This window comes from Melospiza georgiana, chromosome 13 (assembly GCF_028018845.1).
Source record: "Melospiza georgiana isolate bMelGeo1 chromosome 13, bMelGeo1.pri, whole genome shotgun sequence".
Classification (NCBI taxonomy): Eukaryota; Metazoa; Chordata; class Aves; order Passeriformes; family Passerellidae; genus Melospiza; species Melospiza georgiana.
This window is the reverse complement of record NC_080442.1, coordinates 17,222,760-17,359,435: the sequence shown is the minus strand read 5'-3', so window position 1 is coordinate 17,359,435 and position 136,676 is coordinate 17,222,760. Positions and strand designations below refer to the sequence as shown.

Here is a 136,676-nt window from a genome sequence, read left to right as displayed (position 1 = left end):
GCACAGCCACAGGGCCACAAGGTGGGTGCTGGGCCGGGCCAGGAAACCTTATGTGGGCATTCTGAAAGGGAAGAAGTTTAACTGGTGGGCGTTAAAAGGGTGAGAGGCCGTGTTTCCAAATAACTTCTCTTACAAGGAGAGTAACCTTAGCCAGGAACAAATCCTGCCTGTGAGCGGGAAGAGCTTCCCAGGCTGCTGCTGCACACAACCAGGGCAAATGCCGGAGTGTCCGAGGGCAGCTCACCCTCAGTGCTTCGCAGCTCAAGTACCATTTGTGTAAAAATTCCATAAAAACTGAGAAAGAAAAGAGAGGAACAAAACCCCCACCAGGCTGGGGCATTCACCTGCAAAAGGACACAACTAAACCCCAGTCCTGCCACTACAAGCATTTGATTAATGCCACCAAATGCCACAGCATCGGCGGGGAAAACGTGTTCTCACCCACCTTGTATCTGTGGGGAGAACAGATCACGTCAGCCCGGAGCACGGAGCTCACACGTGCCCGGGTGAAGCCCGCAGTGCTGCCTCACAAGGCATGTTCCTGCCCCGGGGGAGCTGCGTGCCCCTGGCACCTCTCACGTACCGCTGATAACTGCTGGCTGTCCCCTGCCGCCTCATCCCGGGTCAAATTACTTGTGCCAGTGTCAATGTGCTCTCTCATGGCCAGCAGGAAACAGGGGAAAGATGCTTTGCTCTACATTCTAAAGCTGGAAGAATGAAAATACATGTTCAGCTTAAAAATCTTGCTTAAAATATGGAACTGGTCCAAATGCTTCGGATTGGAGCAGCTCAGAGGAACAAAGAGAAGCCTTTCCAACAGACTGGGAACCCAGTCAGGAACAATGGGGCTCAGATTTAAAACACAACCCAGAACTGAGTTCTTGCAGTTCCTGGAAAATATGAGTGCTGGACTGATGCATTTTTTCATTCATTATTATTATCTCCCATAGACATTCATCCTGATCTTAACATCTTTATTGTCCACATAGAGCAAGTTTCCTCTCAGAAATGAATGTTCCAGTAAATTTCCTTAGACAAAACCATAGAAATTAAACAAAAAAAAAAGACCCCTTTATAACTTTTTAAAAACCATACACTTCATGTTGTGATTCAAAGTGCTCTTTGTTTCACTAAGTATAAATACTGAATTTTACAAAGAAAAAAAAAAAGGCAAAAGTGAGAGGAACAAAACCCTTGTGTCGTACACGGGTTAGGTAACAATTGCAGTGTTAGTTCCAGACTGATTACACCAAGAGGCAAATGCTAGGTAAAGTCAGGGTTGTTATTTTGCCTCAAGGACAACAGATCTTTGTCCTGAACCCTGCAGTCAATACCTATAAATATTCTGAGTGTTGTCATAAAATTTTGAAAAACCTCTCTATCAGGGACACAAATATAAGACCTTCTGCTTTAGAATTACAGCAGAGTTCAGTATGAAGCTACAATTCACTCCTTAGAAGTGTAAGAATCATTTTGCATGCAATTCAGCTGATGTAAAAGATCTTTTTGTCTGCATCAGTCTTAAATCCTTTTAGCTGAACTCATTAGCAGAGGGGACAGGGAGGACTGGTGTTATCTTAAAGCCCTCTGCCAGGGAAGTTGGACCTTCTCTCAGAGAGGGAGCAATGGCCACAGAGGTGTCAGGGCAAGGGCTCTGGACACCTCGGAGCCCTCCCTGCCTCAGCTTCAAAGGAGCCTCAATAAATCAGCCCTCCTGCAAAAACGCTGTGTGACCTCTGGCGAGAGAAGCAGTACAAAGCCACACCAACATTTCCTTTTATTATCGGTAAATACTCTTGAATTGGTTGGAATTGTTCCTGCCACTGATATCGCTGATCTCTGAAGAGATAAACACCAGCTGATTGATGACTTGTCTGCAAGATCTATTTCAACCACCCCCAGGCAGGATATTTTCCATGCGGGTAATAATAAATCTTACTATTGAATGTCATCAAATGAAAGAAAATTACTGTAAAAATAGGCACAGTTATGTATTTCTTATTATATAATATTAAGGAAGATTTTTCAAAGATTTGAGGAGTTTTCATTTACATGCCTGATTTTTTGGAATGTACTCCTTTTGCCTACATTTAATATATATATTTTAAAGCCTTGTACAGTCAGCCAATGTAAAGAGACTCTCTCCTCAAAATAGCCTGTTGTGTAGTCAGGTCTGGAAGGTGAGATTCTCATCATGGCTGAGACTGAATAAGAACAATGATGTCCTTTCTCAACAGATGCCAGGGCTGCCTTTTCCTAGCACATTTTATGTGGTATTTTCAGGTATCATTCGCACTATTTTGTTCATTTTATTTGCAAAGGAAGCAAATGGCATCCTTTCTGTCAGTTAATAAAAAAAAGGTTTGAGGGGAGAACTGTCACTCACTCTTATTGCTCCAAATTCTTTTCTAAAAATGATTGCAGAGTTCCAGCGAAAAGTTCTCTCTTCATTATGAGGGCAGCATTGAAAATGCTCCTGCCCCATTATTTGTGCCAAGAAATAAAGATCCAAGCAACTTTCTAGGACCTGTTAGACACAATAAAGTCAATGCTTTGTACAAGGGTGGCTGTGCTGCAGAGGAAGGAAAATGTGCAAATCCAAACCTCACATTCAAGATGTAAGCATAAGAAAAGGAGCTGTGAAAACAAGATTAAGGTGATCTACTTACCAAATGTTGCAACCTACCATCATATTATCTGCACAGTATCAAAAAAAAAACCTCCTTTGACCCCAAAGGCAATAATCCAGACAGAGAAAATGTGGAGATATGAGAAAGGGGCTGGAGACAATCATTAATCTGAGGCAACATTTTCCTGCTCTCTCTGTCCTCGGTCTATGGGGGCCAGGGGAAATTTGGGCTACAGAGCCTGGGGAGAAAAGTGACAGTGAAAAAAGCAACCTGAGGGAGAAGCAACAGCTTGGTAGATTTGTCCTATGTGATCTCTCCTCTGCAAAATCCACTGCTCCATTCTGGGAGCAATTTGTGCAGAGCATAGGAGGAAAAGAGGGGGAGAATTAAGAGAGATGAGAGCTGAGCAGCTTACAGGGAATGGATCAGCTCCTTAGGGATCAGAGAAGCTGTTGGCCAGCAGGATAAGTGGATGGTTCTATAAAGACTGGGGGAAGCCAGGTAGGAGTTCAAAGGCAATGGAAGGAGAGTCTGGTACTGCCAAAATCCACCACAACATGGATCTCATGAATGGAACAGCAACACATTGCACAGTCATTAATTTGGGGGTGTAGAGCCCAATTAATGAAACCAGAGAGCCTTGGAAGGGCAGTCAGAAGTATCCTGGTCCAGATATTCCTGTTCTAGACAATAAAAGCTATGGAAAACTTTGGACCTGCCCAATTAAGAACCAAAATCTACCCTGGCTCTGAGTGTCCAGGCAAACCCAGCAGCATTTGTCCTTCATCAGCCCTGACTAAAGCAAGCTGTGAGGTGATCTCTGCTTTGAGCCCAGGGCTGGGAGACAGAGGCACTCCTCAGGAGCCTTCAGCACGTGATCTATAAAAAGGAAAGAAATAAAAGACTTTGGTTTATTAGTTTGTTACTCTGCAATCCCAACCATTACAGGACAGGCACAATGTTTATGATGGATTCATTTAGAGAACATTTTCTCCCTGGTCACATAACTGTGCTTCAGACTGAAGCCAAAGCTGTATGGGGAGGGGGGATAAAAGCTGCAGGCATTTTTCAGGATCATATACAACCCAGTACTTCAAAAGTGCACGCAAGGAGATGAGCCAGCAATGAGAAGCTGGCTTGACCTGTAGGAAACTATGTCCAATTTTTCATTGTACCACAAAGTTCTCCTGCAGCTGTGACACGCCCCCCATTGCATGGTAAAACTGTGAGAAGAGGACAGGAAATTCATAAAGATTCACACAATCTGCCATTTACTCTTCCAACAAGCGGTTTCTGTGTTCTTGGAATGGTTTATTTTAAACTCAGCCTGAATAAAATTATTCCCTGACCATCCCTGAGCAGCTCTCCAGCATCTCTGACAAACACCAGGTTTCCAGGTACCCCTGTTGCCATTTCACCTGCAGTTCATAGCACATCGACCTCATCTCTAAAACACATGTACAGTCAAAATCACTGTGCCCACAGGGACCAATTTATTTTTCCATCACCTGTAGCTCCCTTCAGTTTCTGCAGGAAGAAGCTGGCAGCCTCTAACAAGGAGTGTTATGAATAGCGTGGTAACGCCTTTCTTCATCCCTGTTAAATTTCTCATTTCATCTTGTGAAGTCAAATCCTGGTTTCTGCAAAGTCCCTAAAACAACCTACATTGATTATAATTGGCTCTGCAGTTGGACTGCATGTACTTTATCTCCAATTTTGCAGATTCATTGCCTACTACTGCTGTCTCCCTACATTTAGATAGTTATCCCACTGCCCTAGAGGTTGTTCTGGCAGCTGGAGGTTGTGACAGTCCTGACACAATACATGGGAGAAGTTCTTTCAGAAGGAAAGTTGCCTTTCAGTCCTGTCTGACCAGGAATTATGGCTTTTGCCTTGTCCCTGTGTATGTATCACCCCCTCTCCCCCATTAAGAGCTGAGGACTCAGTCAACTGCCAAACTGCATGGAAAAATCCTGGTGCACAGAAGAGGTTCCAGTAACTCTGAGTGGTTTGTGATTTGCATTCTTTGTTACAGAAGCCAGTGAAACCAAGCCAAAATATCAACTTATTACTTCAGTCAGACCATTTCCATACCATTTGAAAGCACAATAATTCTGAATCCATGTCCAAATCCTTATGTGGCTGATGCGTAAGGAATAATACAACAGGACAGAATCCAAAGAAAAATGAAGCTTCACATCAACAGGCAAAGCTAATTCCACGAAGATGGATCAACTCATAGCTGCTGAGGATTTCAGCATTCAGGCACCTTTGTGAACCTTATGGCAAATTTGATCTGTTTTCTCCGAGTAAAATCAAAGCCAAGCAAGCTTCACTGGCATGAACACTTCTCACATTTCTGCTGCTTCTGTTTGTAGCGACCAATGTCCACAGCTCACTGGGCTCAGGGCAGATGCTGCTGCCCAGCCCCCTTGGCACTGTCCTGTCCATGAGAAGCTGGGGTCACTTCACAGATGGAACAATCCCACTGTGGGACAGGACACTGCTCTCACGCTGCTTCACCGTGCTCTGCTGAAACCCCAGCTCTCCAGAGTTCCACGGGATCATTCCCGTGTATTTTATCCTCCCTGTCACAAATGTATCACAACAGTGCTTCGCACAGGTCTCCTGCCGCTAATGCATCCCCTCCCGGGGTTATCTGAGTGCTCCTGGTACAGCCCCTCTGATAAGCTGCACATCCAGCGCTATCAGCAACGCGTTATGAAAGGAATGTCGCGGCAAAGCGCTGCCGAGTCACAAGACAAAAACCACCCCGGTGTTTACAGCAGGGTAGGAAATACCACATTAAAATAAAAGCATGACAAGGGAAGAGCACACGTTGGGGTGGAAAGAAATCCAAGCCATCCCTAAGCTCCCGGTTCCTTTGTCATCGAGTTAGTGCATTACAGAGAAGATTTGTTTGGAGTGAAAGGCTTTTTGTGAAGCTTTATCTTGGCCTCTAGCAGACAGAACTGACAACCCTGAAGTGGCAAAAACCACTTGCGAAGTGCCACATTCAGCGAACAAAGGAACCCAACACCATGCATGGAACAGCAAACTATCAGCTCCCAGGGGGAAGTGTCATTTTCACATCCAGTTTGCTACACCAGAGTGGGAGAGAAGCTCCAACTGTTTTGAATTCATGTGTCAAGTCAATCACAGGAACAGATAATATTGGAGTTATATAAAATTTCGGAAGGAACCCCCACCCACCACCTGTAACACTCACTCGCCACTGTCAGAACAGTTCTGTAACTGAAGACAGCACCAAAGAGAAGTTGTCCTTACGGCTTTCTGCACAGCAGATGATGGGATCATTACAATTTATTCTGCATATGAACTGAGAAAGAGAATAAGTGTTTATTTTTATTCCCACCAGAACAGGATCTGAAAGTTTCCACTGGACTCTTAAGTGCTACTTACTTGATTTTAGTGGAAGGGAAGGGAAGGGAAGGGAAGGGAAGGGAAGGGAAGGGAAGGGAAGGGAAGGGAAGGGAAGGGAAGGGAAGGGAAGGGAAGGGAAGGGAAGGGAAGGGAAGGGAAGGGAAGGGAAGGGAAGGGAAGGGAAGGGAAGGGAAGGGAAGGAGCCATGTTCAGAGGAGAATGGCCTCACACCAGAGCTGGGGATGGTCTCAGACATTCTGCTGGGCGCTGCAATGCCATGAGCCAATTCCTGCCCACAACTAACCCAGCCAAACTGCAACAACAAGAGCTTGGACATGCACTGAGGAGCTGAGCCTCTCCAACTTTTCTCCCACAGAGGATTAGGAGCTTGCATAGGGTAATTTCTGAGCCCAGGCAGAAGAGCTTTGTGTGAATAGTGCCTAAAAGCCTTCTTGATGCCATGTGCACAATCTCAGGCTCCCCGATGCTGCAAGTCTCACCCCTCGACCTTCGTTAGAGCCCTCCCCCCCTCCTTTGTGCACACTCAGAGCTGAACCCATGAACTCGAGTTTTACCCTCTGCTGTGTGACAGGACACCAAGGAGGGATCACACCTGCCCTGATTTCCCCATCCACCATTTCCCAAATTAAAGCTACACCAGCCCTGTCCTCTTTCACGAGCACCGAGTGAGAGCAAAGGGAGAAAACCACAAGGGGAACAGATGCTGCAGTTTGAAGAACAAGAGAGAGAGAGAAAAAGATACCACTGCTCTCTGAAAGCATCCAGAAATGTTCCTATTCAATTCATTCAGGCCTACACAAGATCAGGGAGAGCACAGGACTACTGTGAGGAAAATCTAGGTCACATATGATCACAGCAGCACAGCTGCCACCATCTCAATGGCCATGTGAAGCGAGTGAGGACTGCAGCAAGGACCTCTGCTGAAGAGGATTTTTTTTTTCAGTGCTATTTTACAATTTCCCCTCATTAAGGTGTATTTTCCGGCAGGGCTGTGAGTACATTGGGTCTTCAATTGGGGTGAAGGATTTAGCTATAAATCCCAAAAATGATTCAGTCAGTGGAATTTCTGTAGGATCATTTAAATAGTTTATAGGCTGCCAGGCAGGATTTTAACCTTCTAACAGTGACAGGAACAGTGTTACTTTCCTGTTCTTTTGAATGCCAACACATTTCTTAGTTCTCTTTGTTTCACATCTGTTGTGGATACACATTGCTCCCATTTTCATTAAGGAAACAAGAATCTTATGCTCTTTTAATACACCTGTGAAAACTTCTTGAAATCCTCTCATTCAGTGCTCTCTTTTTGTTAAATACACAGGTCAAACCCTGTGGTCCCTTCTCCCCCTTCAAACAGAAAAGTTAAAATAAATGCATGCACGCAGACAAAAAAAAAAAAAAAAAAAAAAAAAAAAAGGAACTAGGACAGCACAGCCCCAAACCATTATCTTTTTTCTTTATAGTTAAACAGACCCTCCAGCACCTTCTCCTCTCCTCTTTTCTACACCTGAATAAAGCCAGGCAGGATCTAAAGCCCAAATACTGAACACTCCTGCAATTCAGGAGATTAGAGGGAAAGGACAAATGTTCCTGGGTGCCATGAAGCTAAGCCAAGCATCTCGGAGCAGCATTCATTAAGGAGCTGTGCCAAAAGTCCTGGCGCAGGCAGCTGGAGCAGGAGCAGCTGCGGAGCAGAGGAAACGCTACACGGCACAAGGCAGGAAAATAATGCACACAGGGAGCCTGTGGTGGAAGTGAGGATGTTGCAGATACAGCATTAACAAGGATTTGTTCCCCAAAACAAGCAGCCCAGACAGCAGAGCAACAGGAAGTCAAATCACCTAAGTGCAAAGGGACTGACTCACACCTATTGTGAGACAGGGCCATTTGTCTCCCAAGGTTTTCCTAGCCCGGTGATGCTGCAGCCCTTTCCAAGCCCTGGGACCAGCCCAACTGCTTCCAGCCTCAGGGAAAAGCAGTGACACTCGGGGCTTAGGGCAAGGACTCCTGTGAATCATGGCTGCTAATTATGTAACTCACTATGTGTGGAAAAGGCAGATATTTTAATGCATAGCAGTTCAAGAGCAAAGGCTCATCTCGGTATCTTAGGTAATATGTCCTTTACCAGGGACTAGAAGTAATACCTCTGCTATAATACTAAAAAATCTGACATGAAATCAATCCTGGCTGGAGATCCTGGGTGGTAGCTGACCCTGGCAGCACAGCCCTTCTGCCCTGGGTCAGTCTCACCCTGTGGAAGTTCAGGGGGATTCCAGTGGTTCTTCAGATCCATTGGCCTCCCCGAGCTTTGGGGGAATTGGATGAAACCTTAACCTGTTCCTGGCTGCCAGGCTCAGGTTTTGCAGGTAGCTGAGGAGCCCACATTAGTTAGTTTGAATTCAGAATTTTAATCAGATGAACCAAGTAACTTTCAATCAAATTAGGAGAACAGTAGGGTTTGTTCTTAATCCACAACCATTTAATCTTCCGACTCATTAGTTGTGCACAGGCTCGATGAATATGTATATCTGGAAGGAAAAAAAATGTCTTTGACCTTGATGGGAATGATAACACACATCTCAAGTAGGTGTGAGCTCTCCTTCCATCACACTCACTTTATTATGTAGATTCAACAATTCCTATTGCTCTGAATCAGGGTACTGAGAGTTACAGGCTATCCCACAGCCAATTAGGGTTCTGATGAACCTGGAATGATTAGCTCAGTATTTACAGCCAAGCTGCCTCCTACCAATTTGCATGCAAATAAAAATATATCTGTTTTAACAGGCCACTCTAGGCAATAGAACCAGGCTCCAACAACTGGGGTGAGGAAGAGAGGAAGTACATTCAAAGACAAAAGCTTCAGAGCAGGATTTGGTTTAAGATCTTGAATATACTGTTTCAATACATCAGTGTCATTCATGCAATCCCTAATGAAAAACTATTCCTACAATTTATTTTTTTAAAGAATTTAAATTCACATACAAAAATACTTAGCCACACTATTTCTAGAATGAAGATCTCAGCTATCAGGAACATTTCCTCAGTTTAAGAAATTATTCTATACTGCTAAGAAAAATAAACTCATGGGCAAGTTCTCTGAGTTTCATCTGATTTCCTGGCTCATACTTTATTTCTCCTTTAACTGAAACTAATGAGGGAGCTTCCTTTGACTGCAACAGAAGTAGGACTGTAAAAACCCTGTCTTCCTTAGGTCTGTTTTCCTCCTCTTGCATTCCTCTTACAAAAGCTCCCAAAACTGACCTTGACTCTTGTCCACACTTGCTGCAATGAGAGTGGCAGAACTCGTACTGAAGTCAGTGAGAATTAGGCACAATTACCCAATGCATTTTGTGCACTACACCTGGAAAATATTTCAATATGAAACATTTGTGAAGCACAGACACTGGCTTGGGCTAAAGACAGCCCTAGGGATCAGGGGCTAGGAAAAAATCTGACCCAAGTATCTGTGTAGGACTCTTGTGTAGCTCTTGCTGGAAGTCTCCCTCTGGGAGCTGTAATAAAGCTGGGGAGGGATCCAAGAAAAGTCATCTCCTGTTCCCTTTCTTGCTTGGGTTTTCATCACAGAGAAGACCAAGCTGTCCCATCAGAGCAGTCCAGAGGCAGGAAATGGAACAAACTAAAGAATACAGCAAGGGAAGGGGCCCTAAACCCCAGTCAGACAGGTGCTCTCCCTGTCACCCAAGCAGGACCATGGAAGGAGACTGCAACCTCCCTTTGCCTGCAACAGCTGTAAGGATGAGAAGCAAAATGTGGATCTCTGCTGTGTGAATACCCCAGGCAAAATCCTGCTAAAACAGGGAGTGCAAGGCAAAGAAGCCACTGCAGACTGACTGGCAGAATTAAACAAAGGGCTATATTTACTTTTGTGTTCTTCTCCTGTTCAGCCACTCTGTTTCTATCTGTTTGCTGCCTCCATTGTTGTTTATTTTAAAAGCCCCCAGGGACCAGAAATTCCACACTTCTGACAGAGCCCCTGCAGAAGTAACTTCTTCCCTCAGCAACAAAGCAAACACCAGCTGAGAAGGGGCTCCCGCTGCAGAGGCAGCGCTGCCCTTAAGTGAACCATCATCTACACGTGCAAAGCCTTCCCTCCAAGTGGGGAAGACCTTTTAACTTGACTCTGCCCGTATCAAGGGGATTAAGGGTACCATTTAACTCAGCCCAGCTTCTCAGCTAACAGTATCCTTGCACGCACCTCCACGGCTCTTTGGCAGCTCAGTGCAAGTTCACTTGAGCCAGCTCTTAAGGCTTTTATCTTTAAAGCCAATGTAGATAAAAAGTTCAGGAGGCCACCGAGATGCAACCTAAAGCTGCCCCTCTAAAGTGGCAGGCTCCAGATGAGCAAGGGAGCAGCAATAGCCGGGGCCTCGGTGCTTTCACCCAGGGATCCCAGCCAGGGCTGGCCCTGCCACGTCCGCGGCAGGATTTGCCCGCCCAGCAGCATCCCAAAACCCCAGCTTCTGAGGAGAATCTGCTCACAAACATCATCTGTTTCCAAAGGATGGCTTGTGCTGGGGTGAAATGAAACAAGTCCAGTTGTTGCGTTTCTTTTTCCCTGTGGAGCAGGTTAAGGCCAAAGAAATTTAACCGCTACTCAGCTGTTTTCTGCTGACATCGCTTGCATTCCTCCCTCTTCTCAAATAACATTTGGAACTCCCTGCCAGATAGTGCAACTTGATATATGCCCTGATGATAGAGGGTGGAGGGGAGGAAAGTACATTGGCTAATATTTTTCCATTACAAATCTAAACGACCCAATCTACAGTTTAATCTGCAATAAAAACAGTAATTTCTGAAAGCTGGGTCACTGACTTGAGGCCAACACTCGTACCTGAAACCTTTATCCGCAGATCACTTTTAGGAGGCTGTGATAAAATTACTATCAGTGCTATTTCCAAGCTTTTGAGGGCACCCAATGGATTCAGAGCCCCAGACTCCTGGATCTGGAGACAAGATGTGACTCTGCTCGGAGCGTTCAGCTGGCAGTGGTCATGGTGCCAACAGCCTCATTCAACCCTGATGAGATTTTTCCTTCCCAGGTACCTCAGAGATCCTTCAGTATTGAAAAGGATGGTTTGCCTTTCATGAACCCAAGTCCTGGTGGCTGCCACCAACGGAGGAAAAAGCCGGCATTTACCACACAAGGGTTTTCCTATACTAATGGCAGGAAATACCACAAATACCAGGATGAAATAAAAATCCACAGCCCCTCCAAATGCCACATGAATTAGCAAGGTAAGGGCTTAGAATTTCTGGTATTTAGATGTCAATGCTCCTCTATGTGTTTGGAAATTCGGGGGTTTATTACTGCCTTTTATCCACAAATATAAATTTGGCTATTTTTGCCTCCTGATCACAACAGCAGTGCTCTCAGTACTAATATATTTCAAAAATACGCAATGGGAATGATATGTCAGGAAAAGAAGAAAACACAGTTTTGGCTGTGCCTCTGCTCTGCAAGAGAGGAAAGACAAAGTCCTTTCCTTTCTGTGAGGGCTGAGCTATGCTGGGATATTTGGTCCATTTGCTTTACCAACTCCCTGAAATTCTCTCCCAGGGCTGGGAGAGCAAAAATATGAGAAATTTTACTCCGACGTCAGCTGGCCTGAGGACAAGGACAGAACCCTCAGAGGGAAGGCAGCTCCCCAGGGGCTCACAACTAAGAAGTATTTCAGCTGTAAAAGCTTTGCTCTCCCTGTCACCACAGCCATGGCTACTGGACATGCAGCTGGAGCTCAGCCCCTGTGAGCTGCACAGACAGGGATGGACAGACAGCCCCTTACATTCCTCACACGCCAGGATTAGTGACCATTTGTCTGGCTGTAAGTCCTAGAGATGGAGTCTGAACACTGGTGCAGGCACCAAAAGCATAAATGTCTTCAGGCTAAACAAAATCCTTAGACCACAGCAAGGTTCCACTTTTTCTATGACTTCAACATTTATCACCTGATCTAAATGATACCACCACCAATCTGATTTATTCTGTGATCACCTCTCACTTGGTCCAGGGGCCAAATACCACTGGAGCGTGACAGAATGTGCCAGCAATGAGTCCTGGGTCCACCCTGTCCCCTTACAGGCCCCTGAGGGCCCCTGCTCACGCTGCCAGAGCCTGCTGGCCTAACCTGATACAGACATTGCTTCATTCCAAGCAGTCACTAAAACATCTCTTTGTAAGGGATTTCCAAAGTACATTTATCACGAGGTGTTCTCCAATCCTTCACCCCTATGGGGACATTCTTGGAACAGCCAAAATTCAGTTCTCCCTATGCCTCAGAGTCAGGAGGCAAGTTAGCTGGCTTGGAGCTGGTATGAATAAATCAGCTTTTGGAGGGGATGAAAGAAAAACGTGACAGAATTTGGTCCTTCTCATTCAAAAGACCTTATCTAGCAGCAGAGGGAGCGAGGAGGGCAGATTCACCTTCAACATGATAATCTCCTGCTAGCTCTCCTTACAGCATTCCCAGCTCCTGCCCTTCACTGGATGCTGAGCACGAATGTAGGAATGAATCACTGCTGATCTTGGCAAAATACCAGTCTCCCTCCCTTTGCTCCAGCTTGGAATAATCCCAATTTTCCAAATGGCTTCAGTGAATCCAGGATTTAAGTTCAGCTATTAAAAAGTAGCGGGAACCCATAAATCACAGGCTTTATATCAGCGAGCTCTTTGATGCATTTAAAACAATTACTGGGGAATATATGATCTTCCTAAAAATAACTATTTATGTGAACACCAAGAGAGAAGCTACTGTCAAAACAGAATACATGGACAATCCCATCTCCACCCTCAATCCCCAAGGCAGGCATGAAGACTCTCTTCACTCTATTTTGCTGCTCACAGCTGTATTAGAATTGATAATATGTCGAAATGACACACGCTTATGATGATGTTAGAGCAGCATAAAAATTATGCAGTAAATTAATGTATGCAGCAGATTAATGTATGCAGTAAATTAATGTATGCCTGCTTTCAAGGCGAGGAGGGTGGAGATCACCAGTCCATAGGAAGTCATTTTTTTCACCCATCATAATGCTCACAAAATGGCTTGTAATTACAGACTTTTACACACCAGGCTCGTATCAATGGTGACATTTCATCCCTGCCATGGATATGGACACAGGAGTGCTGGATCAGGCAGAAAGAGCTAATCTAGAAACAGCTCAACAAAGAAGAAAGCAGATTAATTCATTCTGCAGTCCACACCTTGCCAGAAATTTTTACCAGCAGAAATTTTCCAGCCTGCAACCCACAATATTGCTCTGCCATATGCAGCTTTCAGCTTCTGCTGCTGTTGTTTTCAGGTTCCCAGTAGTGCTACTGGTCTGTCACCAGAGTGTGACAGGGTCTGTGTAGCACACGGATGTGGTTCCCACAGCAGCAGAAATGGGAGTTGCCATCTCTGCTGCACATGTGGTGACAAAATATGACTTGTATTAATTAGGCTTTGGAGCAGAGAAAGAACAGGCTTTTATCACAGCTGCCCCACTGAAGAAGTTAGAGCACACCTACCACCTGACCCCGGTCAGGACAGGGCAGGAAACCACACACCAGAAGTACATCAGCTCCAGGTCACAGGAAGCACCTGTGGCACCAGATGCTGCTCCTGAATATCTGCAGTGGCAACAGGAACACAGAACCTCTGCTCTCACCAGCTCTTTTGCAATGAGACCGGCCCAACACACAACTTCCACCACTGAGGTGTCCCCTGTCATTAAACCCACCCAACCTGCACCTTGCCTCTGAAGCCCACCCCATTGGTGTTGGTGTGTGCTGCCACAGAGCTGCTCTTGGTGACCCTACAGAGCAAATCCATGTTCTCCTGTTGATCCTAAAGGTTGCAAATCCATGCTGAAAGAAAAGCCCTCCTCATGGATGCTGGGACCACAGAGACACTCTGCAAGGAAGGATTTTCCCACAATGGCTACAGCCAGCTGGGACAGGAAGAGGAAGCTCTTCTACTGTCCCCTGCAGAAACCCAAACACAAGGACATTCCTGAGTTTTGTCCTGTCCTTCCCAATCTTTTGTCTTCGCTCTTACAGCCCCAGATCCCTTCATCTCCTTTTGCTGCTACTTCCAGCACCCCTTCCCCAAGACAGGGCACATTGCTGCCCCGCTGGCAGGGCTGGAATCCAGCGATTTGCACTTCTGAGCCTCCCTGATCCACCTTCCCAAGGCTTGCTCTGTGGTCCTGCTGACATGAGGCTACCAGGGAAAAGAGGCTCAGAAATAACCTGGTGGGGGGCATCCAGCTGCAATTGAACACAAAGCTGGGAGTAGGATTTACTGCACAGAGCGCTGAAAATCTTTGGGTTTGGCTTCCTCATGCATCAAACTCTTGACTCTCTGCTCTGTGTGCACGAGATGAACGTTATTGGTACAACCCACTTAGGAAACCTCTGAAAAAGATTCAGCCACTGCAGCATGATGAGGGAAGATGTCTTGATTTAAGAACACAGACATTACTAGAAAGGGAGAAAAAAAATAAAAGGGTCCCTTACTGTTCTGACATATCAAAAGGAGACTAATGAACCACCAGTTCATAGAACGACCCTGCTCTTCATTTCAGAGCCAGGCTGGCCTTTTGTGTTAAGGACACTGAATAACAAGAGCAAGAACAAACAGAAAGAACCCTTTCCCCCTGCCCAAAGTAAATCCTGAAATGAAATAATTTAAAAACTACACCCTTCTGCCCTACTTTAAGGTCCACATAAGAACAGATGAAAAGTTTTGTTCCATTGGCAAAACTGAATCAAGGCTTTTGATCCTCAAAGATCTCTTAATCGCTTTGCACGTTGGTTCTTTTCATTATTTCAAACATACTTGAAGACAGACACTTTCCTCTCTCCCTTTTTTTCCTCTTTTTTTTCTTTTTTTTAAAGACTTCTCTGTGTTTGGGCCATTTCCCAGCCAACTCTGTCAGGATGGCAGACAGCTGTTTGTTCTTTACTCACTGTGAGTTTCAACATATACACACGTTGATCTGCATTAGCAAAGTCCAAAAATGCAGAATCCTTGCCACCAAAAAGTGTTCTAGCTCACAACATCCACCTCTTCGCCCTTCTGGTGCTTAAGAAAAGTTCCAAGGAAGATTATATGCTTCTGGTTAAAAAAAGAAAGTAGTTGTTGGTGGGATGATTGCTGGGTTTTTTTAAAGCTCTACTCAGAATTGGAGTCTCCATCACATCAAACTGAACTTAAATCAAGGTTTCTCAACAATTTCTCTGCAATTCCAGGAAGTCAAATCCAGTAAAATCACCAATTCTTAAAAAAACAGGGATAGAATTTACATTAACTCTGGCATCTTAACACCCCTGGGAGGTAAATCCAGATAACTGAGCAGAGTTTTCCAACAAATATACATAAAGTGTCCTTTGGTTTTTTATTAAACTCTTAATCCTAGTCTTGGATTTTCTGCCCAGCTGAATGAGCAGAGACATTTCCTGAAGCAAAGACCATTCCCTGATTTTGCAAGACTTTGCAACGAGCAGGCTCCCAAGAATTTGACAACAAATAATGGACAGGAGAGATGGGAGGTGGAGAGAGTTGGCCAGCTCACGAGCCATCAAGGAGGATGGATAACATCAAAAACAAACTCCACCTGGAAAGCTGCATGTAGGCAGCAGAGCAGAGCAAGTTTAATGTGTTCAGAGCCTGAGGCATTGTTTAGCAAGTGGGTGGATGCTTTTTGAGCCAACTTCATCTACCCAAATGGTGTTAGAGCCATTGTAAACTGCCTTGTTAAATTATGGTCACAAAGCAATCCAGAACTGAGGAGGGCCGGCAACAAAAGGCTGCACAACACAGAACAGGCACATGCTGCAGGAGGCAGGTAATGGCAGCACCTGCTCTGCAGGAAACCTTCCTCACCCTGCAGGCAACACAACCAGCCTGAGCCCCCCAGGGCTTGGGATGACACTGTCTCCATCTGATCTGGGCTACCTCAGCCACACTCCTCCAGTTTCCTTGTCACTAACAAGGGGAAGGAGTCTTTCTGTTGGGTGTCAAAAGATCTGACTTGGACTTCTGCATGCAGCTGTCAAACAGAGCAGCCTCCCCCAGCCTCCTCTGCCTTGACTCCTCTCTTTTTTCTTGCATTTTTCCCCTAAAGGCAGGGGAAGTCTGTAAATAAATACAGTACCTCGCCCCACTGTACTGATAGCTGAGCTTTCGGATTCAGCCACAGTAAAGCAACATTTAGACCCTGCTCATTTATTCCACTGCACCAGATGAGTCAGATGAAACACAGCTGAGACCACAGCAGCCATCACTGCCCCACAAACCACTTCACTGGCCTGGAAGAGAGATGCAAAGCCCAGATCCCTGCCTGACAAGTGTCCTGCTGCAGCCCTGGGGGTGTCTGCAGGCCAGAGCCGTGCCCAGCTCCAGCCCACGCAGACCTCACAGGCTCTGGACACGTCCACAGGACAACGCAGCCCCGGGGAGATGAGCTTTCTCCTCATCAATTTTTAGGAGCAAACCACTGCCCAACATAACAAGCATGTTTTCCAGTGTTCACCAGAGCACAAAGCTTGTCAAGAGAGGACTAAAAGGAAACCAGGGATTCCAGCCACCTCCTGACCAGTTTTCCATAATGGGAATGCCAGACAGGGGTTGGCAGCTGGTGTGTGGCAAGAGAGAGCTGCTCCTTAGGGCCTCCCTGAAGACATGGCTCCCTCACCTTCAGAGCCATGGGGGTTCTCACTGTAGTGCCTGACATTTTGCAACACCTTCCTGCACTTCAGTCCCACATCTGTCACAAGCCACAGCCAAGTTCTGCACTTTGCATGGATTTCTAAATATTGTACCTACAATGTCCTGCTGCTGTCATGGTAATTTTCAGTTCTACCCTTCCCAGTGCATGTTGTAACATTAAACTTTATTTTACTTGGCAGCCAGAGCTCACTTTTGAAGCAGCTGTGAGCAAAAGACCCCTCAAGTGATGCAAATAAACATAGTCTTATTTTTAATTTGTAAATTAAAACAAACAACTTGTGTTCCAGGCAGTGCAGTCCACATTTATGTCCATAAAACCCCACACAGAACAAAGGAGACCTTCTGGCCTCTCCAGTGCTTTGTGAAGTGTCTAGTTTTACCCTTAATATTGCACATTGATAAAGACAGAAAACTTCTGATGCATCTCTGAGTCCTTTTTGCATAACCCCCTGAAATCTGAGGCCTGCTGTTCAGACTACAGTTTCCACTGAAATAAAAGTCCAACTGGGCAGGAGAGAAGAATTAAACCTAGACCACAGGTTTTACCTGCAGAGAACTGAGACTGTGGAGTAGATCTGACTAGATTTTGTCCATGGTCTTATTCCTCGTGTTTGCAAAGACCACATTTGGGAACTAACTCCCAGCAGCAGAGCAATCTGGTGTTTCCCCAGGAACAGCAGGTCTGAATGCCCAGTAAATTTTTATCCTCATTGCTGATGGCAGTGGTTTTATTCCTGACAAACTGAAACCACTGAAGCCCAGCACTAAAATGCAAGTTGGTCACAGCTCACCCAGCCTGGCTCCCTGGAAACACAGGAGTGCCAGAGGGACCGAGGCAGTGTCTGCAGGCCCGGCACCATCGCGCTGCCACTGCACACAGCTCCAGGAGCAGGAGCAGCAGATGGAGGAGGATTGTTCAAATGGCAGAGCTGGGCCTTCCTTCGGAGACATACGGCTCTAGCAACAGAGGAAAACAACCAGTGAGGAGGTTTGAGGAGAGCAGTCCTGGAACACATGTGAGAAACAAATGCGAGGCTGAGCAGGGGCTCTGGAGCTTTTGTTGTTCCTGGCATGGCAGCATGTTGGATACACAGGGTCTTTTTCAAGCAGGACCAAGTTTAAATGAAACACCTGATGAGTGACTACTTCAAACTACATCCTCAACATAGAGGAGATAGCCAAAAGCCTGGGTCCTGCAGTCCCTGGCACAGCATGGGTTTCTGCAACGAAGTAAAACCCAGAAGGTGAAGATGCACCAAGAATGCACAAAGCTTCCAACCTAGATGTGCCCACACATGCTGCTGTACTACAGAGAGGTGCCAAGAGCAGAGCTTTTTGAGTTAGAAAGGCACACAGGCAGGCAATGAAAGAACTTCTGATTTGTGCTAAGTTCCCTCAGCATATAAACTATATCTACTATAAATATACACATGATTTATTTATATGTAGTAAAGGCACAAGGGCTCAGGAGCACTTGGCTCAGTTTGAGTTTATGTCCCTCCCACAAGCTTTCTGCACAGGTTAAGGAAACCTTCTGCTCCTATCTTCCTTTGGGTTGGGTTGTTACATTTGTAAAATAAAGTCAAACCTTCACCTATTTCTGGTTCAGATCCACTTGCATCAGCACTGGTATTGATGGAGCTATTCAGATCACTGATTTCTTTGTAAGCTAAATGTTGGTACTAGTGCATGGTGAGGGGCTACCATTCTGCTACTGCTCCTTGAGATTCATTTGAGTTACTGTGACAGGAGTAAATAAGAAGAAAATCACACTGCAAATTCACCAGCTCAGGATATCATGGTATTCTGAAGCTGGTCAGTGCAACTGGGTGGGTTGAACAGCTTCGCTGTGGACTTTGGAGATACGAGGCCAGAGTTTTCATTAGTCCCTCCTGCAGATGCTGTAACTCAGAAGATTGTTTCCAGTACCTCTGCCCACCAGCTTTTCCCAATTCAGCCCGTTGCTTGTGGGAGATTTCTGCAAGAAGCCAATCTGCTATTCTAATGCAACTCAAAGCCAACTCCTTCAGCGGACAAAATACAGGCAGAGCAAATTTCATATCTGCTTTCCCAAGGTCCTTTCTCTCAAACAAATAAACAACAAAAAAAAAGTTGATTTTTATAGAACTTGGCTTAAAAAGCCAGACTTGGAAATGTACTGAGTGGAGCAATTCTCCAGCACCACCCAAAACTAGCCAGCAAAGGAAAGCTCGCCAAGGCTGTTAATTTGACGGCTGGGGGGGAAACGAAACCTATTGCTGCCATCTGCACAAAGGAAACAGAGGCAAAGCAAAACCCTGCTGTGTGAGCAGAAAGAAAGGTTCAGCACAGCAGAGACAACACAAACCATATGAGACACTTGTTAAACCCCCTCCCTGCGTCTTTTTCCACCACTAAATGCTGCGGGACAATGATCAATCTATTCAATAGAAGCTTCAAACAAGACCCCCAGGACCATCAGTGGTGCAGGTCTCTGTTTTCCTACAGATTCGAGCACATTGAGGCCCTGCTCTCTGGTAAATCTTTAAGACAACATGAATAGTTTGCATACTCTGAGCCCCACAGATGGTTTGGATCTAAAGACCTTCTGCAGACTGCAGTGGTCACGAAACCCATCCTCACAGCAAGAATTTGGGATGCACCACATTTTTACTCTTGCTTGTACTGCTCAGTTTATGAAGCAGAACAAACAAATGAGCTTTTAAAAAATAAAGCTAGTTTGAAAAGTGCTTGATCTACTGTGAGCTCTTGGTTCAGTTCATTTCACCCCAAAGGTGAGTGTGTGGGCTATTGCCCAGGTGAAGAAAACCTCTCCCTCAGCAATCCTGCTCTGGTGGGGGTTAATCTGCAATCACCTCTATCTGTGGCCCGGGCCCCTACAGCTGCACCAACATCTTGGGCTGGAAAGCTGGCAGGAATACCTTGGTAGTGCACCAGGAGGCTCTGGGAATTTCATTACATTTTCCACTCGCCCAGCGTGTCTCCGGAAGGCCATCTACGGAAGAGAACAGAACCAGCGTGTTGCCGCCCAACCCTCTGGAGTTTCTCCTTTCACACCCACTGCCAAAACACAAACACCCTCACCCCAGGCCAGATCCTCATCTTCTTTATACAGCAAAACCCAAAATCCACAAATATCAGCTACAGGCTCTTGGTGCAACATCTACTGACCACCAATACCAAGGGGGACAAGTCCTCCCTCCTGCCTACAGCAGTGCTGAGCATTGATTCTTCATGGCTTCCAAATGAAGTTACAAGAAAAAAAACACATCCCAGCACTGTCCCTGGAGTAGAGGGACTGGCACTCCCGCTTCCAGGCTCTAGGACATGTTCAGGCTTGTTGCAGCCTGTCCCTCAAGTGACACTTGCAGTGGTGCTGTGGCACTCCAGCACTTTTCACTTCAGCTTTGAAAGAAGCTGCAATTCGCAGAGCTGGCAGGGGCAAGGGGTGAAGAATTTATCAGCTCTGCAGTTCATTTTAGAGAGGGCACACACAAAATGCAGCTCAGCTGGATTCATTCATCTACTCATCAGAGCAGATGTGAGGATATCCGGTGACCTTGTTGAAAACAGACTCACCTGGAGAGATTCAGAGATTTGCACTGAAACCAGAACTTTTCCAGAGAAAAGTTTGCACTTAGCGATTGCAAAATTCTCCTTGCAAACAAAAAATCCCCCTGCAAATAACAGACCACTAGCAGGGTCTCACACACAGAGACATCTCTGTGCTCACAGGATACAGAGCATTTCCACAGGAGCCAGAAAGACGAAGAAAAGGTGTAAGACTCAGGAGTCCTGACTCCATGCCTGGTAAAGACCGTTCCCTCCTTACAGGAGGACGTGTGGCACTTTTTCATTATGCTCACAAGACCTGGGGGACAACCAAGCAGACGTCCTGCCCCAGGCACCAAAATGTCATTTGGCAAACTAATGAGGGGTTTGGAGTGAGAGTGTCCCCTCCAGATGTGTCCAGGAGGGACGTGGCACCCCGGGGCTGCGTGTGCGAGCAGCCTCAGCGCTGTGCCCCGAGCTGACGGACAGCTGCGGTGTGAGCAAACCTCTCTCAGCAGGACTGTCTAACTCCAACTTAAAAACTGAGCTTCTGTTTCAAGTCAGATTTTCCCCTGATGTGCCTCATCCTGCCCAGAGACAAAAATAGAGGAAGTGAGAAAACAGACCTTTATTACCAACTGCAATCCCCACTGCCCAGCAACCAGCTCTACGCTCCCTGTCAGCCTTGCATAAAGAGAAAATAATAAAACCAACAGCCCGCACTACCCACAAAATAAAATATAGACAGCATGAGCCTTTATGCAGCTCAGTCACCACGTGTCTGCAAGCTGAGCAGAGGAGAGCTGCAATCCTTGTCCTAGACACTGTCTAACCTCTGCTCTGGCGCTGAACGTGCTTCAGGAGGCGACCACAACCGTGTCATTAGGTAAACTGGGTCTCCTGTCTGTCCTGCTGGATAGGATGACCCCTTTCCAGGATTCCTCATTATTCACCTACACATAGTAGACAATTTATAATTTATTTTTTTCCCTGCTGGAAAGGAAAACAAAGGCCAGTGGATTCAGTGGTGAGGATAATGCAATAGTTCCATCAGGGTTAGGCTGCCAGGCTGTGTGCAGTTGTGGTGGGGAACATGAGGAGGGCTGCAGGCTGCTCCTGGCACTGCCAACCATAATTACCCCTAACCAGATCATGGTTACACCCTGTTCCTTGCAGCACTTGGGATTTCCAGACTGAAACACATCACAGACAGATATGGAGGTTGTTTCTATCCCTCCTAATGTCCACAGCGAGGCTTAAGGGGTCCCAAGTCCACACAGGACTGCTTATGCAAACCTGGTATTTAACAAATGATTTGGATGAGCCAAAGTAAATAGGCAATGGGGACACCATGGAAAACCAAAGAGCAGTTTTAGCTGAAGGACCTTATTATGCCTTCACAGTATTTTATGAGGAACACATTAGCCCTGAGGGAAAAGTGTGAGGAGATAAATCCCAAGTCATTATATAAAGATATATGAACAGCTCCCCAGACCACCAGAGACACCCACCTTCTCCCCATCCATGGACTTTAAGGAGAAAGGGCAAAATGTCTTTAACTGTCTCCCATCCCTTCCCATCCCCTCTGTGTCCCTGCCCTGCAACAGCTCAGGGCAGCACTGCAGTCTCCTGGATGGAGCTGGGAAGCACTTGGACAAACAGAGCAGCACTGCTGGCCCTCAGCACATCCCTGAGGACAGAGCAGCACCTCCCTGCTGGGCACTTGCTGTGACACTGGAGCCCCAGAGTCTGAGCTCCGGGGAGCACGTTCAACCTCTGGCATATAACCCTGCAATCCGATCTCCCCGTTCCCATGGGGCCATCCCTTCCCGCCTCCAAGGCTCCCTACCCTGGGCACCAGCTTAACCCACCTGCTCTGAGCTGTTAGCTGGTCAAGTGTGCTCCTCTAACATGGAATTTATCTGCAGTTTCTGGGATGCTGGCACAACCTGCCTGCCTAGGATAGGCAGGGTCAGTGGGATGAGAGCCTTCTGGAACTGCTGCAAAAAGAGGCCACGGTCCAGTGAAGCATTAACCCCCAGGACCGCTCCCAAAGCCAGCAGCAGTCCAGGCAGGAACTGGAAAGGCAGTGAGATGTTCCCACAAACAGGCCAGCCCTTTGGCAGATGGGGGCAGGAGGGCCAGGGCGGCACACAAACACGAGCTCTCATAAGGCCATAAAGAGCTTCTGTTTCCCCACACGCTGCAGCAGCGGCGGCGAGGCGGAGGCAGGGAAAGCAGCAGTCCCGGGCCACGTGGCAGGTCAAACCACCGCCCAGTTTGTTGGCACCCTCCAAAGTTTAAATACGCTTTGAGCCAGCAGTGAATCATCCCTGGCAGGTAAGAATGATATTAATTTATGACATGCCAAGTGCAAGCAGATCTTTTGGTGTCAGTCCAATGGTTTTAGCCTTATTAACACGCGGCGATGGCTCAGGTTGCAGCTGTGCACATTAAACTCTGGCAAGTGGCATTTTAAACAATGACAAACTTCAGAACAATCACTCCACACATGGAGCCAGGCCAGGCAAAACTGAAGGGTGGCAGAATAAAGGTCAAGGGGGGGGAACCTGTTTGTCTGGGAGAGGAACAGGTGGCCCGCTTGGCTTGCTGCAGGGTCTCTAAACCGTCTGAAGGACACAGTCAGGGATCATTTTAACCCATTAAGCTGCTTAAGCCTTCCTTTACACCAGTCTGAACTTCGAGAAAGCATTAAATCTTAAACAGCTTAGTAATACATCTTTAGGAAAGCTCTCCCCTGTGCTTATGCATCCAGAGTGCACATGCTGCACTGTGCACAGGCACATCCTTCCCGTGACAGCAGGACCCCTCTGGCAGCTGAGCCAGATCCAAGCAGCTAACACACAGAAAGCTTTAAAGTAAAGCCCTGCACCAGAGCAGAATGTCACACTGGGACACAGACAACAAGGGGAACATGTCCCCATCACCACTGTGCCACTCAGCAGGCCTGAGGACACTGTCAGAGAGTAAAACATTTCCTCACCAGTTCCTCCCTCACCAGCTTCACACAGGACATGGAGCAAATTGCGGTGCCAAGACCTTGGGATGTGCCCATGGAACTCAAACCACATCCAGCAAGGAGGGCTGTGACAGACAGTGACTTGTGAGGGCAGCTTCTTACCTTAACACCCAGGCAGAGCAAAGTCGGTCCAAACCATTCCTGCCAGCTGTGTTTGCACCAGAAAATAGAATGATGGAGACATAAAAGACATTTTCATGGCAGGAAACATAAATATTCCATGCCATGTTTCAAAGCTGTATTTCTCAATTTGAAAAACATCAAAATAGGTTTTTTTTAAGTGTCAAAAGCCAGATGTTTCAGAATAAAACAGCAGAATAAGACCTGACATGTAACAATGTTTTCCAATGCAGTGCTTCCAAACCAGTTGTTTTCACAATTTTTCATTTGCCCCCTCTCCACCCAGTCTTATCCTTGCAAGCAGAACTTTTATTTTCCAACCAGGTACTTCCCAAAAGAAAGAATTTTGAGCAATAAATCAGATCTTGTTAAATAAATAGAAGGATTTAGCTACACACAAGATCTGATCCAAAACAGAACAGGGTGTAAATTTATAAAGAAATAGTTTTCTCAGATTTAAATACCAGGTGTGTGGATATATTTATTCCCAAATGAAATTAAAGGAATTAAATTCTTTCGTAACAAGGCACTTTTATTCTGGAATAGGAGCATCCACATATGAAATTAATCAAGAATAGCTAAAGCCACAGTAAGGTCTCAGGCTACTGACTGTAAGTGAAAACAGTAAATTCATTCTGCCTCTTGCAGTTCCTTGCTACATAACACACCAGATCCCCCTGGATAAATGTTCCTGTAAGTAAAAGACCAGTCCCAGCATGTCTGTGAACACCTCATGATAATACTTCAATGAGATGGACTGGAATCAATATTTTCCATCTTGGCAGCTCGGGGCCAGCGAGCAGGAGCTGGGCAGGGCGGGCAGCCAGCGCGACACGGCGCGGCGGGGAGCACAGCTGGCACAACACTGACCTGGAAAGACATTTCTAGCTAGCAGGTATCAGTTCCTGCACCATCTGAGCCTCCTGGAGGGAGGAGGGAAAAAGGAGATAATTAAATAGAGGTTTTCAATTCAAACCTTCTCCAAAGTATCTTTATAGGGATCAGACAGAAATTTGGCTACAGTCTAGACCGAGCTACTGGAGACATTTGAGCCCCCATGTTTCATCATGGAGGCTTAACAGCCAGGATTAGATACTGCTAGATCTAAAAACCTGATACAAAATACTGATTTAATATACATTAATTCAAGTTAGATATCCCTCAGTTCATCTGCAGCCAGAACAGAACACATATTTGTGATCCAGGTAATTGTACAGAAATGTGATTAGGTGGTGTCTCTGGTGGAGCACAAACCTGTGTCACTGTGCAGGTAACAAACTGCTCTAATATTGGTCATAACAGAGTCTGTTTTCCAACCAGAAAGCAGAACAACATTTTCTGGTCAGGAGTGAGGACTGAGGGAGGAAACAAGGGCTATTATTTACAACTATACAGGCAGAGAAACAGAAGAGGCATTACACTGTGAAGAGTAATGAGCGTGTCAGAAGTATAAAATCAATCTTAATTCTACAAAGATGTAAGACACAACTAAACTCCCTATTGGGCAGTTACTCAGTTTTTATAGAAACAAAGATATAGAACAGTAAGGTGTGAATATAGGGAATAATTAATCTTGGTACTTTTAGACATGGGGTTCTCTACTGCCTACAACCCACTGTTTTTTATCCTGCTTTAAATGGAGCATTTACCTGGAATTCATATAGGAGACCTTGCCAGCCCTATTCCAAGCCAGGCTTTCTGAAGAAAGTTAAAGCTGTTTTTCTTGGTAATTCTTCTCTTCATGTATCATCTCCATTGATTCAGCTTTTTGCAAAATGAAACTGGAGAGCCAACAGAGACACAGTAAAATCAAAGGCAGCCAAATTCAAGGCCATGCTCAGACTGCTTTGGAACTTCAGTGCCAGCAAAGCAATCACAGTTATCACAAACTGATCTAACAGTATTCAGCTTGATTCTTCTAATGGCTTGAACAATAAAAATCAATGGTTAGACCTCTGTAGTACAAAGGAAACCTAGTAAGATTTAAATGATAGCTACAAGTGCCGAATTTTAGGAATTCAAAACACAAAAAAACCAAAATGGGGCATATTTGATACAAGTAGTTGATATTTATCCCTAGAAGGAACACTGGTCATCTTCTTAAATTTATTTTTTCGCGAGATCCGGGCAATGTCATCAGCATCTTTAGACCATACCTGCATTTTGTGATGAATTATGAGCTCTCTTTCTCATTCCTAAACAAAATGTTAGTGTTCCCAGTGGACCCTATGTGCACCAAAATGGGATTTAACAACGCATTTTTTTGCTTTCTTAATCAAATAGCTTGATTTGCTGTTATAATAGTGCACTTAGAGAGCATTCATAGTGCTGATCAATAAACAAACACAGTATTGCATTTTTCATTACAAGAGAGCTTTCTCAACTGATCTTGAGAAAAAAGATTAACCCTCCTAATAACTTGGTGAGGTTCACAGCAAATGACAGCAGAACACCTTGGGGTGTCCTGTGGCAGGGCCAGGATTTGGATGATGCTGATGGGTCCCTCCCAGCTCAGCACACTCTGATTTCATGGCCAGTCCTCAGCACGTGGCTGTAGTCATATTTAGCACCAGGACAGGGCTCCACAGTGGCAGCTTTCTCTGGCAGAAAGAGCCAGTCAATATTTACATTCCTCATGAACATACAAAAGAGCATCAGGGTACTTGAGAAATTAGCCCTTGATTGCCACTTGGAAGGCATCATCAGAAAGGCAAATCACTTCAGCACCTCCAGCAACAGAACTGTTCTTGAGACTCGAGATCTCTCACAGATGTGTCAAGGTCTTTGCCTGGGAGCAGGAGGTGCCTGAAGGGCACAATGGGTGCTGAAAGAGCCTGACGTTTATTATTTAAAATGTGAAAAGATAAAAAAAGCATATGGTCAACTCCTGCTTTCTTTCTTGCTGAAGCAGCAGACAGAAATCTGATAGTCCTGAGCCAGCTAGAGGGATGATTGGTGGGGTTCTTCAGTGCAGGACAGAGAGGGTTCTACTGCAACATTAAACTGTTGCTGAAGTTGGGGGACACAGATGCAGTGGGTTTAACCTGGCATTCAAGTTTTCAAAATGTCACCACACAGAACAGCCCTAAATCTTGGCTTAGAAGTCACAAAACATCCAGTGCCTTTCCAAGTGAGATCTCAGCTCCTCTCATTTCCTGCATACAATAGCATTATTCACTCACTGAAGTTTCCACTTAGCTTGCATTTATGCCAAGTACTTTTAATTGCAAAGGAAAAGGATGTTAAGCTCTCCCGTTTCTTTCTTTCTAATTCATAAGGGACACATCAGTGGCTGGTAAAAGTTATAGGTTAAGGGTTGTTCTCCCATTTATTAAGGGACTCACAATCTTCTCCTGCTGCCAGGCAAACAGAGGTTACCTCCATTGCAAGGGCAGGAAAAGTTACCTTGTCATTTGTAAAATACAAAAAAGGCAAATAATTGTAAACTAACTACCAAACAGGCTTCAGGGAAATCTGGACAGCACCTAAAACTGCAAGGTTTACAACTGATCTGAGTGACCTTGGGCACCACAGGTCTCACTGGAGAATGGATACTGAGTATTCACCCAACACACTCGCAGAAATCCAGGCAGCATCCAGCTCAAAGAACTCATCACAACACGGAGAGCAGCAGCTTTGACTGAAGCAAAATGCTGCATAGCAAGGAGTGAAACAACTGGAAAAACAGATGCTTAATTTCTACTTATTTTTGGCAGCCTTGTTCCCATGATATCTGTTAAATGAGGAAAAAAAGCTGCTGAATGCTGCTTAGTAAGGAATCCATGAGCCACAGCCTCATCTCTGGACCGTCAGGGTGGCAGTACAGCCCTACAGAAACTTATTTTCCTTTTGATCAATCCATGGAAGGGTCTGAAGTAACGTTTCCATATGGGTTTTGCTCCTATTACGCAAGATCTGATGAACTACATTGTCTGAGACAAAGGGATTAAATGAATTGAAGTGGTGTTTTGGGCTTGGGAGTGCTTTTAGTGTCTTCACCCCACCTCTTCAGCCTTGGGACAAGAGACTTATTAGCTAATTACCATGCAAATGAACTGAAATGTAAATTAAATGCTACATTCTAACATAGCTTAATAGTCCCAGGAGCAAGAATTTAGTTAATTTTAATGAATGGTAATTCTATCCAAAAATATAGTTTATTAACAAGCACATACAATAATTCGCACCACTAACTTTAAAGAAACCATCTAGCAAGCTCACCTTCACACTAAGTGACATTTGGTTAATACAGAGCAAGAAAGCAATGCACATGTGCTTTCCACAGACACAGAATGAACTCAGCTGCAAACAGAGTTCAAGTTATAATCCAAAAAAGGGCACATAAAAGCAAAAGCAATGAAGACTTCACATGAACATTGCCATTTCTTTCCACCAGACCTTCGGTCTCCTACAAAATAGATCTGTAATACAAAAAAGTAATAAAAACTCTGGATTCAATTTATTCAGCCTCTTCTATCACAAGTTAACCATAACATTTTGCAACAACATGAGTAGTATTAAGAGGGAGGTAAGAGGCAAAGATAGTCACATCTTGGAATTATGGAAGTGCAGCTGCAGACACAGCAGCAGCCATGGATTCTAGTGTCATCCCAGTTTTTGCAAGAAATACAAAGATGGCAACACACATTCCTCCCTCTCATCAACTAGAACTTGACCCATCATCCACTGACATCAGGGCAAAAATTCTTCTGTTATCAGTGGTATTGTGGTGGGCCAGAGTGGCCTTCAAAAGCCAGTTGTCCTCTCTAGTGACGGGTTTGTCACTGCAGGCTTCAGCTGGGCTGTGCTGTCAGTAGAACCTGACACGCTGCTCCCACACGGGTGTTAGAACAGTCCTGTGCTCCCCTCAATGCCAGAAAAAGGGATTCAGCAGAATTCAATCTGCAGGAATTGAAGCCAACTTGGCAATAAACAGCACTGCTCTGCTCAGAGCAACATCTCAACCTCACCACAACCAAGTAAATAGAAGGCTGGTAATGAACCGTGGTAAGAGCTCAGGAGAAGCATCAAAACAGAAAAATACACATTTCTTTATATTAGACCTTGCTCTTTGCACAGGAAAGGGCATTTCTGATCCTCTGAGAGATGATGAGGAAGGTTCCCAGGAACTGCGCTCTGAATGTAACAGTGTCCATGGCAAAAACCCTCAGAAGGATTTTTAAACAAAGCCAGAGATTCCGCCATTTCCTTCATGGCAGAACCAAAAGCTACCTCTATATAGGGTTGGAATTTTATTAACATGGTGCTTACTATCACAACTTAAACAAAAGTTATGGCTGTGATCCCTAATTATAATTGTAGTTAATCCTTACTTAGAAAAATTTTATAGCAGTATCAATGGGTTAAAGACTTATTTTTATCTCATCCCTCTCCTGCACCTTTCTCTTTGTAATGCCTTGAGAAAAAAGAAATCAAAAAACTTTTCCTGCTTCCACCCTAAGTGAAGAATTAAGATCTACTGTTAACAACAAAAAAAAAACTTTTTAGATGGTAATTGTTTTCAAAATCTGGCACCTGATGTTTTGCAGTACACAGAAAAAATTACCTAGGTGGGAGCTAACCTGACAAATCAGAGCAAGAAATCAAAAATTACCCAGAAACAAACCAACTACAGAGAAGTCCAAGCACTGTGGCATCTTGAAAAACCAGTGATGCACAGTTCAATCAGCAACAAAATCCCTCTCTGCAATTTGCATAGCTGGCGCTCATGCTTGCTGGTTATGAAATACTCTTACAGCAGAACAACTTTAGAAAAATTTGGACAAGTGAGAATGGAGTTATTTTAATCTAGAAGAATATCACCCAAAGATACAGATGAATACAAACACTGTTCATACAAAAAAACCCCAAAACATCAAACATGAACTTAAGCTGCATTCTCAGTCTATATATTGGCTTTCCCCTTCTTTGTTTTATAAAAATAGGGTATGACATTTCAGCTTCAATTGCATGTTTAAGTCATTTATTTATTGAACATTCCATTCTTGAAATATCATCTATTAAAGTGTTAGTTAAGATTCATCCTGCTTATAGAACAGGCTAAGTTTCTTCTGAACTGCACTTGGAGACAATAATAAAGAGACTGATGCAGACTCAATAAGAAATAATTAGATTATGGGAAGAAGAAAAAAAAATAAATAGTTATAATAATAAAATATAGCTTCACTCTTCTTGACTCCTAATAAAACAAATGCTGATGTCTTTTAGGTGATCACAGCCAGATTTAACTCCAAAATAGTATTTACAGACTGAATTCAGATATAAACTGTGATTTCAAGTCTACAACTTGCTATAAAAAGAGGACAAAACTTCCAAGAAAACATCTCCTTCAAAGACAGAGGAAGCCACAGTAAAAATTAATACTGAAAAATCCTGATCAGAGTATTGTATAAAAATTAACATCTGTAACACTACCATAGCTTTTATCATCTGTTTTTACAAAAGTGGATTTTGTTCTTCACTTGCACATTTCTGATACAGATATAATTGTACATGGGCAGTTTACATCTCAGCTCTGAGGTACTGAAGGAAAAGGATAAAGCTGAAGGTGGATTTTGCTGCCTCAGCAGTGAACCCTGTGGGGTGGCTGGGCCTGCTGGGATTCCAACATGGAAACAAACCTGGGAAACGACACAGACAGAAATCCAAAAGCACCAAGGCTGCTTGGAGATGGCTCTTTCCCCTACTGCAAAGCAGATTCAATAAATGGGATTTATTTTAGAAAGTTTCACAATTCTTAAGCAGTAGATGATACTTGCATTCCTGAATGATTAAGTTCTACATTTCTTAATGCTAATTCAACTCTCTAAAACCAACCCAATAAAACCAGGAAAGATTTTTACAAGTTACATGCACAACCTAAAAATTCCACCCTCAAAACTGCCTTTTTGGTACTCTTTTAAGCTCTTAAGATACTCTATTTATTGAAGAGATGCCAGGAAGCCTGCAGAGGGAACAAATGCTTCTTTGGCAACAGGAAAACATTTTAATGCCTCCTGCCTTCAAAGTACGCACACCTCACCACAACATATGCTAATACACTACCAAATAAGTCTCTTTATCTTGCCATTTTTATAACAAACTGTTTCATTCATATCTATTTCAGCTTGTAACTACCTACTGCACACAGCAGCACACTGTGCTAAATCAACAAGTGGTTTATACCTAAGAAATAGAAAGTAAAAAAAAAAAAGAACAAATTATATTTAAAAAATATTATATATTCAAAAAGAAATCAAAAGGGGCCGATCATGTATAAACTGTTTTAGTATAAAATCAAAATGTTTAGTCACGTAGGCATTTTGGGCCTTTTTTCCATCCTTCATTCTTTATTTAAAATAAACAAGATGTAACAAAAAGAGATTCCCACAAATATGATAGTGAGTGGCAATTTGCACCAAATCTGCCATTAATGTATGAAAACAAATGTCCCAGCCCTTCTGTGCAGGTATCCATGTGTGCAAATATACCTGTGCATGGAGATACACACCTGCTCCTGGACTTCCAGCCTTCTCCAAGGCACACAATCCACTGACACACTTGGATAAAACAGCCAAATGCTGAATCTAGAAAAAGATCAAGACCGGCTCTTTGCAGATCTATAGCCTGCAACTGTAAAAATACAATAAATATAAAGGTTTACTATCATATTACTAGTTGGATTTTTTCCAAGGGAAATTGATACTTAAAGTTGTCTTCTTCCTGAAGAATTTCATGGAACAAAAGGAGAACTATTTCTAAAAATAAAGCAATGAAAATAAAGACAACACACCCTCAAACATGCTGGAGCAAGAGTCCTTAGTGTAGGCATCAGTACCAGCCTTCACTGAAACAGGATCTTCAGTCTCCAGACATATCCTAGTTACTCCCATTAAATAACTGTGGTATTTAATGATACTAGAAAGAAAGATCTGCTTTTAGCATGTGGATTTAAATACCACAGAGAACTGTCAAAGACTTGGTATACAACTGGGATAACTCTGCTGCAGTAAACATTAAGATGAGAGAGAGAAAGTAAGGCTGAATTCTATGGAAAAGTCACTGGGATCCATCAAAGGTTTCTGCAGGCTTACAGCAATACACCTGATTGCAGCTGTACAGGGGAAGAGGATAGGGATGAATAAGTGAAAATTTGTTTGCCATAACTGAACTTTTCTTTTTGCAGTTAGAGGAATGCAACTGCCTCAAATGATGCAATGGGTCAACCTGAAATCAGGCACATTTGAAAAATACTGGAAATCCTGAAGTCAGAGCCTGTGAATGTGTTTGGTTTGTGTGCTGCCTTGGAGGAGAAAGAAATTAATACTTTTAAAAGCTCGGTATTTACACTTCTGAAAAGTTCCTGCAGTTCATCCAGATTTGATAGGGCAGGATTTAAGTGCCTCAGAGTGTTCCTGACTGGGCACTTCTGCTGCTTTGGCACAAGCACACACGGTATTCCAGTACCACAGGGACACGGCATCGAACGCAGCTTTACACTGGCACCACTCCTGAGGAGGTTGAAATGTTTATCAACTCAGTAGGTCAAAAGTCTGCAGACACTGGGTGGAGCAGCAGTATGCCACAAAACTAACAGTTGTCCTCCTAGAAGAAAAAAAACAACAAAAGGAGGGGGGGGGGGGGAACAGTTGTCAGTAAAGATTAAAGCTCCTGGCTGCATTCCACACAGACAACGTGCTGGTTTGTAAAATACAAGATTAGCCCATCTCCACAGCCCAGAAAAAGCACAGGTTCATCTGCTGTCTCTGAGTGCCTGACACCAAGGCAGGGAAACACTGTAGGGGTTCTCAAAACCTTCCTGGTTTCTTATGCACTGGGTTTAGAGCAGCAGTGTGTGGTTTTTCTCTCTGAGCAGGGTGTGCCTGAGTGTCACAGCCAGCAGGTTTAGCAGCTGACAGGAAAATAGCTGGGCAGCCTCGGCCCTGCTCGTGTGTTTCTTAAATTACTGCTTGTAGGCATGACATGACTGAAGGGCAGTGTCCTCCCTGGTTAGCAGAGTGAACAAGCAGATCTTCAGAAAGGATGAGTGACAGGCAGTGCTGTCACACCGTGCCACGCAGTGCAGCAGGGATGGCACTGTGCAAGTGTGATCCGAGCCTCACAGTGACCCTGCTCCTGCTCCAGCCTGCCAGGGACTGAGATATCTGCCTTCAAAATGTTCAGATCTGTTCTTCACTAACCCAGAAATCACACTTTACCCAGTGCTCATGGCATCTGTGCTTCTTCAGCTACAGAAATCCAGTCCAACACGTAACTCTCCTTCCCTCTAAGAAGATACAGAATGTGATACGGAAATCCAGGCAGGAGTTTACTGGCATGGGTGTGGCATGTGCTAATCAGTGCTGTTCAAATGCCCAGGATCCTACCCTGTGTGTTTTCATGGTCACTTGAAGCTGTTTAGAACAGAAACCCTGTCCTTCACATCTTTCTAAACCAGCTATCACACCTCCACAATTCCACATAATCTTACCACGTCAAGTGCACAAGCTACAGAGATAAGGATGACAGGCTGCCCTGTTTAGATCTCATTTTCTGTGGATTTGCATCAAATGTCAGCTACTTAAGATTGGATTCATTAAAGGCATTTTGCAGAACACAGTACATTCTTGTCTAAGGGAAGAAATGATAACTATTTTTGAAACAAGTGAAAACCATGCAGAAATACGTATTTTTAATTATTACATTTTTGAATGTTAATATAGTGTTCTCCCAAAACAGCTCTAAAGTATGTTTTTGTGGAGTCTTAAATTTTATAATTCCTAAAGGTGTCTACTGATAATGTCTATCATCTTGTAACTGTATCTTCTACAATGAGCAATGCTTAGCAATTAATTACAAAGTAGTCCAAACTCTCACATTGTTGAATTATTCAGGATAATAGATGGATTTAGTGACTAGCCAGTAGTTTTCCATCATTTTCTTAGAAAATGACACTGTTGAATGTTTGAAAGAGATTCTTTATAGCATGATTATAACATGACTAAGAGTATTATGACTGTAATATGGAAGTTAATTATTTCACTCAACATGAAATCCACTGAATTTCGACATATGACTGAAGTGTAACTGAGGGGCAAATTGAAGTGTGCAATCTCTGCAATCAGATCTTTCTAAGAAAGATGGCTTTTCCAAAATAGCATTTATGCAGCCCTCTGGCTGCTGCCCAGATTTGGCATACCTAAGTTGTTTCATTTCATAAAGCTGAATTGCTTACAAATCAGATGCTTCTCATGTTACAAACTCACAGCAAAACAGGCTGGGATACAGCTGTGTAAAACAGGTACCATCAACCTGAACCACCCATTAGTCTCTTCTCTTTTATTGATGATCTTCCCATGGAAAAGCTTCTTTTAATGGAAGATCAAATCCACTATCAAATCAATGGATTTCCAGAGACCAGGAACTAAGTGGTGTTCCTGCATTAGACAGGAACTTATACTTTAGGTATATGCTTTGTAATTAATGGCTTGACTTGAATTCTCTAACAAGAATCTAACATCACCTTTTCTTGTTTAACTCCAAGTGACTAAGCTTTAAACTCTCTTTATTACCTTTCAAATAGCACAAGCTGAAATTCCTCAGATGATGCTTTTCCACTGCAGAAACTGGATTCATTGATATTATGGCTCATGGAAGGCTACAGTATCCACTCAGACTAATAAGGATTAGGGAAAGAATCACTGCAAAGCAATCAGGACTCACCTTAAAGGTATTTTATATCTTTATCTACATGAAGGCAACATTCCCTGAACCATATCCCTATTTTGAGTCCCTTCTATGACTGTACTGTCCAGTAGGCCAGCAAGTCTGTGTGGGCTTGTGCACTTGACTTGTGAATCTTGTAGACACTCTCACAACTGCTACAACCATAAAACTGAAGTATTATTAAAAACATGTATTGCTACAAAATGTATGTTCCTATGCAGAATGCTTCTACAGCATATCTCAGTTAATTAGTGTGGAAATTAAAACAAGAGTATTTTACTGCAGAACATTTTAATTAAGCTCTAGCTTTAGAGTTTTTTTCCATCTTGATCCTGCAGCACTTTTTGTTTGGAGGTGGCAATCTGAAGCCAGAGACCATCAGGGCAATTACTGGTGTTAGGTACCACTTCCTTCCCAGGGCACAGAGCTGCCAGGCATGTGCTGCACTACCACAAACAGCTCAATCCCATCCTATCCAAACCCCTTCCTGTCTTACACCAGGCTGAGACAAGCATATCTGAAGACCCTTTTAAGAGTCTAACAGAAATATTTTGGTTGACTCATGAATAAAATATTTGTCAACATATACATGCAATCACAGGCTAGGGACTTTAGATCTGAAATGCTAAGTTTAAAAAAAATATCCTTAAGAATATGCTTTGTTCCATAAGGTGTTTTTCTTCCTAGATGAAACCCCAGTGTAATTTCCTGTATAATTACCCTTGATGCAATCCTGCCATTGGAGTTTCCCTCAAGGGAAAGAGCTTTGGGTAGACAATGGTAAACATAGGCTGGCTGCAGCGGTGGCAGTGTCCCAAGGGACAGTGCAGCAGTTCCAAGAGGCTTTTGGGTAGTGAGATTGGAGTCAGAAAGTTTAAATCTAGAGAAGAAAAGAAACAAAAAATATTTATAATAAAATGATTGCATGATAAAGGCAAACACAAGCATGATCCATGAACAATTCAGAAAACAGCTGCCTCACATTCTTAAGGTTTTGTCAAAACAACAATGAGGTAATACAAATTACCACAATTAGAGTGAGGCACATAGTGCTTTCCATGTCTAAATTCAAAAAGTTGAAGTTAAATGTACAAGTTTAGCATCTGTGGGAATAAGTTTAACTGGGCTAAAATACCCAGGTGAAAATATTATAGTTTGAGCAAATATTAGAAAGGATTAAAAGATAATGAAGGATTTTTAGACACAGAGATATCTAGACATGTTTAGTAACTAATAGTAATACATTATGAAAAGGACATCAGTAGTATTTTATTAAAATATTTCAGCAACCAATCCAGCAGGATAGCTAACCTCACTACAAAGCCCAAACTCCATCATCAGCAAAAAGAGATTTGCAGTATTTGGAATTACTTGAAATTCAATCCAGCCCAGCATAATTCTCACAGGCCCAACCAAAGAGACCACTCTAAAAAGATCAATACATTGCTCATCTGTTAAATGTTCCCCCACAGCCTACAGGATGCCAGCATTTTCACCAAAAGGGACTCCAGGGTCATTTCCTGGGAAAGAGCCATCACTTTCCCAGGCCTGGCCCAAACCACACAGTGTTTTATAAATTAAACCCCACATGCTAATCTCCATCTAGGAACAGAGAAACAGCAAGACAGGTGAGTGAGTTTAGGTGCTGAGTAATCAAGACAAGATGCAGTACCTGATAACTCAGTTTTATGGTATCCCACTGGTTTCAGCTTTCCACCTCCTCAAGGTTGAACCCCAGACACAATGTACCACAAGGGCCCCAAGGAGGGGATGAGCAGGACATGTGCGTCAGAAAGAAAAGGTCACACTCTGCAGCCAAGCAAAGACTGAGGAAAAGTAGTCCAGTCACTTCTGTCACTTCCCCAGCAGCTGCCAAGTATTTAACAGCACTCTTGAAACTGCAAATTTAGGCAGTGACAGATGAAATCTGCTACTTTAATCATATGTGCCACCTGCTTCCCCAGCACAGCATTATCATACACCTGTCTGACACAGGCCCTGCTCACCAAAACTGGGCTGTTGCAGTGCTAATGCCCACAGTCTTTAATAAGGTCACTCAGAACAGGACACAGCTATAGCTGGGTGTATATGGATATATAAATCCATCTTTTTCAGGTTCTGCATCTTGGCTGAAAATGGGTGTAACCCTCACAGTCTTGTATAAAACTGTTTATAAACCATCCCTTAAACTGATTCTGCAGTACCACCTTCCCATTCCCACACCAAAGTTCACTGGCATCTTCAGGAACCACATCCACACAGCTGGATTCCAGAAATGACTGTGCAAGTCACAAGTGGGTGAGAAAAGGCAGACTCCTTGTACACTTCTCCTGGTGAAGCAGTGAGGATTTACTCCAGGGGCCAAGGTACAAAGAGACCCTCTCCATAACCCCTCTAATCCTCCCACTGGAACTCTCCACTCTTCCGCTTTCTCCTTTGACCTTTAAAGCTGAGAGTTCCCAAGATAACATCAACAGTGGGGAGTCACAACACATCCAGATCTGAGAGGATCTGCAGGTTATCATCAGATATTGCTAACTCATGTGATTGCATGATGCAGAACCAGATGAGCCAAGGGCCACTTTAGAGCAGAGAGCCTGAATTGGGGCAGAACTAAAGCAGCTCAGCTGTCACGCTGTGCTGAAATGGCCGAGGGCTGCTCGCATTTCTTCTGCCTTATGTATAACAAGTCTGCCAGTTTAGGAGTGTGCTGCCTGGCAAGGAGCTGCATTGTTGGCTGATGCATCTGATCTTGCCTCAGGAACTGTATTTCTCATCTCCTATTTCCATTAAAGAGTTTCTCCTGCAAAAAAAAAGTGTCCTTCTTCATACAGGCTTCAAGTAAGAAACCATCTATAAGCACCACTTGACTTCAGAATTAGTCTTTGGAACTCTGGTTTTTGATATTGGACACTTTTGTTCTAATGCAGCATTTCAAACATAATTTGATTAAATAAATCTTTTAAAATATAAATCCTTGCCCAAGCCTTTGAAGAACTGTTAAAAATGTTCCTATCACTGCCAGAAAACACTTTCACTCTTTCTGTAATCTGAAAAATGCAGAAAATTTCATACCTTTCAAAAACCTGTAGTAGGTGTTATAGAGGGTCCTCATGGCCAGTTCTTGCAAAGGCAGGACATGATCTGTTTCTGTCCCTATAGATTTCACCTCTGCTGGCAGGAACACAGTTAACTGGCCTGATGAAAAAGAGAGCAGTTTCACCTCTGAAACTTGAATTGGAGAACCACAACTAGAAGGACACAAGACATTTAGAAAGTGGTTAGAAAAAAAATCATAAAAGTAACTTTACAGGGAAACCCAGATGACCAACCCAAAGTAAGCCTGATACTGCTCTCCAGTGCAGCACCCCTCAAGGATTCCTTGCAGAGAGCAGTGCATGGTGGGGTTGACCTTTAAAGGTCCCTTCGCAAACTATTCTATGATTCTATGTTTCTACAGATTCCCACCTTCTGTGATGTGCTAGACATGGGACATTTGGAGGAATTACTCATCAAATAACATAAAGAGATGAGAACACACCCAAGGGGGTGAACCACGTATGCTACGTGCCCATGACTTTGCCACGTGACAATCTTTTTTAGCCTCTTTTAGTAAATCCTTTACTGAGGGGAGCAGTTTCCTACCCAACAGTTTGCTTCTCGTGTCTTGGATCAACCAGCTGAAAACAATCATGGATTTCTTAACCATAACACATGAGGCAAACTCCAGCCCCCCAAAAGTATTTTAAGTGCCACTGGGTAATTCTGTACTACACCTTTCCCCATCCAGAGTTGCCTTGGAGGGCATGGGGTGGGCAGATGAAGGAAAAATAAAAACAACAGCCATGCTGTAGTGGGAAGATATCCTAATAAGTCTATAAGCCTTGCCCTTCCCAAATCATATATGGAAAGGGAAGGTTATTTGGATCCAGAGAGAGAAACTTAGCTTGTAGTAAAAATAATAACTCTTTATGTGATCCCTGTTGCAAGCGATCATACCAGAGAGACACGCATAGGAAAATTCTACTAAGAGGTTGGGGAAGTCAACAGGGGAATTGGAATTGTTTATGACAACTGAAATTTGAAGCCAAGAGCAACTTGTTAGGGCCAGTCCTAACAAATGGAACAGAAACACAAATTTGTCAGCCTTCCCAGATGTTAGACCTAAAACGGAGGTAACCACTCTCAACCTTATCAGATGTGAAAGAAGTCTCATAGTACTTCTCTGACAACAAAACTCTCATCTCTTCTGATTAAAGGAGAAACAGCCCAGAGAAACAACCAAAATACAGCAGCATTAAACAACAAGCAAGTCAATAGGCCTCTTGCTAAATATTTAATACTTTCCCGTTTGTGAGGTTAAAATATAAGTGGGAATTGAGAGATCCAGTATTCCAATGATCCATTCCCAATGAGTTAGTTATCACAATAAATAAATCTATAATGTTGTATTTTCAAGCTGAATAACTCCATACCAACCTCACCAAGGAACAAACTCTGAACTCCTTACAGCAGTTCAGAGCTGGGACATTTGGTCTACTTTATGTAAAGAGTGAGGCTATTAATGCCACACATAAAATCCATGGAGGTTAAAAATTGGAATAGAGGATGGTCTAAACAGCTGGGGAAAAATAGGAGCTGCAGAAGAAGCCTGGTGGATAAATATGTGAGGGGAAAAAAAAGCTGAGACCACCTATTGGCTGCCTTCAACAAGACTGACAAATCCCTAACTGGGGACTATGAAATCCAATCTGCAAAAAATAAGATCAAAATTTATTTTGAGTGCTGAGATCATCACCTCTCATATAAAAGACTTTTTTCAGTCAGTCTGACTGCAGGATGCCCAGACAGAGATTCAATACTTACACAAGGCAATTTATATTCTATTTTCAGAAATCAAGCTTTATGTCAGTAACAGCAGCTTGTCAGATTTTATTCTCCAGTGGAGGGCCAGACAGAGCACTAAAGCCTGGATCTTCAACTCTTGCCTGACCCATGAAAACCTTAGCCTGGTTACTAATGCTTTCTTGGAAAGAACACAGAAATTCTTCACATGACCATTATTACACAATTTTAAAGTCTCTTAGCACATTAACAAATAAAACCTTTGGTTTCTTAACAATATATATGTGCTCTTCTCCTACTGGAATTTTTTCTTAAAAATAATTTGTAATGTTTCAAGATGGTTTCACAACAAAGACAAAGATCTGTTTAGTGCACAAATACAAGCATTTTTCTTACTAGAAATTATCCCTTTTTACTATTCATTATTAAGGAAGAAAATCACTTTTCATTCCACAGAGGCATTACAAGAATCAATTTCATTGCAACACTTGCAACTCCTCTAGTCTCTTCTATACCAGATTTTTAAGACTAGATTATATAATTCTGTACTAGATTTATAATATAATATCAGAAACAGTAGCAGGTGGTCTCACCAGCACTGTACATGTAAGAACAGCAAAAAGAACTGGTAGGATCTTCACAAAGGTCAGTGCAAAGATAAAACTCTTTTCACTGAGTATAAAATGAAAACTTAAAAAAACCCCAAAAACCAAAAAACCATGGCTGTTGTATAAAACCACCTGAAAGGCAGGACAGTTGGACCACCTCGTGCATTATCATTACTATTTTTGGTCACAATCAATACAATTCTGTTAAATTTAAGGTCAATTTAATGTCTGTCTAACAATTTACAATCAGTTCTGAAAGAAAAAAGGCTAGAATTTCTCCTTCCTGAAAAACAAAATTAGTAAAAGCTTGCGAGTCACACAGTTCAGCAGAACTGTAATCCAACTGCAAGTATTTAAATATCACCAAGCAGCTGACATGGGAATATTAGAAAAACCTTAAAATGCCAAGACTCAGCATCTCCCATATTGCAGCAGAGTGCAGGCTGTAGAGAGGGAATTTATATTTAATGCGAGATCTGCTGAGAGTGAGCATACCAGAAATTTATAATTAGATGGTAATGGGGACAATCCTCTTCTGATCAGTTTTACACCAGCAAGGCTCCATTCATCAGGGGTGCTGATCCTAATTTATGCCAGTGTCAGGGCAGAAAGAATTAAGCCAGTGTCCTACACAGACCACTTTTTTCTTGCATTCTAACCACAAACATGAGACAGCCCAGGATATTTTTAAAATCCACATGTAAAAATAAACCTGTCAATCCATAACTCCTAAAAAAAGTCACTTTAGTTAGTAGGTACCAAGACCTACAAGAAGCTGATACTGAGATGTAAAATGCATGAAGGAGCTGTACATAACTTTTCAAGATATGACCAACAACTTACAGAAATGTGAGCATTTAGAAACAAAGAGATGCTGCAATATATTAAAATTATTTTGCTCTTTCTTTAGTTCTGGAAACTCTATGAAGCCTACACTTTTGGCCAACTTTTAAAGTCAGCTCTAGACCTCACATTATTATTACAAATTCTTTCAGAGTAACTTCACTGTTATGCCTTAATACTAAAATAGTCAAAAGTCAGCAATTAACACAGAAGATTTATTACAAAAATAAAACCGAGCAGGGAGCTGCAGTAATCCCCTCCAAGTAACATCAGCTCTGGATCAATCACAGACACATAAAAAATAACTAGCTGCATCACACAGGAGAAGTTTTACAAGGACAGGTACACAATGAATCTGAATGAATTCATACCTACCCACTGCAACCAATGACTTTATTATACAGATAAGATGGGAGGCCTTTCAGGTGAATGTTGTTATCCACATAAACATACTGGAGCTCTCGAGAACGACCTAAATCTGGGTTTAGAAAACAAGAAAAGTCAAGGGGAGAAAGGATGACATAGTGACAATTATAAGCAAAGCAATTCTCTTTAATTATAAATAAGCTAATCAGACTCAATGTAAGCAAACATAAATTAGTACTTCTCAGTTGTAAAATTTCAGCCAATGGTTTTATTATGGATGAGCTGAAAAGCTGTTTAGAAGCAAGCATTTCAAATTACTAAAACAAAACAAAGCCCCCTTTCAGAAGCCTTGAAAATCCCATTATAAATAATTAAATTTTAACATTGACAAACTCTGAAGTCAGTTTGAAGAAGCAAAGGGACAATTGATTTCAAATCCTCCGTGCATACTTCAAGTTCATAAGGTCAAACCTGCTTTCATTAACTGGCCTCATGTCAGTGAAATCACAGCTTCTCTATCTTTGGGAAAGTGGGCAAGACAGACACAAGAATGTGCTCTGTCCCCCTCCTTCTCTTCTCCAAGGAGAGATCCTTGCTGGGATTCATTAGCCTTAACGAAATACAAGTGCAGTCATTCAGAAACGAGTCTGTGTGGTGCAGGGAGTTACAGAGCCCCAGAAAACACAAAGCATTAAACTGCAGAATGTTAGACATCAAAAGTTGTGGCTGCAATAAATGATCAATACTTCTGCAGGTGTGCTGATTGCATTACTGCTCTTAAAATATTCATGGCTGGTAGTCAAAAGAAGCAAGTACAGCATGATTAAGTAATGCCTTCGTGGACTAGAAATCTATTAAGATACCTCTGGATAGAAGCATATCAGTATGGATCTATTTTATTTTGCTTAAAAATTAAAATTAAATGGGAAAATTTAGGTTTCTTGGAAGAATTCTCAGAAATGAGAATTTTGCTTATTAGCAAGGTCTAGTGAGTGGTAAAACTATCTGCTATGAAAAGAAGTGAAAAACAAATGAGAGACATTTCAAAAAGCACTAAACTGAACAAAACAGAAAAGTCTGAAAGAGTTCTGGACTAATAAGAAAGCTGATGTGCAGGATCAGCTGGGCAGCCCAACTCATCTGACACTGCCATGCCCTTTGGGACACCGGGTAGGAAAAGGTTTCTATGTTTAGTGCAAAGCACAAACCAGGAGAACAAAGTCTGAAAGCCTCTGCCCGGGATGGGAGAGCTGTGACCCAGACAAACTGCATCATGAAGAACACAAATAATCTGTGTGCCTCTCAACTTGTTAAACTTTCATGAGGACCTTAGAGAGACTAAGATAAACAAGCATTTGGCTGCATCAGCCACAGCAAGACAATACTAATATTGACTAATTCTGACTTCCATCTTTATCAGTTACCTTGGCTGGCAGAAATAAGGGTAACTGGAGAAATGGGCACAGCTTCTGTCCCCTTTGTAATCATGACCAAGAATAAAAATTAAAACAAACCCCATGATATTTCTATTCAGAAATTATATTTGGAATACTGATCTCTTCTCATTCCCTGCTACAACAATAGGTAATACAAAGCCTTCTTTATTACTGAATAGTTTTATCATACACAAGAGCCCTAAATACCACTTAGTGCAGATATTTTGAGTGATCCCTCCCCAGATGTGTCCATCTGAAAATACACTGAATGTCTTCAGCTGTCACCCACTCAAAAGGCAGCTGTGAGCACCAGAAACCTTAAAAGTTTGTGTTGAGGAGTGGCACAATATCAAATCTTTGATCTAAAGAAGTGGTGATGATACCAGCAGAGAACCAAGAGACTCTTCCTAAAATAAAAGTGTTAATGGAGAAACAAAAAAGAGTTTTGGTGTTTTTTCCCCTTTAACACAGACCCTTGCTTTGCAACAGTCTGTGGGGGTGTGGGGGTTTCAGGGACCATAATCTGGGCTTTGTTCAAAGCAGAGTCACTGGACATCAAGGGACACATTCAACCATCACATGCTGCTTTGACCCTGTCCCAGAGACATTTCAGCTCCCAGAACTATCTGCTGCATCCATCAAGTGTCCTGCCTCAGGATGGGAGCACAAATCCCTCTGCTGACTGATGGGCACTGCTGGAGATGCTGCTGAGCATCACCTCAACCAGATGATTTATTTGGGCTCACCACTGCAGGGCTGAAAATAGTTTAGTGAAGTTCTGGGATATTTTTAGATGAAACAAAACCCCATTGTTATCCTACAATGAATAAAAATACTGCAACACAGAAGCAATGTAACACAATAAAATATTGTAGGGCTGGTGAGGAATCAGCCAATACAATTTAAAGCAGGTAGCAGGTGGATGGGACATGTAATGTTCAGAGAATGTACCCTCGTGTTGCAGAAGCCAGTTAGACTAAAACCAGCAGGAAACTATGGGTTGCTGGGGTAGCTTGAATGTGCTACTGTTTAACTTATTAATTTAGAGAATGGCAGAAAATTTTTAAAAGAGGCTCATCTTGCTGGTTTCTACACAGATGTATGCAAATGGGCTGAAAATCAGGCAAGTCAAAAAAAGCCCTAAAGCTGTTCTTTTCATATGCACTGAGAGGGGGGAGTGAGGCTGCATCTCATCTCTTCCCTCTGTCTTTATCTTATGCTATGTTTAGATTCTAAGTTCTGAGTTGACTGCATTTCCTAGGTAATTAAAGCAAATTTTTGGATGTTAGACAAAATATCTCAGTAGGAAAAATTCAATTCCCAAAGCCAAATAGCCTGTAACTATAAATGTTCCTTTGATAGAGTTTCTTTGCATTAAATAACCAAGCATCTTCTAGACTCCAAAAGATTTTTTTCTCAGTTTCAAACATTATCCATAAAGTTTAAATTTTAATAAATCATCACTTTGAAAGGCTCTTTGTATCTCATCCACATTAATTTTTATGTCTTGTATCAGCCAACAAATATTGTTAAAAGTTCTCTAAAAACCATGCTTCTGAAGAACTCGGTGCAATAAGGAAGCTGCTCATCTCTGAAAAGGCTAAAGCTACAAAGAAGGTTTTCATGTGGCTTTTGCAAGCACTGTACTGTGTCTAAAACATTTCCACTTTCCTCCTTCCAGCCTCCCAGATCAAAGACCTCTCTCCCAGAAATGACCAAATGCCATGAGTCCTGAACAAACCCCAATTCTATTTTTTTTTTCTTTTTCTCCCTCTTTTTTTTTTTCCTTTTTTTTTTAACCTCAGGGCCCTGGCATATGCATTCCACATGGCTGAAGATGGAACAAAAGCCCTTGTGTGGCTGCACTGATGCTCTTTTAACCATACTGCGAGGGCATGGACACAAAAGCAGCATATACTGAGGTAGAATAAGACCTTTGTTTACCACTGATAATTACTAGACCCATTTTCTAAATAAAAAGTGCACATAAATCCTCAAATAAAGTGATATAATACTGAATATTTGCTGTCATAACATCCCCTATACTGCCAGTACACTTGAGAATTTATGGCCTATTTTAATTATATTTGTACTTTATTACACAAATGATTTTTATTTTTGCAGTGTCATCAGATTCACATTCTGCTTCCAGTGGAATTTGTTTTCAGGCACCCGAGCACTCGGTAATGCTAAAATTTAAAGTTAATTTTCTGTCAAAAGATAATTTATGTTGTAAGTAGATTGATATACAATGATCAGCAGATTTCTAATACCATTTACTAAGGGAGCATGAAGTTACCATGACAATAATACAACTGATCAGGATGCAGCTTCCAGTTCAACTTACACATATAATTTTTGGAGTTGTTCTTAAAAATTAGTTTCTTAGGAAGACCCAAAGGCTGAGATCCATAATGTCTCATTTCTTTTAGTATAAACTGAAATACTGAAAAATGATTTTTACAAAACACTGGCATATCCAAGATTTAGGTGTATTCTGCAAAACAAATTACTAATTCACTGTTGTTTACCCATCTGTTTGTTTATGGTCCTGTTCTGAAAGTCACAGAGTGGGATCAGGTATTTTTGCTGTATTTTAAAACTGATTAACAGTGTTACACTGTTTTTTTCCAAGACATGTGCCTGCAAACTTTTAAAAGAATGTACAGGGCAAAGAAGCTCCTGATCCCTGTCCAGCAGGGCTGTGCTGCTGCTGGAATAAACCTTGCACCCATCAATCCAGAACAGGAAAATGCAGATTTCCACTACATTCACACGAGGCTCTGCTGGCAGCTACGAGGGACAAACTTGGACAAGGCAGAACAGACTCCTGGTTGACAGAGTAGATGTCACCCACCATGTGAAATAAATGAAGTAAATAATGCTTTAAAAAGCATTAAACAACTTGTTTCAAACCTATTTCTTTTAACATGGACATATCTAATAAAAAAAGAAAAAACCTCAACCATTCTGTCAGGAGATGAATAAATTCTCTGCTTTTCAACACAGCTCCCTAATTGCAAAAAATTGTTTTGACAATATTTGCTTGACTAGCACTTGAAAGTATTTATGCAGTATTTTTCACCATTATTTAGCATCCTTATCAGTCATTAACTGGTAAAGTGAAGTTGGATGTAAGAATACACACAAAAGCCCCACCAGCCAACATGTGCAGCAAGCAGAAGTAATGCTACAATTATGTTTAACTTCAGCAATACTCCAAGACAAATATTTTCCCAAGCAACAGAAGATAGATTTAATCTTTTTGCTTTTCAATGCACTCTCTCTTCTACTTTATTTCATCACATCTTGACCACTCTGAAGCCTTCGGATTCTTCAGAGGAAGGATTAAACATTTACATTTATACTGTGCTGCTTTTCCTCTGAACTCTAGGATTTATGATTCAGTTTCATATCCACAGATAGCAAATTATCTCCAAATGTTCACCAGTGAGTCACTATTAAGAACTACTGAACAAGGTCAATTGACAGTCTTTGATGTTTCCCATTATTTTAAAAGTTACTTTTGAATGTTTTGAATTTGAGTCTAAAAATAAAGAAAAAAGAAGGTGTGTCATTATATTAGAGATTTATTTCCTCCTTTTGAACTTAAAACTTTGGCAGATCTATGGCTCATCCAGGTCACGGCTCGCTCACAGGTAAGCTACTAGTGGAGAGCAAAAGTAGCAAAAACTTTTATCCTTTAAAATTTCACATCTCATCTTACTGAATTTCTGCAAAATTAAAATTGTTTAACTTCCTCTCTCATGGCAGTTAAAAATATTTGCCAAAATAAGGCAAGGCAATTTGCTTGTTTTAGTAGTGTGGAATCTGGATGATGCATCCTGGAACTCGTTTTCTCATTTATATAATGACATATGCTGGGACATAACTGCAACACTTTGTCTGGAGACATTATTTGCACTTACTTTCCAGCAATAAAAACTAAGGTGATAAAAAATTCAGAAAGATCAGTAAGTTCTTTAAAAACTGAACTGCTAGTACTGAAAAGATTAAGTTAAACCTACACAAGGTAATTAATTTAGAAATTATGATCTCATTTTAGCCATCTCAATTTCCAGCTTCTTTCCAATGTGATTATCATAACTTAATCTGCACCTAATTAACACCAAACTCTGTATTCTAGAGAAAGTATTAATGGCTATTCAGACGGCAGGGCAGCTCTGCATGTGTGTCTGTATCCCAGCTGAGATCAGCCCGTGGCAGGGTTGAAAAGTGACAAGTTCAGGGAGGAGGATTTGTTTTCCCCGAAGGGAACACACAGTGACTGCCCCCAACAAACCCCCACACACTGACTGCACCTCCCACTCCTGACCTGCTTCCACTCTTCCAAATTTTCAAAGGGTTGAGCAAAAGGCTCATCAATTTCTCCCTGGGCTACTACTGTGGAAATTCTGATGGATGCCTGTACACAGCACAAACTAAACCTGCACTGGATTATGTGGTACTGACACTCCTAATGCTGAAAAGTAATTTATATGGAGTTACTGGGACTCCACAACAAGTTTTAAACCATACTTGAGGAATCTTAGTTAAATCATCAGATCCAGCAAACAGAAACAGATCATTACCCGAAGTGGTGGAACTCAGATTACACAGTACTATATTTAAGCACATCATTTAAACTTTTTCCCCGCGGTTAGCTAAAAATAAAGCAAATTTGATAGCTTTAAAAAAACCCACGAAACCTTAACCTGCATTTTTTTTATTAACATATTTTCCAACAATATGATCCCTGTGACAGCTCCATAAACAGAGTCTGCGGGGACCACCAAAGAAACTCACTTGTTGCTTTGTTTTTCACGTCTGGGGCAGTTTGTTTTGCTGCCTGCCACCCCCCAGGTGGGGACTCACCGAGGGGCAGGAAGGCCAGGCGGTTGCCAGCCATGGAGAGCTCGTTGAGGCTGGGCAGCTGGCACAGGTGGCGGGGCACAGACCACAGGTGGTTCCTGTCTGCAGTCAGGTACTGCAGGGAAAGGCACATGTGCAGCCTCTCGGGTAACGTCATCAGGCGGTTGGTGGAGATGTCCAGGGTCTGCAGCTCCCGCAGGTCTCCGACCTCTGCACAACAGGCAAGGCAATTGTAACTGCTGACATAAAAACCCCTCACAAAATTAAAATTAAAGCTCTTCAGCAATGCTGCTTTTCTGTAGATACTGTTCTATCAATCCATGCTGAGAACTGATACTGATTGATGCCTTGTGAAAGCTGACCTAGAACAGACCTAGATGCTGGACATATTTACAGAATAAAGTAGGGATTTATGAAAAGGATCTCCTCAATGGATCCACCTTGGGCAGCACCAGAGCCCAGCCAGGGCTGCACCCAAGATGAACCAAAATGGCCCCAAAATGCACGGCCGGGCACGGGCTCTGTCCCTGGGATCAGTTCTGCTCCATTTGCACCTTGCAGTTCATTGTCCCATTCCAGCTTTAGCCCAGGCAGTCCCACCCTGCTTGTTTTTCTCTCTCCAGCCCACGGGGTTTGTGCTCCTGGGCTGAGATTTGGATCATTTGTTCTTGGTCCTCAGCTAGAGCAGGAATTGTTTTGTGTCCCTACTCTGTGAAGAGAGCTCATCATGCCCTAACAGGAAGCTCAAACATACAGACTAAATCAGCACAGAACATGAAAAATATAAAAGCTAAAACCTGAGGCATCATGCTAATCTCCATCATCTTCATGTCTCAAAAAAGATTTCGAATACGAACGTGATGGAGATTATCAGTATCAGTTAGGAACCTTTATCAGTATGTTTGAGATCTTTCACAGAGCATTCCTGAATTGGGACAATTACTACTGCCAAAATACCAAGCATTTTCCTAGACCAAAATTAGAATGAGAGGAAAAAAAACCCAAATCAAAATGCAAACAAAAACACATTACAAAGCTTGCTGATATTGAGAGTGTTTTGCACAACCCCAAACTCAGGAAAATTCAAAGGAATTTTTTTTTTTAAATATTGAGGATGCAATGAGGGATTACTTAAGATTCTCTTGCAAGAAGAGTTACAAACACATGCATAGCACTTCTTGCTTAGTGACAGTCTTTCACCCAGCACGCTTGGGAAAAACAGCTCTGTCTTCATGATACAGTTCAAAAGGGCTAGTTTAAATTAGAAAAGAAATTTCTTAATAACTTGTGAGTGATATTGTTATGTTATATTGTAGGAAGATATTTCACTAAATTCTAATCTACTGTTGCAATAATTACAGTGTCTAGAAGTTTGGTTTTTCTTTTATTTCAAGAATTCAAAAGTTGATTTTGTGTTTCAAATAGTATTGTATAATTTTTTTAGGTAGGTAACAAACTAAATTCGTAAAAGTGTGTAAGGCATGATCACATGAGCAGCCTCACTTGTGCAACAGTGTTATTCCTTGTGTCTGGCCTGTGAAACAGGATGCAGGACTGACTGACAAATACATTCAAAATATGTTAAGCAGCTCTGCAAGTTAGACCTCATTGTTTATTTAGTTATTCTTTTACAGTTACTCTAAAAACTGGATAATTCTATATATTATTTCCCTCCAACAGGAGGAAACCATAACATTTCCCCCAAACCTAGAGAACAGTTTTGCTTTGTTTTAAAAATACTTCACAGCAATGGAACCAACTCATGAAGTGCTCTGTGCCCCTAAAACTTGCTGCAGTTCTCAGCATCTTGCAGACCCAAATGTACTTTGCTCTCAGCTGAATGAAACCAGCTCTTGCATCTGAGAGCTGCTAAAACAAGATTCACTAGAATCTTCTACACTGAAAACACCAGACAATCTACACAATCCACAATCTGTACAATTTACAGCTCTATCACCCAGATCTTTTACAAAGATATAAATAGGGTAACACTGTTTAAGTTAAAGTTAAACAGAACCTGTTGTGCCCTTAAGCTCTCTGCAGCAGGAGCTAGAAAACTCACTGTTCCCTGAGCTCTGAGGTTGCACCTTGTATACTACACACAAAGAAGGAAACAAAACACTGGGTTAACCCAAGATGTCTTCTACACAATGGGAAAAAGAAGTTCACCTTGGGAGAAACTGCTATAAATGTTACTTTCAAGACTGGAAACATGAAAAGCAAAGAAAGGGAAGTTGTAATTCAGTATTAGAGATTTTCACACAAGTAATCATTAAACAAAATGCATGTGCACATTTAGAGGGAGTTTCTGCCCGCTGCAAACAATCCCAGCATCAACTACAATAAAGACTCAGCAACACAGTTTATGCATCCTTTTAGAAATATTACTGACAGAAGCAGCTGCCATACACAGATGATCACATCCTTCAAACCTCTTAGCTTTGATGTCAACAGGAATAAGCTTTACTTGAAAAGGTTTTTTTTTTACTACAGGATTGAAAGTAAATGACAAAAGGAAAATAATCACTACTAAACAGCACAAGACTACTGTGCAAAAAGAACTGCAGCAGATCTCATTTCGAAAGAGTTTTATATTCATCACAAAGCCATATGCTTGAAAACAGTGACAGGAAAAGAGCCACCTACATTCAGCCAAACCACTGACCACATGCAGTCAATAATAGGCCCAGCTATTTTCATGCACTAACCTTTTTCTCTGCCACTAAAAACAGTTCTCTAGTTCAGTTTAGGTCCAAAATCCCATAAATGTTACGGTTGGCAAAGCTGGCAGAGTTTCAAAGGCATTGCTAGAATGATATGTTTCAAATCTAAGAGGAAATAAAAGTATTCTCACTTTATCCTTCATCCAAAAAACACATACCCAAAACTTCATCCTCTCTACCTTAATCTCCCAATGCATACCAGATGTAAACATCCACTTTCAACATCTAGTGCCACATGTTGCACAAACACCCACTGACCCACAATGAAGTTTTAAGACTAAGCCAAACAACAAAGTGCCATCATATTAAGGACATAACCCTGATATTAAAGGTATAACCCCCAGACTCCCCACCATAGTGCTCAAAGCTCAGTTTGAAGAACATGCTCAGACACTTACTAATGACACTAAATTGGTTTTCATCTCATTAAAGCTAAGGGAAACAATTAAGAGGAATAACACAAATATAAACAGTCCATTAATAAGTTTTTCAAGCTTTTAGTTACTAAATACTATTATCCTTGCTTTTAAAGTCTTGCAGCATAAATACTGCAGGAAGCCTTGGCTAACAAACACGGTGAAAGACTTGCAAATCTCTCTTTTGCTGTCAGCTCATCAAACACTAGGATATACCAGGGGTGAACTTTGGAAATTTACAGCAGATCCAGAAAAGAAAATGGCTATTCCCAAACAAAAAGAGCTGACAAAGGGACTTTCAGAGATTCCCCCAGCACCCCCAAGGGTAAGAAAGAGACAAGAATTATACATCACCATTAGACCACACTGAGGAGTTCCAATTACATTTAAATGAAATTCATAAAAGTGTAATTTAAAATTTATATTAGCTCTAGGGTTAACACTATCAAAATCAACACAGCAGAGCACTGAGCCCCACTCTGATACCAGAAGCCAGAAAAAACCCCAACTCCTCAGCAGCTCTGCCACCCCCCAGCTCAGGAGGACGCAGATTTGTGCAGGCAGAGAGAGCCCAAACGTGACTCCATCCGTGTCCATCTGCAGGGAGTGCTGCCAGCACATGGAGCTGGGCAATCCCATATGGTCCCAACGTGCACACAGGAGGGGCTGACAGACTGGGGCTGCAGCACCCCCCAGCCCACGGAAACGCAGCGCCCTCGCAGGGGCCCCGCGGTGCCACGGACCCAGGGACCCACACAGAACCCACATAAAACCCACACAGAGACCCCAGGCTGTGCTCCAAACCTGGGGAACTCATTTTAGCCTTTTCTCCCTTGATAATATGCAGAGTCAGAAGGGATCACTCAGCTCCAAAAAAGCAGCCTTGGCATCTGTTGTAAGAGCTCTCCCAACTACTCGGCAAAATGGAAAAGTGAACTGTGCTCTTGTGTGCTGGGGTTTTCAACAAAAAGGTGCCAAATAGATCTGGCCCCCAACATAATGAAAAAAGAAACATCAGCCTACCTTTAATATTTTTCTTTAAAAAAGTGAAACCAGGAAAGGATTTCAGGGAATGTCCAAAATTATTGACCTTCTAATAAAATGGACTGTGTTTATATAAACATAACTAGCATCAAGAAAAAAAAATCTATTTCTGATTCAGATGGTTTAAATGCCAGTTTTTCAAATTAATTCCCATGGTTTTACGTGAAGGAAACAAAAAAAAAAAAAACCAAACCACCCATCTGGAAATAAGCAGCCTATACAACACAGAGTAATTGCCAAAGGCAATTCCAACTTCCTTAATCTTTTCTGGGGGTACAGGCCTCACCAGCTGCATGACCCAAAAATAACCAACAGTTTTTCTTTACATTTCAAGAGTAATCCCACCTTTCCCTGATGGGCCATAAACCAAAATTTCATCCTAAGATATATGAAACACATACACAGTTGGATTTGAGTGTATGGGAGGGAAGGGTTTACTTTAAATCTGAGTCCTTATATCCCAGTAAAGTTAAAAAGGGGGAGAGGAAAGGGCTACAGACCTACCTGCATGAGAATGCACCTCAAAGCAGGATATTAAGGGGAAGTAGAGAACCTACAAGGAATGGAAAAAGGGACTGATCAGCAAAGAGAGCTGGCACTTCAGAGGTCAGGCTGCAGAGGTTAAATGCAAACTGCCAGGAGGCCAGGAAAATGGGAACTCACAGACAAACAAATGGTTTCTCAACAAGAGATTAAGAGCAAGAAATGAAGAACTGATGTCAACAAGGAGTAGAAATTAGGAGGACAAACCAAATATTAAATTAGGTTTTTGCATCATTTTTTCCTGTAAGAATAATGGTGTGTGTGAGGACAGAGACAGAATACCTCATGGGAACAAGGACAAAGCACTGCAAATTACCACATCCATTACTAAAATGAAATGAGGCTGCTTAAAAAAATTTCCATCCCAGAATACTGGGGAAAAAAAAAAAAAGGGTTATATATCAAAATTGCAGATTTGGGCATGAGGGTTCTCAGTGAATAGGACATTTTCTGGGATAGCAGCCTAGGGCTGGAGAAGAAATGTAGAACCTGTTAATGTGAGCTCAGTGTTCCTCAGTATCTCATAACAACTGTTCTAAGGGGAAAGAGCACCCAAGAGTAACCAGTGACTGGAACATAAATAGAAATGCAGCCCAGATCTTCTCAAATGTAAATCATGTCACACTGATTTATCTTTCTTTGATGAAATTTCTTAGTTAATGGCAACACGTGAGGAGGATCACACCTCATGGTAAATTACTGGGATGGAGAAAATATTATTAGTGGTGGTGTTCCTCAAGGGTCTACCTTGTTTAGACTTCTCATTTTGCACCTGGGTAAAAAATATTAGGTTTCAGGTTGCTGTCAACCCAAGTATTTAAAGTAGTAGTAATGTGGTAGAGAACCAAATTGTCATACAGCAGGAAAAGCAAGAACTTCTAGACTTAAGGGATAGAAATGGAAAGGTAAAGAACAGAAAACCATAACAAAAAAGAACAGAAAATCATGGTAAGAAGGGGCTGCAAGTCAGGGCTCTGCTTGAAACAGTGAAGGAGGAGAGGGACTGGCTACACTTGCTCCCTCCCAAAGGGCAATAGTGCAATTTCACCCAACTCCACTCTTGAAATAATGTTTTAATCAACTTCCATGAACCTGAGCACAAGATGCATTTCCCCAATTAGTCCTGTAAAACCATGCACCAGTGAGGAAAAGTGTTTGAAGTCTTTCATATTTAAGAGAACTTTGTACCTGTCCCACTAGAAACAAAAAATCCAAGTCTATACATGCCATGAATTTGAAGTGGATACTATTATCAGCTGAAAACTGTAACAGACAGGAAGTGTAAGTCTAAATTGCTGAGAGCTTGATGGAAAAGATTTTCTTTAGATCAGCTCTGGAATGTCTCAGGAGGACTTAAATAGACTTTAAGATGGTTAAAATAAATTAAATAGCCTATTATATATTACATTACATTTACAGTTCTTCCACGCAGCTCACATTCCATAGCCTATAAAAATTAAATTTTCTAGCACAAATTGACACTTAAGGTAGACCTGTGCCATCTTCAAACAAGGAAGTTTAACCATAACTGAAATTGGTATCATTAGATTTAAGGACAATGAAAGGGGCAAGCAAATTGAATCCCATTTACATTTTGACACTGCTGCATGCAGCTCTTTCTCTGTATTGTGGTGAGAGAGCTTGAAAAGTGGTCTCTAAATCTAACAGACCTGAAGGTGATTTTCTTCATATTTCTCCCATATAGACTAATATTTGCTTAGTTTTTTTAAAGGAAGAAAAAAAAAAGTGGTACTGGAAGACATCTTGTGATACTGCAGCAACTGTTTTATGAATAACTCACTTTTACATAAGGTTCTCAAAGAGTTCAAACCCATAAAAATTCTATGGAAGAAGAAAGCCTCTATCCCAGCTGATCAAACTTCAATCTATTAATTTCAAAGCAATGCTTATGGCTGCATTTCACACAAATATTCTGGCTGCAAAGAACAGGGGAAAAGATTTTTCTGGGGCAGGACAGTCTTTGTGAATGAACACAGTCACGTAACACCCCTCAGAGCTGCTCCCAATGCTTGGCTTCACCTACTTCAGCCATAAACTACATTGACTCTCCTCCAAAACACTTAAGAAGCAGACAAAGCCCAAAACCAAGTGAAAAATACATACTTCTGCTGAACATACCAAAATAGAATCTTTTTTTCCCTTAACCTTGCTAAATGTCACATGCAAACTTAGTACCAATCTTTATTTATTTTGTGCCATCATTCACAAGCAAAGGTGAGAAAAGTGGCCCCATAAAGTCCAACCTTGCTAAACAGTAATTTTAGGTCAGCTAAAAATGGCTGAAAATAGACATCAGGTATGAGGGTCTCATTAAGTCAAATTCTTCTAAAGGTCAGTGGTTCCCCATCTTACACCACAATTAAACTTCAGTTAACAGAACTGGCAGCTGTCTGAATGCCATGGGCCCAGCACTCTGGGCTTCTCTCAGCACACAGAGCACAGATCCACAGTGGTTATTAGTCTGTATTTCCTCTCACTGCAGGTCTGGAATTACATTTTTGTCCACAATTTGATGGTTTCAATGAGAACAGTTAGGATAAACCAGATGATAAAAATACCAGAAATTATCATACACAAGAAAAGTGGAAAAGGTGGGAGGAAGGGCAAGAGGAACAGGGAGAGGAAAAAATTGTTTATGCACAAAGGTAACTCAAGGCCATGAAACTATCAGGTTTGCTGTTTTCTTGGTTTGGGGTTTTTTGTTTGTTTGGTTGGTTTGTTTTTTCAGAAGACAACCTATCCTTTCATTTTGCTCTAGTGTGCTCTGCCTATTTCACTGCCCCACAGCAAGGTACTGTTGTTACACAAACAAGAGATGTGAAATTAATGTATTCATATTATTCTATGGTTTCATTAAATGATACCTCAAATTTTGACTAGAGTAGCCAAAATTAAGTATAAAGAATCAAAATAGTACTTTATCAAATATATTGCATGAAAAATTCTGCTAGCACTTTACAGAAAAAGTCTCTTATTTATGGAGTTTTTCTGCTCTTATCTTTCTGTTGAGGAGCAGCTGTTTTCCTTTTTCTGGGTGGTAAGAACATAAACAAAAGTGACATGAATAAAGCATGAGACCTGTTATGTTTCTCTTGTTTTGTTTATGTCTGACTATCTTTACTGCTGCACATAGTCCACCATTCAATGTGCACTAATATCAATACATGGAAAGGGGGGGGAAAAAGCCTTCCAGAAAAACGTAGTGCATAAAATACAGAGCTGATGATTTGAACTCATGATGCCAGACAGCTGAAGATGGTTCCTTAAATACAACAAACCAGTACTGAAACCAAGGCAAACAAAAGGAGCATCCTAAGGAGAGATTAAGGACAGCTCAGGAAGCCAGAGAGACAAGGCTAGTCCTGGCTGTAAATTCTAGGGCAGCTTTTTCCTTTCTTCGTCCAAGGAACAACTTGAGATCAACACAACAGAGTGGTCTCTCTGACAAACACAGATTAGTGGCTTCTAACTCACTACAGCACTGGTGTCTAAATAATCCACACAAAGACCAATCTGTTGTGACTGTTGCTATCAACTGTTTCCAGCCAACTCACAACAGACACATCTTTCTTCTTCTTGAGGTTAGTTAGGGTTTTTTCTCTTCCTCTCCACTAAATGCATAACAAAAGCAATAGTCCAGGTTCAATTTTCATCTTTCAGTGGAAAGTACTGTTGTAGCAGGACAATTTATGGCTCACTCATTGTACTACTGGGAGACACCACAGAACACCCTTCCCTGAGGGTCAAATTTGCCCTTCACAGAAAAAGATGCAACTATAAATTTGTGTGGGATAAGGAAAAGAATCAAAGGGAGATCTTTAGCTTGGAGCCACGTTTACAGCAGTGGAGTCACTGTATTTGTTTTTTTAAAGAATGCTACTGGATGGGACTGTCCAAAGTCCTAAGAAAAGAAGAGTTCTTCCAGGCCACTGGCAGTTACTACAAATTGCACCAGTAATTACTGGGGAGGGACTGGCTAAACCTTACAGGAAACATTCCCACTATAATAGCCATGAAAACTATAGATCCAGACATCCTTTTCTAGCAGCAGCACCAGGAGATTCTCTTGCTCCTCCTCCTCACTGTCCTAGCTGTCTCTGCTGAACTCAGCAGCCCAGAGAATTCACCAGCCCAGGAGGGGAGGCAGGAGCTGCTATAGTGACATGGTAACTACATTAAAAATGCCATGGACCAACTACTAACAGCTTTAAACTAAAATTATCAGTAAAAAAGAAGACATCTGACTTCAAGCAACACTAGCATTGTCCTGATTTTATAAATGCTGAGAACAACTGCAAGTCTTGTCTTAATCAGTGATAGTTTCTGCTGTTTAGTGTTTCAAATCAGCACAAAGCAGACAAGTAAGGCTTGCAATTACACTCCAAACCCCCCATTCAAGTAATTCTGAACTGCATTCCTTTACCTACACAAATAAATAGTCTTAGTTCATAAAGCTCTTAAAAGTTAAATAATTATCAACTAGAGTACACTTCCACTTGCTTGGCATCAAAGCTTTCCATCTAGAATGACAATTTAATGCAGATTTGGACAATGCTAAGGTAAACACAGGTCTTTATTTTAAATACCACTGCAATAAAATTAAGTTAACTGAAATACAGGTATCAAACTCTGTGCGTGTGACATGAACCACAGGAAGGTTAATCTCACATCATACCTCGAGTTCTACACATTCTCTTCACAGGCTTTTTCCATTTAGATTTAGTGTCAGTAAATGATGCATTTTATTTTGCCTCAATTCATTTAATAGAGCAGCTGAGTAAAAACAAGGATGTCAACAGCAAGCAGTAATTCAACTCTCTCACAGTGGTATGCAGAAAACTAAATTATACTTGGTCAATACGGTCAAAATGGAAATCAATATATTATAAAATTCTTCTATTGCACAGCATTAACAGTTAGTGTTTGTTCCCTTTCAAAGACTGAATGACTTTGTTCTCCAAGCTTCCCTGAGCACTCAATCCCTACTAGTAAATTGCATTTGCTTAATGCACAAGTAAAATCAACTACCTGTTAATACTGCTAATCACTGTACATACATTAGGGAGATATTAGGGAAAGAAAGCAAAAAAAAAAAAAACCAAGGAAACCAAAGAAACAAAAAACTACATTCATAGATAACTTTACAAATAAAGACTTTAGAGTTTAAGGGGGAAGCCAGTTAACTTTTAAAACCCAGCCCTAGCAACTATAAAAAATAAGCTTCAAGAGCTATTTTTTCCTGTCACAAATGTTAATTTAGTGCAACTAAAAAAAAAAAAAGAAATCTCACAAAATTCAAATTAGTAAGAGGTTTTACAAGAAAAATTACTAGCAAATTAGTTTAATTACAATTAACAGATAAATTTATTTTAAAACAATGTCAGTAAAGGCAGCAAGCATGGACACAATCCCCCTGAAAAGCAGGTTTTGCTTGGATGGAGTACCTGAATTTGTCTTAAGACCCTCCCAAAATAAGTCACTGCAGGAAAACAAAGTTACAGCTCCTTGGCAGTCCAGCACATTGAAATCACTAAGGCCTTTCTGAGGTAAACCTGGAAACTGCAAAGCAGTTACCACCATTTTTTTTCACACATTTACAAACTGATGAAAAATTTCAGAGAAAAAACACCTGCAGTTTAGTATCTGTTCAAAGCTGAGGTTCTCTGAAAGCCTGACTAAACAGCACTGAACAGACTGTTGGTATTAAAGAAGTTCTCATACTACAGAAAGCTCAACACCATCTGTATGGGAAACATCTTTCTCAAAATACATCCCCACCTCGGAGGTTTGGTGTCAGCCTTATCAATACACATCTGTCTTCAGCTGTGTGAACAGCTATTGGCAAACATTTATGAGAGACGCCCTTCAAACTCCCTTGAAGTGCAGTTTTACTTTTGGGTAACAGCTCTAACCCAAAGACTTTTACAAGTATTTTAAAGAGCATCTGTTTTGAAGTTGCAGAAGCGAGAGGTTCATATATCTCACATGTGTTTGAGCCAGGCAATCAGTAAAGGCTTATCTTTACAATCAGATAATCAGCAGAAGAATTCAGTGATGACAGATGAGTAACAAACCAACTTTTTCTTCAATTCCTTCACTTAGGAAGCAGGTCTGAGATGAGGCACTGTACAATTACTTGAGCTGAGGTTAATGTCTCAGAGTGGTTTCAGACTGACTTACTCCAAGTGCCACCCTGCTGCTGCAGCATTGCCCAACGCAGACCCCGCCTCTGCCAGCCCCGGGCTGTGCTCAGAGCCTGAGCGCTGCCAGCCCCGGCACGGAAAAACCCTGCTATCAGATTCCAAAGTGGAGGCTTTGCTGTGCTCTCAGTAAAGCGTTCAGCATGTTGAGGGAAGAAGTTTCAAAAGCAGGGGAATGGCGCCTTAAAAGAAGCTGAAGTAACTTACATGTATTTTCTTTTGATGTAGATGTTTTTCCTATGTAAGAATAAAGGTAAAAGATCCTAAACATTCCTTTTTTTGTTACATTGGGCTTTTCCTAAAGCACAAAAGCAAACTAAACCCCCCACAATATCTCTAACACACTTTATCATAATAAACACAACAGTGATTACAGTACTGATGACAGTTTCCTGCACAGCAAAGCAGCCAGACAAGCAACGAGCCATCACACTTTCTCATTTACCCATCACACTTTCTCATTTACCAAGATTATCAGAGGTGCCACCAAGAATTTTGGAGGTGGGAGGGGATTTGCCAGAGCTATGAACAGAGTAATGATCTATTTAGCTTTACAGTCTACTCTGATAATCCATAAAATTATGAAACAACTAGAAATGTTAGGTTTTATAGTCTTAATGGATTTCTAGATACATTTTTGTAACTAACACCTTCAAACACTCCAAGTAAGAATACACAGAATTACATCACTGCAAAATGAAATTTCTTGCAGTCTGTTTTTCTACCCCTTAGATTCAACTCCACAGGAATAAGACTGACCAAAAGCAACCAAAGATCCTCTACTTCTTTCTCTCATTTGCTGTGCAGACAATAAATTCACATAGAACAAACACCACAAATGGAGTAATGACTGAATTCAAACATAACTGTAGCCACTTCCAGACTGATTTTTTCCTGTGGTATGTAACAGTGTCACAACAAGTCCTCCCCATAAATTTCAAACCCAGGTTTTCAAACAATCAAAATGTAAAAAACAAATAATTCTATTTGACCTTCATTATTTAGGTCTGTGTGCCAGGTCTAATCACTTCTCACGAGCACATTCCACTTCTTAAAAACAGACTGTAGAAATACATATTTCAAACTAAAAGGAACACAACGCATTGTTTTGATGCTACAGCCTGAAGCCCTTTATCTGAGTTTTATCAAAGGATATTCTATCACTGATCAAAGCAGCAATGACAACTTAATGTTTTCTAAAGTTACATATTGCTGTATAAACTTCCCACTTTTGTCTCGTGGCCCCTGGCTCTGCATGACATTGGGGGGAAATTCAAAGGTCAGGAGATTTCCTCTCCAAACCCTTGGTTCCTAAGTGGCAGCTCTATCCATAGCAGGAGTGGGGAGAGGAATTTCATCAGGGCTCTGTTCCCATACACCCTAGAAATTTCAGGTTGTCATTTCTTCTGTCAGATGTTTCAATGACAGCTTGGTACATTACTGTATCAACTATCTGTCTGTGTGGCAGCATCTCCACATCACCCTATTACTCATTTTATTGTCATCTCAAGACCACTTCTCACTCTAGTATTAAAATCAATATTTAATCTTAAATTCCTTTCAATTTATTGCTTTGCATACACCATGTAACTAGCTTTTAAAAGCAAAGTCTGGAAGTTACTTGGACATGAAAGTGTCTCCTTTTTTTAAAAAAAATCTGCATTTTAACAATTCACTGAGAAATCTCAAATTGAGTTTACTAGAAAATTGTTATGCAATTTTATGTTTAATGAACTGTGTTGAAATGAGTTGTACTTAAGACTCCTCATTTAATAAAATGGCATAAGAACATGCAACATAACTACCATGTTTCTACAGTCACGTTAAGACCTCCAACATCTTCACAGAGTTTTAAGCTTCAGATGAATGGTTGTCAGGATTACTTAAAGCACTCTCAACATCTTCAAAATTCCTGCCTACCCCCACAAACAAGAGGAAAAGCCCTGGAGAAACGAGGCTTACAGTCACTTGAGAAATCAAGGACTGCCGAGCAGAAGAGGGAGCCAGGATTTGAGAGGCAGCACCAAATCTCTGAACAATAGAGGATCCAGTTAAATCTGCTCCCATGCTCTCAGGAATGTGAGAATCATCCAAGTATCCCCATTAGAAGCAGCTCCAACTCCTTTATCTCCTATCAGAGAGCCCTGGAGGGGAACAGCTCTGGGGAAAGCCCATGGCCCAGAGCTCAGCACAGACGTGTCCCTGCAAGGATTCTGATTTTCAGGAGCTCTGCTAAGCCAGAAGCTCAACAGGCTTGGGAGCACCACGGGCAATAATTAGATTGGCTCTTCCTGCCCCATCCTGGTTTCACCTACACCTCATCAGGTTTCTTAGGAGCTCCTCTTCAAAGGAGGGAAGGAACAGGGAGGGGCAGGAGGGGGTAATTCTGTGAGTTTGATGCATGGAAAACTTTCACTAGGATCTCACATGGAACAGAAGGGAACAAATGGCAGCATTGGCCCATTCTCAGAATCCAGTTTCAAAATGAAAAACATGAGGATCTGGGATTTGGAATTGAGAACAAAATCAGAACTGAAAATAAAAAAATCGGGCAGCAGCAAGTCACAGGCAGCCTCACATGGATACAGTGTTACCCTCTACAATCAGGGTTGTTGAACAATCTATTAATAAAGTAATTAGTGATCAGAACTCAGGTGGAGTCGTTCTGAGATGTCTCTGTCCAGACAGGTGATGCCACCATAACTGTCACTACAATCTGGCAGCCAGGAAGAATTGCCACATAAAAAGGGAACATTTTAGTAAGTCTCTGCCCAGATCATACAAAGGAATTCTAACAAAACAAGGATGTCTGAGACACTGATGTACAGCACCCAGCTCCCAGACATTCCTGGATCTATTAATGAACTCAGTAATTACATCAGCATACTGCTCATGCTTAAATACAGTCAAAACTCAATCAGGCACAGATTTTTTTCATGTTAAAGCATCACCAAAGCTAGAGGCAAAAAAAAAAAGTGTGATTGAGCCAAATTCATTATAATCTTGCTAAAATGTGCAAGAAAGAAGAAAAAAATCAAAATCAATAAAGTTATGTTACAATTTTGAGTGACCTTTAAATATGATAAAACTAATATCAGAAAACTGAAAACACTTGGTCGTTACCTTGTGCTACAATAGGATTTTAGGCTTCCAGTTATTGACGTGAAGCCTCCATGTCAGGCTTCAGTTTCAGTGTGTGCCTCATCTTTTTTTCTGATACGAAATGACCACAGAAGTTAAAATCTGTTTCATAAAATTGCAGGTACTTGAAAATATAATGCACTGAACCATATCACAATTTCTTTTTTTAACTAAGCCCATGCTCATTAAAGGAGCCTAATTTCTAAATACATTTTCCAGTGATTGCTCAAAATTAGAATAGCAAATTTTAAGATGGAATTTTCTAGTCCAATAAGCCTGGTACACAAAGCAATATTTGAATCTCTAATTTAAATGTTACAATGAGAGACACTGATGGCTTCCTCCAACTGGTTCCCATTAGTTTTCACATTACTGAATTACAACACATACATACTCAGCACATGCATTTCTGAGGACCTGCTGTGCACCACCAGAATGAGGAATACCAGGAATACCGCAGGCCATTGTTGAAGGAGATACTTTTGTTGGATTTTTTGTTTCTTAACGTCATTTCTGCTACAGTTACGGGAAATATTTCAGTTCCAGTGCACCCAACAGAAGCCCATCTGGATGAAGTGCTGGAACAAAAGCCTACATTGGAACAACATTTTTAACCATAAAATATAGGTCTGGAATTTTTCTGGCTATGGTTATGCTATTTTTGTTACCAGCATCCATGACGTTATGGACCTTCCGTGGTACACTGAAAAATGTTGTATGATAGTAACAAAGAGGCTTTTAAAAGCCCCTCACAGGGGGAAGTGGAAAAGCAAATAACACTAAGAAGGGGCAAGCAGACAAAGAGAGAACAGTGAGCAGCTCTAAGCACAGATGACTCATTCTGACATTCTATACAGGTGAGGGTATACAGGAAAAACTTCAGTTAAGGAAAATTTCCAGGAATTTAATGGAATTCTTTTATTCTCTGTCTTCACTTCCCTCCCCATAAATTTCAAGCACTCAGAAGTACTAGTAGTCCTCCTGAGATTTTAACCCAAACCAAATGTTTGAGCAAGGCAGACTGTTATAAAATCTCAAGCAACCAACATTCTTGAATTAAATAGGTACCAGTGTGTTTGGACGTGCATGGAAGTTAATCCATAAGGAATACCAGCTGGACAATACACTGCCCTGTGCTTTGGTCACCTCTGGCAGCCTCAGAATCCAACCCCTATCATTTCCCATCCACATTGCCATTTTGTTCCTGACTCCTCCCTGCTGTAATTTTTTTTTTCCCTTAAAAAAAATTTAGCCCTTAAAGGCTGCCTGGATAGAGCTGTATTGGAGCTTATACAAAGCCAAAATATTAAAAAGCTTTTCCTCCTAGAAATCTAAGGAATGACTCAGAGATACTATCAGGTATTTTTATTGTGCTTCTGGATTAACACAGCATTATTACCAAAGCCTTACTAATCCTGATGTGAAAAACACAACACAGAAACAGGCAAGTGTGGGTAAGTTTTGCATTGATTTAGGAAAAAGTTATAATTAGTTGCTGTTGAACCTAAGAGGTAATGTAAAGCTCAGTATGCTGACCCTTGGTTTTCTACAGCAAACTGAAGGTAGAACTGAGTTATGAAACACAGCATATATTTTACAGATCTGTGCAAAGAAAACCTTGTTTTTAATAATTAGGCATCAACTCCTTCACAGAAAACAACATATTATTATAATAATTAACATTTTTATTTAGGAGGCCATGCTCCTTTAAATAGTCACATACTTCCAGAGTGCAGGGCTCATGTAACCTAATCTGTGTTTTCCTCAAATCCCCACAAGTCCATTTACTTAAAAACACCACGCTCCTGGATGGGTGCCTGGCGTACCAAACCTGGCCCGTCGTGCATATTTTTATCCATGTTACTAAATTAGGAAAGCAGAGTGGACTAAGGTTATGCCAACTTGGAAAAAAGAACAGGGTCTGCATCAGTTTGTGCCTTTGCTTTTAAACTCAGAACCACTATACAAAAAATTTAATTTGATTAAGTATCAAAGCAATCTGCCCTAAGCAGAGACAATAATAAAAGCAGAAGGGAAATCTGGGGAGAAAAGGTAAGAAGCCAAATTTATTCCCCTGATTTCGAAGCCTCTAAATCAAAATGTGGAGCACAAGTTCAAAAAAACAAGTTAGGACCACATATTTTCATGCCAGGGTCTAGAGTAAGAATTGAATTACTGGCATGCTGTACCCATCAGTGGAAATCTACTGTGAAAAGAAGGGAGGGAAGAAGTCGTGTTTATGTGCCTTGAGATTTACTGAAATCCCTTATATTGAGTTTTATTCAGAATTCTAAGTTGGGTATTCTAAAAGTCTTTACCAGTTAAATACTGGTATGAATAATACAGATATTGTACTTTACAGCAACATTAAAAAAGTGAGAGAAATGAATATGCAGTTTTCATATCTGGAAGTTTCTCCTGCCCCCAATTAGTGAAGCAAATTCCAAAGCAAAGCAGACTTTGCAATAATCACTCAACATTCCAAGGGTTACTGTATAAACAGACAAAGCAGCAATCAACAATTATAGTTTGATTTATAATTTTAGTAACGACTGAACCCTCCTTGTCATTACACTGAAATTACCTATGCAAGAGAAAATGATGTAGGATTTATCTATAAAAGTTATGTATTTCAAAATTCATCTTCCTGAACTCTTCCAGCCTTCTGGAAGCACAAGCTGGTTCAGTTACAAAACTCACTGATCTTACCGCTATTAATTTCCTATTAACTTCGAGGGTTATTCATTATGGAGAGATAATTATTAATTTCCTAATAATGGGTGGGAAGACTCAATCCTCCCTAACATTAAATATGATCAGCCTCAAAAAGGTGTGGTCTTAACAAATGGAATGGGAACACCCAAGTTCTATTTCTGGCTAACACTGACTCCTGCTGTGCCCTGGAGCAAATAGCTTCTGTTAAAAACACTTTTTTTCCACTCTGTAAAATGAGGATAACACTCCCTTATCAGCTTCACAGGATCTTTCTCAAATGCTTTGAAGATAAAGTTTTATAAGCCTACAAATGTATTTTAATGAGTCTTAAACTGATTATATTTCTAAAACAATTTGCCTTTAAAAGGAAAAGGATTTGAAGAGAACTGAAAGGAAGGGTCTCTGAGCTGTTAACCTCCCCTAACATTGCTGCAGTTTGCACTTTAAATACACCAAAGGCACACAAATTCATTTTCCTTCAGTCTGCCTAAAAGAAGCAAAATGGCAACAAGTGGATGCAAGCTGCAGAGCCTGCAGAGACACCCCAGAGGTGAGGATGTGCAGTGGAGCCACCCCATCCTTGTGCTGGGAGGAACCTGCCCTGGACTCTGGCACAGACCTGCACCCCTCCAGCTGCTCCCTCACCTGCACTTCCTCTGACACTCCAACAGACAATCCCACTGCTGACTTTTGCTATTCGTTGGTCACTTTTCTTTTTCTTGGTCAACGCACTCAGCTCTTGGTTTTTAAAGTTCCTGAACAACAAACACAAAGGGAACCATGGTCTAGCCCATGTAAAGACAACTGCTGATTTTTTTTCTCCCTCTTCTTAAAGGGAATTTTGCCAAAAGATGGGCTGGGATCATAAACCATACCCTCTTCTTTAATTACTTAGCTTTTGCTCTTGACTTGGCAAAACATTAAGCTTTTCATTTCAGTAAATCTATAATTAACTCCAGCATGTGCTGAGTAAACATAACCTCACTTTTAATTAAATCTTAGAACAAGATGGTACAAAACTTGCTGTTTCTAAAGAGAAGTACCTTTCAAATAATGGGGAAAAAAACCCTAATCCTTGTCAAATAAGAAACTTGAATCCAAATTTGAGTATAATCCACCCTCTTTTAAGTCATCTGTTCCCCAAACATGCATTCCAGCTACAAGACCAAAATGTAAACCTGAAGAGCCACCACTACACATTAAAGGAGTCCAAAGCTAAAATCAAACCAAATCTAAATGGTAACAGCAAAACAGAGAACCTTGGTTTTGGGACTCTTCAAGAATAATTTTTATAATGTATACCACTGGATTTTTTTTCCAAATGACACAATAACTATTACACAAAGAGAAATAATATTTCTTAAGAATGAAAGGAGCTGAAGTATCATATGCATTATAACCATCAGAAACAAAGGGGACCCTTCTAGTTAGTAATCTGTGAGTGAGAGAATTCAGCAATATTCAGAAAATGTCCTTCTGACAGCACATGCATATAGAACTAACTCTATGATTCTAAATTAAAATGAAATATCAGTTCACTGAACAAAAGGAGAAATCTCTGAAAAAATAAAGTTCAGCTACTGTGAAAACACAGTGTCATATCTAAGTCAAGCTCTTACATGAACTAATGTAATAAAATAAAATAACCATCTTTCGTTTGTGCTGACTTCTTCCAGTAACATCTTTGGTGTCACACATTTCCAAATGGCCCTCAAGAATTTAGATTATTTAAGTGCTACATTTAAATAGTAGAAAACTTGACAAAACTTACTTCATGTTCAAGAACTACATTTTCCAGAGCCAAATAAATGAACTAAGAAACTGTTACAGACAGCAGCTACAAGATTTACAATTTGCAGAACAAAAAAATGTTGTGCATTTAAATGAAAACAAGTCCTCAAGAGAACTTTAGAACATTAAATCTCTTTTTACTTATCTGCAACTCTTTAATCAGCTCGTCTCTGAAAGGCAGAACCTCTCAGGGATTCTGATTACCCCAGAATGTAGATACTGAAGACTCTGCATTAGGCAGAAGCTGGTCCCCTTATTAATCTTATCTAAAGTATATCCAAAATATGACATTAAGAGAATTCCACAAAGCATTTTCTTCCAGCCATTTGCTATTATATTTCAGCCTGAACACACTTATTCTGGACAAATTTTATCCTTTCTTTCTCATCAAGTTCAGCTGAGTCCCCCTGAGCAGCTCTCACAGCTGCAGGAGGCTGAAGGAAGCCCCTCAGCAGTGGCAAATCACACACAGAGCCTTGAGGCCAGAGCTCAGATCTGACCCGAGGGTGGCAGCGCTTTGGGAGCGTTTGCTGAGCACAAAGGAGGGGCTCTCACACTACCAGAGTGCCCCTGCACAGAAGGTGCTTCCCATCTCCAAGGGACACCATTTCCATGCTTCACCCCATGCCCATTTCCCATCATCAGTCCTCTATTGCCTGATCTCCTCAGGAAGCTAAAGCTGATGTCTCCACACTGGCTGCATGTATTTTTATCATTCTCCCTCATCTCCTGCCTTAAAAATATTTTTTTAAAACTCACTGAACAATCTTGACCATACCTGAGAAAAGCAGAGTGGGTGTCATTATTAAATTCTCCCATGTTTTATTAAAACAAGCACTTCAGAGATTAAAACCTTGCCCATCCCAGTGCAGATAAACCACAGCACAGACTCAACCTCTATCAGAGTCTGAAGATTCTCTGCAATCAGACCAGAGGCTTAAATCTAAATCTTGAATGCACACCACTTCAATTAGTTTAAAATTTGATTTCTACAAGACAAATCTTAAATACTAAAAATGAACAGTAAGAGCACAATTGTAGAACAAAGCCATTAAAAATGCATAATGAATCAACATATGCTATTAATTGCATTGTTTCTTCCAGCTCTTAATCACAATTAAACAAGACACAGCAAAGAATCATTCTTAAGAATTAAAATGCAATAGAACAGTGGGGTTGTTCAGACACATAATAGCAAACATTTACCATCCAACTGTTCTGCAGCTGCAAGAAGGATATTTTTTAGCAACTGATTTAGGATATTACTGAGAGTATCTTCCTAGATATCCATGGAATTTTGAAAAAACAGACAGTACTTTTAACACCAGACACGGGGAATGGAGACCCAAGAGGAATGCCAGTGCAACCACTCTGAAGTCATTTCCATAAATGACTGTCATCTAAACCCAAAAGCACTTTTTAAATGCAGATCTTTAAATTCTGCACAAGTAGAAGCTAAGTCATATCTTAAATGGCTCCTTATTATAAATTAAGAGCCATTTAGAGCTGTCTTTGCCAGCAGTGCAGTGTCTGCTGCACAGAAAGCAGTGAACACAGTAAAATGATGCACTGCAGTGGAATCACATCCCATCCTAGCTCAGCTGAACTTTGCCAGCTTTCCCAACAGAATGCTAGCTGACACTATAATGAAGATTCATGCTACCAGTATAATTAAGGATGAAACAATTCATCAAAATTTATTATTTTGCTCTCCTTTTTCAATTGTTGAACATAAGTGTTATTTTGAAACCCTTAAGATTTTTTTTAATGAAGGCTTTGAAGTCCTCACAATTTTACAGAGAACATCTAAGAAAACATGCTTGGAAGCCCTCTTTGGGAATTCCTAAACTTCTGTTTAGCAAACAGTGCAATAGATGAACTCTCCAGTGGGCAAATGATGCAGTGTGAGTGAAAGGCTAATCCTGCCCGGGCTGTAACACTTGTGTGCCATCCAGTGCCACTGACAGGGACAGGATGAGTACCAGCAGTGGCACAAGGGACACCACCACAAACACAAAGACCACACTGCTGCAGGCCCCAGTGCACCAGCAGCAACGCCAGCAGTATTCCTAAGCATGCAGACTTGTCATGCACACAAAAAACACATTCAGGGACAATGCTCAGGACCAAATTCTCTATAAACTTCAGGAGAAATTTATTGCAGCAAGTCTCAGCTGATACCAGTTCCTAATCAAATGTGGTAGACTCCAAATCAACTCTTCAGTAATGTAAATTATCCTTTTGAAAGTCTTTTTTGGAACCTTTTTAAGTTAATGTGTGAAGTTTTGCAGAAAATGTGTCACTTTTTCTTTGAACAAGTCTTTCTTTCATGGTACAGCACCATAAGGTAAATTATCTTTGAGGAACATAAAGCACACTCAAGTCACTCCTTTCTTTTGAATGTAGGACATCTGAAAATTGATGGAAATTTTATTGGCCCTGGGTCATAATGTTTAACAGGTTTATCTAATTTCATTCCAGAGCATTTACATAGTCATATACATTTTTTTTCTTTCTAATCATAACCATCCTTTGACTTTTTTTAAGCAGTCTAGAAAAGTGCAAGGAAAGGACAGCAAGACTTCTGCACCCAAAACTTCAAGGAGCATTTGCAGAACATTTCTTGAGAATAAACAATGTGAACTTAAAACACATGAAGGTCACATTGAGAAATTAGTTAAAATAGAGCCAAGAGCTAATCCTGTTAGATTAAGTTAGACCAGTTTTTTGAAATCATAGCCTTAAATTTTTATCATCTCTGCAGATCAGAAAATGCAAATACACCAAATGAAAATTAAAAACCAAAATTAAAAAAGTATTTGAAAATCACCATCATCTTATCTGAACAGATATAAGGGTGATAGAAGAATAATAATGTTATATCTGCTTATCAAAGTATTTAGAAGACAAAAACCAATCATTCAAAATCTGCCTATGGCCAACTTTTTCTGACTTTGTGTCACATTTACTTTGAGTAAGTTTCGCTTTTTTATTATACACTAACAAGACAAACGTTTGTTATCTACTGTCACAATGAGCTAGAACTGCCATAGGCAAAGCTACTGGACATGTGTCTTTTTAGAAAATATGAGATTGGGGCTGTTGGGCAAAAAAAAAGGAAGGAAAGACCAGAATCCTTTCTATTGTGGAAAATTGGAAGAAACATCATTTTATCATAATGACAGTTGTCATTGGCATTTTGTGTCTCCTCAAAGAAGTTCAATATTTTCTTGATACGATGGCAAAGGCTGTTAAATAAATCCGTTTTTCCCACTTCAGCAGCATTTCTTAGGACTCTACAAGCACACAGAGCAGCTTTTCCCTAACTAGTGCCCACTGGGAGCACTCCAAACTGCAATCCTGCAAGTGCAGGGTGCAGCACTCAGAGCACCAAGGGCAGATCACCTGGCAAGTGAGGCTGCAGGGCTGTGTGAGGGCTGTGAGCCCCCAGACCCTCACTCACCTGCAGGTAAATATTTCAGCTGGTTGTTTGCCAGGCGCAGGTGCCGCAGGGAGCGCAGGCGGCCGATCTCCGGGCACACGATCTCCAGGGCATTGTCACTCAGGTCCAGAAACTGCAGCTTAACCAGGGAGCCAATGGCTTGTGAGAGAACAGATTAAAGCATCAATGTGACCCAGGAGGGACATTAAAACCTTCTCAGGACTGTGAGAGGAGGACAGGCCCCAGCAGCCAACAGCTGTGTGTGAGCACATCTCGAGGTGTTAAAGGGGTCTCACAGCTCAGTGCCATCAATTGTGGGAATGCTGCTCTAGCTCACAAACAGCTCTGCTGGCAGTGAGACAGGGGCAACAAACACACTGATGTACACAGTATTCCCATCTCCAAACGTAGCCATGGTGTTTTCTGAAAAATCCTTTCCTTAGGATTTTTCCTCCTGAGAAGCTGAGAGGCCTCAGGAACAAAATGCAAACAATGATTTTCTGCTGCTGTGGAATGCAACAGGTGCATCTGGGATTGGTCTCATGTGGTTGTTTCTAATTAATGGCCAATCACAGTCAGCTGTCCACACTGTCTCAGTCAGTCACAAACCCTTGTTATCATTCCTTTTCTAGTCTTAGCCAGCCTTCTGATGAAATCCTTTCTTCTATTCTTTTAGTATAGTTTTAATATAATATATCTCATAAAATAATAAATCAAGCCTTGTGAAACATGGAGTCAACATTCTCATCTCTTCCCTCATCCTAAGGACCTTGCCAACACTGTCACATCCAGACCCTCCTCACACAATTCTGCTCTGAAACCACTTTCTCCATTCTCTTCCTCTGACTCTATCCAATTTCTATTCAGAAAGAGCATAAATTGAACACAAATTCCTCAAGTTGGGAGCATAACTGCAATTAAGACAAAGAAAAGAAACTAGTACAAGTTCTTGCTCCTTTGGGTTTCAAATCTGTCATGATCTAAACCAGCAGAGTATTCAGTGTGGTAACTGCCTGAAAGCAGCAGACACTCTGGATTTTTAGTTCCTGCAGATGAGTGCCATTTAGCCTTTTCCCTTTCTGCAATTAGAACTGGAGCAAACAGCATTTAGGTGCATTTGAGAATTCATTAAAAGAATTTAACATAGCATAAACAAGGGCATTATCAACTAAAAGCTACACTGGTATATTTTGTATGAAAATCTTTAATGTTTTATGGGAAAATAAGGAAAACTAGGCCTCTTCAAAAGAAGAAAAATGAATATTTTATGATTCCTGCCACTTATTGTGAGCTGGTAGATTACTTACCTTCAGGTACAACAACTATGTTATTTGAATGAAGGTACCTGGGGGGAGGAGAAAAAGCAGAGGACACCACCTGTTACCCTCAAGGACTTCTGCTACATAATCAGTTTGCAAAATATCCAGTTTCAGACTGAAAGAGCACCCTCAAAGCCATTCCTCCCTATGACCACAAAAGCTGTGCAAACTGTATAAACTGGCAATGGACAGGTACTTAACTTTCACTTGGATTATTAAATGATTACCATAAAAATAAAAGAAAATTACATACAATTATGTAAAACAAACCATTCACAGTTACAATAATAACAGGCTTTAATTTTGCAAGTCATATGGAGGAAAACAAAAAAGGAAAAGAATAAGCAGAGAGAATAACCAGAATAAATCATATTTGATCACCAAGTTATTTGACACTAAATGCTGGCCAAGGTAAGCAAAAAAGCCCACACCCACACAAGTTCTGCAATTACAAACATTTTCCCCTACACATAAACTCTCACACCTTTGGTGAAGAAATAAGCACATGATCTATTCACTCAAAGTGGGTTTTTCAAGCTTAAAGTACATTTTTCAAAAGAAAAACCCAATCCTGCACATGGTTATTTATGCAGCTACAGAGGGTGGCCAGATCTCTCACTAAGAATATTCAGCACCCTCTGATGGAGCACTTCCAGTACTTCTGGTAACATAAACACTGATCTTAGATTTTACACATTTCAGATTTCAATCATCATTGCTGCAAAAGAACAATTGTATCTTGTAGAAAATAACAGTAACAAAATTTTCCAATACTGATATCCAACTGCAAAGGAATATTGAGTACTCAGTGTTCAATTGCTTAGGCACACATGGAATTATTTTCATGGCATGTTTTTTCCTACTGTATTCCAAGAGCATTTCCTAAAGTAGGAATCTCTCTTTTCAGGGAGACAGAACAAGGGAAAAAATGTATAAAGATTTCAACTGCATGGGGCACCTGAACCTTCTCTTTCTCATTAAACATTGTAGTTTGCTAAAAACTTAACAACAACAATGTAAGAATAGCATACATGTTTGTAGAAATATAGAATGAGCATTCTCTTACCCATTTCAGCTGCAGCTCCTGAAAATATTTGTGAACTACCTCACTTAAGCTAAAAAACCCTGTATTATGAGGGGCTCATAGCCCAGCATCAGGGGCATGATACACACAGAAAACCACACAAGTGAGATAACTAAGGATGTAACTTTTAGGAAAACAAAAATAATTGAAGTTTGTCTCTAAAATTTGAAAACTACTGTACCAAATTATCCTTTAAATAAATTCTTATTTTGTGGTCTCTTCCCCAACAACAAAACACCTTTTATTGTCTCATCAAAAACTGACTTGTCCTATTAGAGCTACACAAACCACAGGCTCATTGCAGCTCTCTCCAGACCACCCAAATGTGTGGGATAGTGGTGGGACAACTGAGCTTGCTGAACACCAAATAACTAGGCTTGACTCCTATCAATCAGTGCTTGTAAGAAATTATTTTAAGCTGTAATTTGAACAAGTTTTCCTAAAAGCAGTATCAAATAAGAGGGAGGTTTCCTGATGCCCAGTGGCAAATTATGATATCAGATAAGAAAATATTAATTTTACTGCTCTCAAGACAGAGGCATGATCAGATAGGATTTGCTCTTGAGTGAGTCAGAGACTGCAGTGACCTCCAAACCAGTTCAGTCACACTGTGGACAAGGCACCAGCAAGGTGGGGTTAAAGGGCCACACGAGGATGCCAAGATCACCCACTGAGGGCATGGACTCCTCAGACAAACACCTCCTGTGGGGAGCTGGCCACTAAACAAACAGTCAATGCCCTACCAGGTACTCATGTCAAACTGAGACCAAGGGCTTGAAAGGGGAGAAAAGGATTTTCCTTTTAACCCCCCACTGCCAGTCCTACCACAGAAGGGAATCACAACTTTATAAGGAAAGGGGAAGGAAGAAAACATTGTCTCAGGGGCTTAATTAAATTAATTGTCAAAATAATCCAGTTCATGGGACATCCATTTTTTGGACAAGACTGGATAAACTGCTCTGCCTACAGCAATCATCATTCCACAGTTACTGTCCCTACGTGCTCATCCCTGCTCCTATTTGACAATCTGGACTTGGTTCCAAAAACTGATTACTGCAATCAGCACGACTGAGATCATGAAAGCCCTGGGAGCTGGGCTGGGAAGGAGCAGCAAGGGATGGGCTGGAGGCTGTAACCTGCTCCTCTGGCTCTGTCACAACCTCTGACCACTGCACTGGGAGGTTCCAGGGCTTTATCAGTGTGACAAGTCTGCACGGAATTTATGGGTAAGGTTTTTTTCTCTTAGCAGTACAGACAGTGGTATAAAGTTCTTCTCAACAAGAAATTAAAAAAAAATTAAAATTGGACTTAATACACCTCTGTCAGAAAACTCAACAACAAACAAATTAAGAAAACACAACAATAAAAAAATTACCCTTTCTTGCCCTCCAAGAAAACCCTCCACACTTAAGAGAGAAATTATATGCAAGTAATAGATTCTAGATTATTTTAAGATGAGACAGATAAGCATAATAAAAATATATTAGAACTCCTACATAAACTCACAATTCCACGAGGTTTGGAAGCTTCTGTGCAAGGTTTTCTGGCTGAAAGAGAGTTAGAGATTTTTTAGGTTTCTAAACAAAAACCAGACACGCAAACATTGTGTACCCAAGTCATTTTAATCACCATACTGCAAGATGTCAGCAGGAAAAATGGCAACAAGGAATGTCTGTCCATACAATACCCTGGTTCCATACCCCAAGTGTCCATCAGGGCACTCTCAGATGTATCCTGGGTGAGCAATTCACTACTGAACAAAACTACAGCCTAGAAGTGACATTATCATGTCCTCAGCAAAATGGGAGTCAGATTTCTGACTGAAAAAATGGATTACCTCATCTCCTTTTGAAAATATATTCAAGTAAATGAGTTAGTTGAAGGGAAGAGATTGCTAAGAAGTTGCAGCCTTTACAGACTTCAAGCAGAACAAGAACTACACAAGATGTCTAACCAGAATGTATTTTATAATGCTGCTAAACTGGGAAATGACCTACAATCTTTGTGTAGCTTGATCAATTACCAAGCCAGAACTGCTGAATCCATCAAACTAGATTTTCATATTTACATATTAATATGCATATCATTTCTTAACTGCCAACTGATCCCTAGCTGTAATTCTCTTCCTTGGTGGCATTTATAACCATGAGCACATATCACAAAATTGGCTTCACAAGCTTCAGATGTCGTGTTGGAAACTACACTCAAAATTATTCAAAGTTAAGACAGTTTTATTACTTAAGAAACCTGCTTTAACATAGATTTGTTTTACTGAAAAAAAAAAGGGTTACAATACTGATATATGCAGAAACGCCTGCATTTCAAAAGCAGCTTGATCACATAATTAAATTCCTGTTAAAACTAGAAATATTCATGTGAATAAACATGATGTATGACACCTTGAATAGCTATATTCTCTAAAACAGATAACGCTGTGTTGATAACTCGATGATGCAGCAGCAGGTAACATTCTCAGGCAGCGAGCACGCCCGGTGTTGGTCCCCAGGCCAAGGCCGGAGCAGCGACCGAGGCTCGGCCGGGGAGGGGCAGCCCCGCTCGGTGACGTCACGGCCGCGGCGCTGTCCCCGAGCCGGCGCTGCCCCCTGGCGGCAGCTCCGCCACAGCGCGGGGACCGCCCGGCCGGGCCGGGCCGGGAAACGGCGCCGGGCAAACACCGCGGCCGAACCGGGAAACGGGGCCGGGCACAGAAACGTCCCAGCCTTAATGACAAAGCGCGGGGAAAGCCACTTCACTGCCACCCTGCTGCCTTCAGTACGATTTGCATGTTAACCTGAACCACAAACTACTGCCACCATTCCACCTGCTGCTCTGTCAGAGCAGGACAGCATCACATGTTCTGAGGCAGGAAATTAAAATCAATCACTCTTGATCTTGCTTGCCACAGCACTAACAAGGCAAACACCTATTTCCTTTTAATTGATGGGGAAATTGGGTACTGGAAGGTTCATGTGATCAAAGATGAACTGGGAAGAAGGAAGATTTGGGGCTGGGATACAGGTGTGCTGTGTGGCTCTTTGATCCATTCATTATGTCACAGCACTCCATCACTTCCATCTTGCCAATGGAGACAAAAATGAAATTATTCTTAGCCAAGGTAAATTCTGTCAGAGTAACTATCCCAGACATTTCATAAGAGTCATCTGTCAAGGACAAGAGTCATTTGAGAAGAGTAAAGAACAAAAGCTGATTTAGTCATTTATTTTCAGAATTCTGAAGGAATGAACCAGTGGAAACAAAAGTACCATCTAATTATAAAGAAATATGGTTCAGGTTCTGTTTTGGTGGTTTTCAATAATGCTCATGCAATTTGAAGTGTTTATTGATGAGCTATTGCATTAGAGAAGTATAAGGAAGACACATCTTCCTTCAATAATTTGTTTTGAAGTATTCTCAGCTGAGATTTCCACTCCCCCTACTGCCTCAGTGTACCTGACTTACTACGACTTTACTAAAATTGAGAGCACTACTTGTCCTACCAGTAGTGGACATCAAAAAACCTCATTATGAAATTCTGCTCTGTAAAATTATCTGTGATTTCTGCTTCCCCTGTCCTCCTGTTTTTTCCTCTCCACCACCTTTAACCTTTTCTCTCAGGACATGCTCTCCACAGGTCCCTCACTGCTGCTCTCCAGGTTCTCTCCAGTTCACCCAGGCTGTTCATGGCTATCAAACCCTCTGCTCCAGCTTGTGCTTTAACAGCATCAATAATTACTTCCTTCTGCTTTTAATGGAGATTGTGAAACTTTCCACGTTCCAAAAAGACATCTGCCTTTTTTTGTAACATGCTGCTGACTTGATCTATTTTGGTCCACTACAACTTCCAACATCTCTTCTGTGGAACAGATGCTCAGTGAATGACACCCAAATTTGTTTGCCTTGTTCCAACAATAGTGCTGAGCACTTGAATGAGAGCCCAACAAGGCACATTATGAGCAAGTTATCCTGATTGCTGTGAATCTAATCAAGCTCTGCTTCAGGCTGTTTGAAAGCAATTTTGCCTAAGTATGACCTACATTTTAACTTTTGTTTCAGTTTCTTTATCTAGGTCTTAACACTTACATACAAAACCCTCCTTATTGTTTCATCTTTTGAGCAGTGCAAAGTTTGTGAACTTACTGCACTAAATCATCACTGAATTTCACAAAGTGTCAAGGCAGAGCTGTTTACAGCCTTTGGCTAATTTTACAGCAGTTTTGATTTGTAACTATGAATCTTATCCTCCTGTTAAATTATTGCACATTATTAAATTACTGCCCAAAACCAGAGTGCTAAAATAATTCTCTACAGTACATGTCAAATTAAGTGACTCATTCAAGATGAAGAAAAGGCATAAAATCTTCAGAATCCTTTTAGCTTTTGGCCCTTAAAGTGGAGTACTGGACTCCTTCTAGGAAACCCTGAAAACTATACAATTTTGGTGAATTTTAAGTAGTCATGCCCTACAGTTCCTCTACTGTTGCTATTATTTTACATCTCATACCCTGGAAGAGCCCACCAAAAAAAAAACAACCAACAAATCCAAGCCAATCAAGGAACCAAAAATGAAAACTTGGAGACTTAAGCTTATTGACAGTGGCAAGTTCTGACTCCATCCTACAGCCTTACCAGCTCAGAACATCTCACAGTTATCTAACTGCCCCACACTGAACTCTGAGCTCACAACACTGACTCAGGGTGAGAATTTCTCCAGTTCAGGGATAAACAGCTGAAAACAAGAAGAAATCCCAGAAGAAAATCCCACATTAATTGGGACATACAACTGTGTTCTCCTATCAACAGCAGCCATAGATACAAGTTTTACTGGCACCTTAACAGGTTTGGAATTTGACCCTGGGATTGCCTTGGAAATTAGGAACACACCAAGGAAGAAAGTCATTCAGCCTAATGAAGAAATGTAGAATAGACTGCACAGCATCATCTAACAGGAGAAACTGACCACTTATGTGAGTAAAACACACAGGTTTTAAAAAAACCCTATAGAACAACAAGCCTGACAAGAAAAGCTCCAGAAGGCCTTGAGAGCTTGAGAAGGGTAACCACAAAATGTCATGAACATCCATTTATTATTCTCTACATGACCTATGCAAGTTCAAATACTCACATCTTACAGCTGATGGCATCTTTCAGGGTCAGATTATCTATAATATAATCTCTCTTTTTTTCTGTTTCAAAACCCAGCATTGCTAAGCACACAGACAGCAAACATTGCAATAAAGAGACTGTCGTACCAATGTGGTCAGGGAATTTCTTTTCATGTAAAGTCTCTCCAGGTACTGCAGCCCCTCATCTTTCAGTAACTCCAGAGGGAAGTGATGGAGATTTCTGTAATTCAAGAACAAGTTCTTGTGCCTCTCCAGCTTTGCCTCAGAGATTGTTTTACACAGTTCTGATGCCATGACTAAGCACCACATCTACTGCATCGCCTCTTCACAGAGCAGAGCCATTTCTAGGAGACAAAAAGAGGGAAAAAGCCCAGTATTACCAAGGTGTGGCCATGCATTGTTTGGAAATTTGTCATCCTGACTATAGATTCTCTGATAATTTATCTAAACACACCTGTTCCAGGTCATACACAAAGGCCCCAGAACACCCACACCACAAGCTGTGTTAGAAGCAAGTCTTTGACTACTTTCTGGATTAAGCTTTAGTGCATTATAGACCTGAAATAACAAAATCTTTGTTATATTTATAAATGTTTTTAGCTTCATACATGTTCAATGGACCTTTGGGATTATTTTGTCAAAATTGCCACTACAAGAAGAAAATAAAAGCAACTTCTTTTAACCATTACTGATGTCCCACATCCTGTCCCATGTGCTAAAAGAAGAACCCACAGATAAGAAAAACAGACAATATTTTAGTATTTTAGTCTCAAATTATTAAAAAACATGATTATCTTTTAAGGCAGTAAGACAAAAGGCAAGGAAAGTTTGAAGTGCTAAAACTGGTGGAATAATTTACCAGTTGGAAGAGGTAATTGGGATAGATAGCCAGTAAAGCCATTTAAAAATAATACACTAAGATATGAGAAATCTGAAACTTGCAGTGAGAAAGTTTATAAAGGGTTTTATCTAACAGCAGATTTTCAACTTGCTCTACTAAAAATAAAACCAGAAAGAACAAAGTGTCAAGTTCTAACTGACAATTTCAAAACCAGAAAACAAAAGCAGGAAGGCAAATTAAAAATTAACTTGTATCTGAAACCTGACTTGATTCAACTTGTTTTTCAGATATAACCAAAATTCAAGTCATTATTATGCTGTCTACTTTAGACAACAACAGCAATGCTGCATCTTTTCAACTATCTCATAAAAAACATAATAAACCCAGACTGTTCATTAATTTAAAGTTACCATTTTGCTACAGACTTCTATACATAAATTAATTCCCATTAATGAAAGGCAAGGACTCAGAACTGCTTCCCACCAATAACATTTTCTATTTTAGTTCAATCCTTCACTGAAGGAGAGGTTTCCTATCATAACAAATATTGGAAGTGAAGGCCCTGAATCAAAAATCCCATCTGGTTACAGGCATGGTACACAAAACTCCAGCTGAAGAGTGACAAACCCAACCATACATGTAAATCAAACTGCTTCATTAGTTTGAGGAGTTCCCTTGATTTGCAGATAACAGCTCTCAGCAGTGATCTGTGTCCTTCTGGAGCAGTACACATTTGTGAGGTTTTTAAGAGGTTTTTAACCATTGTCTCTTCATTAGCTGTTTTAGGGAACAGGGCACACACTCTGGCCCTTGGCACTCTTACATTAAAGCTCTCTTAGACCAGAAGAGCAAGGAAATAAAACCATTATAATTCCCAACTCTACTTCTGTGATCAGCATTAAAATAATTCCTGGAAAAGTGTTATAGTTTTTAATGGGCATAGTCTGAGTATTTATTATTAACCTCTACAATATAAGACAAGGTAAAGGAAAGCTCATCCTTCTCTGAGTTTTTTTAAATCAGAAGTCGAGAAATGACAAAACACACACGTAAATATCCAACAGCCTTCCAATTTGTGCAGAGATGGTTTTCAGGTGTCCTGCACTTGTGGGCTTCTCTTCACAGAGCTGTGGCTCCATAAAACACCTGCACATTTAGCCATGGCACACACGGACACACAGACACGCAACGCCACAGATGCAAAGTCCAGTCACAATCTACTTTGGCTCTTACTTCAAAGGAACCTCCTCCACTCCCTTCCACCACCAGCCAAACTTTTCCTCTCTCAATTATCTTTTTCCCAGGATGAGGTGCAGCCTTACCGGAGAGGAACAGCCACAACCATGCTCTTTAAGGAGAGTAAAAAACAAGGATGAGAGCTGACAGCACGCAGGGACCACGGCCCCGTGAGGGACCGGGACATTCAGGGAGGGCGAAGAGGAAGGGGACGGGGGAAAGGGGGTGAATGAGGGGTACAGAGATGGGAAAGGGGAAAAGAAGCGGCAGAGAGGGGCACCGGGCAAGGGGGACACGGAGAAGGGAAGGAGAAACGGGGAGACAAGGAGGGAACGGGACAGACAGCGGCGATGGGGCCCGGCCATAGCGCGCACCCCCTCACGGAGCGGTGCCGTGCCGTGCCCGCGCGGTCCGGCGAGCAGACAGCAGGGGCAAAGCACCGGAGACAACCTCCCACCGCCAGGACCCGATCAGCTTGGCCCTGTCCCCGTCCCCCCTCGGCCCGGCCGGGTCTCCGCCACTCACCGGGGCCGCCGCAGCGGGAGCGGCGCCGCCGCCGGCCCAGGGACCCGGGGGCGGGACGGGCCGGGCCGGGCCGCGCGAGACCGCGGCTGCCGCGCGGCTCTCGCGAGACACCTCCCCGCCCCACCGCGGGTGCGACCAATCACAAGGCTCCGTCTCTCCCGCCTCCCTCCGCCAGCCAATGGGAGCGCGCCCTCCCTCAGCGCCACGCCCGCCCCTCGCTGTGGGCTGAGGGGCCGCGGGCGGTCCCGGGATCCCGGTGATCCTGGGGTCCCAGTCTCTGCCGGTGTCCGGTTATTCCTGTGTCTGCCGTCTGCCGGTGTCCCGGTGGTCCTGGGGTCCCGGTCTCTGCCGGTGTCCGGTTATTCCTGTGTCTGCCGTCTGCCGGTGTCCCGGTGATCCTGGGGTGCCCGTCTCTGCCGGTGTCCGGTTATTCCTGGTGTCTGCTGTCTGCCGGTGTCCCGGTGATCCCGGGGTCCCGGTCTCTGCGGGTGCTCAGGTGTTTCAGGTGTTCCCGGTGTCCCGGTCCCTCCCGGCGCTGTTCCATGAGCTAATATGGGCGCTCCACTTGCCTGCCCGCGTGTTCACACAGCTCCCGGTGCTAACAAGTCACCCCTGGTTAATCGCTGATAAAGGAGAACATCATTTGCGGATAGAAGTTGAGCTCAGGGACCACCCTCCCCCTGCCTTTTCTGTGTTAACAGAGTGGAGGCGCTCAGAGGGTCCTGCCCGCACCCACCACCTGCCCACCACGAGCATTTTTACCCATGAGAGTTGCCCTGTGGAAATGCTTTGATTTTGTGTGTATTCACTCTAGAATGGCACATAAAGGCTTGTTTGTGTCTTGTCAGTTCTCTGCTGACAGCTAATTCCCTCATCCTCAGGGTATTTAACATCACCGGGTATTAAAAAGTTGCTTTTTGCTGAAGATCACCTCTACAGCTGGCAAAAAAAAGAATCTCAGCTGCAGAAATCCTCTTTCTACTTTCCACAGACTAATTATTATAAACTGGTCCTAACGAGATTCATGCAGCAGGTCTGCAGGGTTACCAAGATGAACACCTTGCAGAAGATATTTCTTCCATGTATTCACATAACTTTCACTTGAAATAAATCAACATGCAGAAAAGCTTGAGATCTTTTCCCTTGCAGACTCGTTCCTCTCTTTTTCAGTTCTAAATAAAGAATAGCAGCTCTTAATGGCTCATTTGTCATTTTCCTGCACTTGAAAGACAATAATTGATTGTGACAACTACACTTGCTCCATCTTACTTTGCAATCACAGTCTTTTTGGAGTTATTTTTTTTCAGAAAAAAATAGATTGGGTTTTGTTGAAATAATTTACCCTTCAAAATTCACCATCCTCCATATTTATCATATCATTCTGTATACATGATTTCTTACTGTGGTTGATGGCACTTGTCTGTTTTTTTCAGCTGACGTTACAAAGTGGCCTGCTTGTAGACCACCATGGTTTTAAAAACAGCAAAAACATCACACTTCTTAATGTCACTTTGGTCTCTCTCTATAAATATCTGAGAAATTAAAAGTTAAGCTTATTTCAGACCAAAGTAGAAGCTGAATATGAGGACTTTTAGCAACATGTTCCTCAGAGAAAATTCAATGTGTCAAACCAAATGTACTTCTCCAGAATATTGAGTCATTGATCAGGACAGAAACTATGTTTCTGTCTTCTTCCACTGAAATAGAAAAGGAGAGATGAAGCTTTTTTCCTAGGAGACCTGCTCTTAACAGAGCCAGGATGCTTAATGTATTTATTTACACATAAGTTGTAATGGTTTAGGGTTTTTTGGTTGGAGGTTCTTTCAGAGAATAACAAGTAGGAGATAAGGTTACTGCACTCTGATATTGTTGAGAGCAAATTGTGTTGGTTCTTTTCTGCTCACACCAACTCACATCACTTTTTCTTGTGTCTTTCCCCCTGAAAGGTCACTCAGAATTCTCTCTTTGTTGTTTTGTGTAGCCTGAATCATCACACTCATTCATTCTCTGTTTTCCCCCCTCAGCCAGTGCCATGGTGATCTGTGAAAAGTGCTGCTCTCAGACCTGAAAGCTGATCCCCAAAGCTCTGATCCGGCCCAGCACAGGTGTCCAGTCTTGCTCGTGTAGTCACAAGGCTAAAAATGATGAGTGGAGCAGGGATATTGGAATCTGATCTTCATTTACCTCATGGTTGCCAAGTCATTCTCCTCTAACTCGTCACACTAGTGCAATCTCTCTGCTAAGTAAATTTTACTGGTTTTTTACCCTAATTTAATCCTTATTTTTGTGCTTCTGAGAGCACAGGGGGCTTGGCTTTTCCATCTTGCTAAGAAGAATGGCTTCTTTATTAGAAGAAACTAATAAAAACTTGCTTTTAAATGCCAGTTTAAAGTAGACCTACTCAAGTAATTTGCAGTTGTCAGTGGCTTCAAGATCCACCATCATCTGTGGTTTACTGGAAAAAACCCAGTGGCTGGATCAAACTGGCACAGCTTCTCTGGTGATCCCCTGTGTGTGCTGAAATCACACAAGGCAGATGAAGATAGTGTGAATAAAAAGAGATGATGCTATACCAGAGTTATTACACAAGGCAACTATTTGAGACTGACAACTTTGGGGAGATGTAATTGGAAATACCTTTGCATAGTAAAATTTTATGCCAACATTTTCTTTTGTTTTGCTGAATAAAACATGAAGAAATTATTTTTATTGAGGTTTTTATGACAAGTTTCCTAGCTCCCAATGTCACAGACCTACAAGATTCAAAGTACCTCAGTGAATTTCTGAATCTGAGTCCTGAACACTGTGAGGTTCCATCTCCCTAATAATCCTGCATGAGTCTTTTCCACCCAGTGCTGTGGATACCACTGATATTGAATCATGAGCATTAAATTAGACTTTGTAAATTTGGAATATGATAAAAATATCCACTTCGCAATTAAAGGTCAGTTTTTAGCAGCAGGAAAATTCAGTGTGATTGATGCATGACACCAAGAGAGTTTCTCCTTTAAGGTCGGGTAATTACCAAGTATTTTTATTCTCTGCTCTTCAGTGTGTCAAGTAGCAGCACAAAATAGGCTTTCTTGGACATCACTGTGTTCTGAGAATTATGGTGAGGCACAAATCCATCAGCAAACACTGAGCTCATGCAGCTATGCCTGGTGCAGAGAGGTCCTGTGGGCTGGAGGAACCTTCTAGGCACAGATCAATGCAGTGATCAGCAGATGGAGGTTCAGCTTTCTGTAGGTTCTGGTGTGTTAGCACAAGCGTGTGAAGCAGTAGTGACCCAGCCTGCTGCACCTGCCAGCTCTCACAGCCAGAGAACATCTTTCCCATGCTCAGACTGGAGAAGAATCTACTTAACACATGCTTGGGACATTTGGAGTGGTCAAGGAAAATGGCAGAGCTCTCCTTTACCTGGCAGGGTTCCAGCACAGGGGCTGAAAGCTTTGTGCTGTCCTACTGTCTTCTGCCCATCACTAGAAAATAAACATTGCCTGGAATTTGAAAGCTCTTATGCAGTTGAATATGCAATTTCATTTTCCTGCTCTTACAGACACTAAGGATGGTTTTCTTCCTCATCTGAGGACTAAAAACTTCAATTTCTTCAATTTCTTCTATTGTTCTTTGAGCAAGAGCCAAGGGCCTTGTGTCATCAACAGGTTCTGCAAAGACTTGAAGAAGGAAACAAAACATTTCCAGTTTGCATCCTTTCTGGTAGAATTTCAAATCTTCATTCTTCTTACCCTTGTTTACACTTTACACTATCTTATATGTTTTCAGTCAATCCAGATTTCATATACATAATGATACAAGATTCAGTTGGTATAAATGTCAAGAATTTTGCATCTGTTCTTTCCACAGGAGGTTTATTTTGCGTCATGCATCATTTGTTGATTTGTCTCTTGTACCAGAAAGAAACAAACTCTGTAAAATGTTTGGTCTTTACTAATGGAGAAAAAATCCATTCTCCAGAAAGTCCTTGTTCTTCTTAGGAAGCCTTTTGTAACTTTCAGTTAGTAATTTTGGTTTAGGGACAAAGCTCTCTTATTGGAGTGGAATAAAGTTACAGTGACTCATCACAGTACTGCTGACTGTGATTCCATAAATGCTTTAACTGTGCCTTTCTGCAGCAGTACAAAAGTGGGAAGGCAGATGGAGCTCCTGCACACCGAGTGCCAGCATGCCAGCATTCAACCTTTAGACATCATCCACCTTTGGCTCAAACCTTTTTATTTTCAGTTTATTCTTTATTGTATTTGTTAAACTGGAACTGACTCCTTTTTCAATGGCACACTAATGCTAGTGAAAAACCTAATTTCAAGGGAAGTTATTTGCACTGCCTGGTATGCTTCAAATCAGCATGGCTCAAAATGGAAGCTTTTAAAACAGTTTATTGCTAATTTGGGCTGAACTAATTTTTGAGGGAAATTTCCTGGTAATCACATTGATTCTGTTGTGTAATAGACTCCCGAAGAAGTAATGGAAAGCACTGGTTATTTGGACAGGCTGCATTTGGAATGGGACAGCCCTAATACAGAATAATCAAGCAGTGGATTTTGTCCCTGATCATGCAGTTTCTGCTCATTCTAAATTCTCACTGATCTAATTAATCTCAATTGGAAAAAGAACAATGCCTCACTGAGTGCCCCAGAAACCAAATTCCTCTGTTAATGTGTTAAGCAAATACAACAATAGGCAGAATCAACATTTTTGCCTCTGCTCCATGGGGAAATCTCAATAAGGGATCACTGCAAAGGTACCAAACCAGCAGCTCCCCATGGCTTTTCAGCTGGTAGTCCTGTAAAGACTGTGAAAGGAGCATGAGGCTGATGTGGAGGTATTTTATGTTACCTCTTGTTGACAAGATAATCGTGGCTTTCAAATTCATTTTAATTAACCAAATATTATTTTTCAACTTGCTGACATTGCTGTATGACACAAATGCATTAATGAATAAAATTTGGTTTATTGTCTGGAATTCACTTTATGAAACTCTTTAAACTTGACTGATTTGGTTAAAGTAATTTAAAATATTGTCTCCAGTTTTGCTTCGTTCAAACCAATAAAGTAGTAAAACTTGAATAGCAAATTTAGACAGCACATGGACACTTATTATTTTCAGGCAACAAATAGCATGAAATGTTCTTTGGTCTATTTTTGTGTGTCCTCAATAATATTATTTTTTACTACCGCCCTCGGCTGCCATCGAAGCTCTGTGGTGGTGATTTCTCTCCATCCTTCTGCCTGCCCTAGGTTTCCTTTCTTTTCATCTTCGCTGCATTTCCCTTCAGTCCAGCTGACAGATCTGCTGAGTTCATAATAATTGTCAAAAGATTCCCAAGTATTTCTAATGATTCATTGGATCTGACTTGACCAACAGTTGTTATTAATTCAACTGAAATCAGTAGTTTTAACATTAAACATTAATTATTCTGAAGTTGTTCCTTCTTCCAGATACTAAACCTACTCCAATTCTTTTATCAATGTCTATTGCTGCCTAATGCTATTTTATTTTTTCTCTTAGCATTTATTCTTCTGAGAAGTCCCATGATCTGGTGTGGAAACAAATTCATGTCTTGTAGGGAGACTCCATATCATCAGCAAAGCTCCATTATTCCTATAAATTTACTTTAAAACTTTGATAAAACATGAAATCCCTATACTGTCACCCACACAGTTCTATAATTTTAGCACATATAGGCTTGAAATGAAAGTATTTTAATGACAATACACACACTTGAAGTTATATTTTTATCTATTTATGAGATGTTTGTATTTCCTATGGAGAGGTTTCAAGTGAGGTGCCAAATGTCTTGGTTGTATAAGGTGACCAGTTTTGTAATTTAATTCTGCCATTCATTTCAGAAGGGTGTTAACTCTGTGACCTGTTACATTATGATAGAAATGAGGCAGGTGGTGAGCTATTTTTCATTCCAAGGGAGTATAAATAGTGAAGGGGGGCAGCATGGTGTATATGCAGCTCTTTGATTTATGCAAGCACATTGTGGAACTTGTTTGAGGGAAGTCAGATATAGAAATCTTCTGTTCCTGAGACCAGTGGGAGATTTGCTTTTAGAGACCTTGCTGTGTTTCTCCTTTTCATGTCAACCATCCATCTGGTTACAGCTGGGATCTGACCTTTCTTTTTCTTGAACACTCTAGGAATAGCTTAAATATACACCAGGATGCTCCACGTGTTGGGGAGACACCCAATGGGCTGTTTCGTGTCAAACACAGAATTTTTAGTTTTTGAGAAAAGCCAAAGATCTTTCTTTTCTTGTTAATGCTGTGTTTCCTCTCAGAAATCTTCCCTGGGAATTCTTGAGCACTTTGTTCTGAGAGCTCTGAGTGAGGAACCACAGTGCAGGCACACTGGGCTGGGGAGCCCTTGGGCAGTGGTCAAGGTCTTGGACTGCTGACTCTGGGTACTTTTTTCCATTTCCACACCTCCTTCCTGCCTTTGTCCCATTGGCACCACAACACTGATAAAGATCTTTCCACATTATAAAGTCATGGCACAATATTTGTTACCAGCTCCCCCTTGCCTCGGTGTAAGGAGAGTTTGGGACAAAATGTCTTTGTGTCTGGCAGAGCTCTGCTCCCAGGGAGCTGTTCCAGGCCATCTGTCTGCAGCAGGGTAACATCTTCTGCCTGACCAAAGGGGATAATTCAGCCTTCATTCAAAAGTAAAATGAAGACTCGGAGCAATTTCTGCTGAAACTATTTCGCTGAACCTATTTTTCATTTTGCACCAAAGGCATAAGAAAAAGAACCACATGCCATATAGACTCTTCTAGAGATTAATGCCACAAAATTCTGGGCCAGTAAAATAATTAGGTCTGTTAAACCGTTTTTGTGCTTTTAGCATCATGGTCAACGAGTTCAAGCTTTTCAAATACACATTATATACTTAGAACAGCACTCCTCTATAGTGATGGCACCCTCATAGCCCTAAGCCAGGAATAGACATTGCTACAAATTAAAAATAGCCCCACCAATACAGCTATAGCTTCATTACAATCCTTAAATTAATGTGTGTTCCTTTCATAAAATAGAAGCCAGCCAACCACAAACAAACACAAAATTTGCCTACTGAGGAATAAATCCCTGTCAGCATCCCTGTGCTGCACTCTGGTCCCATGTTGGGTAGGGCTATGGATAGACACACTGCTATCAGGAGATAATTTAATTTTATTTAGATGTTTGAAAAACATCTAAAAGAGGAAATTTATACCAGAACTCTTTTGTGTGGTTTATATCTTGGAAAAATGGCCATTCTCTGTGTATATCCAGTCCTTAGAGGTGGCTAATCTGTAATGTGACTCCTGACAAATGGATCAGTCTGGATTTGGAAAACCACGTGGATAAGTGCACCATGATTTGGCCTCTATGTTTTAAAAAATCAGTCTAAATAGTGTTACTGTACCCCTACATAAGTGGAGAAAGAGAGAAAACTGATATTAGGAAATGGAGAAGCCCACTTCCCTGGAAGATTTATGTGGTAGAGTATGCCAGCCTTTAACAGCATCTGTCAAGTGTGTAGAGGTTGATGACAGGGTATGTTCTATTCTGCTGATGGGAGGGCTCAGCTCTCAGTGACTTTGGCCATTCCTGAAGCAGAGAAAACCATGGCAGTGAAGCAAATAACTTTTTCCTACTTCCATTTGCAGGTGTTTCCTCCCTGATCTCTTCACCACACGTGCCTGACTTCCAGAGCAATTCAGGATGAATGGCAAATCATTTGTGTTTGAAAAACTGTGCTTTTCCTTTGATTTCTGTCCTGAAACCACATGAAACAACCACCTAAAGATACTTTTCCTGGCTGAAAGACAAAGTCAAGGACCAGTGCACAACAACAGCATGGAAAGATAACAGCAAAGTTAAGTAGATAAAAGCATCACAACATAAGGGCTTAAAAGACTCCCAGTGTTCTGACCTCTGCTGTCAAAAAGTCTGAGTTCAATACCTGGTAGGAAAAGAGTCCAAAACCCACAGAAGATGAACCATGCAAAGGGGACTTTCCTTGTTCAGCAGGGACAGAAGTTATGCCTTTATATTCAGGCACAATGAGTTTTTGTTGTAGGGTGCTCTGTTAATCTAGCTACAGCATGTTGTCCTATTTGATTTATTCGGATTTTTCAATTTTATCTTTCCTCCTCAAATTCTACCTGTGGCACAGAACTCAGCAATATGCAAATACTTCAAGAACATTGCAACACATCTCAAAAGCTCATAGTATTTCTCTATGGTTTTATGTATATAAAACTAGAATAGGGGAGGATCTTTTTTGCAAAATATTGCTCATGTCTGTCACATGGGTTGAGAGAATCAAATACTGCTGGAAAGGGATTTTATTTCCCTTCCATTAGTCTTCCTTTTATAAACTTGCAAAAATATTACTTAGTAAAGCTGAAATTCAGCTCAATGTGAACTCTGCAATTTGTTCATAATATTGGATTCCACATTATAGCTCTAAGTGCAATAATATGAAATATCCAAGGGATTGTACAGATTCTCATCTTGGGAAGTTCAATGAGAGCAAACTGCAGTGAATGTTAGAGCAAGGAAGAAATCAAGCTTGTTTTTAGAAATGGGTATCAAGGAAGAACCAGAATAGAACAGGGCTCTAACAGAACTGAGTAAATGATTTTAAAATATTTCTAATATATTTGCTGCAGACAGAAGGTCACTCAAAAATGAAGGTAGGCCCATATTCTTTAACGTCCCTACCTGCACCAGGTAGCCAGGGCAAGCAGATCAGTTAAAATCAATGTGTGGGGAGAAAATAACATTTCCACTCAATGATTTATGCTCAGTATTTCATTGGTGTATAAAAGCACTGCTAGCAAAGTACTTTTATGCATATTTTAAAAGGCTGTTTCACTTGATCAGAGACAGGAAGGCCATGAAAGACTTGTAGATGGCAAGTTTATAAAAGGAAAACAAATGGAAGGGAAATAAAATCCCTTTCCAGCAGTATTTGACTTTCCCAACCCATGTGATAGACATAAGCAAACTTCTCATTTCACTCCTGACACTTAGAAATGTTCCCCACTGTTTTCAGATCCCTTGGACTTTCCCTCTTTCCCATCACTTAATGAAGAGATAAGTTATCTTCAAAAGGCTTAGATACAAAGTCTAGTGAAATTACAGAAATAGAAATATGTACTAATCAGAAAAGCAAACCTACTCTCATATCTAAGTTTACATGAATACTATCAGTATTTAAGCCAAAACCATTTGATTTCCCTTGTGCTTCTCTGTGTTTGCTTCCTTATTTTGACTTAGCAGTCAGATTATTAGCTTTGCTTTCTTGCTTTAAAAAATTCAGAAGAAACACAGCAACAATTTCCACACAAGAAATTTCTCAGTTTTTGCTGAGCATTGTGGCAGAGAGAAGAGCTTTGATTTTGCCAGGATACTACAGGCCTGATTCAGCCCCAAGCTCATGGTGAATTGAACATCTTTGTCCTCTTTTTCCACACCTCATCTTCCATCACAGACTAGAGCTTTCCTACAAGGCTGTTTTGTTGTTTTTTTTTTTAAATTGTGGCTGTCCCTTCATTAGGTAGCACCATAATCCTTCCATTTCTGTTGCATTTCAGCAAGTTTGCAGCTCTGGATTCAAGCTGGGTGTGTAGAGCTGCCCTGAATCTCCAGTGGGATGACAGTGATGAACATGGACAATGGCAAACAATCCACAGCCAAACTCACCAGAGCAGCTGAAAAGGTGAACAACACTGAGCAATAGCACATCAATTCCAGCTACAGATTACTAAGCAGCTCTTTTCCCAGCAAACTGCAACTGCACAAGTAAATTGTCCACTTCAAAATCTCAAGTGCTTTAATTTCCTGGAGCTATTTACACGTCTTGGAGACCACAGGGAGAACTTCCTTAAAAGGGTAAGAAAAGCCACTGCTCTTCTGCAGCCAGAAGAGTTCTTACAAACAGATCATCCTTCTGTTTTGGGGCTGATTGAAGGAAGAGCATGAAAAAATAAGAATATTTTGGAATATCATTTCCAGAGGTGAGAACTTTTGCAAAGATTTTTATTGTCACTTCCAAAGGACAGTCAGTTGTAGATGACATTAAAGAAATGTCCTGACTTTTGTAACATTGCTGATGAGAGGGGATCACACAGGTAAACCTGCCTTCAGAACAGTCAGGGCTTTAGAAATTGAAACTGAATTGCACTGAAAGCAAATTGACAGAGCACATTAAGGTAGTAGAATATGTTGGCAACCTCACCCATCCTCAGTTTCAGTTCATTTCAAAGAAGGGCACAGATGTCCATTCTGAGGCCACAGATCAAGGTTCTTATGTTATGACTATTTATATTTGACTTCCTGACACTCCAAAGCCACCCAGAGCACAAACAATCATCTCCCCAAAGCCTTTAGAATAAGGGCATCTCCTCCCAGTTCCAAGTTTTACAGGCTGTACTGGGTAACTGCTCATACTGCTTTAGATGAATGCAGAAACAGCTAGGACAGACACATTTTGGTGGGTTTTTTTTTCATTTCAACTCTGCACAATCAGTTTGGAGAGGGGAAGTCTATGGGTTGCAGTTTTGTGTTATTTTCTACTCTGCTGGGTGGCAAAATGATAACCTGAGGCAGACTGGCCTTACCAGGGTGGCAGCTGGTGTCAGAGCTCTATAATAACACTTCTCCCCAGCACTGAAAAGCATTCAAGGCATTTCTCTTTTGTTTACAGCTCTTCCCATAAATGATATTAATCTGAAGTAGAGCTTGTGAGGCAAAGAGCACTTCAGTGTAAACCTTCTGAGGGTGATACCAGCAGCAGAGCTGCACACAGGCAGCCTTGTTAGGAATTGTTTGCCTCTTTGCTTTTCAGTGCTTGAGCCACTTCCAGACTGTGTTCTTTAAAGAGCATTTGCACACAGAGTCTGCACAAAGAGAGAGAGTTCTCTAACTCTGCTGTCCTTCCCCATGTTATCACTGTCCCAGGTCAAGGCTGAATTTCCACAGGACATTTAGGCCATGGCACACTCATTTTGGATTCAGCTCTATTTGCTGCAAACTTGCCCAATTTGTATCATCCCTTATGCTATGCTAAACACATTAGTACTTTGCTTAAAAACTGTTGTATAAATTACGGTATTACAGTTTTTGATATGACAACCTAAAAAGATGCTTTTTCATGAGAGAAACAGCTGCAATGAATTACTTGCTTGTCACTCAATAAAATACACATATTTAAATTGACAAGAGTATGTTGTTTTCATAGGAAGTGCTTGTATCATCTCCACATTAAAACAGCTGAGGGGTTTTAACTCTATGGCAGCTTCACTTTCAGTGCATGTACATCTTGCATGTTCACTTAAAAAAATATTATTCAATTCCTGTATTTGCACTCATGATTAAATTATTTGTCCATTTTGTTGAAAAAAAAAGAGAAAAAGAGATCAAGATGTACATTTCTATACAACTGCAGAGCTAATAATGTTGTTTTAGCACAGCCTCTCTGCCTATCATCAGGATTTCAGTTCAGAGATGTTCAATGTCCAAATCAGTCAAACTGGATTTAATTCAGACATCTAACTCCCTCAGGCCTGGTTGGAAAATGTCAGCCTAAAATAGCTTGTGCCCGAGTAGAACAAATGAGAAAGGCACTTCTGATGTATGTATTTGTACATCCAAATGTCACAGAGTGCTGAGCAGGGACTGAGCCCTCCCTGCAGCACCGAGAGAGCTCCCAGGAGCTGCACGAGTTCCTCCCATGAGGAATGAGGGCCAGAGCTCCTTGGCTTCACCAGGTTTGAGCAGTGATTGCAGGACAGGGTGGAACAGCTGCCCCTGAGGTACCAGTTACAGGCTGGCCCAAATGCCAAGGCTTTGCAAGGTGAGCTAATGCTCCAAACAGGACCCAGGATCTGGGGTGACTCACCAGGAACAGAATTTAATGCTCCTCAGTAACATAACACAGAAAGCAGTAACCATCCCATGGCAGCTTTTGAACAGGATGAAGTGAAATGTTTCTCACCTTCATTTTCAGTTAGAAGAATAGGGTATCGGAGGTAAATCCACAAATAATTTAATTTTGTTTGTGTTCCAGCAAGTGAAGCACAGAATTTACAAACACCTCTTTCAAATGTCAGTTGTTAATTATCTGCTTCCCTTAAACTCTCCTGGAAGGAAGGGAAAAGCTGATCTGAAAGTGCTGAAAGGTAAATAAAGCATTTAACATTCCAGAGAAAACACAATGTAGCCACAATTTTGAGGGCACACAGCAGAAGAGAAAAATCCTGAAACATGTTCTTTAATGGCAATTGATGAGCAAAATCCCAAAGAATTTATATGGGAAATGTCTTTGATTCTTTCACTTAACAGAATGAAATCAGTTACTCTGTGTTTTGTCATCCTGAGGTCATTTTAAAGCACATGACAAAAATGTTCTAGTAGAAATAAAGATTCAGCATTATCACCTTGATCTAATGAAATCATTAAATATTCAGGAGTTCTCAAATATTTTTTAACTTGCTCATCATGTTTCTTTATAGATTTATTATTAAAAGCTAAGCCTCTGGACTTCTTTTCCTTTGCAATAGGGAATTTTTACCATTTATACTGAAGAACAGCAAATTGCTTTATTTTTCACTGTTATGAAGAGCTACATTATATTTTGCTCAGATTCCTAGCAAAGCTGCTTGTAAACAACACTTGAATTGACAATTCAGGTACAAATGTACAATTCAATTAAATTAAAATAAAATTCAAACAATCCAAAGTAAAATTAGAAAATTAGATTATTGAAATTAGATTTTTTTTACTACAGGTAAAACAAAACTACAGGTTTGTTAAAAAATATATCTGAGAAAAAACCCCTTATTTTGGCATTAAAGATTACTACCTGATATTTACTTAATTCCTAATAAATGTTTTTTTACATAATTCAAGAATTAAATTGGTTAATTTTTTGCTATAGTTTTTCCATAGAATACTATGTTTCTACTCAGCTTATCATGAACAGCAAGAAAGAAAATACAAAGAAAGTATAAACTTGAGCAATAATTTGTTCTTTTTCCTCATACAGATTTTGAGAGAGCCCTTCCACAGAAAAGTTCCACAATTAGACATTTGCTTTGTCAGTCCCAGTTTGCTTCTCTTGTTCCTAAAAGAGATTTTAGTTGCATTTTTCCACATTCTGTATTTTGCAAATATTAGCACAGAAAATTGAAAGAGGAAAACTCTGGTGAATACATTTGGATTTAAGGATAATAATGACAGTCCCAAACTGGAACTCAGAAGACAATGGCAAGCTCTTCACTCTATTCACACAGTTTTGGATGAGGCAGTTTTGAAAAGCAAGTTGGCAGAAATGCAGGAAATTATTACCTGTCCAGGTTAAATCACAGAAAGCAAACTTTTAGGGGCTTCTGTTAGGGTTTTTTTGTTTGTTTGTTTGGTTGGTTGTTTTCTTGGTTTTGTGGCTTTTTAATACTGCTTCCTCTGTTAAAATGAAGAAATTGAGGTGCCAACACCTGATGTTGTCCTGAACATCTTGTTGAGGTACTCATGACCTGCTTTAACTCATTTACGATGCAGGAAAGACCTGGATTCTGTAATAAGTCAGATTTATTTTCAATTTCTTTCACAACAAAAACTGAAGCTAAAGAGCTGAAGTAAGAATTGGCATTTTTCCCTCTGCTTTCTGGCCACCCCTTAAGTGTTTTGGTCACTGTTTCTCTCACAAAAAGCAAGTGTGCTGCTGAAAGCAGGGAATGAGGCTGGCTCCATGCAGGGAGCCAGGACAGAGGGGCGCCAGGAGCCAGGGAGTGGCTGAAGGACACACAAATAGAGCACACATGAAACCCAAGCAGGTACAACCATTAGCTGAGAGCTGGCAGTGCTCTGAAGATGCTTTTCAGATAGGCATTTTATACCCTGGCACATCTTACTCTGGCTGCCTCTGTAATGAGCCAGGGTCCTTCATCTCAGTAACAGGAACTTGGCTCATCCCAGGCAGCCACAGAAGCAGTGAAGTGCAAAAGCAGGCACTGAGGATAAATCCCATATTTGTAGCTGCTGCTGACTCTGCTGGAGGATCCAATGCTGGCATCTGCAAGCTGTAACTCATGGAAAAAGTTACACTTTTCAGCTCTGCCATCTGATCTTAACCTGTGTGCAGCTTATTTCCTATTCCATCAGCACTTGGGGAGGCTCTGCCTGGTGGGAGGCAGCTGCTCCTCTCCCAGGGGACTCTGCTGTGAGCCAGGGCATGGTGGCCCTGCAGAGCCTCAGTGCCCAGGGCTGGGACAGCAGGGAAGGTGTCCATGCTCTGGGATGCAGCCATGGCTTGCACAGGAGTTTCCCATTCCCTGTGTCACCCTGAGCTCACAGTGACCCTCGTGCTGTACCTGCAGAAGCTCCAGGAGCTGTGTTTGTCCCCTTCTGGTGTCCTTGATGCAGGAGGGCTGTTGGCAGAGCACTGAGGGTGCTCCTCTCAGGTGACAGGGCCCATCTGCCAGAGCCTCCTCCTCTCCTGGGAATTTCCTTTCCAACTCAGCCTGTTCTATGGCTCTGTGGTTCTGTGAATTTGCCTGGTGGCTCACAGCACAGCTCAGATAATGAGAAATTCCTCCCCTGCCCTCTTGCCAGCAGCAAGGGCTTTATTTGTGATATCACAAAATATTTGCTCTGTTTCAAGACAAAAGGAGCGGAGATGTCTCTGCTTGCTTTCCAAAAATAATCTTTGCAATCTTGTTCAAGTCCTTAAAGGGAGTTGCTGGGTTCCCTGCTGATGTGTTTGATCATCTCCTGTATTAAGTTAATGTCCCACTTATTTATTTTAATGTCATGAGACCAGGGCCCAAGTAGGAGGCATTCTTTACTAGTAGTAACACCCTATTAAAACAACTGCTCAGGAAAATTTGCCTTTTTCCCCAAACATAAAAGTTTTGTGTCATGATAAGAGGGATCAATAAGTCATCAATATATTGATTGGACTGCCAGCAACTGCTTTACATGTAACATTGTCCTTAAATTTAACAACTCAGTGGATTGATTGTAATAACAAGCACGTCCTTCCTGAATTTCCAGAAAAAGAGAACATGAATACATTCACTACAGAACCTTATGGCTTTGTTCTGACAGAGAACTAGATGCACTCAGGAATGCCAGCACAGTTTTACTGCCTTTTTTCACTCTAGCATTAATGTACACTTAAAGTGAACTCCCAGGCTTCAGATCAGGTGAATCTATTTTCACCCACAAGTAAGCAAGGCCATATTTGGGGTCACAAAGAATGAACAGCAGATCTCAAATGTAGATTTTATAATAAAAGTGACTTGTTGTCATACTATTTTATCCTAGTTGAACCACAGCACAAGATAGACAGTTGTTAAAGAAAAACTGGGTGGTGTTACATTTTCCTTTAAAGAATTAACTTCATGTTTTGTATTTTGGTTATGTTCTCTCCTTAAAACAAAGCAATTATCCTGCTAGTCCTCCCCTCTTTGGTAAATTCAGTGTGCAAAGTAGCATTCACTTGTTACAAATATTAAAATAGCTTGATAGATTTTATGGATTTGCAGTCTTTATCTTCAAAATAAAACCATCTATAGCAGTCTACGAGATGTTACAGCTCACTACGTTTTTAAAAATACAGAACAGTGTAATAATTTAATTTTTTCCCCCATTACATTGCTCAGCAGCTGATCTTTTCCTTCTGCAGGAACATTCTACTATCCTACACAATAATGTGCTGTTACTAGTCTAACTGGAAAAGACTTATTAAACTGACCAATTCTTAGAGATTTTTCAATGAGAATTGTGCAATAACTCATCTGATGCTGAGCAGCAGCATCTAACAAAGAGACCCAACTTGCAAAGCCGAGTCCACGCCCCAAAAGTTGCCCAATTCAGGACTCAAACAGCGAGGCTGGTCTCTCAGCATGGGCTGCTTTTGTGGCTGCTCTAACAGCCCATTCTGCTTTGTACCAGCAGCTGCTGGGGTAGCTTCTAGCAGAGCTCTTTGGAAAGCATTTCAATGGAAGCTTTTCCAGATGTAGGTGTGAGCATGCCAAGCGCTCTGGCTCTCCAATGGAAAAAGCAAACATTGGGGGGGAGCTCACCCTGGGCCTGAGCAGAGCTTCAGGCAGGGCCCAGCTCCCAAATCCTGCCCTGAAACACGGCCATGGGTGCCCAGGGCTCAGTCTGGAGAGTGGCACCAAAATGTGGCAGTCCTCCCACCCCTCCTTGCTTTGTCTCCCTCCCAGTATATGAATTGTCTAATAATCTGCATAGGGTGATTTTATTAAGGCTTAAGAAAAATTATTTAATACTCATAATACTGAAAAAGTACCTGCTAATACTGTACATTATATGTAATTACTGTCTCACACAAGGACAGAGTAGACTGCCAGCTATCCAACCCACCAAATTATTTACCATGCAGTGAAACAGGGTCTTATAGAATAAAGAAATTCTGCAAAGGTCCGGCTTATCTAGCATTGAGGCATCTTTATAATATAGGCAGTTCTTAGGTTATAGGAATTCCAAACTTTAACCCTTCCCCTCTTCACAGAAACAGATGTTTAGCAAAGACTGATGTCAAGGTATTGCTGTACAATTACAGTGTTACTCAGAGTAACACTATTTTTCATCAGTATATACTAGGGAGAAATATATGTATTTGCATTTTCTCTATCAGTTTACTCCAGTGAGAGCCTAAGAAAACTGTATCATAGAATTGTACATTGTATTACCTTCACTGCCAAATCTCATTTGGCACCCACAACAAAAAAGGACTGACAGCAACTTGAGAAGCCACTGACATATTCAGAGCAAGGTTTTAATTAGATCCCTTCTTGGCTGAGCATCTTCCTGCATCCTGTTAGAATCTCTATTCCTTTGCACTTCTCAGAGATATTTAGGCACAGGGAGTCACACAAATGCCTGATGGAAAAGACAGATGAGTCAAACTGTTGGAAAGTTCCCCGGGCAGCAGCTCAGATTGCTCACTCACTCCTCAGGCTTTTTCCTCCACTAAATGTCAGATGTGTCACTGATTTAGCAGCCACTGCCTGAAGAGATTTGATTTGTGCCACCATTGCCATCACTGATCTTCTTGGTTAATTCCTCTGCTTAAGTGATAGCAGCAAATTGTGGCAGAGCTGGTCACAGAGCATCTCATTCACAGGATGGAACAATGGCATTAAGTGAAAGTAAAGCCAAAATGAAGAGAAAAATTCAACCAATCTGAAGCAGCAGTTTCCAATTATGCAGAGAATTTTTCTTTTTAAACATTTGTATCAAGTAGCTGGGTCTCAACAACCTTGAGCTGAAAATAATCAACAGCCTGTACCTCCCTGCCTGTTCTGCAGGGCCACAGAAAGGCTGACAAAGCAAAGGTCAAATAACACAGACCAAAACACAGAAACATCAACCCACCATAGTCCCCCTCTGACTCCTGACCCAAATCACATCATGACAAATAGAAGGAAGAGGAAAATAGAAGTTTCAGCATGTCAGAAGCATTTTGGTTACAGTCTATTGCTTTTCCTATGAGGTTTATAAAATGTGAAGCAAATTCTACCTAGTGTTAGGGTTCAGCATCTCTTAACTTTCTCACCTGGAAAAACTTTATCAAGCAGGTTTGATTCCAGCAGTAAATTCCTGCCACACCAACCTCACATTATGATTTGGAAATGGAAATCAAAACCAATACCAGTGGTTTGGGATAACCCAATAGCTGGAGATAACATCTTTCAAAACCCAGAGTTTTTCCTAGCTGAAGAAAAGGTTGCTTGTTATTTTGTTGGTTGCAGAGAAACAGCAGGAAAAAGAGTTTTACCTTTTAAACTATTTAAATTTGGAGTATGAACAAATATCTTTTATTTCCATTTAATTTTAAACTCTCCTTTTTAGAATATTGAAACACCCCCATATTTTCAGTGCATCTTTAAAAAGTTATCACAACTGACAAGTTGTCAAAACCAGGAAATTGAAATTGTGATGTACTGAAAACCAACCCATTTTGAGTGCCATTCCTCACTGCTCAGAGAAACACATCAAGTTTCAGAGAAATCAGATCTTCACCATTGAGAGTTTTAACAGCAAAACTGCTTCACTTAATAGAGCCTGAAAACACACTTTTTCTGATAGAGGCCATTTCCAGTGGAAACTATTTTGCTGATCACTTAACCATCTTCAGACTATGCTGTGATTTAGACAGTACTTCCAGATACTTTCTTCCCTGTTTTGCAATACATGGAGAATGTGTGCTTTTCTCTCAGTGTATTAAAAATGGAGGATCTCTTCAGAAAGTCTCACTCTTTCACATAAAATCTCATTCTGATCCATTTCTTTAATTAAGAGAAAACTGGGTTAAAGGTATGAGTGATGTTTTCATTACAAATCAATTGCATGGTTAAAGAGAAAAAGGAACTTTACAGTACACTGAGGGTAGCATTTAAATATATGTGTGTGTGTGTGTGTATATATACAATTATTTTCCATTAATGATTTAAATGGGTGTAAAACAGTTTCTTTACTAGAAAAGGGTAAAAGTTAAGACATACCTTGGTCAAGTGCCAGGCTCCAAGGACAATTATGATGCTGAAATTTCCACTTTCTGTGTTGCTTTATACTCTGCCTCTCCCACTACCTGTGGCACCCCACAACCACTGCTGCTCCCCACGTGCTGTGTGCAGTTGGAATAAGGAATATGCCATGTTCTGCCATCATTTCTATGATCAGCCTGAAAGAGGTGAATCTTTGCTGGAATGAAAAATTAGGTTCATTCTTTGAACCAAAATTAGCCCAACCTGAGAGCAAGGTATTTACAGACATTAAGTCCTTTTTCTTGGACAGTGCAGCCTTAAAAACATCAGACAGGAAGAAAGAGAAACATCTGCATTGATTTTCATTGTTTAATACTCAAGAGTGAAAAAGTGTAAAATCACAAAGCTTATACCACCACAAAAAACGCAGTTTCATTGCAAATGACCAGAACACAAGCTGCCTGCAAAGTTTCACACAGCTGACATCAACAAACCCAGGTTCAACATTCTGACCGTCTTTTGAAACACGTGCTGTTCACAAACACCAGCAGCACAGAGCTCTCGCTATCTCACACATCCTTCTTGATCTTCTATGCTCTATTTGCTTCCTAGACCAGTGGCTTACACATTTGAAAAAACAGTGCCCCACTTCTGGTCTATATCAGCATAGAAATACAGAGTTTTTACCCTCCCTAAAATGCTAATTATATTTTAAAAGCATTTTGTTTAATCCAAACTCAGCGGTAAGTTTTTATTTCTATTTAATAAAAAGCATAATATGAGTAAGCTTCAGAAGTGCATGCTGACTGAGGGTGTGTCACCAATCTGCTCAGCCACAGGATATAATTCTTGAGTGAGTTAGTACACCAGGGAGTAGGTTATGTTTGCTCTCATTAGTAATTCAGGGACCTACAGCCCCAGTTCTGCACATGCAGCCACAAGGGGTGCTGGATATGTCTGTCCACCTAAATACACTCTGCTGTCTGAAGGCAGAATTATCCAAAAGTTACCATTATGTCTAAATGTCTCAGGTTAGTAAGAATTAAGTGGAAAATGGGTTGCTTATATTAAAACCTTTTTAAAACTTGAATTTTTATATGTGAGGCAACTTTGTTTTCACAGGCTTTCTTAATGCTAAGGAACTGTGCCTGAAATGTTAAAATCTTTTTAAAGTCATGCTAATGCACATTTCCAGTACTCTGCAATAACCTAGCTTCCCAATAATTGAGTAAAATCCTGCTCTTAAATGAAGTTCACTGAACAAATTTTTCCTCCAGACTATCAAAACAGAAATGTATCTTGGCATAACCTACTGCATCTGACAGTGATGTACAAAGGAATTTCTGAAGAGCTGTTGCTGCCTCAGTGGAAGCAACACTGATTTTTAATTTTTTAAAATCCTTCAATGCTAAGGGCATCTATATTTTATGAGTCACTTGCTCCTCACTGGTTTATTGCCTCACCTTACCTTATAATCCTCTCAGCAGGTGAAGATAAACAGAACAGTTTTGGCATCACTGTTCCTAAGGAGCACCTGAATCTGTCAAAGATTCCACAATGTATTCATAAATGGGCTTGGCATTGTAAGTAGCTTCTTGTTGGTTGCTAAATATATTTTCTGCAGATATTCTTGTATCTGCTTTACAGAGAATGGTAAGTCTTGAATAAAATTCCAAGAAAACTTACCTCATTATTTTTACCTCTGTTGCTTACTACAGACCTGACTTCTTCCTTCATGCAGTTATTTGATACTTGAAGTACAGAATCTGATTACTGGCAGTATGGCACCTAGCTGGAAAATTCTGGCTTGTACATGACTATTAAACACAGAGATGTTGCCACCTTTAAAGTCATACAGTCAACTAAGGAAACAAAAATATAGGATGAGATTAGAAGTATTATAATAATTAACATCCTATTTATAAATAGAAGCACAGGCTCTTTTCTGAGCCTATAGGAATAGTTTTGAAAAAAATATTATCTATTACACAGTGAACAGTATAAATAAGCTTAGATTACATGCCTTGAGTGCTTCTACACAACTCAGTTTCCTATTCATTTTCCAGCTGTTGGTGGAACTTTCAATTTCGACAAATGATTCCAGACAAAATGAGGAAAACATTCAGAAAATTTTGCAGTGCAGACAAACCTCATGAGTTAATCTTTGGAACATTAATAGCTTTGTACAGTTTCAAACTTAGTAAAACTAAGGCACACATGGATTAAACTGTCCTATATCTGAGAGAGCAGGATATGTCAGTCAGCACGGAGCTTCTCAGCTTTGCATTTACATTCATAGTATAAAGCAGCAGTCAGCTTTGAGAAATCTACTTCTGTTAATAGTAAGGAATCTGAAAAGTGACTAGTCATGCCAGACTAAGATAGTCTAACTGGATTCTAGGATGGATCAGCACACACAAAACTGGGCTTACATAACCACAGGAAGAAAATCTGGGAGTCAGCGCTGGCCGGGCTGGCACTGCTCAGCCTCCCCAGCCAGGTGTGTGTCTGCTCTGCAGAGGTGGGCACAGTGAGTGAGTGTGTGCTTGTGTTTGTGAGTGTGTGTGTGCAGAAACAGCAGCTTCTCACCTCTGTTTGTTACTTCCATACGTGTCCAGTATGGTATTCCTTACCTCAGTGACAATATTTTGGCTGCTATTTTTGTTACTGCCAGCACTGCCCAGGTCAGGCCAGCCAGTGGTGCTGTGCTGGCTTCCAAGCTGAACTTATAAAGTCACTGAATTATAAAGTGAAATTATGTCCTTCATTCAACCAATGTGCAATTCAAGTGAAATTAGCTTATTTGCAAACGATTTAAGTAGAAGGCAACTTTGGCCTAAGGCACATGTTACATTCAGAGGAAAAAAAAAGGAAGAAAAACAAATTCAAATCTCAGGTTGCGTTTGCAGGGGGAGTGATTGAAAAGGACATCTTGTTTGTAAACAAAGGATTATCTGGAAATGAGCTGACACACAATGATCATAAGTGTCATCAATGTCATTTGTAAAAGTTTCCTTCTAACAGGACACATATCAGCTAATTTCACTGTGTTAGGAAATTAGGCACTATGTAGTCATGTTTGACTCTTCACACTTGCCTTTAGCAATACCTAGTATCAGGTAACCCATGAACTGCAAAGGAAGTTGAGGTTACTAATGTACACAGCCACTGATTCTGTAAGGAGTTCTCCTTACCTCAGTGGAAACACCATCCAGTCTAGTTTTTAAATTTGTTTTCATTTTAGAGATATATTAAATATACTATTGTCTAACCATAAAATTCACTATTTCTCACCTGGAATATTGTGAGAAATTCTTACCTCAGTGTTACCTCTTTCTTTTTGCACTGCATTCAAGCTATAAAAATAATGTCACTTTTGTCAAGTCTTGCTATGCTTAGTTTGATCCTACAGGATCATATTTAATTTTATAGCTGTAATAACTGTCTCTTATAATGTATGCATTAGGTATTGCATATAACTACACAGAAATGGAACTGAAAATCAGCTACTACCACTCAGTCTCATATTCTGTTAAATTTGTGGTCAGTAGCTTGAGATTCAAATTGAATTGCATAGTAATATTGTAGTAACCAAGTACAATACAGTATTAAGAAAAAATTAATTTGAAAAGTCATATGCAAGCACACATTTAATAGTTGGTGTGCTATAAAACAAACAGAAAAATAGAATCCTTTGAATTCCCCAGTAGCAAATTCCTGTTTCTATGGGTGGAAAAATCTGAAAATACTAGACACAGAACTCTGAGGAAAAATATTAAGAGCATGATCTCTCCCAAAAATAAAATTTCCAATAAAATAAAATAAAATGTGCTGAATAGAGGCTTAAATTCAACACTTCTCAGTCCAGCATTAATAATCTAAATAGTTTGAGTGTTTGCCCATCCCTTTTTTTCTCTTTAAAAAAAAGGATAATATAAAATAGGTATAAACAAACTGCTATGTAGGCTTCATCAGAGAGTCCTTTCAGAACCACTGTCCATCATTATCATTCTCCTCATCATCTTCCTCCTCATGGTCCAGGTAGACAAAAGCGACTTTCTTCTCTTCAGAAGTATCCGACCTTTGTCCGACCGTTCTTTGCAACTGCACAGTTTGATCAAAATATGACTGTTCCACCACCTTTTCCCCCTGATCTTGGGAAAAACTGGAGAGAACGTAGCCACTTCTTGTGCTTTCATTTCCTGCAAGCTGGTTGCTTTCAACAATGACCTGTGGCTGACCAGCAGAAGGCTCTTGCTTGATGGACACCAGCCTTGCCCCTTGCTGCTCTGCAGATGTTCCACCCATATTGGAAACATCCATTTGGAAAGTGTAAGCTGTTTCCCTGGAGCCTACTTTAACATGCTTCACAGAGCTGCTGCTCTCAGATGACTCTGCTATTTGTGAAAGATCTTCCACCACTCCAGCAATGGGTCCTGAGAAGATGATTTCCTCAGCATGAGTTCCTGCAGGACTTACTTTAACACGCCTGAAGGCTCTTGAGCCTCCTGAAAGGGTCTGGTCTTCCAGTTCAGTGATTTCTGTGTGCTCAGAGGCAGGCCCCTGGTAGATGATCTCTTCAGCTGTCATGAAGCCCTGGGGACCCATCTGGACTTGTCTGACTGAACTTTCTGCCTGTGAGAAGTCCCTTGTGCTGCTGACCTCCACTTTACCAGAGATGGGCCCTTCAAAGATAACGTGCTCAGTGTGAACCTCTTTTGGGCCCAGCCTGAAGTGCCTCATTGATCTGCTGACATCGACAGCCCCTTCAGCCTGGGAAAAGCCATCTGAGCTATTGAGTGCCACAGAGTCCAAACCCGACCCCTCAAAAGACACTCCTTCAGTCATTTGCCTTGATCCTACCGTGACACGTCTTGTGGTCCTGCTGAAGTCTGTGGAGACCTTCTGAGAAAGATTTCCAGAATCCATCTCTTCTACAACTGTAGTAATAGGGCCTGTAAAAATGACTTGTTCTGTGGTTTGGATTTCGTTGGGGCCCAGTTTGAAGTGCTTCACAGATTGGCTGAATTCTGACAGCCCCTCTCTCTGAACGAGATCTTCTGAGGCACTGAGCTCCAGCGTTTCAGAACCCGGCCCTTCATACAGGACCTGCTCAAACCCCTGGACTTCAGCTGGGCCAACCCTGACACGCCTCTGGGACTTGCTCTCATCAGCTGAGTGTGATGAGTGAGAGGCCTCTCCATAATCTGCGGTTTCCGAAACTGAACCGTCATAAACGACCCTTTCAGTGGTGTGATAGCCAGTGCCACCACTGCGCCTCGTCGTGGAGGAGCTGTAGATCTCCTGGTCAGCAAAAGGAGTGTATTTGTCACTCTGGGAAGAAACTTCCACACTGCTCCTATCTGAGCTCTCTTTCTTCAGGGAGTGTAATGTTGCCTTCTCCTTCTCGCTTGTGATTACTTCACCAAGCCGATCTACATCAAATTCATCAGCATTAAGGGTCTGGGACAGATTGACTTCAGCAACAATGGTCACTGAGCCCCCCTCCTCCTTCTGATCAACTTTTTTGATATCAAATGCCAAGTTACTAGCATCCACTTTGCTGTCTTTTGTTAATGCAGAGAGCTCCTCTTTCACACTTTCTGGGAGACTGCCCTCCAACTGCTCCAAAGCTTCCTTCAACTGATGTTTAGGGTCTTTTGTTTCCTTGGATAAAAGCCCTTTTATTGAAGTCTGAAATTCATGGGGAATTTTAATTTCTTTTTCAATGACAATGGATTCAACATGGGATCTTTCACCCTCAGGAGGATGCTCTTTTAAAATATGGGCACTTGCTTCCTCCCCCACCACTTTGTAGGTATCTTCTGGAGACCTCGCACCTTCCTCTCTCTTACTTTGTGTGCCTTGCAAAAATTCGTCTTGCCAAGAATATTTAATAGTTGATTCTTCTTCAATATGAATTTGCCCATAGACTGAGTCATCATCTTTTTCATTAATAATAGGATGCTCATCAGGAACAGATACAAAATATTTCTGTTCAATAGGTGAGTCATCTTCCTCAGTTACTTCTTCCACATGAGTGAAGCTCTCATGGCGCGGTTTCTTCTTTTTGACATCTTCATACGTGAAGGTGACATTTTGTTCCTCCTCACCATAACGCCTCTCCCTCTCAGGGAATGAATCCTCCACTTCTTCTACTTGGAAAGGCGTTGAAAAATCACTCCTTTCATCAGTGGTGTAATCCAGTGGCTCCTCTACAATCTCCACATTCACAGACACGTTCTTTCCGCTCTCGCTTCCTTTCAGGCCATGATGGACAATATCTTCTATCTCCTCTTTGGATGGAGTTCCCTCAACACCCTCTCGAATCACTTTTCTAACATCCTGGTTTGATAGATGTCCTAAGTCACCTTCATCAGAAATGGCTATGTCTTCTTGAACTTGAGACTGCACTGTGAACTCAGTCTTTATTTTCCCTTCATCTTCTTGTTCTTTCTTATCAAAATAAGTCACTTTGGTGTCTGTTGACATCTGTGAACTAGAAGAGTGTGTGAAACTTTTAAGAATGTCAGCAACAATATTCTCTGCTATGCTTTCAGTTGGCAGAGCTCCCATTTTATGGCTCCCATCCCTAATTTGCTCTTGATCTTCCACACTGGACTCTGCTTCTGAAATCCTCACTTGGCGAGTTTCAGCAGACTGAGTTGCATGTTCATCTGTTTCTCTTCCTATTGAAGTTTTAACACCTTGTACCCTTATTTCTTTATTTCTCTGAGGCTCTTTGTCAGGAACAGGACTTTCAATGGTGATTGGTATCTCAATGACATCTTTGCTTCTTGATTCTGAGGTCATAGTTGCATCTTTTTTGGTTGCTTCCCTTTTCAAAGTTCTTGCAGCAGAAATATCACTGTCTATTACCTTCTGGCTAATTTCCTCATGGATATATTTTTTCTGCTCAGTCTTCCTCCCAAAATCGACAGTTTCTTCTATAAAGGATTTCTCATCAGTTTTCTTTTTCTCATCCTTTGTTTGTTTATCCAGCTTATCTTTTTCTTTCAGCAGAGATGTCTTCTCATCGGTTGGTTTGCTGCCTCCTCTTTTGTCTTTTAGTGTGGTCCGAGTTTCAATTATAGTTTCTTCATATTTAGATGGTTTTGCATTGGTAATCAGCTCATAAGCTGGAAATCTAGTGAAGCCTGGTTTACTTCTTTCAGCATCAGGCTTGTGGTCCTTGTCTGATCTTTCAGCATGTGTTGATTCTTTTGAAAAAGATACTGTGGATGAAGTTGTAACTTCTGTTTTCTTCCTTTCTGGAATCCTCTTTTGCTGCATTTCAGTGCTTCTCCAGCTACTGTAGTCTGGAGTAAATGTTCTTAGCTCTTTGTGGTCTGTTACAATTCTTTCATCCTTTGTGACAGTTGTAGAAGGGCGATATGTTGAACCAAGCAGGTCCCTTCCAAAAGTTCTTCCCCCCGTTGTTGTGTGTGACCCAGACAGTGTGGAGTGGGCTGAGTAATGTGCAGAGCTGCTCATATTTGTCACTGGCATTCTGTGCCTCGTGTCAGTGATCCTGGGAGCTGGTGAAGTTTTACTTCTATTACTTTCTTGATAAGTAGAATAAATATCAGTGTAGTTTGTATACAAAGTGTTTATAAGATCTGCAAAGAGAGCACAGGTGACCAAGCATTAAAATAATGGTTTGTATTTAAAATATCATCAAATAGAGGGCATGAACTATGAAAACATGCACTATATTTTATGAAAGAAATAATGTCTTCATTTTCAGTGGAGCTTTGTACAGGCATTCCTGTAGGTTTTGCTTGTTAATTAAGTCTCTGCATAAATTACATTAAAGCTGAAAGCAAAGCTTTTTCTCAAGCTGCAAGATCCTGCTAATTTTACCTGTTGTGCACTACTGGGTATTGTGGCATTTATTGAGGAATTACACTTTTTATATGTATACTGATGTTCATTTACAACTTCTTATTAAATAATCTATGCTGGTATCACAGGCTGGGTTTTTTACTTCATTACTGAAGTTTCTTAGTTCCTATTGACATTTAAGGGCACATTCCCACCACGTACTAGAAACTGCAAACACAAATACAACCCTTCATAGCCTCACAGTAAAGAACAACAAGGGAGAGAAACAAAGAACCTTTTAGGATCTGTCTGTAGAAATTAATACAATGTTCCAGAATATCTGACAGGTAAGACCAACCAGTACTGCACCACACACATCTCTCACTCCTAAAAAGCTACCACATCTTCTCTGACTTTTGGTAGTGTCTCCTGTATTATTTCTGTAATTCCTTCCCTGTTCTGTGAATATGCTGAGCACTGTCTGCAGAAGTACTGGCTAGTCCAGATCCAAACTCTGCTGTCCAGATGAAGACACAATGTTCATAATTTAACAGCACAGGCAGATCTCTGTGAGCATTTCAGCCTGAGCCGCTTGCTCACACAGCCTTCAAATGTCTTCTGGGACTACAGTAATGACCCCACATTGTTAAACTCCTGAGTATTATCCAGATTAATTCTGTTATTAATTTCAATGTCCACAGCAGTCACAGTGAAGGTCTATCTTATCTAAAACCCTGTTTGCAGGGACCAAAAGTAGATACACAGGGAAGAGTATAAGAACAGGGCAAGTAAATAGTGATACTTCCCTTGTATACTCTCACAGCCTCCAGAGATTTGCAGCTCCTAAGATAGAAATGGTATCTTTATGTTTAGTAAGTCTTTGATTTGTCTTTCATTACTCTGCTAAGATATCTCTTTAAACCCACATGAACTTTTTAACACTCACAATGCCTCAGGATGATGAACTCCTTATTTTTAACTACATGTTCTGTTAAACACCTCTTGCTTTATACTTCAGAACTCTTTTAAGACCTATGGACATACAAAAGTGCTTTAGAGCTACAAAACATCACTCCCTATATCCTCCACTCAAGCCATGATTTTATAAGGTATCTCACATAGAAGAGCAATATGTTGATTTAAAATATTAACACTCAAAACAAATTCAATATTCACTTTGCAATACACCCATAAAAATATACATCAGGAAGAGTATAACATAATGATTTCCAGTTGTATTTAATTTAATTTAAAATTAGTTTTAAAATATTCATATTTTACCTTGAGGCAATTTCCCTGCATACTCTTCTCTCCATATAATCCATGGCTTGCACTCCCCTTCTAACAAAGCTCTGCAAAACACAAAGGGCATTTCATTAAAATATTGGGAACAATAAGCATAATATTTTACATTTATAAGTCTTAGGAATTGAAACAATTATCCTGTAGGAGCAACCTGGAATAGTGGAATGTGACAACAAGTCCCATCCAACCTGGCCTGGAACACTTCCAGGGATGAGGCAGCCACAGTTTCTCTGGGCAGGATGTTTTACAAAAAAAAAAAGTCAAAATGAAAAAAAAAAAATGACAGCAACCTTCCTGTTTGTAAAAGAGTAGTAAAGGTGGTGTTGAAGTGTGATATGAGGGAACTGTTACAGGAGGATTTGCAAGTTGTATCATTGTGAAATTAAAAATGAAGGAAAGTGTAACTGCTGCTATCAAACACAGTGCTGGAGGAAACAATTTACAGTGTTAAATTAACTATTCTTAGTTCCTATTCCACTGGAAATCAGCACATCACACATTTCACAAAAAAGGAGTGGGGAAATTCTGTCAGAAACTGCTTGGTCTCCTTTAATGCCCTCTCTGTGTGTCCCTGTCCCTTTTGGCAGTGACACTCCAACAGCTCCCACACTTCCAGGAAGCGCCAGGGCAGCAGCCTGGAAATGCTACATGAGGTCATGCCCTGAGCAAGGCAAGGCTGCAGGCAGCACAGGAACTTGGTGGGTTTGTGCTGCTCCTACCAGCCAGCTACAGCATTTCTGGGCTTGGGAATGCCAGATGTTCTGCACTGATAAGACACAGCTGCAACATCAAAGCTGGCAGGAGTAAGGCTGGAGGACTGTGATAGCCAAGGGTTCTGCGTCCCCAGGGCAGGAGCTGAAAGCCACTCAGGACTGGGGTACAAACACCTCTGCTGGACATTTATGTCAAAACTAACAAAGCAGGTGTTTTAACATCACTTGTATATTTCACAGTTCCCATGACCGATCACTTTGGCACCAGCAAAATATCATTAGCAAGGTTTTCTTAGCCTTGATGCATTTGTTGAGATCCAGAAGAAAAGCCGGGTTAGAACTACCTAAAACAGGCTCAGATGGGCATCTTTCCTTTTATTTTTTGAGTTGAAAACACCCACAGTAAAAGTAATTAATCTTTCTCCAAGCTGAGAGGAGCTTCATGGGAATCAGATCCCTTCAACACATGTAATGCTCCCAAGACCAAACATCTGATCTGATGGAGCCAGCGAGTGCCAAACAAATTTCTCTGACAGACCTGCCAGAGAAGCTGGTGGTGACGCTGCAGAAACACATCCAGGGGCTGGCAGGGAAAGTGTTAACCATGACGAAGGAAAGCAGGAATGTGGGGAGTCTGACTAAGGATTTCTGGCTGCTGTTAAAACAACAGTTGTTCAGTTGCTGCAGCAACCTATGAGGTCACTAAAAATAAGTTCCAGGAGGTAACTGTATATGGCAAAGGGCAGCAGCCCACAGAAAAGCTGGATCTGAAGTGTTACTACTGAAAGTGAAAGGCAAAGCTTCCTCAATCTTCTGTAAAACTGGGACAGAGAATCAGTATTTTACTGGGCACTTCATAATATGTATGACCTCATGCTTATCAGAAACCAAGAAAATGTTAAACTGAGCTTGGCTTACTAAACTGGCATGAGAAAGAGCAGTGTACTGTACTGAGCCAGCAAACGCAGCTTGTGCTGCTCAGTTTGATCATAGCTTGAGTTTATGCAAGTCATTTTGCTTCTCTATTCCTCTGCATCCTTTCCTAATAATAATCTCTTGGTGGTAAGGCCTGCTTTTAAACTTAAACTGCCCAAAGAATTAATGTAAACTGTATGAACTTTTAAGTAGTCATAGTAATAATAAAAAAAAAACATTGCCCCAAGCAGCACTCTTCTAAAAAAATTAACCATGTCAGCTACTTCCTGGAAATCAGGTCCCAAATGACATATACTCCTATTTTGTTAACACTTAAATTAAGTGTTACCAGAAAATAATCCAACTGCACCGTTAGCTCATCTCATTATTAATGGCATTTATCTAAAGTTAGCAGGGCCATGCTCGTCAGCCTGTGCTGGATGACAACAGAAACAACCAGTCCATGAGAGCAGGAGGAGGAGATAAAGTGGTTGGGGTGGGGAGAGAACAAAAGGATGCAGTGCAAATTTTATTATGGGCATTCAGGACAGTAATGACTTAATTTCAACTACAGAAACCCAAAATCTCAGATGAGGCAGTTGGCCAGCAAGGCATAAAAACTCATCCTCTCTATCCTGGGTATCTGCTAAAGAGTTAGAAAACATCCCCACCTCTCCAGGAAGGGGATCAAGGCCATTCCACATCCCTTTCCATCCTCCCAGGATAGGAGGACAAGGAGTGTGGACAACAGCAGGTAACTGCATGTTAAATTCCCCAGGTGTTGCAAACTCAGTATGTTCTCAAAATGAAACCCATACAGGAATGGAACCTATTGGATGGTACAAGTTATGAAGAGGAAGAAATGAGACTGACTGAAAAAGCTGTGGTGAGTGGCTCAGAAGAGCTTAATGTTGGTGATAAATCAGTGAGAGGAAGGCATGGAAAGGGTCAGAAGTGTTGATGGAGGAACACAAGCCAAAGTTCACCTGGCAAGCGTGTTCAGAGATCCTAACAATGACCATGGGAATAAAGCTGTGTAGCCTTTGGTGCTTCAGAATGCAGGGTGGTAACCTGAACAGAACATTTGTATGACACTGGAATTTCAAACTGAAATATTTTACCCTTCAACAACATATTCTAGAGAGGACAGAAAAGCTCCTGAACCTATTGGTACAGGCTCTAGGCAGCCTCTGCTATGTGAAGAGAAGTTTCTGCTAGCTAAGGAGAAAGGTCTGAGAAAAATTCAGATTCTAGGCAGGTTTTCTATCTCCTTTTAAAATCAAGATTTTTACAGGGTGACTAATTCACCACTTCTCTCTGGAAATAAAACCTAAGCATAGTTAAGTAGCTGTGGTTTTGAAGGGTTCCAAGGACACAGAACAAAACTGTGAGACACTTGATAAATATTTACTTCAACAGTGAGAAAAGTGCTTAAGAATGAATATTCCCATGAGGTGTAACTGCACAAAGCCACATATTTCTCTTCCTAAGTGAATCTCAGCTCCCAGAGCAGGAAGGGTGAGCAGAGTCAGAGAGGAAATACACTTGGACCTTAAGGAAGGGTGTTCCTTGCAGCAGTGATCCTTCTTCCCACTCCAGGAGCAATGGTGACTAATGGAAAGAACTGACCTTGTAACAGAACTGTAGGAGTTGTGAAACAAAGAGAAAACACAGGGTGGGAGGCAAAAAGGCTCCAAGTCCAGCTACCACACCCGTAACCTATAGGGCCAGGAGGAAAGGAAATGCCAGGGCCTTGGTGGGCCCGTGGAAAGTTCAGGATGTTGGACTGAGTGTGAATTGGTGGCTTTGGTTCCAGCCTGCATAAGGCAGGGTATATGGCAGCATCCTCTGTGAAAACCAACTGAAGCTGTGCTCACATGCCCTTCTTTCCATGGGTAAAAGGACGTGGGAGAGGAACAGGATTTGAAAAAGCACATGAGTGAGCTGTCCAGAATTCTCCTACTTGACCTTACTGACTGGGTGTCCTCCCACAGCAGGGTTGACAGAGACACACAAGAAGGAATGAACTATTTTCTTGAATAAAGGGAGAAAAAGAAGAGGAGGAATAGGTAAAACTGCATAAATGTAAAACCACAAAACAATAGCTTTTCAGCTTCTGATATTTTAAAAGAAATTTGTTTGCTGGCATTTGGAAGTTTTTTATCTGTAGCAAGGCCCATTCTCTTATTCTTATCCCAAGTCCAGTGGGCAGATGCTCATTTTTCCATTGGCATCTGCCTTGCCAAGGCCACCAGTGACCCAAGCTGCACTCACATCCACCAGATGAAGAAACCCTATTGATTAAGGAGCTTCTTAACTGGACAACAAACACACTGCAGGTGATGCTGAATTGTTGTCCTTTCTATAACCAGGGCAGGGAATCCTTAGACAAGCCAATAATACTCAGATAATCAGTGATACAACTCTGGAGAAATTCCAGAATTTCATGGGCTTACAAGGTTTTCAAACAACTGAATATCTGGGCATTATCATTCCTAGTTCTGGATGAATACTAATCATCCAAACAACTCTGATAATTCTGTTATTGTGACAGTGCTAATCCTGTTTTGCAGATGAATAAACCAAGGGAGAAAGTTTAACGACAGCAGTGAAAGTCAACAACAGAGCTGGGATTAAATTCAGAAGAATCATGTTTTTTAGCAAAGTTAACAGAATTAACACACACAGATAAGGATCACAGCTGGCTACCACTTCCACAGTAATGCTCCAGACACTGCTGGCTTTCAAAGGATCACAGGGGTCCCCAAACATCAAGCAACACACTGCTGCTTATCAAGTGACTGCAGATTACTTGTCCCCCACTGTCTGTGATTTTATCTCCTCCAGAAACCAGCCCTGGTCTGTGCCTCCTTGCAGACAAGGCTTCTTGAGCAGACTGTTGGTGCTCTTTCACGAAGACATTCTCTGCTCACTACTCCTTATCAAGCTACTCAGAAGTTATTTCAAGTTTCCCATATTTTCAGTTGTGCAACTGAAATTAAATTTCAAATGCATCAGTGGATTGACAGTCCACACACCTCACCCATAACTCAGCTGGTGCTCTCTTTATCCAGACTTACTGGTTCACACTCAGGACACAGCATTAATGCTTTAGGACACAGAAGCATGTATTATATTTGACTGGAAATACCCCATCTATTTACACAGGTTGAATATTAATAATGCATCCAGTGTAATGACAGAGGCAGTCTCCTTAAAAAAATACAGAAGTAGCCTGACAATAAATTTTCACAAATTATCCCTTTCCTCAGTAATAATTGCACATCCCTCTATATTTGAAGATCAGTATCTCAATGAAATTTGTTGAAAATATTGTGCTATTTGTAGAAAAAACACATCATCTTTACAAGAAGGAAGGGTCTTCCTCCAGTTCGTCAGTTTTGGTTTATTTAGGACTTTTTTTCATTCCAAATTAGTTTTGTGCCATGTTCATCATGATTCTTGGATTACTATTTAGTAACTATTAGTGGCTAGAGAGAGGCACAGTCCTGAAGATTCATTAGCAGGAATGTTGTTTGCTTTTATCTCCCACTTGATCTAAACATGTTTTCATAACAAATCAAGGATGGAGAAAGCCAGGACTTAATCAAACAGACTTTTCTGTTATCTTCCCACTATCCTACAAATGCAACAAGGATGGGGAACTCAGTGCTTACATCAGTGCTGCAGGTGGTCACTAATAAACATATTTAAACAATGACACGTGCCATGTAAGTTGATGGCAACTACATAACCTCGATTTTTACTGATTGCAATTTAGGAATATTGTCTTCTCAGCTTGAAACCAAATATTGCCCCCAAAATCCCCACCAATCTGATATCCATTCTACCAGGACTAAGAAGGTTTCTTACATACCATGATATTTGTACCAATTTAATAGGATTCCTATGAATTATAATGGCTGTAGAACCTTGAGACTCCCAAAGTCACTGTTTGTATTTTAAATGCTGGAAAGGGGATGAATGGGGCTCCCATATCTGTAAAAAGGGATTTAAATTATACTCTGTCTAGAGAATAGAGTGTGACCACAAATCTTACCTGTAGGTTTCAATTTCAAGGATGAGGCCTGCTTTCACCTGCAGGAGCTCTTGGTAGTCCCTCAGGTAATCTGTGATGGACATGGTCAGGAACTGCTTCTCTTCTTCCAGGGCATCAATTATTCTCTGAAAAGAAACAAATTATTTTTAGTTTTGAAAGAACATAAAATATGTAAACTTCAATGCCTTAAAACATAAAAATCTTAATTAAAAAAAAAAACTTTTACAAAAGTACATCAGTGCTCTATCACTTCAAAAACCAAAAGAAATCAGCTCCATGACCTCCCCATATACAAGCTGGAATACTTTGTTCCTGAAGCAACTTTTATGCCAAGTTCATTTTATTCCTTACTAAGCTGGTTAAGTTATTTCAGTTAAACCCATTCAGATTCCCTGTGCAAAAGTTATTAAGCCCACATAGCAAGGAAAATACACTTATTCATACGACTTATATGTGACTCATTTGGTCATTTTAAGACACACTTAAATCACACTTGAGATCAGAAATTTCAGCAATTGCTTTGCCATGAGAACCTTATCAGTATTTTCAGCTCCACAGATGTCTGGTTTCAAACCAGTTCTGGAATTTGAGCATCTGAAGATACTCACAGTGCCCACAAGGTAAAAGATGAACCTCCAGTTGATTCCTTCAAGTTTTCTGCAGTATCTGGACAGCTGCTTTGAGGCCCATCCATCAATACCAAATATCTAACCTTGCTAACTAACATGCTATAGATTGCAATTTGTTCTGGGGGCTGGGAAGACAAATTAAATATCAACAAAGGCCCAATTCTGTTTTGTTCACATCACTCAGCACTATGCAGGAACTCTGAAATGTCATTTACAGAGCAAAACCTCATGTACAACACTAAACAGGAATTCACAACAGTGTATTTTAGATTTCACCCTGAAAACTGTTTTGCAATCAAACTGGAAAATCAAGGCACTGATGGTTTAGTTTTAAAAAATTCAAAATATATCACTTATAGGCAGCAAGTGCTCCAGTATCACAGTATGAGCAACAGCATAAAAATGAAGATACAGCAGGGGACTCTGCTTTTAATGCCAGCATGATGTGCTAGGCAGAAGTAAGAACTAAGAATATAAAGTGCTGACATGTCAAACATTAATAGTTTTGGGTTTTTTAAGTAAAACTAAAAAAGAAAGCTCTATGAAGGAAGCTGCCTATATTTGCCTATACACGTGGGTACAGTTCTCTATATAACACATGAATTTCTTCATTTGCCTTTGCAGCTCTTGCTAAATGATTACACTGATGTTTCCCCTGACATGACAATCCTTGCCTACAGTCTTCAGTGTACTTAAAACTCCCTTTTTATGGCAGAAGACAAATCACATCTGTGCATCTGAAAGAGCACCAAAACCCCCCAAAATCCTCCTGCAGACCCAGGGGAGGCACCATCCCATGGCCAGGCAGACCTTCAGCACCTCTGAGGGAACAATCCTCTCAAGAACAGCACAGACACAAAGGAAAACCCCGAGGTGAGAAGGGAAGAAAAGTAGAAGTGCTGTTTTTTAAAAGGAAAAGGTTACCTAGCAAGAATGGCCAGGGTGCAACAGAACCAGGAGTCAGCAGAAGGTGCAGAAGAAAACCAATCCCTAAGAGCTCTTGTACAAAAGTTAAATGATTCAGATGTTTCTTGCCTCCACAATTAAACACAGAATAACCTATACATGTGCAGAGCTTTAAAATGCAGTCCCAGAAGAATCCATACAGGAAATTTCTACACTGGACTACAGACTGTGGGGAGCTCTGAAAGACAGGGGCTGTTCAAACCCATCCAACAACACAGGAGCTTCAGTCCCTCACCCCCAAGTTCTCCAGTCTGGGTTTGAAAATCCACCTGGATTCTGCTCATGGGGCTGCAGAGCACTGGGGATCCAAGAGCTGGAGTTCATGATTACCATAAGGGGCCACACAGCCCAGCCAGCTGTGCAGCAGTTCCAAAGGAATTAATTCCAGTGGGAGCAGACACTCTATAGACTGGGTGGCAGACAGCCAGACACCCAGCCCTCCACCCCTGATGCTCAAACATAAAGCAGAAGACAACTGGCCTCAAGTCCTGTCTCCAAGCACACCAAAAAGCACAGGAGCCAATCCATCAAAGTCCAGCAGATTGCGAGCCAACAAACCCATTTTGCAAAAGGTAACCTCTGCTTGGCAGATCTGGTGTTTTCTTCACACAGGACTCTCTTGGAAAGATCTGCTTCCCAGCCACATCAATCACAGCCCCCAAACGCCTGTGACGTCCTGCTAGGACTAAGTAAAGGAATAGAAACTGTTTTCTCACCCTTCATGTGCTCCTTTCCAGGCAGCACTGGGAAATTTTAGAAGGGCAGCAGGGGGGAAAGAATTTACTTGGGTTGTCCAAGCTGTACCTAGTGAGGGAATAGAGGATTCCAGGCCCCAGCCCTTTCCATCTGGAACTATTTACTGATCCCATGGCTCATTCATGGCTCAGCAGGGGAGGAACTCACCCTGCACTTGCCTGGCTTGAAACTGCTACACAGAGAAAGGCACATGACATATCAACATTTAATGTGCATTTGACAAGATGTTTTCTCCTTCTCCTGAGCTCACAGCACTGACACAGGAACTGATCTTAAACCCACTCTTATCAGTTAAAAATATCTGCCTCGTTTCAGAGCAGCAGGATGGGCCATGGATGGTTTTACACCCAAATAATTCAGAGTTTTCAAACCACCAGGAGTTTTTGCATCAGTATTCTCATGGCACACAGCTAAAATTATAGAAGGAAGAGACCTACTGAGTTCATCCCTTTAGCACTCAGAACCAGTGAAAATTTTCCAGTGTATGATTTACTGCCTGCCTGGTTCAGCTGCATTATAACTCAAATACTTTTTTCTATTTAACACTGCTGAAAGCTTCAGTGAGGATAAGGGCAGTTCAGGAGGCAAAGATGAACATATAAGGCAACTGGATGATATATGGAAAATATGAATAAATCTAATTGCCATTGCAGCTGCAATGAACAATAATAACTTGACTTTAATCTGTACATACATATCATTTCTACATGACACTCTACAATAAATAAGCATGGAATTGATGCTTTTTAAAGAGCAGTTTAAAACCCATGCTGAACATACTTCAACCAGTAAGTGAAATGAGTGAGAAAAAAAAGCTTTGATCCCAAGAACGGAACCTGAAACGGCTGCTCCTACGCATTCCATAATTTTTCTTCCTGGATGTGAGCAAAAGATTTTATTTCTCATGTACAGCAGACTGGCAACTGCAAAAAGGCATTTCTCATTAAACTCAAACACAACATCCTTCAGAATTAATAAACCCTACGACATATTTGAATATACATCTAGATAATATTTAATTTCTGGCGAAAATGGTCAGATATTTTCAACACACTTTTTTCTTCTTGTTGTATTACTAAGATTTGAAATTATTTTTCCTGCAAAATCCAAAGATGCCAAACATTCATGAAAGTACCAGAGAAGTCTGTGATGTTGGTGTCAAAACAACAATCCATTTTGGAGCATTGCATCAGGATCATTCAAAGGCATCCATTGATTTTCATTATTTGACTTCTGCAGTAGATTGCTGTCATCTACAATGGGTTTCTCCAGTTGCCCTTTCAAAGAAAAGTCTTTAAAAGTACAACCAGATATAAAGATAACTGGTTTAAAAACACCTCCCTGAGCTGAAAAAGTTAAATAAAAGCCATTCTCACTGACTGTAGTAGAAACACTTGTGGCATGGACAGCAAGCTATACAAAATGCTCTGTTTACTCCATATTTAGACATTTTCAGTTTGAGCAATGATGACTCTCATTGTAAACCCCTAATAAAAATTACAGACAGCAAGAAGGTCATGTTTTGGAAATCTAAGAAACTTTAAATATAAAATAGAAAAAATGAAGAGCTTTATTTCTTCTTTACATTTTCAGCAGGTTTTGTCTGTTGGATAGATTTAATTAATGAGGGATTTACATATGTGATCCTACAGCTTTGGGAATGTTTACATATGCGACTGTCAGAATGAATTGTCCTGTCAAAAACGGGAAAAAAATTATTTAAAAGTAAAGAGCCTTTCCAATTACTTCTTACATACCTAATCTGTCTCAGTTCACAGCATCTGCAAACTATGCAGCTTCCAAACAATCCAGCACAGTACAGAAACCAGACACACACAGAGCCACAGGTCCCAGTCCCTTCCCAGCTGCCAACATCTCCATAATCTGCACAAAGCTGGGCAAACACGGGGTTCGGGCACACACCGAGCTCCAGCAGGGTGTTAATAAAGGGTCTAACAATGAACAAAAGAAATGTTGCCCTCAGGAAATGGATGGATGGGCTGCATGATCTAATATGTGCTCTCCCCTCGGAGCTGGATGAGCGGATACTCCGCTGTTCCGGCAGGAGCTGATCCCCTCCCACACACACGGGGGATCACACATCACACCGAGCACCATCCTGACACAAACAAACCCTCAGCTGCACACGCTCTAACCCTGTTTGACACCTCCAATATCCACCCCCAGCATCTTCTCTCCTTTACACAAAGTTTTCTTAACTACGCTGGGGACCACAAGCTTTTCCCGAGGCTCAAGGCACACTGGAACGGGTGTAAAACAGGAAGAAATTCCGGATTATTTCTGTGATGGGCACAGGCCACCCTGAAGCCTCAGGGCCGTGTCCCGCGGTTCATTTGCTCCCAGGGACCGCTCCGTGTCCCAAGCGCTCCTGCCAGCCCCGCCAGGAGCCTGCCAGGCCGTGTGCCTGCTCCATGCTCTTGGCCACCTGCCGAGGGCAGGGTGGGAAGGGAGCACCTGTCACCGGGATGATGTCCTCAGGGTCACTGTCTCCCTTCTGAGTCACACCCAGCTCTCCCCAAACCCCTCAGGGGCTCTGAGGGACTCCCTGCCCCACACTGAGAAGGGCCCAAGCTCCTGCTGGGCCACCTCCTCCTCCAGCCTGGGGAGATCCCACTGCCAGGAGGGAAAGCGGGGTTGGAAAGCCCGGATCACACCGAGCGAGAGCGGCTTTAGCAGCTCCCGGAGCAGAGAGAGGAGGAGGGACGGGAAAGGCGGGCTCACATCGCGCCATGGACCAGAACTGAAGGGAAAACGCGACTGACAGGAGTGCCAGGGGAAGCGGGAGAGTCCCGGCAGCGGGGCCCATGTGCCACCCACCTGGTACTCCTCCAGCTCGGCGCCGTGGCGGTCCTGCAGGGCCAGCATCTCCTGCTCCAGCCGCTCCCGCAGCGCGACCAGCTCCTCGCCCTGGCGGTGCAGATCCTCCAGGTGCTGCCGGCACTGCCGGCTCTCCTCCCGCAGCAGCTCCAGGTTCTCCCGGCTGCGCTGCGCCTCCTGCTCCTGCAGCACCTGGATCTGCTCCTGGTAGCGCAGCAGGGTCTCCCGGCAGCTCTGGTTGAGCAGCATCTCGTAGGTCTCCTCCAGCTCCTCCAGGCTCAGCCCGGCCAAGGGGGGCGGCAGGGCGGCCAGGTTCAGCCGCAGCTCCCGCATCTCCACCGCCTCCCGCCGCTGCCGCTCCGCCATGTGCCCGTGCTCGGCCTGCAGCTCCAGCAGCAGCTCCTCCAGGGCCACACACTCGCCCCGCAGCCGCTCCAGCAGCGCCCGCTGCCCGGCCAACTCGGGCTCCAGGCGCCGCCGCATCCCCAGCACCTCCGCGCCCAGCGCCCGCAGCTCCTCCAGCTCCCGCCGCAGCCCGTCCCGCTCCAGCTCCGCTTCCAGCTTCGCCCGGGTCAGCTCCTCCAGCTGCATCCGCAGCCAGGCCAGCTCCTGCTCGGGCACCTGGAGCCCGATCAGCTCCTGCTCCCGCAGCTCCGCCAGCTCCTGCGCCAGAAAGCGATTCTCCTCCTCCAGCTCCCGCACGCGGGTCACGAAGACCCGCAGGCGGGAGTTGAGCTCCTGCAGCTCCCTCTTCTCGTCCCATCCCGCTTCCCAGCGCCGCCACATCTTGCCGGGCCGCGGGGTCGGGGCGCGGTGGCCCCGGGGCTGCGGGCGCTGCGCGGCTGCGGCGGGAGCTGCGGGGTGTGCGCGGCACCGGGACCGGCCCCGCCCCTCAGCCCCGGCCCTCAGCCCTGGCCCCGCCCCGGACGCTCGGCCCCGCCCCTGGCCCCGCCCCCTTGCGCAGTGGCGCCCCCTGCCGGCTGCTGGCGGCTCCCGCCAAATTCCTGGGCGGGAATCTGAGCCCGGTTTAAAGAGCAAAGCCCGGCTTAAGGACCAGAGCCCGGCTTAAGGACCAAGTCCTGTTCGGGAAGCGAAGCCTTGTTCAGAGAGCAAAGCCCTTCTAAGGGAGTAAAGTCGGGCTCAGGAAGCAAAGTCGAGCTCAGGGAGCAAGGCCAGGCTTGGGAAGTAAAGTTAAGCTGAGGGAGCCAAATCCTGCTTGGAGAACAAGGCCCTGTTTAGTCAGGAGCCCAGCCCTGCTTAGGGAGCTCCCAGCATTGCTGTCCTGTTCCCCTTTCCTTGGCATTCTCCTCCTCCTCCCTGTTGGGGCTCATCCTGCGCTCCCAGCCCAGGGTGCTCTGCTCCCCACAAGGGATTTCTGGATTTACCCTCTTTGCCATCACCTGCTGCTGTTACTGCACCGTGCCTGGGCTTATGTTTATACAAAGTGTCAAATGCCACTTTTAAACACTACTTTAAAGTGGAACACCTCCAGTTTTGGCTTCGTGTCACAACCATAAACCTTTGCCCAGCAGAAGAACATCTCACCTCGGGGCCGAGGCGCCTGCAGCCTGCGTGTCCCTGTGCCCGCTTCTCCCGGCCTCATTTTGCACCATATAAGGGCTGGATCCAGCTGGATCCTTTCATTGACTGCCTGGAACTCAGCGAGGAGGCAGTGAAGCATCACACCCTGTATTATCTACCAAATTAGACAAAAAAAGACAAGGAGTGAGTCATTTCAGCCTTTCTCATCTCCCCAGGCGTTCTTCTCTCCCTCTCTGACACACACACATTTCTATTTCACCCAGAGCTGCAGCACTGGGAGTTCTGCAGAGATTTTCTGCTTCACACAAGGCAGCACAGCTCCCACCTCCATGGTTGCCCCTTAGGACCACTCCCAAGCAAAGCTCTCGCATGGAAACGACTGGAATTTGGCACAAGCCCCACAAGGCTGGGATCAGGGCACAGATGTACCACACTGTGCTCTGGGCACTGCAGCTCCACTGCTCTGTGTCACCTTTCCAAAGCCTTCCCACAGAACTGCACCTCCCTGCCCTGAGAAAGGCCAAATTCTGGCTGCTGCTTTGCTCTCTGCTGAGCAAGTTTTCTTCTAATCTCAGTAAAGCCTCCAGGATTTGAGCCTAACCAACACAGATAAATCGTTGGCTTTGGCCTAAAAGTCAGCCAATTTAGCCTTGGCAGATTTGCTCCCTCAGAGGTCACTGAGAAGCCGAGATTTACTAAAGGCACTTGAGTTTTCTTGGCTTTGTGGTCGAAGTCAAGTCCCTTGGTGACACTCTAACACCTGCTGTTCTTTTATGAGGGAAACCACTGTGCTTCTGGGAAGAGCTACCTTCCTGTGGTTTACGAGGCTTTTTCTCCCTCTGATGTCACTGCTGTCCTAAAAACCCCGGGTGACACTGGCATCCACACGGAGCTGGACCAAACCAGCTCCCAGGGGTCCCACTGTGGGTGTCCAGCCAAACGTCCAACTCTCAGCACCTTGTCATCTCTCACTGACAATCTGACTGCTTTCTTGCTGCAACTGAATTAATAAATTTTTTATTATTTTGCCATTGAAAACAGTAGATGCTGAATCTTGGCTTTTATGAAAAATCTCTGTTTTTTTGAGAAAGCACCATAAGTAAATCTCTCTAGATGTGGGACAGCTTTCCAGGCTGGGGAAAGCTGTCCCTCATCCACACCCTCTCCATTGGCTGTATATGTGTGGTGGATCTGCAGTTCAGCAAGGAATTTGTGGCTAGGCAGGGAATGCTTAAAGGGGCAAAGTTTGGTCTAGTCATTTCTGAGACAGATCTTGAAGTTTTGTGGATGGCTTCCAGCACTCAGTGGACCATCGAGAATCGCCTGATTGATGCAAATATGTGGACACATTAATTGATTTGCACCTGCAGAAAAGGGGAAAGAAACCTGACATAGCCAACCAATGGTGGGCAAATTAAAAACTGCTGAAGGCTTTTGCTGCCACAGTTATTTCTCCTTCTCTGTGGGAAGAAACACGTTGGAGACCTTGATAGAAGGGAAAATGAAGACCTACAGCACTTCCAAGGTGGAGGTGTGGAGCATCCCTCCTTCCAAGGTAAATCCCTGCTGTCCCTAGGAATTCAGCTGTAATGCACAGGTAATAGAATCAAAGACCTGGGGAGGGGGAATTTACAATTTTCTTTGCCACTTCAGTGACAGCTGAGGCAAATTGGGTCTCTGTGTCGCTTCAGCTCCAGCGAAGGCCTCGTGCTTTTGTGAGGCTCCTTGTCAGCATCCTCCAAACTACAAAGTGTCACCCTGGTAACTCTTAATCCTGCCTCAGCACAGCTTGTTCCATGTGCTCTCTCATCTGCAGAGTTTAAAGGATGGAGCTGTCACTGGGGAAATGTTCTGATTCCGACATTCCTGAGATGGATTTGACGCGAGGAAAACAGGGTTCATTAAAATGGTGCAAGATGTTATGATTGCTATTTATATGGGAGGCTCAAAACAGGCTTTTGTTTACAGAAACAGTTCCTGCAATTAGATCAGTGGAGGAATATTCCCCCCGTGTGGGTGGGAGGGAGTGTGAAGTGCAGTGTTTCCCATCCTCACCTTTTGGCTTTCACAGCCACCCTGCTTTATAACAGAGAAAATAAAGCAAGCACCAGCCATTTCCTGTTAAATGAATATCAGATATATCCCCAGTACCAGCAAAAGGTGGACTTCTCTGCATCCCCTTTCTGGGGCTCTACAAAGCCTGGAGACCCTCAAAAACTGGCTAAAATGTTGCTGGGGCAGGGAATGATTCTCCATGGGCCAAAACTGAGGGTCCCCTCTGCTTCCAGCCCAAGGGAATAATGCTTTGCCACTCCCACAATCCCTGCACCATCCTGACTTCACTGGGAGTTTCACAGTTTATGGATTCATTCTTTCTTTCAGGAAGATCAATTCCCTCTATGCCGTCCTCTCCTATTTGCACCCCTTTTGGATAAACCTTTGCAGAGCTATAACTGGAAATACAGGAGCATGTGGGCAAAGCCACTTGTGCATCCCTGGCTGCCACAGCCCCCCGAGCAAAGCACGTCCCTCCTGCTGTGACCTTCAGGTGTTCCAGGCACCTGCAGTGACCTGCCTCTCCTTTGGAAAGCCTTTGGAACCAGGAGCTTTATTTGACCTGGTGCAGAAGGGCCATTATTTAGAAATCCCTAGGAAATATTCATTTCCAAGAATGCAGCGGTGGTGATTAAAGCACTTTGTTGCCTCTGTCAAGGTGATTTTTCAGTCCCGGTGAGGGGTTTAGCCAATTCTGGCAGCGTTTTGCTGAGGAGCGCTTGCAGAAGCGGTGGGCACCTCTAGATGGTGCGTTTTACTCAGGAGAACTTTGTGCCCGGCCCTTTACATAACTTCTGCTCCTTGTCTGAGGCTGCAAACTCTCGCCAACCAAACCACACAGATTTTAGTGTTTCCTTGTTTTCTTAACTTGAGAACCTGGCTGCAGTTGTGCAAAAATAATACAAATATAGGGCTTAGATACTTAAAAAAGGTGTATTATATGGCACATTTGGTTGGACCTCTGCGGTATCTGCCATGTGGAGTGTCTGCTACATAACTGTTGGCATTCCCTGTCTTCTGGGTTCATTCCTGTGCTAATTAAATTAAAATTAATCTAACTTTTTTTTAAAATACAAAACTCTGCTCTTGTACTTGAATGCAAAGAAAGAGGGAAGGACCAAAGATGGGTAATACCACAGAGATAAAATGATGGTGGTGTTGCAATAGCTTACTCCCTCTATGGTATTCATACTTCTTTTCTCTGGACAGCATTTCCCTGCTTGAAGGAACCACACAAGTAATTGAACTGGCCCAGTTTTGGTCGCTTTAGAAAAGCCATGAAGAGGGCATAGAAAATTAATATCACTAATTTGGGGCTGGGGATAAAGGCCATTTGGTTTTCCTACTTTTTGTTGTGGGTTATTTTATTTTATTTTTTAAGAAACTGAAAGAACATGCAGTTGTCTTCAGCATTCTTAGGCATAGGAATGGTACACTTAAATTATCCAGGAGCAGAAAAGACACCAACCTTCTAGCATTGTCCAGCCCTACAGACAGTAATCAAAATGGAATAAATGATAAAAAAATAAATTAGGTCAAAAAATCTGCTGGGCTTTTATAAGCTAAGGTGTTCTTCATAAGACAGGTAAGGAAATTGATGGTTCTTTTTCAATTGGTCCAAGATTTTCTCCATGATTTCTCACCTGAAATTGCTGCTTTTTGAAGCTTATGAAAAGGCCACGTATGGAATAAACTCTTCCAGTGCATTATGAGTAATTTCTACTGCTCCTGTTTTACATCTCAGCCTAGCGACAGAACTTCCCTGTAAATAAGGGTTATTTCCACTGAAAGGCTATTATGAAGTTATCTTTGATGCCGAGGCTACAGTCTCAGCTCCCAAGCGTAAAAGAACACTTTAGGATATAAATAGCTTTGTTCCGGCTGCCTAAATTCCCTGTTTTGTGCAGGAGCAGCGCGGGGAGGAGCGGGGCACAGCCGGGGCTGCTGCTGCCCCATTCCCGGCACAGGGCAGCGGCAGGACCCGGCCTCGCACGTGGTTATCGCAGGGTGTTGCTGCAGGGTTCACTGGGCTTTTACGAGGAGATTGCTGCTCCCGATAGCCCCGAGGCCCATAAATGCCATCAGGAGGCCTCTCTGGTTTTGTTTGATGTCACCGGGGCTGGGCAGCCTGCTGCTGGGTCCTGAGATAATGTGATGCTCTCCTTCACTGGTTTTGGATGCTGGAGGTGGGAGCTGAGATTCATTCTTACACCATTTTAGATTTTTCCCTTTTTTTTTTTTTTTTTTTTTTTTTCTGGTTTATCTCCCCCAGTTTCAGCATGGATGGCAGTTATTCCTTGCTTCAACACAGGAGCCACTGGGAAAAGATGGAACTTGGAGCCTTCTTGGAGGACACCTCTGTTGCCATCCCATTTCTTCTTGGTCTTCTGTTCTTCAGCCTCCCATCCTCTGCCAGTGTCTCACTCCTCCCAGCCTCCCATCCCACTTTTGGGTGTCCCATTCCCTCTCCTTGGAACCCCAGCCCCTCCTGGTCTCCAATTCTTTTGCAAGCTCCCACTGTCTCCAGGCCTCTCACTGGATTTTGGCCTCCCACCCATCTTTGCCCTCCCTCCCTTTCTGGCCTCCCATCCCACTATTCATCCTCCAACCCCTTTTATGCTTCACAACCCTTCCTAAACTCCCACTCCTCTTTTTGGCCTGACACCCTCATTTTTGGCTGGACACCCCCTTTTACAGCTGGACACTCCTCTTATGCCCCTTTTTGAACCTCCCATCATTTTGAACCTCCCTCCCCTTTCCTTCTGGGACTGCAGTCCTGTTTTCCTTTTGCTGTCTTTTTTTTTTTTTTTTTTTTTTTTTCTCTGCCTGCAGCCCTGTTTTCAGCCTGGCACCCCATTTCATCTGTTTTTCATCCTCTCACCCCTTTTTAGCCCTCTACACTGTTTTGGCCTCCAGCCTCCTCCTGCTGTCCTCCCACCCATGTTTTGGCTGCCCCAGTTTGGGGGCTGCTGAAGGGCAGCACTGCATCTGGGCTATTTTAGATTCTGGAAAACACACCTGAGAGGCTGTTGATCACATTTTTTAACAGCAGGTTGTTTGCAAGGAAACTGCTGAGAGCATTTGCACTCAGAATTTAATCAGTCCCAAAATATTCAGAGGAGCCTCAGCAACAGCGCTGTTCTTCTGCTGTCTGTCAGTGTGTGCAGGGAGAGATGGCAGATCTGCTCACACAGATGCGCCACCTCTGACTTCAGCTGCATCATCCTGTTTTCCTCTGTCCCCACAGCCTTTTGGCTGTGTCTGACCATCAGCTGTAATTGTTATTTAAGGTTAAAAGCCCCTGTACTCTTGGAGAGGCTGGTGGCTCTGAGGTGGTGGTCCTGCCTCAGCTGGGCAGTGGCACAGAGACAGGAGAGCCTGGTTAGACCAGCAGGAGCCAGGCTGGCCTCTCATCTCCTCTTAGCCTTGGTACCTTGGGTTAAACCTCCAAAATGGGAGTTTCCAGCCTGTGTGTTGATACAACATCTTCCCCAAATTTTCCACACCCTGTTTCACTCTCTGTGTCATTCTGGTTGGGAACACACTGGCTGCTCCCACATAGGAGATACATTTTAAGGTTCTTCACATGCATAAACAAATGCATTTCTCAAGCTATGTAATGATTTTCAGTGTTTTGTAAAGCAGTGGTGAGACAGACCTTTTCAAATTTATCCCAGCTTTATCTCAGAGTTGCCTAAACTTCAAGCAATTGGATTGGCAGGACAAATCTTAGCTCTTCTTCTCCCATGCCCTTGCCCATTTTGATGGTCAGCTAAGGGGGATGAGTTTGATTTGTTATTCCAGTCATACTGACCATTAACCCATCCTCATTTAGGACAATATTTAATCACAAGCTCAAAAATCCTTGAAAGGAGTAATTTTTATAAATTATAGTCTGAGCCATTTGTCCTGCTGAAGGCCTGGAGGGTTAACAACAGGAACATCTGCAAGGCAGTTATTGTGGCAATCAATCCCAAAATACAAATAACTCAATAATTTATAACAGACCCCCACCATTAAATTGTACTGTGCTATTTTCATTTATCTCAGTGCTTATTATGGTGTTACATTGATTTTTAATAATCTCCCTGGCCTTTTCATTTGCCTGCTGGTGCTTGTCAGATTTAGCTCTGGTTTGGTATTGGAGAGCCTGTGAGCCAGGCTGGATCTACCATTTTAATTATTCCAATTCACTGGATGAAACAAATCTGAATTAGGAAGTAACATTTAGCCATGTCAGAGTGATGAATTCCTGTCATTCAGAGGAACAAATACATGCACTTATTTTGTCTTTTCAGGGTTCAGTGATCCAGTCCAAATTTTAACTTTTACCCCTCATTAAGTCTGTCTCAGAGAGTAAAGTCACCTGGTCCTTACCTCACCTTTGCCATCACCTCTGAAGCAGCACTTTTTTGGTACATTCAGAACCAAAACAATGATCTGGTTTCTGCTCTGAGATGTTTTATAACACCAAAGCTCTCAACACTCCTGTGCCCTGGACACATCCTCAGCTCTCAGGTGAGAGATCCAGCTCTGTGGTTGGAGGGTGCAGAAATGGAAACCCAGAAATTCAGCCCCGTGTGAGGATAAGCAGACAAGAAAGAGGCACAAAGATACTGTGATTTTTGGGCATTGATGCAGCTCCTCTACAGCCTGAGGGCATCTGCATCCTTAGTCATGCAGCAGAGGTGGCTTGTGCAGGGAATGTGCTTCCTGTATTTCCCTGTGTTGGGCTTCGGTCAGGTTTTCCTTGCTAGACAACATCAAAACGAGACAGGCGTAGGGTGAAAGCCCTGGGACAGGCGTGTGAGTGGTGCCAGAGGTTTCTCAGGTGTTATTTGAGTGAGAGCAGAGGCGGTGTTGGGAAGGGCGTTGGGTTGTGCTGGCTGGGGTGAGTTGGGAAAACGAGGTCACTGGGGATGTTGTGCAGCACCGGGAAGGCTTTACAGCAGCAGCCTCGCCTGGGATTTCTGGTTCCTACAGCTTAAGGAGCTCCATGCAAACCCTCATTTCCCAGAGGATCAGGTGCTTGCTCAGGAGGATGCAGTGATTGGGTTTTTAGACATCTTTCACCACAGAGTTACACAAATCTATATTTCAGAAGGGAGGTCTTTCCACAGCCAGAGCTGCTCACGCTGTTCTCAGATGGTTTCCACCTCCCAGCAGCCAAGGCTGCGCTCCTGCTCCCTTGGCATTTGGGAGGGTGGGCTGATCCCCGCCGCTGTTCGCGCAGAGGGCTGCGCTCCAGTCCCCATGGAAACAATTTGGAGAGTTTTCCAGCTTGTGTAGCATCGCTGAGCTGTGTTTTGCCTTCCTTTTCACTTCCATCGGGAGGGCGGCAAAGCTTTAACGCATTCGTGTTTGAAAAGCGCTTTAAGGTGCTTGAGGAAGGTGCTACAGAGGAGAGAAGTGTTGTTACCCAGATGAACTGTTTCTGTTTTTCCCGGAGTCACAGCTGTGAGTGTCGCTGTGCCCGGTGGCAGCAGGATGGGGCACTGGGGTCACCGTGTCCCCATTAGGGCCCTCTGGACAGCTCCTCTGCAGAGTCACCTTGACACCAAGGCAAGGCTGAGCAGGACTCCCACAGCTGCAGTCAGGCAAGGGAAAGCTCAGTGGCCTGATTTGCACAGGCAAAATGGAGGGAATTCTCCACAAGGAATGGCTCTACACATGTGTCAGGTGCAGCAGGAGCACAAGGCAGGCAAGAGCTCATGGTGAGGGGAGCTGGGGATCCAGTGCTGCCTTGGATGTGAGGCCCCCCCAAAGCTCTGTGAGGAGACACTGTTTGTGCTGTAAAATACCCGTGTCAGGGGTGTTTATCCACTCAGGCTCTGCAGTTGGGCCAGCTCCTGCTCCTGACTGTGAGTGCAGAGTGCTCCCAGACTGCTCTGAGCAGGCTGCACCCCGATGCTGTGGCAGGGTAAAACCACACACTTGTCTGGAGCTCAGGAATGTAACACGCTGGGGCCTAAGGGATTTTACATTTCTATTCCCTACCGAGTGCCTCAGCACCTTCCAGACACACCTGAGCTCTGCTAACCCATCTGTACTTGGGAATCACTGCACAGCTCTGGCCACTGCTGCGCTGAGGAATTGGGCTCCGGTTCCCCCATCCCTCATTCCTCCACCTGCTTCCCACAGGGTGGGCCTCCTGCAAAATCCCTTCCAGTTTCTAGGTACACTGGCTTTCCCAACTCTATAAGAGCAGCCTGGAGCTGATGACAAGGGTTTCTGAGGATCCTGCCAAAGGTATTTTGTCTGGACTGCCTTTTTCCTCCTCTCCTTCAATTCTGTTTTCGTTTGATTTTGTCATTTTTTGCAGGGGGATTGGTGGTCGTTGGCATTTTTCTATATCATTTTTCTAAACTTATTACTTGTAACTTTCTGAAAAAGAACATTGTTAACAAACACCAGCTAAATCTGCACTGCCTGCCTTGCTAAGGGCACAGTGAGCTGGGACCACATTACCCCATCTCTGCTCTTAGTTCCAGCAACAATTTTTAAATCCAGTTATAAACCACTTGTTTTAACATTTGAAACAAATATTTTCCCCTATATGCTCTCTCTCCAGTTCAGTGTGACCAGCTGAAAACAAACAGTACCAAAAAATGAAGGGACTGATTTCCATCTGTCAGGTCCTCACCTGCCAGGCTGCCCAAACCCTCGGAAGGGAGAGGCCATGGGACACACAGAGTCATTCCAGCCAGAAGAGGCCCTTTCTGTCACAGCAAGCTTTAGTCAGCTCCAGCCACCCACAAGAACACCCTCACTTTATCCTCATCCTTCCTGGAAAGGCCTAAAGGCCCTGGCCCCTTCCAGCCTCTCCTCAGCAGTGCCAGCTGCTCCCTCGGCCTGACCTGCCTCAGTTCCCCTTCCCCCTTCCATACGTCCTCCCTGTGCTGTTGCTGTGATTCATTAATGCCTCAGAGACACCAGTCTGAGTGGAAAAAACCCAAGCAAGCACCAGGTTGTGCCTCTCTGTACATTTTCTATAGTGACTCACAAGCCTGACCAGGTAACTCCCCTTCCCTCTCACTTAGTCACTCTCTCCCTCCCGGATAGGCCGCTCTGACTCCTCACTTCACTTATTGCTCTTGTTTTCTTTGCTCTTCCCTCCCCAGCCCTATGTGTGAGCTCGAGGATGGGAAGTTCTCCCTCGCTGACCCGTGGCACACAATGAAGAGCAAAGGAAAACACTGACTGCAGCAACTTTGCCTATGGAGAGAGCACAGGGCAGAGCTGCCCCCCTTTTCCCGCTCGGGCCACGCACAAATTACTTTGTCATTGTGGAGAAACAAATAAGGCTTCGTTCTCATTACCATCCTGATGGGAGTAAACAAGTTTATTTACACTTGAGCACTGCTGAAGAATAAAGTCATAGAGAAAAGTTCAGGGTAGGTGGCCTGTCTTTGTCATTAGGGCCAGCTTTTACAAAATCCCTGCCCGCTCGGCCAGACAGGCTGCTATTCAGGCAGGCCCGGGTTAATGAAAGTACGGGGTGTGCTTGTTAAAAGGAGGACTACAACACTTGTAATCATGGGTGGTCACATTTTTATTTAATGATACGTGTCTTTCCTTTCTCCAGCCTTCCCTCGTAACCCTTTGCCTCCCACTCAGCCATCCTTCTGCAGTGACTAATTGTGAGTCCTCAATTAATTATGAGTCCTCAGCTAAAATCTGATAGCAGGGCCACAACCAGCTAAACCCACTAAACAAGTGATTTTTATTTTAAAATAATCTGTTCATTAACAGCCCTGGGATTCTGTCAGACCAAAAAGCCCTCAAAGCATGAGGGGCCCCACACGTGTAATCGCTGGAGCTAAGATAATAATAAAAGGACAACTGCAAACAAACTTTGGAGAAGAAAGGGCTGTGGAACAGAACTGCTTCCTCTCTTTCAAGGCCTTCGTGTGGCCCTGGTGATAAATCTGTTGGGACAAGGATACTTCAAAGCCAGAGGTCGAACTCTGCTCTCATTTGTGCAAGTCTCACAACTCGTGTCAATGGAGTTTCACCCAGGCAGGAGGCTCAGGCCTGCTGTTCTGCTCTCATGAATGCAGTGAAAGGCAAAGCCAGCCATGATGGGGGAAAATATTTACCTGTGACACGACCTTGCTGAAGTGCTGAGTACAATCAAGCTACACTAGCAAACTTCCCAATGTCTCCCAACTTTCCAGCTATTTCTAAAGACTAACCAGTCTGAAGTGCTCATGTCTGGGCTGAGGAGAAGTTCAAGCTCAAATGTATTTTTTTGGCATGTCCTGGGTGTATTAAGGATTCTCACAGAAGGATGTGCTCACACAGAGGCATCACTCACCCACCATTTTCACCTGCCTGTTGCAGGCTGTTGCTTCTTTCTGTGGTCACGAATGGAAGGTTTGTCTGTGCATACCCCACAGTCATTCATGAACTTCACAGTCATTTTTGACAGAGGAGCAGAGATGTGAGGACACTAAATCTTTCCAATTTTTAGAAAACCCACAGCTTTGTGAGAAGCTGATGCTCTGGTACATGTAAATTATCACCATCACTGGGGTATCTTATTCACAAGCATTTTCCACTGTCACTTAGGAATCTAAAACCCAATTACAGGCAGTTTTGGGAGTGGAGAAGGGCCCCTTCTCATTGAGACTTCCCATCTGCTGATCACCCCATCCATTGAGGACAGGGAGAGCAAAACACTTAAGACAATGTGTTGTGCAATGATATTACTTAGTTACACTCTTTGTTTCTTTATGAGGTTGGAAAAGACCTCACCTTGGGTGTTCCTGCCCTACCTCGTGCTTCCCTCACCCAGTAGGGCCCAGAAATGTCAGTCCTACATCCCATCCGAGGCCTGGGGCAGCACGCAGCAGGAAGAGCTGCCTCTGATACTGAGCAGAGAAGGGAAAAGGAGCAACACCAACGTGTCACTGCCTGCCCCAATGCTCCCAGCACTCCCTGGCCCTGTTTTCACCTCTGTTTCAAGGCATATTTATTATTTCAGAGGAAACAGCCTGTTGGCTCTATGAGTTATGGTGACACTGAAGGAAGGACTTCCAAACTTGGGTCAGCCCGAGCTTCAGCCTGTTTCAGGTTCAGCAAGGAAATCCCAGGTGGCTGAAGGTACAATTCAGCAGTACTTGCCACAAATCAGTGGGAATTCACTCCATCAAGGCTCCCAGTACATTCTGAAGTGCCCAGGAGCACTGCTGGTGATGAGCATCACCAAGGGCTTTGGTTTGCTGGGGTGCTGAGGCCTCTCCCAGGCAGGAGGGGCAGGGAGAGCGTGGCTGAGGCTGCAGGTGGCAAACAGGGCAGTGTGGCCTCTGAAGCAGTGCAGACTGATCCATGTATTAAATAAACATGCTGAGGTAACTGGCAGTGCTAAACAATGTGCATAACTAATACTCATGGCTTGAAAATCATCAACCTCCCCAAGCGCTTTGCACATATTAGTGAGCAACCCGCGGAGCACGGCTGCTCTCCCCAGTGGGAGGCAAACCGAGATCCAGAGGGTGAGGGATTCCAATCCCTGGTGATGTCCCTCAGTTTGGGAGCCCAATGTGAGCCCCTCTAAACTCAAGGGAATTCTTTGAAAAGGGGAGATGAGAACGAGGGGGTTATTGCAGAATGGCAGGGGCTGTATCTCTGTATTTGCAGCAGAGATTAATTTGGGTGAAGAAATTTCAAACTGATAATGTGAAACTCTTCCTTTATTTACTGCTTCATGCTCAGAGGCAGAAACAAAGCCGAGCAGGGAATCAGAAGTAGTCAAGCCAAGGCCAGGCTGGATGGGGCTTTGGGCACCCTGGTCTTGTGGAATGTGAACCTGCCCATGGCAGGGGTGTGGAACAAGGTGATCTTTACGGTCCCTCCCATCCCAACCAATCTAGAATTCCAGGATTCCAGGATTCAAAGGCCTCCCCTGATCTCTGCAGCTACCAAAGGCACCTCTGAGTGTTTTCCTTCACCTTTTCCTCTTTTTTTCCTGGCTCTTTCCCCATCATTTACAGAAAGCATCATTGGTGGTGTGAGGGTTAATGAGCACCTTGCTCCAGCAAGGCACAAACTCATGAGTCTTCATGCTGTCACGAAGGTGTTGCTGAGCTTACGCTGCATGAAATATCCCAGAACTCCTGCAAACTGTGGGATTTAAATTCACAGGCTATAATTACAGAGTCTCCAGCACCCTCCCACACTTTGCAATGCCTTCACAAGTGGGAGCAGCAGGAACACCTGTCCCGGGCTCCTGTGGGCTTGTAGGTCCTTGCCTGCAGGCAGGCAGGGCTTGCTCCCTGGCAGGAGGCTCCCAGCAGAGCTGGGATGATGGGCTGGGAGTCTGGGCTCTCCTGGCTGTGCTCAGCAAACAGCCCAAGGCAGAGTCAGCACGGCCACGTTTGCAAACAGGTGCTCACAGCCAGGTTAATTGGGTGCCATTTCACAGTCAGCTTGATGACAGCCTTGAACACAAGGTTTGGAGGATTTAGAGGAGCAAGGGAATGAAAAGAACTTTCCTTTCAAAAAGGGATTGCTCCTTTCTGAGGGAGCCTGGGGAACATCACAGGTGTGAACCCCAGCAATGCTCCTGAGACTCTTGGGGCTCCCCCAGATCAGCATCAGCACATCAGACCTGGTGCTACCCTGGTTCCCAGGGTGGGGACCAGCTCTGATCATGGATGCTGTGGTGCAAATCGGGTGCACATAGAAGGGGCAGGGGGTGAGGGAATGGTTAAATTGGTATAAAATCCAAAAATGCCATCCTGGGGTGATCTTAGCCTTAGTTTGGCCAGTACTGCATGAGGTGAGGATCACCTTCTTGCATCTCCAGTGCCCTGGCAGGTCCCCAGGGGCTCTGGGGACAGAGCAGAGTCCCCAGAGGTTCCAGGCTGTCTGGATCCACCCCAGGCAGGGCAGGTTCCTCCATGGCACACAGCAGGGTCTCCTCGGAGCGTTTGGAGCTGCTTGGGAGCTGATGTCATGAGGGCTCTGCCCAGACTGGCACAGGCAGGCTCTGCACAGAGGTGCTTCTCTCTGCCTCCAGGGCACTTTCTGGAGAGTCTTCTATAGCATCCTCCCCTCCCTGCCCCTGCAGCTGAGCAGCAAGGCAAGGAGAAGGAGAAGGAGGAGAAGGAGGAGAACTTCCCAGGGCCACCTCAGGAACGTGGCTGCAGCCTTACCCCACAAATCCTCCTGCCAAGTGGGTAAATGTAGAGGCTGGAGCTGCCAAGGATATCCACAGCCACCAGCCAAAATGCAGCAGCAGCTCTGGTGGTGGTGGAGCCCTGGGTTGTGTGGGGACAGGGACACCCCCATTGCGTGGGGTAAGTGCATTCCTGCTGGAAAAGCTCCTCAGCTCCTTTTCTATCCTTATGTGCTTCATTTTTTTTTTTATCCTGTGCTGGTGCTTATCTCATCTCATAGTGGTACAGGAGGGTATTTCTCTCCATAATGAGTTGGAGAATTAATATTGGGTCCTCCTTCGTGGCAGGAGCTGCATTTAGTGCAGCCTTGCTGCAATGCCTGTTCCTGTATTTGTGTTTGCCTTCCCCCTCCACCCCTTGGCCCTGCTGCAAGAGAGAACCCCACAGCTGGGATGAGCCTGTGGCTCTTTCAGCCCCATTGGCTCTCCCACCCCCTGGCTGCTCCAGCAGCGAGTCCTGGAGCTGCAGGAAGGACCCTCACAGCCCCTCTGGCATCCCAGTGCACAAACATCCTCCATCCCAGAGGAGCAGGGGGATGTGGAGCCCCTCAGGGGGAGCAAGGGCCCTCTGTGGCCTCTGCTCCAGCCTGTCCTGCTGGGTCACCAGAGGGGCCAACTGCAGCCCTGAGCAGCTCCTGCAGCCTGTGCTGGCATGACCCTGCTCGACCTTCGCAGCACTTGTGTCTCTGACTCCTCTCTGCCTGGACTGGGCTGACATGGAGCACCCCAAACTCTCATTTACTGGCAGCCATTATCACTGGGGCTTTATTAGCCCTTAGCAGTTGCTCCTCTGTGGTCTCACTCCGAGGTGGCTGATGCAGAATCTGATAAAGGGCGCCTGATATCACTGTGAATAGCTGATGTAAACTTAGCAGACAGTCCTGTGACACATCATGTGGGCAAATTAATAAACCCCTTCCCAATAAATTCAGCATATGTCCTATAATCCCAGTTCAAGGGCATCTCTTATGTCAACATCACTAAGTTAGCTACTCTGCTCCCCTGGGAATGCAGCGCCAGGACTGTTCTGGTCAGAGGAATTCCCCCTCTTGTGACCACAGAACAGCAGCTCTGGCTCTGTGGGAGTCAGCTTTGTGACATCCATCAGCTCAGGGACAGAACAGCCCCAGGCTCTGGTTCCTGCAGGGTCACAGGCTGACACCCCAATGTGGGACAGCAGGGTCTCCACCTGACAGTGGGGTGTCCAGGGCAATGGCCCCATTGGGGACCAGCGTTTCCCTCTGGTTTCTCACCCCCACTGCTGGGGTTCCCTCCTGCAGGGCTCCCGTGCTGCTGCTGAGGCGGCTGAGCCCCCAGTGACCTCAAGTGCTCTGGGGGTGTCCCAGCAGGATCCCTGCTTGGCCTGGGCTCTGCTGCTGCAGGAGGGTGCCCCCAGCCCCACGGCACTGCTCAGGGTCTGCTCTGTGCTTTTCTGTGGGAATAATCCCAATCCCGTGGGTGCTGGAGCAATGGGCAGCATCCCTCCCATGCCAGACACCAGACACCCCTTCTAAAAGGGCCCCTTCTGCCCCCAGATTCCCACTGGGATCAGCGCATTGTGGCTCCTCAAATGAGCTGTTTCAGTGATTACTTTGCCCTTGCCCAAACAAAAAAGCGATCAGGGGGATATGAAAGAGGCAGCAATAGCATTTTGTTTTTCAGAGTCCCCAGATGATCTGACTGAGGAACCAAAACATTTACAGGAGGACTCAGACCATTTCTCTTGGCTCTGCGTGTCTCACAGGACCCAGTCGTTTGTCACACTGCTCCAAATCACCCTCCCATCAGCCAGCAGCTCTCTGGAGATCTGCACAACCCATCAGCATCAGGGCAGCCCCTCGGGGGCCCAGGGCCACCCAGGGAGCCCCAGCGGCTGAGCCAGCCCTGGGTGACCCATCCAGGCTCCTTCAGGAGCAGCTCTGAGGCCCAAGGCTCCCTGCAGAGCCACCAGCGTGCTCCCTGCTCAGCCTCACACCCTCTGTGCTCTGTGGGATGCCCTCAGCCCTGTGTGCTCTCCAGGAGCTGCCGCTGTCCCCACAGCCCCACCTTCCCTCCCCGCACACTCGGCTCGCTCCCGGCATTGTTCCCCAGCGGGTTTTTATTTGAAGGGTTTCATTAAATTATCGCACAACATCACTTGGTACACAACTACAAATTAATTTAGTCAGTTTGCATTTGGCTGACCTAATATTCATTATATTCCAGTCAAGTGGATGTGTTTGCTGTTTGACGGGCTGCTCCTCGATAAGATACGTGGTCCAAAGTACCGTACTTAGAACTAGAGGTAATATTTACAGACACTCCATGCAAATACTGCAATTACCTGATTAATTATAGCCCTTCTGTTTGGTTCTGCAGATCACACTCTTATCCCTCCCTTCCCCATTTCCATATTTGTCTATAATACGTGGGAATAGCCTTTAGATCTATACAAAGCAAAGCTGGATGTTTTTTAAACACTCTGTGGTCACTCAGAGCCCTCCTCTCCCCAGGCTGTGCCTGCCTGCAGAGGTTTGTTGTGCCTGGGATGCATGGAGCATTACCAGCGCTGCATTTTAATAACAATCTCAGGCCAGGAGATTGGAAATTGGAATCTAAACATAGCCCTGAAGAAGGACGAAAAAGGAAGTCAAGAGGGACTTGGAAATAGTGTTAAATGTGCAGGAGGGCTGTAACTGCAGTTCCCCTTAACTGCAGGAGCAAGCATACTCAGACAGACATATAGACAGACAGACGGATGGACAAAGAAATCCTACTGTTATACAGCACTTTTCATCCTGGGATCAAAAACACTTTAAAAACTCTGTGAAACTGAGCAAAATGCAGCTGCTGTCCCTGCAGTCACCTGTCCCTGCAGCACCAGCACATGTTATCAGCTGGTGCTTCTGCCCATGGTTTACTTTATTTTTTTTTTTTAATTTATGGTTAATCAGAGAGAAAGATTCAGGCATCAACATTTGGCTTCATTCTTGTCTGACGCTGTGTTTTGCCCTTCCAATGTCAATGGAGTAATTTGTGATGGAGTGGAATCACTCCTCCAGTTTAGGAGGGCTGGAGATGGGTGCTTTTTGCCACCCAAGCAAAGGCAGAGGTGTTTCCTCTGGCTCAGGAGGGAGGATGGCTCTGCCCCACACCCCACTGATGCTCTCATGGGCAGAGGTGACCCCTCCACCCAGAGGAGGGGCCCAGAGCAGAGCAGAGGATGGGGCTCTGCTGAGCAGCTGCAGTGGTCCTTGGCACATCAGCATTCCAGCCACAGCCCCATCCATTCCCCTCAGAGCTCAGTGTGAGGGACACTGGGGCTGGGCAGAGGGAACCCTGCCTCTGGCTTGGCCACGTTTCCAAACCCTTCCCACGAGGGAGAGCCCCAGCAGCTCTGTGCACTTCCCAAAGGAGATGATGGGGGACTGGGAAGTGCTCCCAGCCCGATGGCATTGGCACAGGAGTGGATGAACAAAGGAAGCAATGGAAAGGAGCCCTTGAGCTCAAACTGGCCCCATCACCCAGCTCAGCATTTTCTTACCTTTGTAGGATCACCTCATCCTCCCCCTGCCACCTCACCCTTCCCTTGCCCAGCTGGGACTGGGCACCTTTTTAGTCTAAAATAAGTTACTGTTTCTAACTGACAAGTGAATAAGAGCTTGTTCTTTGCCAGTCTTCCTCCTGACTGCTCTTTGATAATCTGAGATACCAGAAACGAATGGGAATGAATGAGTTCTGCAACACCCAGGAACTGTTATTATCTCACCTGCCTGCAGGTACAACTTTCCTGTTCCCTCTTCCCAGTGATCCCTGCCCCTGCCAGCCTTCCTGCCCCCTGCCAGGAGCTTTCCTAGGGCCTTCCCTTTGTGCTTAAGCACCTTGCAGTCAGGGACCCTACAGCAATGCAGTCTCATTATCTGCCTGCCAAAGCCATCAATGAGAGGATCTCCAAGGTGAAATAAAACCATGCATTACAAATGAAATGCTCTGCTGCTCTCCTTTGCCTCCTGCCATCACCGGAGATCTTTGTGGTTAGT

At 42.7% G+C, this 136,676-nt stretch overlaps 2 protein-coding genes across 10 annotated transcripts; both read right to left on the bottom strand.

The window, feature by feature from the left end:
- Window positions 1–27,373: 27,373 nt before the first annotated feature.
- On the bottom strand, window positions 27,374–79,390 carry LRRC28 (leucine rich repeat containing 28). Of its 9 annotated transcripts, XM_058033302.1 has the most exons (11): window positions 79,343–79,390; window positions 78,815–78,929; window positions 76,867–77,084; window positions 73,124–73,164; window positions 70,522–70,559; window positions 69,236–69,373; window positions 47,182–47,388; window positions 40,880–40,982; window positions 37,284–37,459; window positions 34,929–35,088; window positions 27,374–32,087 (listed from the first exon to the last, which is right to left on the bottom strand). In XM_058033302.1, the coding sequence occupies exons 3-11, from the start codon at window positions 77,047–77,049 to the stop codon at window positions 32,015–32,017; spliced, it is 1,119 nt and encodes a 372-aa protein (XP_057889285.1). In that variant the 5' UTR covers window positions 77,050–77,084; window positions 78,815–78,929; window positions 79,343–79,390; the 3' UTR covers window positions 27,374–32,014. The 9 variants fall into 9 exon arrangements, with proteins under 9 accessions (XP_057889285.1, XP_057889284.1, XP_057889287.1 ...); XM_058033301.1 differs by lacking the exon at window positions 78,815–78,929 and having other exon boundaries at window positions 79,343–79,389; XM_058033304.1 differs by lacking the exons at window positions 78,815–78,929; window positions 79,343–79,390 and adding an exon at window positions 79,192–79,246.
- Window positions 79,391–98,230: 18,840 nt separating this feature from the next.
- Window positions 98,231–118,664, bottom strand: SYNM (synemin). Its single transcript, XM_058033599.1, has 4 exons — window positions 117,879–118,664; window positions 112,690–112,814; window positions 106,978–107,048; window positions 98,231–105,491 (listed from the first exon to the last, which is right to left on the bottom strand). The coding sequence occupies exons 1-4, from the start codon at window positions 118,662–118,664 to the stop codon at window positions 101,857–101,859; spliced, it is 4,617 nt and encodes a 1,538-aa protein (XP_057889582.1). The 3' UTR covers window positions 98,231–101,856.
- Window positions 118,665–136,676: the final 18,012 nt, after the last annotated feature.

Bases quoted from the DNA above. Each gene is read 5' to 3' on its own strand.
- LRRC28 (XM_058033302.1), bottom strand. From the start codon at position 77,049: ATGTGGTGCTTAGTCATGGCATCAGAACTGTGTAAAACAATCTCTGAG. The intron at 69,374-70,521 runs GTAAGTAATCTA...TTCTCTCACAAG, and splicing joins CATAGTTGTTGTACCTGAAG to CCATTGGCTCCCTGGTTAAG. The intron at 32,088-34,928 runs GTAATTATACAG...TTTTTCTTCTAG, and splicing joins ATGGCAGGATTGCATCAAGG to GAGGACAACTGTTAGTTTTG.
- SYNM (XM_058033599.1), bottom strand. From the start codon at position 118,664: ATGTGGCGGCGCTGGGAAGCGGGATGGGACGAGAAGAGGGAGCTGCAG. The intron at 112,815-117,878 runs GTGGGTGGCACA...GTTTCTTTTCAG, and splicing joins CCGAGCTGGAGGAGTACCAG to AGAATAATTGATGCCCTGGA. The intron at 107,049-112,689 runs GTAAGATTTGTG...TGTGTTTTGCAG, and splicing joins CTTGAAATTGAAACCTACAG to AGCTTTGTTAGAAGGGGAGT.